The 144,179-nt window shown below is 39.9% G+C and overlaps 2 protein-coding genes across 3 annotated transcripts; one reads left to right on the forward strand and one right to left on the reverse strand.

Moving 5' to 3' along the window:
- The first annotated feature begins 8,644 nt into the window (after window positions 1–8,644).
- LOC137255761 (parathyroid hormone/parathyroid hormone-related peptide receptor-like) lies at window positions 8,645–98,891 on the forward strand. Of its 2 annotated transcripts, none has more exons than XM_067793280.1 (13): window positions 8,645–9,122; window positions 73,442–73,544; window positions 81,183–81,308; window positions 88,291–88,409; window positions 88,886–88,980; window positions 89,207–89,369; window positions 89,980–90,136; window positions 91,597–91,657; window positions 92,798–92,867; window positions 93,792–93,880; window positions 95,168–95,312; window positions 96,594–96,635; window positions 96,903–98,891. In XM_067793280.1, the coding sequence occupies exons 1-13, from the start codon at window positions 8,976–8,978 to the stop codon at window positions 97,248–97,250; spliced, it is 1,665 nt and encodes a 554-aa protein (XP_067649381.1). In that variant the 5' UTR covers window positions 8,645–8,975; the 3' UTR covers window positions 97,251–98,891. The 2 variants fall into 2 exon arrangements, with proteins under 2 accessions (XP_067649381.1, XP_067649382.1); XM_067793281.1 differs by lacking the exon at window positions 8,645–9,122 and adding an exon at window positions 49,170–49,353.
- An 835-nt stretch (window positions 98,892–99,726) lies between these two features.
- Window positions 99,727–118,488, reverse strand: LOC137256230 (secretin receptor-like). The gene is made up of 12 exons (XM_067793954.1): window positions 118,392–118,488; window positions 117,557–117,688; window positions 111,168–111,286; window positions 109,547–109,641; window positions 105,498–105,660; window positions 104,778–104,934; window positions 104,178–104,238; window positions 103,410–103,479; window positions 103,167–103,255; window positions 102,703–102,847; window positions 101,672–101,713; window positions 99,727–100,727 (listed from the first exon to the last, which is right to left on the reverse strand). The coding sequence occupies exons 1-12, from the start codon at window positions 118,480–118,482 to the stop codon at window positions 100,317–100,319; spliced, it is 1,575 nt and encodes a 524-aa protein (XP_067650055.1). The 5' UTR covers window positions 118,483–118,488; the 3' UTR covers window positions 99,727–100,316.
- Window positions 118,489–144,179: the final 25,691 nt, after the last annotated feature.

Here is a 144,179-nt window from a genome sequence, read left to right on the forward strand (position 1 = left end):
GTACATGAAGGACCATTATGTATGTCAAAGAAGACCTGACCAAACATACATGAAGGCCCATTATGTATGTCAAAGAAGACGGGACCAAACATACACGAAGGCCCATTATGTATGTCAAAGAAGACCTGACCAAACATACACGAAGGACCATTATGTATGTCAAAGAAGACTTGACCAAACATACATGAAGGACCATTATGTATGTCAAAGAAGACCTGACCAAACATACACGAAGGCCCATTATGTATGTCAAAGAAGACCTGACCAAACATACATGAAGGACCATTATGTATGTCAAAGAAGACCTGACCAAACATACACGAAGGCCCATTATGTATGTCAAAGAAGACCTGACCAAACATACACGAAGGCCCATTATGTATGTCAAAGAAGACGGGACCAAACATACATGAAGGACCATTATGTATGTCAAAGAAGACGGGACCAAACATACACGAAGTCCCTTTATGTATCTTACAGAAGACAGGACCAAACATGCAGACCAGAGGTAATTTGCTTGAGACTCGTGTTGTTAGTGATATTTTAAAATTGGAAATGTCCTTGGCCTGTGAAAAGCTTTGCAAGCCTTACTTAAATGTTTCAAACTTGATCCATCACCTTCTGAGTAATAATCCTGTTTGGCATATTGGTAAAGGAACATGCTCAAATGTAACATTATCAAATGTTAAAACTAAAGGCTGACCCTGTTGAAACATTGTTCCACATTAATGGATTAACGATAACTGTTCTGTGGCATTCAAACATACTCTACATGACTCCATTAAATCCTTCCTTAACACTCCACAGCCCCACACCACAGATCTGTAATGCCCTTTTCTTTAACAGCAAGAAGGGTTTCAGTTTTAACATTTCTTTCACGGATATTGATTTATTACCTTTAAGACATGGATATGGCTGAAATTCCTCCTTTCCAGTCATTATCCCTATTGTTTCATCCTGACTTGATGATTTTTGTTTGGCACTTTGATGTGACATCAGCGCATGAGCACATGTGCTTGATGACGATTTCATTTTAATACGGACGGGTTTATTGATAACTTTTTCTACTTAATTATAAATATTATCTTACCTCACGTATAAATGTCGTTTTCTGATTAGCTAAGCGCCTTTATATTTTTTTCAATGTACCCCATTTAGAAGCGAGCTACATTTCAGTGTATCCCGCTGCCAATGGCAACCCAATCGGTACTTCGTGGTAGTACTTCTTTATCTCGAATGACACTGAATCAGGCTTGATGCACGGAAACTACCTGTGTTTTGCGAATGCAAATCGATGAAAGGTAGATAACTGTAAATGTGTTTTCTTGTGTCGTTTGCAAAACTTAGCGATGGCTACGAAAACCTTTGTCCACTTGTCCATCGGGGCCCTCGGGGCCAACGTAGTATAGACAAACATTGAGGGTACACCAACCAATGCCCGGCCTCGTGAGTAGTGAACAACTTGTGTTTTTCCCGAACAGTAGGTATTAATTCATAAGTCTTTCTTTTGCCAAAAGAACATACCATTAGAATGGTTCAAAATGTATGCAGAATGAGTAAACTAAACTGATGTGCACCAATCTGTAATCAAGTACTGACCTTAGCTATTAAACATCGAGGATGAGTACATGTTACTGACTGAACAGAGGGGTCATTTAGTAGTATTGATGCTACGTCAAGGTGGCTGCTCTAGTCCTTAAGGGAAATTCCAGAATAAGAACATTAAAGTTAACCTAGTTTAATTTGTTCTTTTCTAAAAGACATAATATGCAACTGTGTTACAAAGCAAAATAAATCTACTTATTTAAATCATGATTGCATTTTCGTTTGTTCCTTCTGTAAATTCTGTGTAAAAACCTTCTCTCGCATGAATTTATTATTCATTAATTGATAAACATATCGGAAGGCGGGGTAGCCTTGTTCTCAAAGCGTTCGTTCGTCTCGCTAACATGGGTACAATGTGTTGAGCTCTTTCCTGCTGTTCCCAACCATGATATCGTTGGAATGTTGTTAAAAGCAGTGTAAAACCATGCCCGGCCCGTTTCCACTACTGTGCATAATAGACATGTGTCAATCGCTAACTATACCCATGTTCCCCTCTGATTAGAAGAACCAGGAAAATGTATGTCCACAATGATAAAATAATTAAGCTTTCAAAAGCAAGAATCGAAAATGGGAAAATGGTTAACTTTTCTCGTAGCGTTTTTACTTCCTATGTTACAGTATAGGGGGTACGAATGCTACGAGAAAAGTTACGAGATCTTAGGCTCACGAGAGTTTTGTGAAATGGGTCCCTGAACGGTATTTAGATTTTGTCATACTGGTAACTGTTTTTCAGGGCATCCGAAACTTTTGTAAATTTTGGAAAAAACACCACAAGAGCACAGAATCGTCAGATCTCACAAAGTATGACCTATCAACGTGTACCGGAAATGGCTCAATCATCTGGATTGAAACACTGATTTGTCTTCTTTCACTTTGACGTCCGCAGAACACATGGGTGCCTGCGGCATGTGAACGAAAATATCTTAAAACAAAATTAGCTCAATTATTGTCATGTTCATTTTGCATTCTCATTCGCATAAGACAACAGTTTCTGTGAGTTGAGTTGTATTCAACAACCGACATGCCATATGTTGCACGAAGAATTTTGAATGTCCATTTTTTCTCTACACAATGGGACTGCATTGAACAAATCTACATTTAGTCACTTCCAAATGACATGATTTCAACGATATACTGGATAACACTGAATGACTTCCGGAAGAGATGTTTGAATATGCCCTAAAAACGTTTTATCCAGACGCTGTCGGCAAGTCAGTATGGCTTATATTACTTTTCATCAGGTATGGTGAGGAAGCCATAATGTTCGTATCCATAAATATTCCTAACTCATGTAAATTTATTATCATTCTACTAGAATATTTGAACACCTTTACGACAAATACACAGATCAATCAGTTGACGTCAGGGCACAGCATTTCATAATGTGCGATGTGTGTAGGGTCTATTTGCTTTACGGGTCTGTGTGGCGGATACCCGCTATATTCGTCCTCATATACGTAACTGCGACAGAAGAGTAAACACAGAAGAAGACGTGTTAATTGTTCCTCGATGACTTTAATGGATAAAATAGCTGGACTGGAAATAGACAACTAATAATAGATTGACACATGATACGTTTTATGGATAAGAACTTTCTATCTTTATACGACGTTTCAGAGCCAATTCGTGTTAAAGAATAAGTTGCTATCCATAAAGAGTGACAAATGTTCATGTTCGTCCTACTTCTAAGTGTCTTTCAAGAACTACAAAAGAACTTTCTGCAGAATATGAAAATAACTCATCACAAATACAGACAACGCGTTGGCGTTAAATATACGTTAACATGTAATTGCGAATATCATTGATCAAAGCTGACAATTCAAATGGATTTACCCTTTATCAAGTACACGGTTTGTTCTGTATTTGTCGCAAGTTTATAGTGTATGTGAGAGTCACACGACTGAGTCTCACAGTCACAACACTGTTATATTCAAATGCACATATAAATGTGTACCTGTACTGGGTTGTCTTAACTAAACCTGCTACACTGACATGATCACAACATCATTTCTGGTTAGCTGTAACCATAGCGTCCACGTCCAACTAATTCGACATCACGTCAGCCCAGCTTTTCATCATTCAACCGGTGTGCACGTATTGCATTCATGTTTCTTTAAGTAATGGTTAAACACGTCACATCTCTTCCACCCGCTGTTCCAGCACTTGCGACGTGAATAAACATGCCATAAGCAAACATACCCATTCTGAAGAAATACCACAGTCTTCATTATCTATACGGGAACACAAAACATAGTCTCCACCTTTCAGACTCCGAAGCAAGATACTGTCATCTTGCAGCACCTTCCTAGCAACTCTATTGTCGATATTCCCCCGTGTAGTATACGTCTTTTTCAGTGTTATAATATGCTGAAAAGAACGATATGTATATGCCCTTTTCTAGCATAGTCACTAATTGCATCTTGTGTCGTATTAAATTGCTAAGCATATTTAACATTACTTAAAACAAATCGTTTTCTCTTGTGTCGAGTTGAAACATCTTGAAATGACCTGACCCATTCGTTGTCAAAATCATATGGCCTTGGGTGTCTTCTGTCGTGTGAAGGTTCACAATGTTGCTCCGGATACGTGATTCCTCTTTTCGTCACTGCCTGTGTGAGGCCATTTTAGATTGTCGATGGTTTGCAGGCGACTGTAGAACTCACGATCTGAAGTGTCTGTATCAACAAGTGCCCTGACTGCGAGGTGCACTGGACACTACTTGAGCACTTTCAGCTACATCAGCGATTATTGGTGATCCTGTGTACTCCTCTTGTTGAATCGGTCCAACTTAGTACCCATGTCATTCGCCTTCCTTGAGACAACACTGGCTCGGACCACGTCTCTCATGAGATTAATCCAAACATCCTTGTCTTTCATTTGAAACACAGGGATCTCAGCGTCGCTTCGCAGCTTTAAATCAATGCCTATCGATCGCCCTTTTTCTCTCAATGAACAAGCTAGTTCATTACTCTTATTTTCAAGACTGCGTGGTATTTTTCTTAACATCAGACTCAAATTATGTTTACCTTTAACTGTAACTAATTGTTTCTTCATACAACTGCAGCAGCGTGACCTTTATCAGTTCAACAATGAAGACCAGTGAGACACATATCACTGCACACACACACACACACACACACACACACACACACACACACACATATGTATATGTGTGTGTATATATATATATGTGTGTGTGTGTGTGTGTGTATATATATATATATGTATATGTGTGTGTGTATATATATATATGGTGTTGATATATATATATACATATATTTATATACATATATATATATCTATTTCATACTGAGTTGTGTCTGTGATGATTCCGGTTATCCCGAAAGCTCTAAGAATCGGAAGTCTGAAGGCTTGAACCATCAGCCTCATATGACAGGTTTGGCTTGTTTATTGTTTGCACCCAGCAGCGTTCCAACTACATTTCACCAATATGTAAATCGAATCTAGATCAGACAATCCTAGATCAACACCATGAGCATCGAACTACGCAACTGGGAAACGATGACATCTGTCAACAAGACACCAAACTGGTCTTCGTAATGGTGAGAGGAGCGGTGACATACCTAGCGGTTAAAGCGTTCGCCTACTTCCGGTGTCCCCCGCCGTGATATTGCTGGAATGTTGTTAATAGCCAAATGTTTATTCATTTTCTTAAACCCCGGACATACCGACTTCTCATTCACTTGCCTACCTCGTGTGTCAGCACTTGGATGAAGGTAGCAGGTAACGGACAAGTGTAAATTCACAGGATGGCTAAGCGCACGGCGTTATGGCTAGTTTTATTTTCGGGTCAGCGACCAATTTACAGTGAGAAAACACAGAAATATAAACATACGTTGCCGTTGCAAAGACAAACTTGAAACACTGCTACACAATGAATAATACTTCCAACGCACGTCTCAATAGATCCAGGATACACTGGTAAGAAAGCTAAAGGTGAGATATAATTTCTCGATATCCGCAAATTGTCCCAAATTCTGGTCGGAAATCTCAGTGATATCAACTAATTCGTCAATGTAAGTTCATTGGAGTTTTACAAAAGCCGCCCAAGGTTATGCTGTCCAAAACTGCGCAAACAGAACGTTCTGTTGGATGATGAGGAAGGCTGTCTTGAAGAACTGTAGCAGAGTAACCCTCGTTCGTTTATGAATCGTTACGTTTTGTTACTTCTGGCAGTAGTGTATACCACTTCGACATTCGCACAATGCGTCAATGCCTACCACATCCTGAGAACTGTGATGAACTTGAATATTTAGCGACTACTTAACCATTAGGTACAGTGATCAATAAAGTGACCTATTGATTTTACTAAAGCCTTGAAATTTATTTCCAGCAACCCTGCGTGTCATTGTACGTACCGAGTCAAACTTGACACAGTTAATTTATATTTCGTCAATAGTTTGACTGTAAAAGGGAACAAAACTGAACTGTCGTATTTTGTAATGATTTGGTAACTGTGATAACTGTGACATGTAGGTGTTTTGTTAGACGAAATCATAGACAATAAAAACCCCAAGCAAACCTATGATTTAATAAAATTAATTCGGAATGACATATGTCTGCAATGTGTGGATGTTTAAATTGTAGAACGATCGGGAAAAGGCCGGGGGAGTTGTCCGAAGGTTTACAATAACGCCACATCAATATCTGTCAAATGTGCTAAATACTAGCTTCTTAGAATGTTAGCAAATGATTGAAAAAATATTATTTTCTAGGACGCAAGACGTGAGTGTAAATAACTGAATTAGACCCGTCATGTCCCAAACGTGTTGACAAAAGGATAGTAGAATAAAGCTGCTGAAGTCATAGTTAGGGGTCTTACAAAGATGCCACACGTGTTAGCATTGTGCTTTTGTATACATAGTCTTAGTTCTGATTGTCAGTAGTTAACATTACAGTAATTCCATGCTGGTCCATGAAATGTGCCACACATATTGTACCCTTGCTGAGACTCGAACACGGGGCTTGGTGTGAACAACAAACGCTTTAACCGCAGGGCTTCCGCGCTGTAGTTATACATGTACATGGACTCGAATGCTATGGAGGCAAAGTAGTGCGAGTATACTGTCCTACATGTGCCAGGATCCAATCACTGCGGATGTGAATTTCACAATCGACCTGATTAAGGATCGCTTTTCAGACCTACTCCCTGCCCTACATTTGACAGTGAAAGACTGACGTAGTACAGTCAGACTGATGTTCTCGATTTAGACCAGAAGCAGTCAAGTATTTCTATCTAATTGAAGGCCACCTTGTATGTTTTGCATTCAATCTACGAAAAGACTTTGTGGGAATTTCCATCCTGATGAACTTGGCTCGTGAGTGACACCTTCAATTGACTGTGACTTACAATCTCCGTCCACCTACACAGTATTTGGTCTTTTGGGGACTGAAATGACAGAACTGATATGAACATTGGAATCCTTAATAATGCAACTGATAGTCCTGGAATGGAATGAGGATGTGAAAGGAAGGAAAAGTCATCTTACTAATATGAATTCACATTAAACTTCGGTAACTTTAACGAATCGTATGAATACAAAACTCAAAGTTTACGTCCGCGGGAGACCTACTGACGATTTATGATTGTCATGTCCTCGATCTGTTGTGGGTACGCAAGACCCAACACAATTATAGTCAATTTAAAAGTACTACTTTCTTTTGAACTGAAGCAAATAAATCTTTTTTAATTGATGGCCTGATTGTCGTCATCAGTTGCTAACATCTGAAGAAAATTAAACGATTGTAGTCTCTGAAGGAATGGTGTAAATCAAACTCGGGTACATGAATAAAGAAAATGTAGTGTCAGTCCCCATGGTCCTTGGTGTGGTGATCTACCAACAATCGTTTGCAGTCTAAAACCTGTTTTTATATTCTATTGTCATTTGTAGTTAAAACATTTTAGATTTATTGACTGGTTTTAAACTTATATCGGCGATAATCTAGTTCTTTTACTGTTATTCGTTAACAAGATTTTAATATCTATTTTCAATTACTATAAATCTATAATTTGATTTTGGCACGATGTTGCTGAAGTATTCCTGTTGTGACTTAAAATATTAACTCACTCACTCATTATACTTGTCAGAGGGGTACAGTATCCATGATCAAGACTACTGGTTGTCCAACGTCATTTTCGTGGGAACTGGGGTGGCTGAGTGGGTTAGACGGCTGACTGTGTTCTGACGATTGCGTGCCTGACTCCCAGAGTGGTGGTTCAAATCAAGACTCGACCCAATGAAAGTACTCTGTGTAATCCCAAAAGGAGCATGTGTTACATGTGACGAATCGTTATTCTGAAGTAGTACATATCATATCGCATATATTTATTTAAGCTTTATGATGTCAAGTGTCTTCAGTGTGACGAGCGGACGCATCAGCCATTTTTCTACCCAACCGCTGCAGCGAGAAAAAGATGCGCTCACATCGGCGGACAACACAGAAGGATCCAATCCTACACGCTTTCGAAAAGGTTTGATCGGTTAAATAGTTGACCCACCTAAACTCATTGTGTTTCATATGATTTTGATCTTTACGTGATATTTCCAAATTGAATAAAGACAACTGAATGATGAGTTTACAGTATAAAATTATCTCCGAATCCTTGTACACTCGTAAATTCCATCTGCTTACAAACACGCTTTTCAATGAAGGTTCGTCCATTGAGTCCTGATCACACCGAGAAAGCTGTAACGACAACGTAAGGCTTTTGTTCATCCAAAATACGCTGAGTTGGATGAAGATCAGTTTAATCGGTAACGTTTTCATGTAAAAAGACACAATAAATCCCGATACCTCAGAAAAGCATGCCTGTTTTGCTCACTCCTTGTGTGAAAAAAACATTCAACGGGTCACGGTGGCCCCCTGCCTTTATCAGTGATGTGAATCCTCTGGCCGATAGGCAAACTTTTTATAGCTATCTTTGACTGCTTGGATGAACCCCCACGGTCAATCAGGCGACGATAACGCCAATCCCAGCATTCTCTGATCGATCCGGGGCCAACAGTTTCCACCAGCTAACACAGGCATGTTCACCGCATGATATACCAGTGGAACGTGTGAATCTTGTCACTGACAACATCAAAACAACTCTTCCTCCAACAGGTTTAAATCACCGTGATCTGATTGATTCTCCCGGTGCGTGGATGTTCTTCATGCGCAAGTTTTCCGGGATTTTTCAAGTGTTGGCTGAAGTTACTACACTGCTCGCCACACTCCCCAGCCGCCACCGTGTCTGAAATCATAGAAGTAAAGAAGATGGAGACACACATAATGAAAGACTCAGGATGATGTTGACAAGTAATTGAAAGTTGATAGCCTCATTAGAGGGGAATCTCGGATCAGTCTAGATGTTTACTGTGTCTGTACACGAAGAAGACTGCAAGAGATGTCCCTATGAAAGGATATGCATTATGTGTTTTACTATAAGTCTCGGAGTTACGCTAGTATTCGTTGTTCCCTCTCTGACTATACTGCAGAGCAAGCAAGCTGGTCAGGTAAGAGGTTTTTTTTATCCATGTGATTTATGTCATCTGTAGTTCGTGGGTGAACTATAGAAGTGTTCCAGTCTCTTATCCTATATTCATCATCTTAATTGATCCATGAAGATCCGGTTTGGTTGGCTTCTTCAGCAACCCCGTCTGGTTGTAAAATGCTACTAACGGGTGGTCAGGCTCGCTGACTTGGTTCATACATACCATGGAATTCTTTTGGAGCAGATCAATGCTTACATACAGACGGAATCTCGCTGGGAGGGGCGTCAAAAACATTACACACCACATAACCTGTATGCCGGGATATCATTTCACTGTACATTTAGGATTATTGTACATGGATTTAAATCATTATGCTAAATCAACGTGTTTGAGTGTATAACCTACCCCCGATGTTTATCATAGTTTGTTTGGCGTTATCAACGTGTACTTGTCTGTCACTGTGTTACAAAAGTCACCCCAAGTTCATTGAACTGTTGAGAACAAGTCTTGTCTAATAACCTCTTCTTCGTCAATACCCCCGATAACTCTTGTGTCACCTCGTTCCCAAGTAAGACGTTCTGTGGACTATCTTTGTTTCTTTGGCATCCACCACACAGGATGTTGTACTGGCAAACATCCATATATGCTGACTATGTATATTGCGCCTGCATACAGTTCAGAATCCTACTTGATTTACTTACATACATATGTGTTGACCATATAGACTGTGTATATTGAGCCTGCATACAGTAATCTGTTCAAAATCCTACTTTATTTTTCCTTACATACATATGTGCTGACCATATAGACTGCGTATGTTGCGCCTGAATAGAGTTCAAAGTCCTACTTCTTATAGCAATGTGTATGCATATTAGCAGTGTTCAATGTGGGTTACCCCAATTCCATGCCTCAGTTTCATAAGAAAACAGATTCCTTTCGCTGTACGATGTCACCACAATATGAACAGAAACATTTCTGGGATTGCGCCTCCATTAATCAGCGTGTGTTGTTATAGGCGACAATTAATCACATCCAGTGAGCATTAATTTCATTTCATCGTACCCGGAGGCATAAAGAGGTCGTCGGGATATGAATCACTTTTCTTTTCCAGACTCATTTATCCTCATGTCGTCGTCATAACCTTGAAATAAACAATAACAAATATTTATATCAGTTGCTTTTTAGTGTGTGGGGCGGGTGTACCCTGAAACTGATCACTTGTGTGATTCGAAACTGATCACTTGTGTGATTCGAGTAGAATAAGGGAAGACGAGAGGTGTGAAGACCATCTCAACGAAAACGTAATGACATAGAGGGATAAATGTACAATCCATGTGAATGAACAATTCCGAGCATGTCTGATTAGATTCCTTTGGCATGGTAAGGTTTGACTTTAGGGTAGTTTTCTTTATCAACAAACTGACCAGCTCACCCTGGATACATACCTTTCAATTTAAACATGTTGCACAATGATTCTCAGAAGAAACTACAGATTGATTCGATGGCGCTTAAGTTCATTTACGTAAAATTAAAAGACGTAAATTATCGACGCTTGTCGTGTGTACCACAGATAACTATGACAGTATTGGCACCTCGTGTACGTATGCATTATATGTAATTAACACGACAAACCCACATCCACATATATAATCAGAGTCCATTGTACAACTGCGACTAGACAACACCTGTTACCTGACATCAAGTGTCCATTATGCCAGAACGCCGATGTAATATGTTCTTCAGCGCTGCCTTTATTATGTTGGAACATAAATAGATACGGTACTTCACTTTGTTGCACAACACATTGTGTTGTGATTTTGTCATTGTGTGATAAATACCTGTTTCCAGATATACTGAAATGCATAGGCCCATAAACATTACAGTAACACAACATTTGGCTTTGACTGCATGTGCTTTTGGTTTCGAAATTAAAGTGAGGTGTGTAAGCAAACTAATAGGTTCATATTTCGATAACTGATAGATGAAATCGCTGACTGACTTCGGCATGCAAAATTACCGGTCAATAATCACGTCAAGATATACTCTTAAAGAAAGTAGGGATCTGTACTTTCAATGTATGATTCTCGAAATTGGGAGATATATGGGATTGAATCAATGTTGATACAATAACAATGGATGTTTTGAGAATGCATCACCACATGGATTTCATTCAAAGCAAAGCTGTTCGTTCAGTTATCCCCCTTTTTAAGTGGCTGGAGCATGACATGGTAATTTCAGGTTTACGGTCAGCTTAATTTTCAGTCAGTAGTGTGTGATTTAAACCTAAAACACCTGACCATGCACAGATGCAAGAAACTTATCGGAAAAATTGCTCTACAGAGATTTATCAACTTGCCTGAAAAAACGTCAAAATTCATAATAACACCCCATGCACGTGTAGGAGACTCCCGCGCTGTGCGCGTGCTTCCCAGTCATTGTGTTTGCGTGTGGTGATAACGTGAAATGATGCTGCATACACAAGATGAATGTCATTGGAACGTTCCTCGATGGGTTTTCTTTCTACCAGACTTCAAATTCCAGGTTCCCCTACTTTTCTTAAGATCATACATACATACATACATACATACATACATACATACATACATACATACATACATACATACATACATACATACATACATACATACATACATACATACATACATACATACATACATACATACATACATACATACATACATACATCATGTTCCATCATTTACTCTAGGGACAACCTGTTCCACGGTTACCAGAGGGACGACGTGTTGCATTGTTACACAAGGGCAACCTGTTGCAGGGTTACCCGAGGGACGACGTGTTGTATGGCTACTCTAAGGACAACCTGTTGCACGGCTACTCTCGGGACGGCGTGTTTCATTGTTACACAAGGGCAACCTGTTGCACAGTTACCCTAGGGACGACGTGTTGTAGTGTTACACAAGGACAACTTGTTGCACGGTTACCCTAGGGACGACGAGTTGCATTGTTACACAAGGGCAACTTGTTGCTTGGTTAACTTAGCTACGACCTGTTGCAGTGTTACTCTAAGGACAACCTGTTGCACGGTTACCCTAGGGACGACGTGTTGCATTGTTACTCTAAGGACAACCTGTAGCACGTTTACCCAATGGACAATGTGCAGAGGTTATAAATTACACAAAAACGTCCCAAAATGAGCACAGTGCGCTAAATGACGATCTGGTTCATCTCACTATCTGCACCAGGCTAGGTCTTCAAATATTGTACTCAGGTTGGGAAGTGAATCCGGACATTCATTGCATCAACCACTAGGCTAATCCACCACCCCTTTCATTATGAGATATGATACGTTATAAACCTGGATAATTAAGAGATATATGATAGAACATGGATCATTAAGAGCTATATGTGTGACTGGTTATTATTATTTAAGATGTAGAATGTCATCACTAACATGATTAAACAGCAGCAAATGTCTCTGCAAGCCACGAAATGGAGCGCTTAGTCGCTTAAGTCATGTTGTATCTGACGGCAAAGACGTCTCCCAGGCTAGAACATGGTTGAGGAAGAGCAACAACGGTTGGTTCCAGCACTCAACAGCAGGTGTATCTGTAGTTGTTTATATTTTGGCGATTCAATCCTTTGTACACAGACAGACGCCACCCTGTGGTTCGCTCTTCAGTACAGAGACAGATAGAACAGGCACAAACGCCATCCTGTGGTTCGTTCTTGAGTACAGAGACAGATAGTACAGACACCAACGCCACCCTGTGGTTCGTTCTTGAGTACAGAGACAGATAGTACAGACACCAACGCCACCCTGTGGTTCGTTCTTGAGTACAGAGACAGATAGTACAGACACCAATGCCACCCTGTGGTTCGTTCTTGAGTACAGAGACAGATAGAACAGACACCAACGCCACCCTGTGGTTCGTTCTTGAGTACAGAGACAGATAGAACAGACACCAACGCCACCCTGTGGTTCGTTCTTCAATACAGAGACAGACAGAACAGACACCAGCGTCTGCCTCGGGTTACCCTGTAGCTGGTGTAGAACGGACACGACAGTTTAGATATGTTTTGGCTAACCTCAAAGGAGATAACTGACAATTAATCCCTATGCCCGTTATATTCAGACAAACAAGTCTTGTATTTGCTTCACCCCTGAACGGTTTAACGTAGTAGTTTATTAACGCCATTGTTTTATTAATGTATTTGCTGGTTCATTCATTTACAGTGCCTTCGTCATTGTCGTACATATGTATCAATGATGGAATCAACAAAACAGTGTGACGAACTATATCCTGGGGTCAGTTCTGGACCAGGGAATTACTTAAGCGAAAATTCTCTTCGTGAAGGAAGGATGTGGTTTTGAGAACAGAAAATAATTCCACTGGAGGTTACATTTACCATGTATCTTTTTATTGTCATTAGACGGGAAATCACTGGGATATCTGATTCGATGTGATTTCCGTATTGGAGATTGAGAATACCGTTCATCTTAAATTCGACAGAACATTGAAAATGAACACAGATCTCCGGTCTACGTGGCCCAGATTGCCCTGGCTGAGTGCCAGGGGATTTGGCAGCGTAACTTCGAATCACTTCAGAATTAGAGCATCGCAAATACATGGAGGATGTGTGAGCTCCAGGGTACATCCACAGAAATCACAACATCTTTCTTCTGAGACACGTAATCACTGATCCCGAGATGCTTGACTCTCTCTAGTTGAACTCTATCAATCAGGATAGTAGCCTTCTGGATTAGCAAGTTCCCGACTATGGGGGTGTTTCTATACACGAAAACAGCCGCATTACATGAACGCAAACATATGTAATATTTGAATTAGTAACAAATACCTAATGAGCCCCTTTTTTTGACTGTAACACTGAAAGACACAACGAATCATTCTGATACAAGCTGTATACATGAAGAGTGTAACGTGTGAAGTAGGATTTCCTGCAGATCGATGCTCTTGTTTTCATGTGCTTGCTGTTGTTTTGTTTTTTGTCTGTGTGTGTTTGGGGCTTTTTTGTTTTCATGGTGTTTCGTTTTGTTTTGTTTTTTGTTTTCCTTTTGTTTGTTTTGTTTTGCACTTGTCTTGTTTTGCTTTTTTTTGTTTATTTTGTTTTGTTTTATTTGTTTGTTTTTTTTGTTTTTGTTTTGGGGTTTTGTTTTTTGTTTGTTTGTTTGCTTGTTCGTTTCATGTTAAACTCCTGTAATTAATGAGGCATGCTTGAAAGCAGCAAATTACCTTTGCATTGTGACATCTTCGTTTAACTGGGAAGACTAAGGGGAGGTGGGTGTTTCCTGTGGATTTCCAAGGCGACTGGATTCTGTTTCAGTTGAATTATTTCCAATTACAGTCGGGGATGTTACACAAGGTGATCTTATTGATTCCGAGGTAATTTAGGTTCTGTTACGGATGAAAATAGACATCCGTAATGTTGTTAATCGGACACTGAAATCATGTCGCACTCAGTAACCATGTAATCGAATTATTCAAGGCATTGTCAATGCTTTCTGAGAGTAAATAGTCAATGAATCACAATTAATAGTATCTAGGGAGGATCAACACTCGACATTGATAAAACATCAGCAGTATGCAAGGTAGGAATGTACACAAGACAGCAGTGTTCCCAGTCATACACCTAGACAGGAGAGCTCCTGGGTTGTGTAAAATACACCCACTATTTCTCTAAAGTTCCGCAGTGATGATACTACACACGCACGAGGCATATGTGTTGATGTGATACTTCTATCTACTATCGCCCGTTAGTCTCTCCTAGCATAGCTGGTCATGAATTATGTTGTAAGAAACAAATTTCGCTGCAAGCAAAACGGGCTACTAAAGACCTGTGTCCTACAAGTGTGTCAATTAATATTTCTGGTGGCGAAATATTCATAGATTCACCGTCGCTCTTAGGAGCTCGTTAGACGATAGATCCGACTCTCATTTAGATGCACGCGTTACGTAACTGACATATAGAACACTGTTTATGACAGTGGGACTTAAAAAAGGTTCGCAGGTCAATCACGAACCCAGTAGATCGATATTTGGTATTCCATACTTCATCATAGGACTACATTGATTTCGGGATCCGTCAGCGTCTGCTGTTGATGTTAATCTCTCTTTCTGATGTCGACTGTGCTATCATGTCAGCAGATTGTCTAAGCTGCCATGATATGTCATGACTTCGTGATTCTTTTATGTCACTCTGATAATGGACGGTTGTAGCTCTTGGTAAATATGTGATTGTCTGCTATCGAGCACCCCCCTCCATGAGATCACATGATATCACATGATATCACTAGTTGATATAGATCACTGATATAATTGTTTGCTTTGTGTAAGGTGTTCAAGATCAAATTTTCTAATTTCTAATACTACGTGTTTGGAGGGTAAGCTCAGAACATTCAATTTGTGGGGAATTTTACACATGGACTTTGCGCACTAGTGGTTTTGTTCATATGTTTCATGCCCCTGTGTCTTTATTGCTGGCCGGTGCCCACATTAGCTAATGTTTCACACAGTTATTATAGAATATATTTCTCTTTTCATACCGGACTGTTATTGCAGAATATATTTTCTCTTCATACAAAATTAGCATTAAAGTGCATTAATATACAATCATACTTAATCCTCGACAATCCCATTCTCTCTTTTTTTCTAACATATATATCATGCAACTGAAATTCTCATACGCGGCATAACACTGTTCTTTAAGTTGGCAATAAAGAAGATCACAAAGACTTGTCAGAATGTTTTACTATTCAATACGAATGAGGAATATTTATATGTTCATTTGACTCTATACTTATTAAAATTATCCTGTCTTTTTTACGCAGTTGCCATATGTATACACACAGAAACAAGATGAACATTTCATTATATTTTTCATATTTTCGATGCATGAAAGCTCCGAATGGGATAAAATGTTAACAACAACAGGAGAGGCATTACTGTACTCTCTCTCCTTGGTTAGTGATGCATCTACTCCGAGCTCCGGAGTCTATAGTTCACTCACTTTCATCGAGCGATTCTGTCATACGATGATTGCAGCTGTCTCTCATATTTGAGCAATTATAAAACATCATTAATTAGTAAATCTTTCATATCTTATTTGTGGAAAATAGAATATGTTGACGTACAGACAAGATAGTCAAGATTTATGAATCACTAACTTCCTTAGTGCGTTGATTTCTATTTCTATTTGTAATTTTAAAAAATAAACACTTCTAAATGCCTTTGAAACATCCAGCTTGTTAGGAAATGATATAGGGGAACTATCTGCATGATGAGGCTAATTCAGCACCACATTATGAATGTCCGTACCATAACATTTACAATTACCACCTGAGGGGTACACTCATCAGAGGGGTACACAAAGTACGCAGTCTAGACTACCAGTTGTCCGACTTTCATTTTTGTGGAAGTCGCGGTGGCTGAGCGGGCTAGGCGGCTGACTTTGTGTGCTGGCGATTAGGAGCCTGACTCTGAGGGTGCGGGTTCGAATCCCGGATGGGACTGAACCGAAAAAAGTACTAGAATTTGTACTTTACTAAGAAAGTGAAATCCCAAATATGACATATGTTGAATTACCACCTGCATTTAAAATGCGCTTGGATTTGAACTTAACAGTGGCAGTAACGTTTCAACAGGACGCTTTATTACTGCGTCTCTCTTTAGTTGTAGGTAAGTTTCCTTCTTCCTCCTCTACATAAGGATGTAAAACAGTCAGGAAATTAATTCTGCCTCAACACCTGGCACGACAAGATGAAGACACACTTGAACAAAATTAATACATCTTGACATCAAAAGGATTATTCTCCCTGTGAAAAGATTGTGTTTACTTGATCAAAGAATAGTACCAATCATCTTAAAACCGAGTTCTTGATGCAGAAAAAGTTTAACTCAGCGATCACCAATACTCTTATTCTTTATCTAATACACGCTCATCACATACTTCATTAAATGAATTATGACATTCACAATGCTAGACAGGACAAAAGAGCGGAGCAAACAGGAATGAATATTCCCCATAGATTTACGAGGCGACCAAACGCACTCGCTGACACCCAGAACATATGGGACATCCCCGACATTGAACAACGTAGCATGTTGACGAGGTTCCCCTCGAGTGTATTTGTTCCTCATTTTTTCTATGGCCGATGTGGGCGTGTGGTGGACATGATAAGTGTTGTCCAGCATGTCCGAGCGTGGGAGGAAAGCCGCCAAGACACGACAGGATGGATGTGCGCATGATGCCTTTTATCAATTCTGAACAACAGTTTTTTCCCTTTTCTGCTCCTAACCTCAATCTCAAACAATACTTTATTGGGCTAAGAGGCTAAACAACCACGATTCATGTTTTCCTAAAACTTGACATCCGATCTATATTTAAACAAAGGGTTCACATTCTCTACTGATACTTATAGTTTCTTTTGTCTTTCAGTATATAAGGATGTAGATAGAGTATTTTCCACTTTGACATGTTCTATCCTTTGAGACTACATCTGCGTGTCTACACCAGTACCATATAGTTACTAGGATCAGGTGGTCAGACTCGCTGTCTTGTTTGACACAGGTCGCCGTACTAGATAGATGTTCATGCTGTTGATCACCGGATTGTCCGGTTCAGACTCTATTATTTACATACCGCCATGCAGCTGGATCGCTTTGCGTCAAAATGAACTGACTGAACATGTAGTTTCAATTCCCTGTGTACATCTTGCACAAATATGAGTTTGGGCACTTATGTTTATCATTTATGACAAACACCAATCACCGATTATGTATTTGGACATAAACATATCATATGTTGTTGACAACGTTTTGACGTCTTTGTCAAATAACGACTGAATCTTTCAGGAATATTTTTCTGAGATTCGTCAAAATCTGTAAATTAGAGAAGCGTTACTATTGATTATACACAGGCCTTCTACAGCCCCTGACCAGACTTCATTACGTCTGTCCCGCAATCATCTTCTCCTTCTGAACTCTCCAGTTTTACGATTGACAAAGGGTGTACGAGGACATAGGATGGAGGCACACAAATAGGCAACAGCGATGTCAAAGGCATTCACAGAGATATAATGATGTGTTCAACGGTCCTCACTCTTGCCACACTTTGTGCATTGACAAAACTAATTCAAAAACGGCAATTTGAAAACGTCTGCTCGATACTTTTTGTGTTGCTGGAAAACATATTGAACCAGATTTTTATCAATCCTTAATTCGTTTCATAACAACTCTTATTAATCCTTGACGAAATGCTTAATACGAAAGGAGATGCTGGTTTTCTCATTTACTGCGATCTGGATTACAAGGTTGGGATAATTACAGGGAACAAAACGCATAAAGAAATCAGTTCGAAATGTTGTATTTTCACTATGTATAACTCGTCCACAAACAGACTTTAGTGCATGAAACTTTAAACCAGTTTAGAAAAATGAGGTGTCTATACAATCATAATGGAGACGTTGAGCGCGATGGTGGCGACGTAGCACGACCCCGACGTAGGGTTTCTTTGATCTTAGACAAATCTGTTTCAGCCTGTTCCGTACAGTTTGATCGGACATCCTCTGAAGTCCAGACACCCTTGCTGATGTACTCTCACCTGTGGCAGTACGATCACGCAACTGTAAAACCCTGGTGTACCTATCTTGGGCTGCAGTGGTAGCTCGATTTGTCCTTGAAACTCTTTCAAAACGAATGCCAATTTCTAGAGGTAGCGAGGCTTTTTATTGCCAGACATTGAACGCTCTCTGCTGCACAATTTCAGCTGGAAGGTGATTTCTATTGAGTTTTGGCGATGCCTTTTTAATCCTTGTATAAAATGTCATCAAAATAACCATTTTCAAGTAAAATATAGGTTTTGTTTACTTCTGGAATTGTGTAAAATCATTTTATTAACACTTTTGTTACATATTTTAACGAATATTTGAAGACAATGGCTAATTAATAGATATTTCAAAATACAAATCGCATATGCGTTTTTTTGGGGGGATAGTATATTTGAAATATGATTATGTGAATGAAACCATTTCCGCCAAACATTATGCGTGTTATATGATTCCTATATTACAAACTATTGCAATGATGACTCGCGTAAGAAACAGTACAGTATACCACGGTTACCATGACAATGACATGGCTGTCCATGTCGCCCCCCCCCCCCCCCCCCGATTACACCGAGTCTCTAAACAGCATTCATCACATTGTCATTATACTTCAAGGTCTTATACACTGCATATACCGTAAGAAGTTTTAATACAAACGCGCCCATTTGTATTAGATTTTTTAATGATTAAAGAACTTTTTCGTTTTTTTAGATATTCTGAATCGCATTGTGTCGAGTCAGACAGCAAGGTGCAAGTTGAAAAAATCGACGGCGGCCATTTACGATTCATACAGCACTGATAATATACTACTCGTCAAAGGTTTAGACCCAGTGGTGTAAATGCAGACTATTACTTCAGTCAACTGTCCCAAATTAGATTTTGCAAAATATTCCATTCTGTTTGAAAGTAATGTTTACACGTGAACTGATGTATCGTAAAACAAATTGTAGCAAGAGGGTAAGATTCTTCATGGATAACAACTTCTTTATTACATATGTAATACATAAGTTGTTATCCATAAAGAATCTTACCCTCTTATTACTCACCACCTTCTAATAATGCCAATCAAACAAAGCAAATTGTAACGTTAAAACGATTACTGAATCAGTGAAAATTGGCACATTCTTACCCAAACCGAAACGCAGCCGTTCATATGCACAATATTTGACCATTATTTGTAGCAGTTTGATGCATGATCCTTGTGGAATTCATCTCCATAACTTTTTCAGTGGGGAAATGTAATCATATATTTAGAGAATAACAAACGAGGTACGAGTGATTACGAGAAATATGCCCGAGTTGAAACAATGTTCACAGTGCCGACCCTTGGCAAGACACTGAACATTATTTTGACGAGGGCATGTTTCCCGTGATCACTCGTATCCAGATGGCTATTCTATTTATTACCCATAATACAATTCAAAAAGAAAAATCACGAAGTAAAACCCCCACAGAGAAAGGCCTTGTCACCCCAAACAGCTGATTCGTATTCATGGGCGTATTAAACCTAAAGCGGTATTAAAATAACTACCTTATGGCAAATAGTACCTCGTACAATCACTTAAAAATCCAACAAAAATATCTTTTATGGAACAATTTATTAACTTGTGTTAATATGATCTTTTAAATGCAATATCATTAAACCTAATACCAAAAACGTTATTTGATCAACTCAGTGCGCCAGAACATCGTTCATTCACGACTGAAATGTGTCTAGTGACGGGTATTGGTGCAATGTTGAACCACACTGTGGCAAAAAACTGCCAGGTTTTCAATTTGTTTTTACCGTCAAATGTTAACATTTGGGATTTATTTTAAAAGACAACCATCCCACGAATACATCTAGACAAAGAGTCTGTCAAGAAACCCAAGAACTTAGAAAAAAACAAACATTATGTTCTTTTCTGTGCTACAGTCACCTCATTCCAAAAACGTTAACTCTAGTCTGAATTCGTGTCAATGGGACGAATACACCTCTTTGGAGTAAATGGTCGACTGACAGAGGGGTCATTCGAGATAATGAAATGAAACAGACCGCCATAACTTGGACCTGACAACAATGTTTATCTTACTTCACACTTGAATGTCGCTTTCTGATTGACTAAGCGCTATGCTATTATATTCAATGAACCCCGTTAAGAGGCGATGTATTATTTTCAATGTACACCGCTGAGAATTTCGAACTCTTCTGGTGTTTCACGGAGGTACTTCTTTGTTTAAACAAACCTCGAGGTTACATGAGCCCATGGACCCCGAGGGACCAGTGGACAACTTATAATACATGGGTAACAAATATACCTAACATACACCTGTAGTGAGTGCTCTAAGTGAGGCTAACTTGTGATGGTAGTTTAATAGAAATGAGTGATATAGTTGTAGCAGGTTGCCGCCAACCGACATCGTAATTTAAGCATTATATGGTGTCAGTATTGTGTTCACTAGTGTAGAAGAAATAATGCCGTCAAATATAGCTGCGCCTTTATGTACCTGATCTTGCAGTTTGATGTGAGGAGCTTGCGATTGAGCATCTTTTCCAGAACATAATTGAAAAATTATCAAAGCCAAGATACTTCTAATGGATGGATCTTTTTTTATCAAGGTGCATATAAACTGATTTCTCCAGGGGGCGAAATATTATTCCTTAGGGATGTGGATATTAATATCTCGCCAACAAGTTAAGAAGGCCGTTGACCCAAACATGATATATCGGAGTCACCGGGGTGGTCAAGACACAGCGAATGGGATTCTCTGTATGGCTGCATCCAGTAACACGAGAGATTACGTGCGTACAGTTTGCTGGCCCACACAGGAGTGTGATGATGTCCTTATCGCCAGTCATCCTTTGATTGCTTTAAGCCCCTTTCAGAAATACGCCGTCTGAGAAAACTACAATTGTTTTGCGTCAGAAATATTGAATAATAACACGATTTGTACTGAGACGTCATTCCGACCTTAGGCAACAGTAAGATTTCAATGACGTCACCATGACGACAGGAGCAAGTACATATATACTGGTGCGATTTCCATCAGCTTTTTCGAGCTCTCAGGAACTCAGGTGTTCCGAATCGTCCAGACAATGGCGTAATGAAAGTTGAAATGTAATAGCAACCATACATCAGATTTGTATGCTAGTAGTGAGAGCTATGGGCGCATGTCCTTGAGATACACTTTTTTCTAGCAATAAAATACTTACTTTGATGTGCTGGAAATATGGTCTGTACTGTGACATCTCCATGGTGTATATATGTATAGACAAGCCCCGTGATGATATTCAGTCTCGGATATCTGACGCCAATGGGTGTAAAAAAGGTTAACAATAGCACCATGCTTTCGCTTCAGCCCAGTCAGATTATCCAGCCTCACTGACATGTAAATTTGTTTTGTTTTTTATTCCATTATATATTCACACGTGACAGATCGTGTCCCCATTCTTATTTACATCATGCAATGATCCTACTGTTGTCCGGGGCAATTCGGATAGCCGAGGGGCTAAAGCGTTCGCTTGTCACGATGAAGACCCGGATTCGATTTCACTTGTGGTTCCCCCGTCCTGATATAGCAGGAATATTGCTAAAAGTGGCGTAAAACCATACTTACTCACTCGCTCTCTGTTGTTGCCCATTAGTGCCCTTGCAGTCAGCAGCTATGTAGATTGTAGTTGAGAGGGTATATCTTTTCAATGAAAACAGTAGTTAATATTTTCACTGATAATTCAAGAGTGGACTATGTCTAATATATGTTATACTTCAGATTAAACTTTCTTAGTAAAGTACCAATGTTAGTACTTTGAGATGAATCCCATCCGGGATTCAAACCCACAGCCCCAGGCAGGCATCTAATCGCCAGCACACGGATCCCGAATGGGACTCAGCTCAAAAAAGTTGTAGAATGGGCACGTTACTAAGAAAGTGTAATCCAAAGTATAACATATGTTAAATTTGATCACGTTTTAAATGCCATTGTGTGATCATGGACTGTGTCTGTGTAACTCGTGTAAGAGGAGACTCGTGTCCTCGAGCTCGTGGGGAACCGCGATCATAATACCAGTTACCTGCTTGTCTGGGAAGGCTTACACGTCATCTCGTGAATGCTGCTCCGATCGGTGTTTCTTATCAAACTCACGTCGAAATGTGGAATTAATTGCTTTACTTATCAATTAAAGTATTATTTTCAATTTTCTCGTCAGTCTGAAAACGTATTTTCGAGTTCATGCAGGGTGGCGCGTAGCAAGTCATTTATTTTCGTGTAAGCCCGTTATATTTTGATAGAATTGAGGACTTGCCCAAATTTTTGACAACAACCTTGTGTAAGTCAGGGCTTTTTTCATAGTGGTAGCTACGCCCCTGGCAGGTGACGCGATCCCCAACTACATGAACGTCAGGCCAGGTACAAGGACTAACCGATGCCTTGTGACAACACCGTGGATTCTCTGTCAAACCGTTTAGATTGCCACAAAGGTTCAGGCATCCATAGTTAGTATGTTCAAATCTCCCATCAAAATTCCATGTTAATTTCAGGTGTGGCAGGTACGCATGCAAACCTTATTGGAAGAGAGTATCAGTGCATAAAAAACAGGTGCTTGTGAAACATCACAGAGGTGACATGTTGTGGGTGAAGTGCTGTGTCTACACAGTTTAGTCCTCCCTTCCGTGAGTTATTTGGGTCTGGTGAAGTTCCGTTCTAGCAATTACAAAGAAGCCCTTGCTATATGGAACGATTACTACTACCACTAAGTGACCACGAAAATATATCACATGTCAGATTAATGTTCGGCGCTACCGTATTCGAACCATGGTCTATTACGAACATCACAGTGTCACAATGCCCCTAGACAAAAGGACTGAAACTGCTTGATCGGTGAACGAGGTAGAATCCGGAACATCCGCCTTCAAGAGCACCGACTCCCGGAGTCATCCGAAAATTGGCCTGGGATCATTATGTAGGTCTTCATGACATTAATGTACCTCAGATCGAACCTGCCTAGGTTCCCAGGTTATCAATAAGGTAGTAGGATGACACTAACACGCCTTCCTTATTTGAGTAATCCTGTGTGTGTTAGTGCGCGCGTGCATGTGTGTATGTGTACGTGCCCGTGTGTGTGCTACATTTTTATCGGGACTTGTACTTTATCAGGGCTCGCGCTGGATGTTGTGCCAGTTACATTTGTATCGGGACTTGTACATTATCAGGGTTCTCATTGGGTGTTGTGCCAGCTACATTTGTATCGGGACTTGTACATTATCAGGGCTCGCGTTGGGTGTTGTGCCAGCTACATTTGTAACGGGACTTGTACATTATCAGGGCTCGTGCGTGCTGGGTGTTGTGCCAGCTACATTTGTATCGGGACTTGTACATTATCAGGGCTCGCGTTGGGTGTTGTGCCAGCTACATTTGTATCAGGACTTGTACATTATCAGGGTTCGCGCTGGGTGTTGTGCCAGCTACATTTGGATCGGGACTTCTACATTATCAGGGCTCGCGTTGGGTGTTGTGCCAGCTACATTTGTATCGGGACTTGTACATTATCAGGGCTCGCGCTGGGTGTTGTGCCACCGAATGCCCATCCTCGATATCTCCAGGGTATACGTTCCGATAAGTGTCCACTATACCCTGGACGCATCTACGGCTCTGTCCGATAAATGTATTACCTCCCTTGACTGTCTTTTGATCCAGTCAGGTGTCTACGCTGGGACGTTGAGCGAACCAATCACAACTCACTTTCGTTTTTTGAATTATCTAACCGATTATTCTTGGCAACACAAACCATGCAGAGGTTCTCTGGAAGAGGTAGAAGGCGTTCTTGCACATGTTGTTTTAAAGTTTCGGACCTGTCAGTTTGTATGATTTCTCTAAAATGTGGGACGCACTGCGAGCAAACCTTCGCAGTTGCGACCGCTGCCTTTGTTGACACTGTGAGAAGGCGGAGCCAGCAAAGGGAGGTAATAAATTTATCGGGCAGAGCCGTAGATACGTCCAGGGTATAGTGGAGACTTATCGGAACGTATACGCTGGAGATATCGATGATGCCGAATGCCTTAATCTCAATAAAATATTTTGCTGCATCGTTGTCAGAATGTGAATTGGCACAAAACGTTCGTTCTGGACTTGTGAGATATTCTGAAAGTGTTATAGCTACAATATGTTTTAAAGGAGCCTCTCGTCTGTTTTGGAAACAGAAGAATATAACAAAGGCCTCATTTGACCTTACTGCCATCCCTGATGCGTACCAAAATGTATCCGTGTATGGAAGGTTTCTTTTTTACGTCCACCTCTCTCCCGCGCATCAATCCCCCATACAGGACCACAAATTCCCTGGAATCTGCAATGCATTATCCAACCAAAAATAGCCTTAACAACGACTTTCGAGTTTCTCGGGCTGCTATATTTTTTTTCATTTTCAGTTCAAACTATAGTTTTTATGTGAATAAGGCTTACACCAGCTTCAGAGAGCCGCGTGAGCCTGGGATGGCATATTACTATCGTTGCTAGGTAACACTCTTTTAACATCTGATCCACTCTACTATGGTGCATCTCGTGGTATATTTGTTCTGAGTACTGATGAAGCTGGTTCCTGTGATGAATACGTTTGGTCAGGATGAGTTGACATATTTCTGTTCCCTGTTAGTTGGTCAAGGAAGCATTACTCATTAACCACACTGCCAGGAGTGATTAATTAGTATCTTATTACCTTACATGATCTGCGGGAGAAGGGTGTGTATGGTATTTGTAATTTTGAAGTACGTGGGATGGAACGTGTAGGGAGACGGGTAGACGGGGTGTGGGTGCTAGATAGGGACGTGAAGACAGACCATCGTGTCTTTGTGAGGATTAAGGACTAAACGAATATTCGTTTTGAGATGACCCCAGACTATAAATGCTTCACAGTACAAAACATCATGATGTATGTTTCTGTGAAGCATTTCAAGCCGGGGTCATCTCAGATTTTGTTATACATTTTTCAAACATCTTTAATCCTCGAGGGCACGAGGGCCTGTGGGTGTGATGTGATAACACAAGTAAAATACGCTACAAAATGCACGATGTATCATCGGTTGTGAACTATTTAGTACTGCTGTGATTTGCTCTGTGGATTTGTTTCATGCAATGGTGCTGGCTTCTCCCTTTCCAGGTCTGGCCGTCAGTAATAATGTTTTTCTCTGGCCGTCAGTAACGTAAATATGAGAAAGATTAACCGTGGCTTCTAGATTTATGTCTCAAAATTCTGACGCAACTGTTTAAATGACACTACCTTACCTAGTAACAATGATTTGTGTTGGAAGAGTAAAATTAACCCAAGAAACATTCCCGAAACTATCCTGTCTGACGATGTGGAGAAGACAGAAAGTTGTATGCTTCTCTCGAGGATAATACTGTCTGATGTACGCCTCTATGTAGCAGTGTCACCCGAGCTGAAAGGCTGATACACAGAGGTGTACAGCTACCTGAGGGAAAAGCATACAACCTGTTTATCTTACCGCCATGATAAGTGTACAAACCATCGTTCCCTTTTATTTTGAGATTCACTACCGACAGTGTGACATATGAACAAAATGGCCTCTCGACTGGATTTTTAAAATCAGTGAAACATATTCAGGCGAGCTTAGAACCGCAATAAAAATGGTTATTTATGGTTAGGTTGAGTATGCACGATTCAATGTATAAATCGTGTAATTAAAGCAACGGAAGTGGGCAAAAAGAAGTGTACATACTGGAATGAAAAACAACTAATCAAAAGGTTTTGGAACTGAGTGCACTGCATGCGTCTATTATATTACGTTAGCGATACAGCTTGTGGGAGGAGCTCGGGTAATGTTGTTTTCGGTTGTCACTATCCTGGGTGTCACGGAAACTTGTCAAAGCGTAATTGAACAATGAATTGTAAGTATTGTACAAAAAGGTAAGATAGTACCAGCAGCTCCTGTACAGCCACTGTCGCACTCTGAGCTTCACAACGAACTGCGTGTCTTTGTAAAAAGATGAACTCGTGCTTTGTTAAAGGTTAATGAGTGGATACAGTACAGCGTGACATTCGCAAAATACGTCTGTATACGTCGATAAGTTATCGTGCACGATCCATTCCGATTAGAACGTGGTTCATATTGCAGCTTGTCGACATTTAACACCACTAACTCCCAAGTCACATGTACCATTTCATAACAACCAAGAATGTTCGAATGCACAGTGTCTGCAGTACTTCCTGTAATATATCATCAACTTCTCCGTCTTCAGCATTTGGTTCGTAAACAGCGCATACTATAGCCTCCAGCGAGTGCTTGAATGGTCGTTACATCAGAACTGTGACGTTATGTTGGAAAGTTGGACACGAATGGCAACTGTAAATAAGTTGTTGCCAACAGGTTTAATGTGTATGAGATTTTGTACATGTACTGACTTTAATGGTTACTGCTGTGTTGAATGATTACAGTTTCTTTCTTCAAAGGAAACAAAACATACATCTAGTCGTAACTTTATTGATTGCATGTACCTTAGTTCTTTCGTTCATGATTTATCCGTGAAGATCTTGGCTAGAATTGCTCTTCCGTAACCTATCCTTGTCATAAAAGGCGACTAATGGGATCGGGTGGTCAGGCTCGCAGACCAGGTGGACACGTCATCGTGTCCCAACTGATGAAGAACGTCGCTCATGATGTTGATGACTGGATTGTCTGGTCAAGGCTCGATTATTTACAGCTTATCGTGATGTAGTTGGACTATCGCTGACTGTGGGGTAAAACAAAACTCACTCACTCATACATTATTCAGGCCTTACGTAGGAATCAATGTTCTTCAGGGAGCGGATAAAGCTGTCTTGTCACGTGTATATTCCACAGGCCTACTTAATTCATAACACTGACTGTCCGAAGAGTCTGGTGTATACAGGCCGGGTAGCCGTTGGCGGTTCCATCCCCAGTGGAATGTGAAAAGATTATATACTATGTTGCTTCCTGTTATCTTGTTGAGGCTGGGCAATAAGCGGTTTAGGACAAGTTCGCTCACAGTAAGAAGAAGAGGATTGTTGTTTGTTAAAGTGTCACAAGTTGTACATCGTAAAAAGCATCATATGGTATTGGCATAAAATAAAGAACAACATCCGGCCAAAGCGGCTCATGAGACACTAAATTCCATTTAAAAGCACGAATTAAGAATAAGAAAATAAATGACCAGCAACCATAGTTGTTCTAACAGTGTAACATTAGAATGATATGGTTTAATAAGATTGCTAAGTTCACTCCCTACTTTAACAGGTCGAAAAGTGAAGGAAAATGGTGAAAAGGTGGGTTAGCTCGTGAGCTGACGACGCCTAAACATGCTTTGGAGTAAAGCTGCTGTTTGTTTAATAAACTGTCCATCTTGCATAAATAGAGTGACCAGTAAATATACGGTTTCCAGCGCTGTGTCTAAACCATTATGGAAACTTAATATGCAGCTACTTTCATTACGATAACAGGTACTGCCACTGTTTTTATTCTATGGAGAGAAGATCAAATGTTCATGGGGTAAAGGTGAAAGTCTTTCACTTCCTGGCGCGCGTGCATCTTAGAGTCGCGACGCTCGTAGATGCCATCCTCTAACATAGCCTTGAGATAGTCAGAGCGAAGATTGCGTTGTGTAAGTGGGTCAAGGATACGTCATAACGTGTGCATAATCCGTTTTGATTGTTGACGTGCCCAAGGAAATTTGACTGAGCAGACACCTGATGTCGTAACTGACTGTGAGACATCCATCGATCCACTTCAATTTACCTGTTCATGTCTTTCCATCCATTAGAATCTGTTTTGGTAGCGTCCTAAATCTGATTAATCCTGAAGTGTGGCGTTCCATGTTTGACACTGATGTGAACAGTATGAATGGGTCAGTAATACTTTCCAGGAACACTGAAGCAGGGATGTGTTAACTGAATGTGTTAACACTGAATACTATACTGGGGAAAACTATGGAAGGACAATCATCCCTTTATTTTTTCCAAGGTTTCTTCACAATGATTGTATCGCGTAAATAATTATGACACCTGAAACAAACTAAGGGAACGCTTGTGCTTTCATGTGATCCCGAGTGTTTTTCCCTCAGTATATCATTTTCAGTAAATCGCTAGAATTGTATAAGCGTGTACATTCCCCATTTCATCTGTCTGTCAACAGCCTGGTCTAGTCAGCTGCTCTGTATCCTGACAATGTAGGGTATGACATTGATCAAGGGAATGAGATAACCGAACACAGACCGGAATACTTTCGGAAAACAGACTGGCAAACACGTCCACCAGCTTCGTACGCACGTACGTACGTACGTTCATCAGTCTGTATTCCATGTAATGTAGTTACAACTTCAAACTATGTGAGTGAGTGAGTTCAGTTTTGCAGCGCTTTTAGCAATATTCCCGCAAGATCACGGCGGAGGCCACCAGAGTTTGTGACGAATCGAACCCGGATCATCAGCGTGTGGAGTGTCTCCACCCGCAGACTATATGAAATATTCTGCGTTGTATCTGAGGAAGGTGGCATTTAGAATAACCCTTGAGTATACATTAACTTGCGGTGATAAAGCTGACACTATACCAGGGCACTCGATCACCTGAAATGTTCAGCATTTGTCCTCAAGCTCAAAGCCTCTTTCGTCAATTTTGACTTTTTAGGACCGTCTCTGAACTAAATGCCACTGCATGTGAAATAAAGGTTACTGGCAACTAACGAATCCACATTCATCTTAGTAGAAATTGTTTAATGATATTGTTATGAAATCCAGTCCAAACATCTAAGACATAATCAAAGGGATTAAGGATCTGTATATTAATGTCATCAGGATCGAACGTATTTGAACTCACACTTCGTAGTAATATTTTCGCTTATGCGTCCTAGATTGTGTTTCACAGTACGAGAGAACACGAACCTATAGCTGTGAATCATCATTTCTGTTGTAGACCTTTCGGTATTGAATTTCCTGCTACTGTAGGATCTCGCATACACGTATGGCAAGTGGATACCTTACCTTTCTTCCAAACCAAAGATCAGTTGCTTCCTTAAGTTGATTAAGATGCGAGTTCTGGTTGTCCTAAACTTTTCTCTTCACTGACAAAGATTCCACCGATATACCCATCAATGCCGTGACTTGATGTAAGAGAATCAAATATAGGCTACGTGAAAAGTTAAAATTATATAAACACTCTTCACACACACACGCACGTACGCACGCACGCACGCACGCACACACACACACACACACCTTTGTGTTGTTTGACGACATAAACTGCTCCCAAACCTTCATCAGTGTAGATAAAAATTCTAGGTTAGGTTGTCCACTTTCTGTCTAGCAACGCTTCATGTCCTGGCTCGTCATCGTGTGGGCTTAACACACACGCACGCACGCACACACACAGATACACACACGTACGCACGCGCACACACTCGCACCCGCACACAAGCGCGCACACTCACGCACACACACACATGTTAACATACAGCTGATGGAGGAAACGCCACTGTTCTCCGCGTGAGAGGTATCTCTTATCTGAGTTAACAACAGCACTCTTGACTTGCGCACATGGTGTCATTAGTGTCGACGAAATGTTCCGTGCCAAGAGCTCCTTCAATATACAGCATACATTTGATTCACCTGAGACACAAACACATGTACGTCAACAGAGGTCCTTTGAGGTTAGTACCTATAATACACAAACACATGTACGTCAACAGAGGTCCTTTGAGGTTAGTACCTATAACAGACGAACACATGTACGTCAACAGAGGTCCTTTGAGGTTAGTACCTATAATACACAAACATATGTACGTCAACAGAGGTCCTTTGTGGTTAGTACCTATAATACACAAACACATGTACGTCAACAGAGGTCCTTTGAGGTTAATACCTATAACAGACAAACACATGTACGTCAACAGAGGTCCTTTGAGGTTAGTACCTATAACAGACGAACACATGTACGTCAACAGAGGTCTTTTGAGGTTAGTACCTATAACAGACGAACACATGTACGTCAACAGAGGTCCTTTGAGGTTAGTACCTATAATACACAAACACATGTACTTCAACAGAGGTCCTTTGAGGTTAGTACCTATAACAGACGAACACATGTACGTCAACAGAGGTCCTTTGAGGTTAGTACCTATAATACACAAACACATGTACGTCAACAGTGGTCCTTTGAGGTTAGTACCTATAATACACTAACATATGTACGTCAACAGAGGTCCTTTGAGGTTAGTACCTATAATACACTAACAAATGTACGTCAACAGAGGTCCTTTGAGGTTAGTACCTATATTACACTAACATATGTACGTCAACAGAGGTCTTTTGAGGTTAGTACCTATAATACACTAACATATGTACGTCAACAGAGGTCCTTTGAGGTTAGTACCTATAATACACTAACAAATGTACGTCAACAGAGGTCCTTTGAGGTTAGTACCTATAATATACTAACATATGTACGTCAACATAGGTCCTTTGAGGTTAGTACCTATAATACACAAACACATGTACGTCAACAAAGGTCCTTTGAGGTTAGTACCTATAATACACTAACATATGTACGTCAACAGAGGTCCTTTGAGGTTAGTACCTATAATACACAAACACATGTACGTCAACAGAGGTCCTTTGAGGTTAGTACCTATAATACACAAACATATGTACGTCAACAGAGGTCCTTTGTGGTTAGTACCTTTAATACACAAACACATGTACGTCAACAGAGGTCCTTTGAGGTTAGTACCTATAACAGACGAACACATGTACGTCAACAGAGGTCCTTTGAGGTTAGTAGCTATAATACACAAACACATGTACGTCAACAGAGGTCCTTTGAGGTTAGTACCTATAATACACTAACATATGTACGTCAACAGAGGTCCTTTGAGGTTAGTAGCTATAATACACAAACACATGTACGTCAACAGAGGTCCTTTGTGGTTAGTACCTATAATACACAAACACATGTACGTCAACAGAGGTCCTTTGTGGTTAGTACCTATAATACACAAACACATGTACGTCAACAGAGGTCCTTTGAGGTTAGTACCTATAACAGACGAACACATGTACGTCAACAGAGGTCCTTTGAGGTTAGTACCTATAATACACAAACACATGTACGTCAACAGAGGTCCTTTGAGGTTAGTACCTATAATACACAAACATATGTACGTCAACAGAGGTCCTTTGAGGTTAGTACCTATAATACACAAACACATGTACGTCAACAGAGGTCGTTTGAGGTTAGTAACTATAATACACAAACACATGTACGTCAACAGAGGTCCTTTGTGGTTAGTACCTATAATACACAAACACATGTACGTCAACAGAGGTCCTTTGTGGTTAGTACCTATAATACACAAACACATGTACGTCAACAGAGGTCCTTTGAGGTTAGTACCTATAACAGACGAACACATGTACGTCAACAGAGGTCCTTTGAGGTTAGTACCTATAATACACAAACACATGTACGTCAACAGAGGTCCTTTGAGGTTAGTACCTATAATACACAAACATATGTACGTCAACAGAGGTCCTTTGAGGTTAGTACCTATAATACACAAACACATGTACGTCAACAGAGGTCCTTTGAGGTTAGTACCTATAACAGACAAACACATGTACGTCAACAGAGGTCCTTTGAGGTTAGTACCTATAACAGACAAACACATGTACCTCAACAGAGGTCCATTGAGGTTAGTACCTTTAATACACAAACACATGTACGTCAACAGAGGTCGTTTGAGGTTGAGTAGACAAATGTCACCATTTGGTATTTTGTGTTTTGTGTCCTCATTCCACATTCCTAAATTAACAGCTTACATTGTGGTGCTGGAGCCAATACTTAGTGAAGCGGGCATGTTGAACCAATTACAGCGTCAGGGATGACAGAGAAGTGTCTCTTTAACTGAGTTATGTTTTCAAAGAATAAGCCATTTTCCATAAATATATTATTTCAAATATCCTTAGTATTCTCGAATCGGACTACACACACTCAAACTATGTTAGTATCAACTTGACCTCTGTGAGTCTCAAGGACAGTCTACAACTGCTTTTGCATTCACGTAAAACGTTATTACGGCGTGTGTGCGCATAACGTCCAATGCACGGTTTTGACTTTAACATAAGCATGTTTACAATAATAGTTTCGAATTTCAAGTGTACACCAATTTGGAATGACATCGGACATATTTTTTTTTGTCTGTAATAGGTCATTTCGGTGATGCCAAATACACTGTCTAACAGTAAACCTTTCGAAATCTTAACTCAGGCTTGTTATTCAGATCAAATAAATTCTGGACTCGTTTCGTTTGCGACTCTGTGAAACCTTCAGTGAAAGAACATAATCGATCGTGCGTCAGAATCTGTGAAACGTTGCTAGATATAAAGGGAATGTTAACTTCTGTAACGCGGATCTCATCCCTCCTGCCAAGCTGTCTTTGGATTTCTTCTTCCTACATTTTGATATTCCAGCTATACTCAGACCCTTCATCTCTGGATGTGAATATGAAACTTATGAGCTGGTTCCACTGGTATCTTTGATTTCAGACGTAGGTTAATCAGAGATGGCTTTTCGAGCATTATAGAACGTATGCTTATAGAAACAGATCAACAGAGAAAGGAACAATTTGTGCCGGTTGAATGGAAGCGTGTTGACTTAATCTCATTTCACTAAAGTTCAAAAGGAAGTGATGAAGTTGTTCATGAGGAAGACTATTTCACCAAATTGTTTTCTCTGTAAAAGTAGAAGTCTCCTCTCATTTTTGACAAATTAAATGCTATTGAAATTCTATCTTAACTCGAATAAAGCGTTCAGTAATAGCTTCATGTGGAACACTTGTGTGGAAGACTGACATGAAGAGATACTGGTGGCATTCCTGGATGGATGATCGTGTTTGGCAGCTGAAGTCCTGACACTTTGTAAGACTTCAGTCCTGCCCCACAACGAATGGCACGTGGCACATGTGGTAGCACCTTATGCAAGTGGGTTTGTTACCCCAAGGCGCCTCACAGCACGCAGTCGACTCTGATACGTAGCATCTCATCCGAAGTACTTAGTATAGTCTACGTAAGATTTACTATCTCTTACATATAAGATATGATAAGATAAGATAAATATAGATATACCTTGGTCTTCAATAGTCGAAGGCGATACCATGTTCTTCATAGGACGTAATAACGCCTACGTAAGAGATTATATATATATATATCTTCCTCTTCAATAGTCGACTCAAATCCCCAGACACGCAAAGAATCCCCTGTTTCACTGTTTTAGTCATTCTTACTGTCTACAGTCATATTGTATTTCATTCACTGTTAGAGTCTGCTGCCGAGTGTTTCATTTATTATTAGAATCATCTGTGGAAGTAACTGTTGCAATTACTTGCGTTCAGTTTGCTCTATTACGCGTTGCAGTTAGGTCACTGTTAAGTGTTGGATATTTTAGAGATCCTTGCACATGAGGCAAGCTCTGCGCGCACAGACCTGTCTAGGCTGTCGATGGCAATATATGCATGTTTGTCATGTCGACACTGACAATGTTTGTCAGGAAAAGTTTTGCTGACCTTCTTCCAAGATAAAAGACGTCACCATCTTCTTGTGAATGAATAAATAAATGAATAAATATTACATCTTGTCGAGTTTGTGGCATTTCACATCATGGGGATCCTGTGATAGAACTAGACCCTAGTAACGCGTGGTACGAAAGGACTTCACGTGGATCGGGCACGTAGGTTATTATTAATGCGAATGACATTGATCACTGGCCATTATATGGCTATTACATTGCAGCGGTTCACAAATAACTGGATTGACATTTCATTGCCTTTTTGAATTACGTAACTTTCTAACCGTGTCAAGTCAACAAGTTAATAATCGCAGACAAACAAACCGCTACAACGAGCGTTGTATCCCATCCAGCCTATATCCATCAACCTGCGGAGGACGTGTAATAACAATATCATAATATCTATGCATGATAGATCAAACATAACCACACCAGAATATCCATAACAGCAATAGAACAACGTCTGCGTCATTCTAACGGAATAAATATGGACAATAACACTACGTTAATGTCATGGATATTCAATGACTCACATTTTAAGACTCACGTCCTGCATATTTCTCAACTTAATACCCATACTTCTTCGTCCGACCCCTAAAAAGGTACTTTTGCAATAATTCAGTTGTTACGATTGGCATACTCATGTCCACGATCGTAATTACAACATTAAGCGTCATTCAGTACAAAATCTATGTACTTTCCACCCATTACCAGCTTCTAAGTAGAGAGAAAATGTAACACTTAAAATTGGAGAAATTATTGTCAAATCCTGACATGGCTGTTAGACTTAGTGGCTTAATAATTAAGTATGACTGACTCATACACATAACAGAAGGATTCTCATCAATTTCTCTCTCACCTTACCGGACATTTGTTGTGTAGATGCACATATAATGATATATATTTATGATCTCCTACGTAGGAGATACTAAGTCCTCAGGTTACGAAGGAGACACAAAGTCGTGCGTAAGAGATATTAACTCCTAGGCGTAGGTGATGTTAGGACCAAAATAGATTTTTCACCGTGGCCCTGCACAGCTACATAAGTGACCAAATATTGATATTATATAATTGAACTGGGTTCTTTGTGAGACATCAGGCCTTCAAACAAATCCCTAAACTGTTTCAAACATCCATAGGGAAGTAAATCCTCTTGTTTCAAATACTTCGTTTCCTGATTGCATCGAGAATTTGTTTAATCTTTGAGACAAGGGTTTGAACCAACACTTTCTCTATCCATCAGTATGTTCCTCTTTGTACTGACGCTTTCGAATAAGGTACAAAAGATGAATGGCTCTGGAGTCAAGCCAAAGGTTTAGAGTATTGATGTTCCAGTTTCGGTAAATGTCTTTCCTAGTCAGTCATCCCACTTTTGGCATCATTTGAAGTACACAATACTTCGATCTAACAAATAACGTCATGATAAGTACGTATATTGCTTTTAGTATGAAACAGTCAGACTTTGGATCTCGCTTGGCTTTGACAGATTGGGCTTATTCCAATTCTGTCTCAGGAAATGGATTCTTATATTTCTCAATCAACATTGAACAGATTCGGGAAAGAAAATCGCAACAAATTCATGTTTTACTGCAAAGCAAGAAAAGGTTTAGCATTCCTTGAATATATTATACATTTTTATAGCAAAATGGGAGAAAACGTTTTACTGACATAATGTGTGAACAAATCATAAGTTCTATTCATTTTATTTCCACTTCATTTTCATTTGCACCTATTTCAACAAAGTAAACCTTGACTAATCTATTTCTATGGTCCTTGATGAGAAGGAAAATGGGTGTTTATTACTTTCAGATACTGTTTCCATTTGTCTATTTACATTCAACGGGTTAACTTGACTAAAAGTAGTTGAAGATGCACATTGTGAAAGCGACAGCTTGTTTCCAATACCTTAGGAGGAAAGGCTCCATGTGTTTAAAGTACTTACTTAGTCTACATTTTATCTCTAAATGTACGTTTCTTGAGTCCACAGATGAAGATAGTTTCACGTGTAAGTGACTAGCCCAATCCAAGTTTAAACATCACGTCAGTGTATACCCTTTTGTGTGAGAAATAAGTAAGCGTAGCATATCTGCATGCTGGTGACTCGCTCATCGTTGCAGTAACATTACGGTAATCTACCATAATGCAGATGCTTTAACTCACATTTCTAATTTAACCCAATATCCGATGGCGGTGTACGTCATTCACAACAGTGAATAAATAAGAGAGTTTAGACTGAGGTCGCCTTTAGCAGTATTTCAGCAACGTCAATGCTGGGACATGCGCATTACACACTGTACAGGGATACCATGCTGTTATTTTGTTTTATCATACTCTTGATTTTGACGCAGGTATAGCCATTCACAGTAAACTAATTGAATGGTGTTTTGCGACGTATCTATTCCGAGACTGCCGTGGCCAGTGTGTGTCTCTATCCTCCGGTTGCGATGAAGCACACAACAGACGAGGCGACTGCTTTAAATAGCACAACGCGACTGGGAACTAGTCTTATGGTGACTTCCAACGCCACCTCACTTCTAACTTCACCCCCGTCCCCAACACGCACATACACCCTACACGGACTCGTGGTTTTGCCAGTGTGGTAGACATCCGACATCTTATCCTCATCCAGCTGTGGCGCTGTGATATAACAGAAATACTGATGAAAGGGCGCAAGGTCCATTCACACATTCACGAAGTAAAGAACTTAATAACCAACGTAAATACAAACAAATTATCCGTGAGAGGCTTGCTCGTCAAAGGAATGTTTTAATCATTTATTATTGCAGGTGTTCGTTCAGACTGATATTGTTCGTTATCAGATGATATGAAACAGGTGATGAAATGCATATATAGTGTTGTAGTTTATCTTGAAGTTCATTCAACGCAAAGAATGTTATTGTTTTTTTAAGTCAACAGCCGTGACATACGCCAGCGTCAGAATCTCAAGGTTTTTCTATATCTTTCACTTCATTTAATCGATGATACGTGATGGATTCAAACTTGGCGTCTGCGCATGCAGATCGGTGAGAGGCGATCGGTCAATCCAAATGGTAATCCAAATGGAATATAGGAAACAGCTGAATTCATTTTTGTCGAACATCGTCTTTTCCCAAATTCTGTTTGGTAAATACATCGCTTCCATTTGGTTAACGTTATCTAATTATACTGCCATTGATTGATTGATTGATATATATATATCAGAAATCCTACAAATCGTTCCTGACAATGCGGCTTAAATTGTGGTGAGACGATGACAAAACTGTCTGCATGGTCAAGTTATACTGTTTTCAAGCACATACTGGAAGAAGCTACACCGAAACGGCGCTCTTGTAAAAATATAGATGTTGACCCTCCGGAAAGTTTTGTCATCCAAATTCTAGGAAGCCACTTTAGCAAGAAAAAATAATTAAATTGTGGTTTATATTAATGAAGCAATATCATACTTGCACTCCCAATATACATGAAGCGGTGTCCCAGAGTTTTTAGTGCGTAGTGTTTAAAATTAATCAAACATCCATTATTTCTGCACGTGTACAACGGGACTCCACTAACGAATGCTCAAACTGAATTCTACAATCGACTCATACTTACCACTAACATGATGAACAAGTAACTGTCATTATTCTGCCTTTGGTTTATATCAGATTATAAGTGTACAGGTTTTCAGTTCATAATACACGTCCCTCATGCAAAGTGATAAAATGTGATTGAGTGAATACGAATGAAAACGTTTAAAAGCACAAGCGTTGGAAACTTGGGGGCCAGTCCACTAGGTGTGCGTAACTTTACGACCTGTCGTAACTCTATCTCATATCATAGACTTACAAGTGTCGGAGTGCTACGAACGCTCTGTGGATTGGATCAGGACTAAGCGTATTACGTGAACACTTTATCATTCCGCCAATCCCCCGTTGTAATGGTACGTGTAGTGATGGCGATGGGTATCAGATACACTCATTAATATCCTGTACAGTATTCTATGACTATCTGTTCTGGCGCCATTATTATCTGTATTCAGAAATAAATGTTGCTTACGAACCGTGCCCATTGAACATTTGGTGACTGCAGACTGGCGAATAAAGGGCGGTGAGGTGGCGTAGTGGTTACAGTGTCCACTCGTCACGCCGAAGACCCGCGTTCGATTCCCCACGTGGGTACAATGTGTGGGTACAAAGTCCATTTCAGCTGTACCCCTCCATGATTTGCTCGAATATTACTAAAACGGCGTAAAACCATACTCATTCATTCAGTTTACCGCCATCTTGTGTTCACATTTTGACTGTTGTGGAATTTCTAGGGTGCAAGCTATGCATGGGTCACAAAGGGCCATCAAGGGCAAACGAGTTTTCTCCCTTAGACCGGTATCTGTTACAAACAGTTACTGAATTTTGGTTAAGATCAAGTGATTTGTATTTTGATTTCACTACAAGTTGCAAGACTTCATAACACATGCCAATTAGGAATCCCAACAACATTAATAGCTAGATTGTCGACGACTCTGTCTCAGAGCTAGTAAATACTGGAACAACGATATGTTGAGTTAGACGTGTAAACAAGTACCATGTCTCCTGGCTCAACATCCATTGTCTGCAGCTGTCCAACCGGACTAAACATCGGCATCCTTGACGCTCAACCACCATTGTTCGTTGTATAGAGTAATAGCACAGGGAAACTAGAATCTTATTGACGAGGAGTCTTAAATTGTAACTCTGCAAGTATATGGTTCAGCCAATGTTCTTTTATGTTCCGTTCGTTGACGATGTGTGATTTGACTGCTGTTGATCTCATAAAGCATATACATGTATGAAGATACAGTTACTGAAGATGATGTAATATCATTTAGTCATAAATCAGCATATTGAAACTGTAATGATTTGTTTATGTGAGACTGTCTACAATATCTGTTGGTGCCCTTTATAATATTTTATTGTCTTTCATTGTTATATGTTTCTTTAGATTTTCAAACTAGTTTTCAAATTATATCTGTGATATTCAAATTATTGTTACTGTCCCCCACCGACAGTTTAATTTACATGATGTATTCAGAAATTATAACTTGTTTTAATCACGAAATGGCTGAATTATTGCCGACGTGACTTAAAACTTTGCTTTCCTTCAGGAAGGTACAGTTATAGCTTCACAGCACATTGTGTTTCTTGTAATCTTTTTTGATGGGCGTCTCCAGCCATGACATTATCTGAATCTAAAACACTATCAGAACCAATGCCGACCAAATGTGTTCATGACTTTTATCAATATTCCAGCAATATCACTACGTGGAACACCAGAAATGGGCTTAACACATTGTACCCTTGTGGAGAATAGAACCCTGTTCTTCGGTGTGACGAAAAACGCTTTAACCATTCAGCTACCCCAATGCGTGAAATGTATTCAAGTCATTGTACTGAATTGTGTGATCCCGGAGAACGAGACGACTACAGTAATTATGGCGAATACGACTTTGTGAGGATACCAGTGAACAGTTACTTTAACTGTCCTATAACTATGAAAGACGGAGAGACAGGTTATGTAAAATGTTGGTAATTGGGGCAATGATGACAAAATCGAACACAAACGCGAATTTGTGTCCTACTTTAACTGTCAGTGATAATTCATGCACGATTTTGATTATTTGAAGTCACTAGGGAGAGGGTGAGGGGGCTTATTACCTTAGGTATTTAGAACACCTTAGACATTTTAGAACATTTCCCAATGCTCATAAACAAAATGAATGTCTTCCCTTTACATGCGTCTGTGGTTTGTACCTGCCCTGGGATATGGCGTTATACTGAAGTCTTCTTGTAAATGTGGCAGGAATTGTGTCGCGTTTATTCACGAGTGAGTGAGTGACTTTAGTTTTGCACTGCGTTTATGAACATCACCGCAGGGAACAAGAGAAATGTGCTTCACACATTGTGCTCATGTGGGGAATCAGACCCGGGTCTTCGGCATGAGCGAACGTTTAACCACTAGGCGACCCCACGGTCCTTTGTTCACTAGTCTGCAGAACTTATGTATGATGCGTTAAATGGGCACAGTTAATAAGTAACATTTATTTCTGAATATAGATAATACATTTACGCCAGAACAGGAGCAGTCTGATTTCTGTGGCACATATTTCGTAACTGATTTTCAATATCATCTTACTCGTAATCCTTAAAGATCTGTGGCTTAAGCCCATACAAAAAATCACTGTTAGCAGAATGAGAAATGGTGAAAGCTTGTCATTTACATTGAATTTCTGTTAACGCTTAATCACCATGTGGTATTGAAGCCTTTAGTTAACGCTGTCTTGGCCCAAATACGACACAATGGATTTTCACAATGAAGTAGAACATCTCGAACGACTTCATTATACGTGCGTGGCTAAACAAACATTGGTTTGGATTAACAAGTGAGATGAAGCTTCGGATTAACACCTTCTTTATTGGACTGGCACCGTCTGTCCTACATATTGTAATAAAGAAGTTGTCTATCTGTCACACTCACGAGTTTCATGTGAAAGATCCATAGACAAATGCCAACTATATACTCAGAAGCGAAAATAGACACTGCTTTAATTGAATTTTTCTGAACACAATGGAACTGTGAAGATCGAGGTTAGAATTGATCTTCAGTAACCCTAGTTTGTCGTTAAAGGCGACTAAAGGGATCGAATGGTCAGACTCGCTCACTTGGTTGACACATGCCATCTCAGTTGTGTAGACTGATGCTGTTGATCACTGAATTGTCTGGTCTAGACCCGATTATTTACAGACCGCCGTCACATTTCTGGAATAGTGCTGAGTACGGCGTCAACACTGTCAAACAAGCAACCGACCAGCTTGGCAATACGGAAAGAGTTCTTGTTACCTTAAGTATAGAGCTCTGCGTCTGTATTGCCTTTGGTTGGTGACTGTCCAACTGTGAGGCTTGGAACTGCTCCTTCAATACATATACTATGAGCAGTTCGTACTGTGGAGAAAGCCTGAAATGTGTTAAATATTTACATTATAATTATTACATGATGGTAGAGTCTGTGTGACGCTGTCGTATGTGTGAGTGTGTACGTGTATGGGTGTGGTCAGTCGGGGTACCTGGTGGTTTGCGTGTCCCCTCGCCACTCTAACGACCTGAACTCAAGTTCAACAATGTGGTAAAGACCCGTGAAGACACACTCTTTATCAATTCTCAGCTGAGACGAGTAAAGGATATCACGTGGTCAGAATGGCTGACCTGACTGACACTTGCGGAACAATGCATTAAGACTCTTCGCAGTGTCCACCTGAAAAACATCCTAATGTGGTCCTTGTCCACCTCATCACTCACTAACTCCCAAGTTCGCCCTGCTTGTGTGAACTGTGTCAGTGGTCACAGTCTCAAATGAAATGCAATATTTCTGGTGATACAACATACGTCTTGTACCGTGTCAGTAACTGTTACCGTTAGTGGATCAAAGGGTTCGCCTTGATCTTTGACGTTGTGATTGATTGTTTACATCTGTATACAGTTGTGAGTGGAGCGTTCTCCCGTTTTTCAGTAAACAGTGTTTATGTGTCAAACGTCCAGTGAATGGTTGAACCAAGTCCACGCTGACGTGGCATCGGTGTCCCCGTGTCCTTCCTCCTGGTGACTGACAGGAGATGTCATCTGATGCGCGCAAGTGGGAGTCAAGTCAAGATTTCCGGTATCTGAGATCACGACTGTCGAGTTCAGTAACTTCTTGTCCTTCGCAGACGGAAGCTGTCTATATTTTACCACATCAGCTCTGTGAAAACACACGTACATGAAACTTCTAGCGTGACCACGATGGAACAATCACGTGTTTTTTTTATCTGAACTGCATGATCCTTTGTCTCATAAGAAAAACGACACAATGATTGGAATCCATGTTGAGTTTACTATGGTAATTGCTCATCTTGAAACACACTGATTTTCATATAAAACCATGTCTGTACAAGTATGGCCTTGGAATGTTTAATGTTGAATTTATTGGTGACGACCAGCACTCTCCTCCTCATACCCCCTGTCAGCCTCCTAATCCTCTGAAGGGCAAGTTTACGTCATTTGTCGTGTACAACAGCTTCCAATTGGGGCAGGTTCTGCCCAGGAGGATCCCCATGTTTCCGACTACCAGTCCCTGCAACTACCAGTCTTAAAGACTTAAGGTCGTAGTTCATCCAATAGTGAGATGGGTAAGGGAGTGCTAAAGTAAATTCTTAGTGCATATATCGCACGCTAGAAATTAGCAGCCATGGACCTTGGAATTGCACGGCAAACATACTAAATACATCAATACATCAATAATCAGTCTCAATAACATATTCCAAATGCTGTGGCAAATTAGGTACTTTTGTGAATGGAACTCTGAAAATGATTGACAGCACCAAATGAGTTAGCATTCATTTCGTACAGAGATAGCTGAAACCACTATTATGTCCTTCCGTCTAATGGCGGTTGTTCCTGCAGGTAATAGGGAATGATTATTTGTCTGCTGTTGACGTTTACAGTTCAGCAGGTTCCAGACCCCGCTCAGTATATGTTGCTTAACGAATTAATAACACTGTGTGTCAGATTTCTGTATGTAGTGCTAGAATTCAATGTCAGAGGTTACATGGGAAGGACATCACATTAAACGAGTGTTTCAACATCAATGAATATGCAGATAGTATTCTATGAGAATTACAACATTCGGCATAATGGGAATTGTGGGGAATTGTGAGATCAGTGGGGTGTTCGGGGAGTCCGTAGGCGTGGAATGTAGTACTTCCGTCATGTAGGATTCCTGCTGAATCTGCTCGAGTCTGAAACTGACGTGTGAGGGAGTGAGGGGGTGAGCTGGGTGTGACACAGCAACATTCCAGCAACATCACGCAGGGGAACACCAGAAATGGGATTCACACATTGTATCCAACTGGGGAATCGAACCCGGTCCTTTGGTGTGACGAAAGAACGCTTTAACGACAAGGTAACACAACCGCCATTGTAGCTTTGAGACTAATCACAAATCAGATTGTAGGCTATCTGTACACCCTCGACTCTAACATGACATGCGTGTGTTTGAAAGTATGTTACATGGATGCGATCGTTCGTATTTGAACCTAGTGAATCAAGTCCTTGTGTCGGTATTGTATTGATCAATCTTATTAACATCAGGTGGTTTTCTGTGAGGAGCACCAGAAGTTACTAGTGAAGATCCTGGTGAGAGAGGTCTTCATGCAGTAACCGCAGCTTGTCGTGAGAGGCGTCTGAAGAAATCGGGTGGTCAGATTTGATTGTCACACGCCATCGTCTCTCAACTGTGTAGACCCATGTTTATGATGGTCATCACTGGATTCGATTATTTCACCTGCCGCCGTAACATAGCTGGAATATTGTCGAGTGCATGGTTAAGCAACAAATAGAAAAGGACGAATCAGTAAAGCCAGCATATCCGAATTCTTTAAATCAAAAATTTAATAAGGACTGGAGTATGATTAACGTCAAATTTGATCCATGGTTTACCTGTCATATTTATTGTGAATAGTGAATGAGTGAGTGTGGATTTACGCTACTTTTAGCAATATTCCAATAATATGACGACAGCGGATACAAATCATGCGCTTCACACATTGTACCGATATAGGGAATCCAGGGAGTCAGCACGACCAGCGAACGCTTTAAGGCCACCCAAAGCTCCCGTTTGTTCATGAACACATGGTGTAAATGGCTAGTTCTACCACAAAGGACTACCACAATTGACAACTTCAAAAATAATCATCTCTTTGACGAACGGAAATTACACGAAATGGAGAAGTCTCTGAGATGTACGTGCCTCCGTTCCTTGGAGTCATGATCCTACTTCTGAAATTAGCCTTTCCAGATGGTTAGATATGTACAATATCACTTATAAATGTTTATGACGATAAACTGCCTCGAGGTATGCAATGGATACATCGGTCTTACTTTGTGCATTGACATTTTGGATGTGGACATTCGCACTAGATCATAAGGCTTACTTCAATTAACCACATGCACTTCACACGAGTTCGTTGAATTTAGAAGAATACTTTATTCGACTTATCTCAGTTCAAAGCAATGTTCGTATTAAATCTCGCCTTCCCACTCCTTTGGACGTGAAGTGTGCTTCACACAATGTTTCTGGGCACTTACAAGTGGATAGAAAGTGGACGTTCGTGACGAATCTGACCGGTCTTTTCCAGGCTGAAACTAGACCGTGCAAGATTATCATACTGATTACCCGGTAAATTAGTGATACTTTAAAATACAATATTTAATTTGATGCGAGCAAGAGGTTACCTGACCTGTGAAGAGCCACTTCAAGATAACCATCTCGATCACCATGTCACGTTGAGAACAAGTGTCCAGATTGTTGATGGTCTGGTCAACTCGCGGGGATATAGGAACCTTTATACCAACAGTGTTAGGTGCTTCCACGCTTGGCGCTGTCAATGAAAACTATCTGATTTATCTTGGAAATCTAGGAGACCAGAGTGAACATGGAGTCCTGGTTCATCCGTTTAACGTCCATATTGGCTATCTCTTGTTTCTTGTGTCAGCATCTGTAGTGTTATCTCATACTGGTAATTAACAATGTTTGAGCACGTTCCTTGGACTTTGCCTTAAGGGATCGACAATTTAATCTTCTGTGGTGATGTTTTGTAAGAGATGTTGAAGAAATTACTGGAAATTAAATTTGCCTGGGGTTGTACACCAAATCATTATATTCAGTTTATATCCGGAACAAAAATTAGTTGTGTCTAAAGAAGTAATGTTTCTGAGATACAATGTGTCACTCATGCATTATTTCGTCCCCATGCACGTACGTCCTACTTAGTGTAATGATTGTACCATTGTACCGTGTGAACATCAGCGGACAGTATCACGATAGACCCAGTAAAATTCTGTTAACGATGTGGAGCTGGAAACAAACAAACTGCAAAGTTAACTTGCTGTTTCGCAATGTAATCTACATTATCCAATTCACTTGACAATGGGTTGGTCCAGGGAGTCGATCTACTGAATTGTTGGAATACCCACAGATGCAACGACAGAACCAGTGAGTCTGCCCTCCCGATCCCGTTAGTTGTCTCTTACAATAAGCATTTACTGACTGCTCTAACCCTGTACACACACACACACACACACACACACACACACACACACACACACACACACACACAAACACACACACACACACACAAACACACACAGAGAGAGGGAGCGAGAAAGAGAGAGAGAAAGAGAGAGAGATTTCCGTAATTCCCACAGAACCAAGACATATTTCACCCCAGATTCAGTATAAATGTCCCTGATACAGAGGAACGCCTGTTGGTTGTAACTAAAAGCTTTACCAGGCCCAAACAAACCTAACAGTTTGTTGAGGCAATTCATCACTGCGCTGGACTGTTTGTTTCTGGAAGACTATTATTTAAGCGTTACGCCCCTTTAAACAATATTCCTTCCCACCTTGAAGTGCGGAGAGTCTCCGATGCAGGTCTTGTCTCTTTGGTGAATGGCATGTGCCTGGTTATGACCCTCACAAGTGTGGGATTTGTAGTTAAACTTCCTGGCTTCTGGAACGCATACGCAAGCATGGCCCTATTAAAACCGAACAATTACCATCCTAATGAAATCAAAACAGGACAGGCATGCTTAAGGCTTTCGTGAACACCTCGTGTTGTAACTAATCCATGTCTGTAATTTGTCCCAGTGAACACTGAATCCTAAAAATAACAACATATATTTAAGGCTTTCATATGTGCTGTATGCAGTCGAACCCCGTTTCTCCGGACATTTTGGTTTCACTCGAAAATCGTCCGGATAGCGAGGCGTCCGGTTAACTGGAGCAAACTTGCTAACGTGTTCATGATGTATATTGAACAACATTCATTCATGGAATTCATTAATAGTAAAACAGTAAATCATAACATATAACATATAATGTATTTGTGAGAGTTATGAGCGTGTACCCCACCGTACTATAAAAGGATTGTTGGTGAAAGCGGCGTAAAATCATACTCATTCACTAAGGTCCCAATATCACATCGACATATTCGTCCTACCGTTGATACGAGTGTTGTGACTTTGATTAACCTAACCGTTAGATCGAAATTCAATAGAAATCTTCACATTATCTGCACAATTTGTGTCTCTTGTAGTGCTTCATTGTAGGACGTCATATTTCCTCAGGCGAGTAAACAGTCATTAATGAGTTAGTTATCAACATATTTCTGATCAGTGAGGGCATAAAACCATGCTTATTTCTATATTAATCAGCTTTGTGCAGTTATCTGTTCTTTGAAACTGCCCAGAGCAAGTTATGCAGCTGCAGCTTACTAAAGTACAGCCGAGTGTGTGTTTTTAAAGTATGTCACCATTACAATTATGTCAGCCTTATTCGTGGGGGACCTGCGACCTCAACTGGGCGTATGCATCATTAGCTGCTCACAAGAGTATGGCTTCGATTGCTGGTAAAGACAGACATTTATTCACGGCAGAAATGGGATGGAATTCGAACTCAGGAACTAGAGGAACTAATGTAAAGATGAAGACAAACTTCATGGATAAACAACTTCAGGTATACCTGCTTGACTACTACACTCTATCAAATCATGTCACTAATATGAACACATGAAGGAGAAATAATTAGCAAAGAAATATGAAAATATCTTTTACCATCCAAACACTCGTTGGTAAGGGTTAAGACATGTGGCCAGACTATTACAAAGAAAACGTAAAGCGTTGTGCACATTTCTCACATAAACTTCCAGTATAGAGTAACTGATCACGAACGTTCTATTTTCACTCATTATTACGCAGAACTTGCTGTTTTCCCATGTCTTCTTTTTCTCACCTTTGGTTTGAATCAATAAAGGAGCTCTATACGATGCCTACAACGTTCCTACGGTAATCGCGTTGCATCAGTAAGTGAACAGTTTTATTGCTGTAATATGTTCCGTTAGATGGCTTAAGCAGATGCGCATTTAGAAAGTATGAGGGCAAGGTATAAAGTTCTATATTTTCGGCTGTACGTACCACCCATCTGCACAGATATGTGCTTCTGATGATGGGATTTGCTATCGGGCAGCAAAACAACATGATAAAGTGATAAGCTCGTCTGATGGAGCGCTGTTGTCATGGACACGAGAACCACTAGGCGTCATTTTATATTTGTTATGTTGACAGTTAGCAATTATGTAAAAATAACCAATACAAATATGCACAAACTCAAAAGTATCTGTGTAATATAAATGTTATAACAGAAACTTAATACTGACTCTGAATTGGAGCTCTGATCGAGATCATTAGGTTTTTTTACACAGGATATTACAGAATAAGACACCTTTCCACAACAAAGCCGGCAACTTGGTCCATTCTGATACACACACTAAAAAACAGGAACAAATTTCCTGTGTTGTTTTGTGGTTGGCAGAAAAACACAGTAGGCAAAGGTGTTCTGAAAAAATTCTGCTTCGCTTACACATTGCGGAGTAGTACAGTGGTCAAGCAGGACTGTTATGACCACGCATCATATGGCAGTCTAGTATGTCCTAATCTGACAGTCACAGCGCCAGTACATTTAGTTAATGTGTACCCAACAGTCTCAAGCAACACTGTGCCTTTATCAATGGCCTTTAAATATCCGTCATTTCAAACAGAATCTCCGTTTTAACCTTTGCCATCTTTTTTCTATCTGAGAGCATTAAGATCGCCACGTCTTCAGCTCCTTGTAATTACCTTATCCCTGCTGAGAGGTTGACATCCGGTGACTATTCATAGCTTACAGTGTGGGAGTGCTGATCATGCTTTCTGATACGTTCAGTGGACAAGTCTGTCTGCAAACATAGACGCATATATGTGGTTTTGACGGTTATTCTCCACGAGTGGCGATGACAAGTTAACAAACGTATTATAAAAAATATCATTAAATTGGTTATACATAAATCAACTTGCCGTGTTAATTTTGAGGATTTCGCAGATTTGAAACGCGATTCAGCGATTCTTCATCATTATTCCGCATGGTCCTAAGGGAACACGAGATGGTAGATAATCAAAACGGATCTTTTCAGCGTTGACATCTAAATATCAAATACGTAACTGCACAAACTCTGAATGGACCATCGGGGTTTGTGAAGCTTATGTACCGTCTCCTAAACCTTCTAAGGGAACTCATCTCCTGTAACATACGTTATACACACAAATTCCAATAACTTTTCTTGAGTTAAACTCCATCCGGGATTCGACCTGCACCCCCAGCATCAGGAATCTAATCGGCAGCACACAAAGTCGAGGTGGCTGACCGGGTTAGGTGGTTGACTTTGTGTGTTGGCGAATAGGGGCCTGACTCTGAAGGCGAGTTCGTATCCCGGATGGGACTCAACTAAAAAATAAAGTACTGGATTTTGTGCTTTACTAAGAAAATGTAATCCTACATATAACCTGTGCTACATTTGACCACTTAATAAACTGCATTGTGTAATCACACATGATTTTCGACGGAAATGGAAGCCACCCAGCCCTTGAATTTAGTTCGACGAGCCTGAATCAATTTCGTTCATCAGTTTTACATGCATCTGAGTTTCTAAACAGCTCTACACAGAATCGTCACCTCCACATCGCTCTGCTGCCACGCAATGAACATATATGTATACAGACAAGCTAACGAGGGGCTAGAGAGAAAACACTAGATCAGACACTACATGTTTATGACTCGATATAGATGCAGGTTCATGTACTGTTTGAATGAAACACATAAATGATATCAATCAAACATGAAGAACGTCATCCACTGATAAGAAGAGAGCCTGACGTTATTGCAGACAATCGCACGATCGACCCATTACTGCCTATTCAATACAAGAACTGGGCGTTGCTAGCCTTCTCCCATTGACGGCTTCAGATAGGCTGTGAAACTACCTGGGCTAGTGTGCTGTGAGGGAGTCTTCGAGCCTCGCAGTGATTAGATTCATCGAGTGGAAGCGCCACGGCCCATTGTTTCAGTAGACTTCAATATGAACATGACACTTTCAGGCGTGTCATTGTGAGTTTACTGTAGAGTGATTACTTTCTATTCAACGATGCCGAGGAATTTATCAACACAGGCTTTGGTGAGTTGCACTAATATACAAAAATGACGATTCCAGATTTTATATATTACTTTGTGGTTTGTGCTATGTGAAGCCAACATGATGGATAATCCAAGGTGATCAGCGATTGGTTTCATTACCTGGACAAACCTACGCTTTTCGTTAACACTGTTAACATCACTTATATATCGTGAGTTATGCATTAGTTTTAAAACTCGTGCATCGAATACTAGTATACTACACGGCCTTGGTTTGTTTATATGTCATTGCTTGCATTTCTGCCTCAGTTATACACTTTGATTAATGTGTAATTTAAGCAATAATTCACATTTATTTTATCTTGTCTGTTTCCTTCGGTATAAATCATACTTTTCCATAGTACTGTTACTACTATCCTCAGTACTGTTACTTCCGCCAGTAGTCACATCGAGATGATTTACTTCCGCCATCAGCGGTAAAGTTAACAGAACTGCTACATGAAGAGAATCAGAAGAGAACTTTCATGAATATAAACAGTGCTGTTACCTATAGGATCAGTGGTTAGCTACTGCTTCCTCCATCACTTCCTCTTCCAGTTGTAGATAATTTCCTCCATCTGATGCACTGTTAGTTGCATACTGTTATTGAAACCAGTTGTATTGTCCTCTTATTCACGTTATACAGTTTAATGTTTAATAGTGTTTGGTCATAGTCGGTACATTTCAGTATATGTCGGTTCGATAGTTTCCGTTGGTTCTTGTCTCACAAACGTTCTAATTTGTCAAGCACTCGGTTCATGGCTGCCCGGGTCGTCATTTTCTGGACATGATGAATGTACAATTCTACACTTCGTGAATGACTGAATCTGTCGTTGTCTGTTTAATAGCACACGGGCACTTTGCAAATAGCTCCAGATAAACGAGTAATTGTTCATAACATAGAGGTATAGAAATGTATGGAACCAGGCACCGTGCAGGAGCCTGCCGTTCAGAAGAGTGCCTCAATCATATCGCAATTTAATCAGTTTAATGGGTCCGTCTGATAGTTGTGTCGCTCTCAGAAATATCCCAGTCACATGGCGGCGTTTTAGCTTAATCGAGTCCGGGACAAACAATCTAGTGATTGATGGTGTAAGCAAAAAATGCCCAAATGTTTGAAGGTTGTGTAAGTTGTAAAACTATTTGTGGAACAATTTGACAGTTATCAGGCTAACTGCCTACCGGCTAACAGGTCTCATGTTAACTGCCAACCGGCTAACTGTCCCCAGGACAAGTACATTATAATAGTGTTTTAAAATGTAAGCCTTTTAGTTTTAGTTTGTGTGTTTTAGCCTTAACCCATTTGAGAATGTGTGTGATGCGTACACATAATAAACAGAGTATGACTTGTAACATTGTTAAACAAACCTCCCAACAGATGGTTTTAGAATAGCCGTGTATCATCTATTACGACTTGTTAAGACAGTTTAAGTTTCATACACAATCGTCCTGTACGTGAATTTGAGAGCGTTACACGTCTGTCGGTATAAAGACTTGTCCGAGGTTCTACTATCGACAGACTTGGCCAGGGTTTCACAGTCTGCAGACATGAATGAGGTTTAACAGATACAGGCTTAACCAAGGTTCGACAGTCCGCAAACGTGACCAAGGCTGCACAGTCCAGAGAATTGACTAAGGTTCCACAGTCCTCATAATTGATTGAGCTTTCACTGTCCTTAGATTTGACAATGGTTTCACAGTCCACAAACTTAAGCCATGTTCTACAGTCTACAGACATGACCGAGTTTCCACAGTCTACAGAATGTAGTTTACCAGTTCACCATTGGCAACATGGCTACACTTTGGTGGCAATGCTTCACTTAAAGCATCACTATGACCAGACTGTGATACATGTATGTATTACCTGTGTTGTTCCTGTCATGTTAAGCGTAGAAGCAATCACCATATATATCCTCGAAACAGAAGTTTCCGATATCCTACTGCTGTTAGTCTGACAGTCTTCCGGATGCTGTACCTTTGTTTTTGTGTGGCAATATTACCATCACGTCTAAGCAATTACCTTGACGAATGTTCTGTTTTGTGCATTATGTCGTGAACATGAATACCCGTCTTTGGCGATTGAAACGAGCTGCAGCACTGACAAATTAGTCTACCACTTGTATATTCATGTCAGCCTCGTATCACTGATATTGACCCTCTAACTCCGCTTAAATAGCTGGCTCTAAGTGACTGCCAAAAACTGTTCATGAAGAAATTTCACTCTGTTAGAAAACGCTGTCAAGCTAAGAAATTGTTCCTTCATCGCTTTACAGTGCCCATAGTAGAGAAATAGAGGCTAGTGTTGTTGGGCAAAGGGCTTGTAAATGCCCATTGACGTGTGTGAAAATGGGTTAACGTCGGGGCTATGGTAACCGGCCGATGTGACATGATTCATGGACAATAAATTAACCCAGGCTGTATTTTAGTGTCACCTCCCGTTCGATGTTAAATTAAGTGTTCAGCTTGAATAGCCCCAGAGCCGTTAATACTATTGCGTATATTACATGCGTGCAGTTGGTTTGATGGCACGATCCTTAACCTACGACAGGGCATTAGCACTGGCGTTGCCTCCCACTTGCATTGTGATAATTAACAAATGCCTAGATGAGAGTAACGGTCCCCTGGACTGTTTAAACAGGGTCTCTGAACAGTCTTTGGCAGTTGGAAAGAGACGCAGGGCCCTGTTCTGCAAGTAATGCAGCTCACCTATCAATTTGGGGAACAGGCTCCACCGTGGCACATCAACAGTACAATCTACCATAATGTCACATCAAGTAACGCCTGCATTCCTGCGAGCGACAGATTAACACTATAAAGATTAAGACTATAAAGATTAAGACTGTTGCATACACGCCAACATCGAATATATGCACACGTGGCAACATGATACAAAGCAAGCACTCTAACTGTCCTTTGGACAATGATCATTTCATAAATACACGATAAAGTAAGTTTTATTCATCATTGTACTTGTCAATGTATTCTTTATGAGAGTATAGACGCGACAGATTCTGTTACAATAATTAGTTGGTTATATCTATGCCGATTTTTGTTTGTATCAAAGAAAAGCATGAAGAATATTTATGACGTCGTAGGTTAGGCATTGTTGTTTTTGTTAGATGTAAAAAAGAAGCAATAAGTCTTTCTTTTCTTATCAACAATGTACATGAAGAGTGATGGGACGAAAGAAATGTTATCATACAAACTGTATATGACACTTTTCGTGAATACCTGGTTACACAGTTGACAAATAAATAGGCACGAGAAAGTCGGAATCGTACAACAGAGTCTTATTTAGGAATTATTTTTGTGCCATGAGGAATGTGGTGTAGCCCAGTAGCTAAGGCATGGGCACACTGTGGAGACGGTAAGACGTCCAGGAGCTACACTGGGTGACTGAACATAGATGTACGTCTATGTGTACGTCACACAGGTACGATGTCTAGGTGCTATATATCTCACCTTTGTCCTACCGGCATTTGGCCTTCACACATTCTAACCTTTGGGGGAATCGAACCGGGAACAAGACTTTGTGAGGCTGACCCAAAGATACAGGTTTAATTCTATAGTAGATGATATTATTGATTGAAAGAAGAATATTACTACACTGACGAACATACGTCACCATGTGTCACTCGGCAACGTGTACATCTTTCACATGGCACAGTTGGTTCAATTACATCCGAAGTATGACCTTTAAAGGTCTTTACTGAAGTCGTAACCACAGACATTATGTAGTAAGACATAGAGTTGTCGCTCGTTTTCCTTGAATTTCATCCTATTTAAATCGCTGACAAATGCGATGTTGAAGTAAGTCAGGTATAATATTTCACTACTATAGCGTGATGTCCAGGAGCAAGGATTAGCCGTAAGATGCCACCCTATACAAAAAAGACGTCTTTAGGAGGTTACTCAGTCTCTACCGAATCCGATGCTTGAACAGAGATGGCAAATCCCGACATTACTAAAAGAAACTGGGTCGTTGATTTTTATAACCAACCAGTAATAAATACATAGACAACGACAATAGGGACTGATGTTCCACCTCAGTGACATGAATCTTAAAGACTATTCAAAAAGTCTTTAACGTATAACAGAGGGTCGTTCATATAAATATGACAGCTGGTTTGACCATTACAACAAACAGAATTTGAAGACAGGTTACTTTCTTGCATTGGTGGTTTAAATTATACAGTTTTGACAAACGATACTTTAAACTCGACCTCTTTGATTTGAGGCACATCGGTTATTTCAGTCTGGAAGCAGAAACTTCAGTCTTGAAACCAACTACAAGAGATGGGTAGCCTTATCCATATATCACTCATGCTAGGCACTTGACACAAACTTGGAAAAAGTGACACTGACATGTACAGTTAAACTTACTTTTCTATATTTTTTCCAAGACACCTACGGAACTACGATGACAATATACACATTAATATTGACCGCTGCTTTATTGTCTCCCTTTGATGCTTGTTTTCAGGCTGCACTCATGGCTGGTTCCTTTGAGGTAAAGGTCACAATAACTTATTTACAGAGTGTATCCAGAGACATACGTCAGACACTTCTCTTCTGAGTCAGAACAATGTTATTGTTTGTCCAATATGAAACGGGACGTTATGTCCTCAAAGAAACGTTTCTCTTTAAATTCTTGATTCAGACCAGACACAAGCGATGACTGGAAACTGTCCCACTGTGTTCTGTCGACAAGAATACCTTGCTGAAGTCTCCGAGTTCCAGTGAAACGTTACAAGCATTAATCAGTTACGCGTCCTATATAGTTGTTCCTGTTTTGATGTACGTACAGATTGGATTTAAATACAGCTTACATGACTTATAGATTTGTTTTCAGTATTGCATTCAAATAATGCTCACAAATTTTGAAACTAATGCTCAACCGAATTTGTATCTGAAGAATCGTTAGATTAGGTACTGTTCTTCTCTTCCTCCGACATTTTACATTAAATGTGCTGAAAAAGTATGATTGAGCTCCTCTTGGGTTTCTTTCCTCGTTAAGCTTTGGAATAGCCATTTATGGTAATCGTTTAAGAAGACCATCTTCGGGGTTTACACTAAGAACAAAGAATGCAATGGATTTCAAAGTATGTATGGACCAAAACCCGAATTTCTTACCAATTTTAATTAAATGATTTAGGTGATAAAGAGAATCACTTTTGAATTATCAGCATGACGTTTTACAAAAGGAAGCGACTCAATTTCTGTTTACCCGTATGATGTATAGACTCATCAGTCGCCTTGTTGGCCTATCAAAGTCCGTCATAATTGAGTTTGGTATTCAGGTTTATCAGCACGAACACTGAGTGTTTCTGCGTTTGTTAGTTTATAGTCTGCTTCCATGTAAACTCATCAACCTCTGGGCAAACTCAAACAATGGCTTTCCACATCTCATCATCAACACGTAATTGTGTATCTCTTATGACAGGTTCTGAAGTGTATCCTCTGTGATCCTGCTCATCAGCTCAAGTTGTACGTACAGTAATACCCGTCTGTCTATTATCTTACTCATCCTCCAATCCAAGCATTTACAAAAATAAATTTAGCACACAAAGTTCGCAAAATTTTACTAACGGTATTTCATGCCGTCATTTGTCTCCCGGCCCCTTATCTCTCATCGTGTTAGGACTGACGTAAGTGATATTTCCAAGGGCACTCCAAAGACACACTTCATGATCCGACAGATTCGGATAAAAATTGAGGAAATAAATGTTCTGCCGTAAAGGAATATCACGTAACTCGTTGATACTTCCCACGTAGAGTTAAACATGTAGTGTTAGGTTGTAGAGAGGCAGCTATCTACAGTACGAAAAAGCGCCCATCGCTGCATTTTCAGAAAGCTGTTTTAGACATTCGCTTGGCGTGTTCTTTGTCTTGAATTAACTGCCTCTGTTTGTCTCTCAACGGTTGGTTAAGCATTTTGTGAAGCTTCTTATATAATCTGTCCTACTGAATCTCCTGGAATTGAATCACAGAATCTTTTCTCACAATTTTGGAACTAAAAACACAGGACTTGATGAATTGTTGGGTGAAATTTAATTATTGGATTAACACAAAGGCGTGTAGTGGGAAGGTAAAGTGACAAGATCAATACTACGACTCCGTTATCAATGTGGGATTGACTGGGAATGTGTTTTTAATCGGGTTTTAAAAATGTCTTACAATCAAACTGGACTTTTTACCATGACATCAGCAAATACTGGATTGTGGTTAGTTAATTAAAGTCATTCAGAGGTAAAAATCACGTTATTTACCTGTGATTTTCCAGCACAGTATGCATTTTATTAAGTCAATAACACAATTATGGTAGAATGGCGACAGTCCTACTAGGGTTTGTTAGACTCGGTCTAGTAGTGTAACGAATAATACTTGGCGTACCTTTACTTACACTGCTGTGACAACCTAATGAGTGTACACTAAACGTTAGAATAAGCGGTCTTGGCTATGCACAAAACAGATTCCGTCTGGCGTAAAGAACACGGCTGTAGTAATTGCGGGAATGGACAACTGAAAATCTACGACCGTTATAGTGATGTGAGTCGAGTTCTGAGAGGTAAATTGTTCCTGCCAGTCAAATACATGTATCCTTCTCTTTATCATAAATCTGTTTGCATTAGTAACGAGGAAGGGCAAGTGGTATAGCTGATGTTATCGGTTCAATCCATCAACCCTTGCCATGCACTACGAATCTCCTCTGTAACAGTCTGTCATACAGACCCTGAAGCTAAAATAGACCATGCAAGTCGAGAATATGTGCCAAGTCTAGACTAGCGCAGTTCACGTTCAGGCTCTAGATATGAAGAAAGACTGTGGATTCCCTTTGTATTATATTTCCTGAACATAATTTAGGAACTGCTTTCTGTTTAACACCTTCGTATCAGAGACTAGGTGTCTAGCATGGTGTGCCATGGCCAGAAACCAGAGCTGGCATTGCGAATCCCGTGCAACATGTAATTATCCACGAATACAACAAACAGATTGTAATCTGTAATACGTGTATTTAATTTTGAGATGCCATAGTGTGCTTTTTACTTCTGACATATTAAGTATTTTTAAGAGAAATATGTAATGTTTGGACGCAACTTCGAATCTCTTTTGCCGCGCTTTGTTTACATTAACAAGTTTCCTGTACTGAACGCAAAAATATAATGTAACGCTCGCTTATCATGAAGAGTGGCAGTGGAGGGTCAAGTTTGAATATTCTAACTCAGTTACAATTATCAGGCTTCATAACAGATGCCATTTATCTAGATTTAATAATATAGCATTTCAAAGATTAAGATAACTTATCTGACAGGTGTATATATAGCTGTACTTTGTGCACCGTGTTATTCAAGTTACTTGATAATATATTTTTCATGTATGGAGGCATAGGCCTTCATACGTCGGCGCTGACATAATTTTAAGCACTACGCGTTACGACACTAACAGCACTACGACAATCAGCCGCACCGCGAAATCTCAACATGAAACCTGAGAACTGTCATAGTCTCATTATAGAGGAGACATTCAAGAAATGTCATTATATTATACTCTTAATAACTGCCTCACTAAGTCAGTCACTGTTGAATGGCGTCCACTGGCATCGTGTACTGGACGTCGAAATGACTGACGTGGCGGGAGAGGTTACTGAAGCCATCAATGACCCCTTGGCTATTGCATGTGCCAGCCACGTCTTGAACTGAAAGGTTATCATGAAGATGAAGTAAAGTCACAGATTGCTGTCCTGTTTACCCATTGTCTTCATCTGCCATACTACTGAGTCGGTGGGGTAGAATGGTGAAAGGCGTAGAGCTGGTTGAAGCGTTTGACCTTCACGCTGAATACCGGTGTTAGATTCCCAACATGCGTGCAATCAGTGAAGCACATTTCGAGCTAATATTGCTGAAATATTGCTAAAAGCGACGCAAGAACATACACACACTCTCACTAAATACTACTAATATTTGGACCCGTGAAGGCATTTCAGCAACCTATGCTTGCCATAAAAGGCGACTGTGCTTGTCGTAAGAGGCGACTAACGGGATCGGGTGGCCAGGCTCGCTGACTTGGTTGACACATGGCACCGGTTCCCAATTGCGCAGATCGATGCTCATGTTCTTGATCACTGGATTGTCTGGTCCAGACTCGATTATTTACAGACCGCCGCCATATAGCTCGAATATCGTTGAGTGCGGCTTAAAACTACACTCACTCACTATTGATATTTGTCACGTCCGTCTCAGATACTGATACTTATTACATCCACACATACCACTCACCGAACTGTACATATACAATAAACCAGAAGCCTGAGATAATATACCCAATTGTTCTTAAATTAGAAGCGGCCCAGAGAAACCTGCTTTTAGCTGTCTTCTGTACAAAAGCATCGTCTCTTTGTTGCAAAAGAAAGTATGCATTCATGTGTAATGGTGGATAAATATGCATCGTTACAAGAATGATGTTGGTGTTGGTGGGAAGGTGGTGTTTTAATAGGAATATTTTTATATCAGTGTTTTGAATTTTTACAACTTTTCACCCTAGTAACCGTTTCATAACTCTTGTATATTTCTGGTCAAACTACTTTTCAACTGTGTGCATTCTCTGGAACTGCGCTGTATATACATGTAATTAGGCATTTGTTCCAGGAGAATTGTTCATGATTGCATATCGTTTGATACTTTTATGTCGTGTATCTTTAGTGATAGTGGCGCCTAACTTCTAGATACAGGGAAAGAGGCAAGATAGAGTTCAGTTAAACGAACTTTAATCTCCCGAACTCACCCTGTAATCTGATGGGGAAGTCGGATTACGGTATTCTGTTTACTCAGGTCTCAAGTTCAAGTGAGGACTTGATCAGAGTAGGACCTGCTGCACATAGAATGACATCGGATGTCTGTTTATTTGATTAATTAGTTTACAACATGACAGTAATGGAAGGGTGATAATGGAGGGTTTGTTCAACTTCTGTGCTGGTCTGATTGCTCCTGTCAGTCAACTCCTGACTTAACATGTAGTCTATAGTAAGAAATGATGTATGCCGCAATGAGGAGCACGTCCTTGACTGACCTCAAAATCTGGAATCTGGAAATAGTACTAGGTGAAAGACCAGTACTTTAACGGAGAATGAAGTCTGAGCAAAATATGCATCAGTACTATCATAATTTGCCCAAATCCTGAAGACATATCGTCCCACTCCCGTTCAAGATTCAAAGTTCGACACACACCGTGCAGAGACGAATCCAGTCGCTCCTAATTCTAGAGAAGACGCACGCACTTTACCGTGTAACACAAAGTACTACTTAACCCACCACACACACACATACATACACACACACATACACACACATACACACACACACACACACACATACACACACACATACATACACACACACACCACCCCAAATCACAGAAAATTAGGGTACAGACAACATGGGCACGACGTGGCCATCACCATGGGTCCAAATCATCAGTTTCATCATTCATGTCAGATATAGCAACAATCTCTTATCATTCAACATTGTTAAAATAGCGATACCACATATAACAAGCTGCTCTTAAAAAATGAACAAGTTCTTGAACAAGTTCGATCAACACAATATTGCTTATCATTCAGTGTTTGCGTACAACTGATCGAAGGTTTTAATCAATGCATGTATGTAATGTATTGCGATTTGGTAAGTGACTCCTACCGTCAGTATATCAGATATTATCATATGATAAACTTCTCAACAAACAAACCGATTTTCATTTAATCACTGCTCATAAATACAAGACGTGTTTACTCCTCCCACGCGGTGCCATGTGAACATTATATCCACTTCCGTTCAAGTCCTTTCAATCAACAGACTACGGGTGTCTATTGAAACCCATGTGAGATGTGTCATACAGATGAAGCATCTCATCGACCTCCGGAACAGCTCTTTCCTCACGTAATGGCCACTGCCTGCTGTCGGCACTCCGATGCTTGCTACAAGATATGCAGAAGCCAATCAGAAACTGTAGGAATCAGAGTGGCATCTCACCATGGTGTGTCAGACTAAATTCAACAACTGTTTCTTTACCGGAAATCCCATGAAATCTCGCAGATAAATTACCGGACGTGTCCTGGAGCTGCTGTGCAGACAGTCAAATGCGTACACCATCAAACTCAAACAGGCCGTCGGAACCGTTCTATTTGTCTGTCGTGTTCAATTTGTCTTGGTCCATATTCTTGAAAAGAGAACAAAGCGATCATTTGCATGCAGTGGATCAGGTGCTGTTGTTCTTGGAAGACGATCCAGAAGCGAATAGACGTGTGTTATGTAATCATGAAGGGTCGCTGCTCACAATGTCAATCACTGGATTGTCTCTTTCAAATGAGATTATTAACTAACCGTCATTATACGTCTTGAACATTTCGCTGCGTTAGAAAACCAACAGGCCAACAAACCAAACATACCTACAGCATCAGACTCTATAGTTAGCCAACATTCCACTTACACATCAATTAGTTTTTTTCATCACAGACCAGTATTTCTAGTTAGGTAAATGTGTTTTGCAGGTTCCAACTGTATCTGCCAACACTCCCATTGCATAAGCAGCACTGGCTCGCGTTCACTGTATCAATCGATTCTACATGATTCGTGACTTGACGTCAAATCGTTAATCCTTGCACATTTCCAACAATTCATATACGATCGATGAAGTACCGTTTGAACGACTCAATCACATTTATATGCTTCTAATCACAACTCGACCAGTGTGTGTACACAGATCAGACCGGTGATCTTAAAAAGCTTACACGAAGGCCTTGGGAGCATGGACGGTATTCGATGTAAAACTTCGGACTGTCTACTGCCTGTGTAGACTGTGTGCCACAGAGGGACTGTAACCACACTGAGATGACTTCGGTGAGTATCCCCGGCTGTTCCTGGTGTTCTGATATACTTAGAAGTCTCTAATTTCTGATACATGGCGCACAGACTCTTCGTATTATCTTCTATCACGTTTTTGATGATTAATATGTCCGCTACATTGATGAGTTACTTGGTTACAGTGTGTTACAGGATAAAGTTTAACGGAAATGATACAGTTCTTACAGTGGTGATACCGGGTTTTCTCCAATAATTATAGGTGTTCAGAATAGCGTGACAGGTGTGGCAAGATTTATGTTTAGATGTAACCTACCACAATGAGCACTATCATGACTTGATGTGTACTGCTGACATTAACCTATGACACCTCTCATATATCCACGTGTGTGTGTGCGTGTGCGTGTATGTGTGTGTTTGAGAGAGAGAGAGAGAGAGAGAGAGAGAGAGACAATAGTTATTGCTAGAACAACAACAAATAATTTATGCATAAACAAAACCAAAAGCGTTAATCACGTGGACTTGAAACGGATATGTCCTCTTCTTTCTCCTCCTCCTTCACTTCCTACTTCTGCTACTACTAACACTACAACTACCACTGCAACATCGACTCCGACTACTGATGCTTAAACTACTTTACAAAATCTAATACACGTACTACAAGTACTACTAACGTGACGACTACTTAAACTACTACTACACTACTGCTACTGCTACTGCTACTACTACACTTCTACAACAACTGTTACTACTGTGACAACGATTACTTAAACCATTTTAATGAACATACTACAAGTACTACTGCTGTGACGACTAATTAAACAACTAGTACACTACTACTACTAGTAGTAGTAGTAGTAGTACTACTACTACGACTCCTACTACTGTGACAACGATTACTTAAACTATTTTCAACAAACATACTACAAGTACTACTGCTGTGACTACTTAAGCTACAACCACCACTACTACTAAAGCTGCCACTACTGTGACAACGACTACTTAAACTACTACTGCTGCGACGATGACTCTACTACTTAAAGTACTAATAATTCTCTTTTAGTCTCACATTGTGTACGTTTCCACCAGCGGTATAAGGCATTACTGCAATTACCTGTCATAATATGAGTACAGGTTGTTGTACGTCAGTGTCACCTGGTGGGTTTGTCAGTGTGACGCCACACTTAGCAATATTCCAGCTGTATGGCTGCCGTCTGTGAATAATCGAGTCTGGTCCAGACATACCAGTGATCAGCACTACAGGACCCGCATCGATTTAGGCGACTTGGATACGATGACAAGTCAGCGAGCCTGACTACCCAATCCCTTAAGTCACCTGTTACGAAAAGCATGGGTTGTGGAAGATCAATACTAACGGTTGTCAGTATCAGTGGTAGCCATGCTAACATATAAATACATGACCATGGACTTGGCAAACCACACAGGCGAGAACCTATGCAAAGTTGGTAAGAGAGAAGTAACGTATTTGACTGTAGGCAGCGTTGTGGAGGATATTAACTTGACATTGTAATCAACTCTGACGAGAGTCAATCATATTAAGAATGATTGGGTTCGAGTCTACTCAGGAATTCCTCCATAATAAAAGCACTAGAAAATGTTTGAGTATCACTTCAGCAAGAAAATCATGTACATCATGGAATGTATAAAGCATATTTCTGAGAATTTATCTATGTATGACATTCCAGATATGTATATCTGAAAATAAATTGGAAGTATAAAATCCCAACCTACTACATGAAAGAAATTGATTGGCGCCATCAGCATACTGCTGTCTCCCCTGACTGTCTACGCCTAACGTTGATGCAAGTTTCTCTGATCATTGAGGTCACTCGCACATAAAAATGCAAATTCCAAGTAAATAACAAACACGTTGGATACGACATCCTGCACCCACAGGGGCAGTAAATACTTCGAGCTGGGAGATGAAACCGTGGGTCAAAATGCACCATGCATTGTTCGCGTAAGGGAAAACACCGACATAAAGAATTCATTTGGAATATTACGCTGCAATATCTTGCCACAGAGGCACAATATTCCCCAGTTCACCCGAGATGCTCATTATCCCACCGGGACGACTCAAACTTCTTGATTACCTCAACTTCGCTGTTAACTTTTACCAGCATCGTGATCAGTCGTTAACACTGTAACCCGTCTCCTAATTTATTCCATTAATGTCCGCGTTTTACTCGCCAGCGATTACACAATTTCCCAGATCAAGCACGTACAGGCAATATTTCAGTGCTTGCTTGACGTTTTGGTTTGCTAACTCGAATAGAACTTGAAAACATAAGTTGTGTTTGTGACGAATGTGGTGTCATATTTTGAGGGTCAGTCGCAATATAAACCAAGGGGAACTGCCTAAAACACTTGCTGATACGGTTCGTTGAGAAACCAGTTCTTTACTCTTGTGGTCTGGCTCTGATGTCCCTGTGTCCATGGTACCATCACTAGTTGACAGTGACGTCATTGACATATAATCACAATTATTATCGAAGGGATTATGTGCATCATCGTCAACCAGTTTACAGTACACTCATAGATGGGATCACTGTCGTTGTGCCCAAGTGGAAATGATAAATTTTACATATGCGGAAACATTGAAATAAAACCTAAAATTTTGAAATGTTTTTACTTATACTTCTGACACCAATGTATTCATATTTTGGCGTAGTCAAGCGCCGAAATATAGCTAAAGCGCACAAAAAGGCATATTTCTAAGTTTGTGTAACTCCGTGACGGAAAGACGATTATTTTCATATTGGTGAGATACGTGTATGTACAACTTGGTTTGGGTCAAAGTATTGCTCATGCTAAAACACATCTAGTTTGAAACTCTTCTTGAAATTCTTTAATCCAATTAATAAAGGAACAAATTGATCACCATGTGTTTTGGATATTCTGAAATGATACTGTTGAATACATTATATTTAAACATTAGAACTTAAAACATATTGTACCATTATCATTTTGTGGGTTTAGCCTTTCGATGAGCAGTTGTGAAAATTATTTCTGCAAATAATATGCGAGATGAAAATATGCAACTATGTTCGTGCCCATACTCGTAAACTAAACTCGTTTGTAAGAGTCTGCCAATATGTATGGGTAACATAAATAGCAGTGACGAGTTTTACGCCGCTTTTAGCAATATCCCTGTTATACCTCGGTGGGGTAACCAGTGTCAGACAGTAATGGCATCTCCATTTCCTGGCAGTTCTCCATCTTGGGGAACCTGATAATCCTCCGCTTGAATTGAACCGGGTTTTTTTACAATTTATCTTCTGTACACTTACAAAACAAAACCGTGGAGGTAGTCTACTGATTTACTGGTGATAATCGATACCTGCTGTACATATCACTCTCATCCTGACAGTGCCGGCAACTTTGTTACTCTGTGGTTGTGTCAGATGAAAGGAAAGGGATGCATGTATGTTCACTAATCCCTATCCTCATCGTTGTTGATACCCCTTCATTGGCGGGGTCCCTAACTGTGCGGAGTGTTTGATACATGTTCCGCGGGATCTACTACAGTCAGAGACAGTCGAGAATGAGACAGATGTTAATTACTCTCCCAGATCTGACAGGTGGCTTTCTCTCTGGCATGTGGGAGGTCTTGGCTAAAGCTGCGGCAGCTTTAAACATTCGCAGACTCTTGAACATAAGGCTGAGTGAAACGCCACTGTATAGGTACTGGTTGTATGACGGATAGCTTATTGAACTGTGTTATATTGGGAATATTGTGTCGCAACACTATCGATCTTGGATGAATCAGTTACGCTTGCAGTTAGATGATCCACTGATCGGTATTGATTAAACATTGATTAAAATGGGTTCGTGTCAGTTTTATTGATTTATCAACTCAATTTTCATCGGTTTATTATTGAAAGACAAAAACAGCTTGGAAGGAGGTTGGCGTATTCGAATGCAATATTTACTCATTCACGTTAGGTCTAAATTACAATACCTGTTAGCCACTTGTTTATTAATACAGAACCCATTCCTCCAGTATTTGGGGCATATACTAGTATCCATGAACACATACAATTAACTCAATTCAGTCGAAAATGATAGATACCATTGCAATGCCAGCAACTAACAGGTGCACAACGATAGTGATCAAGACTACCAACAATAGTGAACGATTCCAGCTGGTGATAATTAGACCAGCTGTTGATATCCTTGAATGATTCCTTCTCAAGGCGGCACTAAATCGTTCCTGTACTTACCCACAGACATTGATGGAGCTTTCAGGCTGATGCGTGTGCCGTGTACTAGATACCCGGGAATCACCAACATCGCTAATGTCAGTATGGAGGTGCGATCTATTGGATAATTTTATGCATTGCACCATCTCGAGAACAAAATAGACTGAGGGGGGGGGGGGGGGGGGGGGGGGGGAAAGATACAAGCACTTACGGGCTTGGGTTTATTTAAAGTATGTATTATAGCAGGGCCCTTCACTGTTTTATTGTATGCGGATTTTGTTTCGCTTGTGCCAATGAAAAATATTTAGATTTGATCATGACTTTTGGAACCCTCAGCCATTCTTGTAAACTCAAAATATGGGTTTGATAACAACGAAGTTTGGTGTGAGTGTTAATATCAGCATGTTACAGGTTGTTACCACGTACCGAATAAGTACCAAACACGTACCAACTAAGCAGAGGGGGAAAATCAGTATTACGCACTAGTTCTCTACATTACTCTTTTCGTGAATTGCGAACTTCGTGTCATCAAGTAAAAGAGGCGTTCTTACATTTCATGCCCTATGTAAACTGTTGCGACAGATAATTGCGTCTTGTTATTCTCTGACGCTGACATTTAACATTTTGAGAACACATTCCAAATGTTTCAACGACATTTAAGTACATTTGTTTACAGTCATGATTACATCATTAATTTTCTTTTACCATTCTACTGTATTAAATACTTCTTCCGGCCCTGTTTTGTGTTAAAGTCAAATATCATCTAAACGCATGTTGACGGCGAAATGCGAGTGAGAATGTTTGGAATGTGCAGACAAGAAGGCTAGAGCATGTTATGGAGAACAGCAGGCGATAGACAGATAGTGGTCTTGACTTCTCGGGACGAAAGAGCGTTAATAAAACAACATAAAGCTCTGGAACTGGACCAAAGGATGGGTTCACAAGTCGCGCAAGTTAACATCGTGCTGTTAACGAGAATTTCAACTTCGATAAGTCACAGAGTGGAGAGGGGCTTACTGCAGATTCCACGCAGTCAAACCACTGGAGAGATATCAGCTGTATTTATCTTCATGTGACATTACCATCTGCAGCGTGACTGATACAGGAGAACTGAATTGCTTAAACATATTTCAAAACCCGTTTCATTTTGAGGCACTGCCAGTGTTAATGTTTGTTTCATCTGCTAAGTCGGGGTTTGTTTTTTTTGGTCTGGCTTAACAAGGAAATTCAAAAGCGTAGGCGTTTTATAAAATATATCCAAACAGATTAGTCAGACACTGTGAATCGTTAGTGAGGTTAAATGACCGTTCAAACTTGACGTGGTATAGAGACGTGGTACCTGTACAACGGGGATTGTTTATTATTACTTTTGCAGTGACGTGCTGTCACTAATTATTGTATATATAACTGTGTGCCTATCAACGTGGTATTGCTCTGCCAGTCCTTGGGAATATATATGACTGGAATGTTAGGGAATGATTGCGTCTTAACCCTCCAAGCGCACTAAAAGACATTGCTGAGATACCAATTGACACTGCGCAAGATGCAGTGCTCCTGAGTGTATGCTGTTGAACAGGGACTGTTTGTCTTTTTAACAAAGACCTGCTGTCAACAGAGATACGGTGTGGTGAAAAAATACACATTGTACCGATTATGGTATGGTATAGGTCAACCGCCTTTTGCCATGAATAACTGTCAACCACCTGGTGCCATCAATAACCGTCAACCACCTGGTGCCATCAATAACTGTCAACCACTGGTGCTATCAATAAGTGTCAACCACCTGGTACCATCAATAACTGTCAACCACCATCAATAACTGTCAACCACCTGTACCATCAATAACCGTCAACCACCTGGTGTCATCAACAACCGTCAACCACCTGGTGCCATCAATAACCGTCAACCACCTGGTGCCATCAATAACCGTCAACCACCTGGTGTCATCAATAACTGTCAACCACTGGTGCTATCAATAAGTGTCAACCACCTGTACCATCAATAAGTGTCAACCACCTGTACCATCAATAACCGTCAACCACTGGTGCTATAAATAACCGTCAACCACCTGTACCATCAATAACTGTCAACCACCTGGTGTCATCAACAACCGTCAACCACCTGTACCATCAATAACAGTCAACCACCTGTACCATCAATAACCGTCAACCACCTGTACCATCAATAACCGTCAACCACCTGTTGCCATCAATAACTGTCAACCACCTGGTACCATCAATAGCCGTCAACCACCTGGTACCATCAGTAACTGTCAACCGCCTGGTGCCATCAATAACTGTCAAGCATCTGGTACCATCAATACCTGTCAAGCACCTGGTATCATCAATAACTGTCAACCACCTTTTGCCATGAATAACTGTCAACCACCTGGTACCATCAATAGCCGTCAACCACCTGGTACCATCAGTAACTGTCAACCACCTGGTGCCATCAATAACTGTCAAGCATCTGGTACCATCAATACCTGTCAAGCACCTGGTATCATCAATAACTGTCAACCACCTGTACCATCAATAACCGTCAACCACTGGTGCTATAAATAACCGTCAACCACCTGTACCATCAATAACTGTCAACCACCTGGTGTCATCAACAACCGTCAACCACCTGGTACCATCAATAACCGTCAACCACCTGTTGCCATCAATAACTGTCAACCACCTGTACCATCAATAGCCGTCAACCACCTGGTACCATCAGTAACTGTCAACCACCTGGTGCCATCAATAACTGTCAAGCATCTGGTACCATCAATACCTGTCAAGCACCTGGTATCATCAATAACTGTCAACCACCTTTTGCCATGAATAACTGTCAACCACCTAGTGCCGGCAATAACCGTCAACCACCTGTACCATCAATAACAGTCAACCACCTGTACCATCAATAACCGTCAACCACCTGTACCATCAATAACCGTCAACCACCTGTTGCCATCAATAACTGTCAACCACCTGGTACCATCAATAGCCGTCAACCACCTGGTACCATCAGTAACTGTCAACCACCTGGTGCCATCAATAACTGTCAAGCATCTGGTACCATCAATACCTGTCAAGCACCTGGTATCATCAATAACTGTCAACCACCTTTTGCCATGAATAACTGTCAACCACCTAGTGCCGGCAATAACCGTCAACCACCTGTACCATCAATAACAGTCAACCACCTGGTGCCATCAATAACTGCCATACCATAAATGCTGTTCCCAAACGCCTGGTGTTCCCTTGTCTTGTTCAACTAACGCAAACAGCTTTATAAACACGTGGTGCCATCATGATCACTGTAGATTCTTTGCCATTTTCACTTCAGACAAATGTTTTCATAACACTATGTGCTATCATAATCACTGTATGTTCTTTGCGATTTCCACTTGACGTAAATGTTTTCATAAACACTAGGTGCCATCACTGTACCTCACATTAAAGACTTTTAAAAACACCTGTTTGTTTGAGTTTTTTCCACTTGTAAACGTCTTTCTCTTCACAAACACAGTGTTAGTACCTTCCTTGTTCTCTGACTGTCACTTCCTTCCAGCTTAATGTACATGAATGGCACTGACATCTGGTGTCATGTCACTAGACTGGATTCCTATTTCTCTCTTCACGTTGACACGCTTCCCACCACAAACGGTGTCGTCAATGAGAGCTTCTTTTGTGACTTTCACTTTTGCTTTATGTGGCTGTTGACAGATGAACAGGTATGGACGACTCTGGCAAACAATGAAGCATCCGTCACTCGTCCACTGTTATACATCTAAGTCCCAACACACACAACACAAACATGTTCTCCCATGCTGATAGCAGTAGAATGATTTAAAGACATCAAGAATATTCCATCAACCGCTCTCAAGACACGTGTAACATAAGGGGTATGAGGGGTGCGCGCCACCTAACAGGATTATTGAAATGTTATGCACTTCGAGTCATAACAAACGAAATAATAGGTTCAGTCTGATTGGCACCTACCACGAATTGATATGAAATAGTAATAGTAGACTCGTTGCTAGGATACTGAGATTCCTTCAAAACACCGTGTGATCATTCTTAGTGAAATATTTTCGGACAAGGAAGCCTGATGCATGAATAATCAAGATTGAAGAAAGAGGATTGAAATGTTTGTTGAATGTTATTATCGTGAGTCTCACAAAGGCTATCTTCACATGCACCTTCTGAGGTGACGCTAGATTTCGACAAAGCCGATACTCCACGATGTGCAAATACACCACAACAAAGTTTCAGCAAAACCCCCTGTGACGATGTAATTGAAGCGAACAGACCGGTTAAATAAAACATGTTGTTACTCCACTGTCTGAGTTGTCTCACTTCGCAATAATTCCGACTTGGGAGACGCAGCAACACTCTGTTCCACACAACTCTCCTTGGTTGTCTGCCTGCAATTATATTAGCAGGTTCTCCCTGTGTCATATGCAGTAACAAGGCAATCAGCCACCCCAAATCCCCCAGGTCACCAATATGGCGTCACTCGCCAATGTGTTTACTCGCAAGAAAGGTCATCAGTCGTGTCTGGGTGCAGGGCGCTGAAAGCAGAGGAGACAAATGAGACGTCTCTACAATATCTCAGTGTGTCAGTGGTTCGTAACACAACACCAATTCAGTGCAGTAAGACGTAGTGCGCATCATTGGTGTTGCAGACGATGATGTGTTTACCACATTGAACTTGCGTGCAGAATGACACTCTGCTATCGTAGCTATTGTTTAGTGATAAAGGTGGGATGTGTTTGTGTGATGTATATATGGAATGAATTATGTGCGCCAGTGCTGAGAAGGGAAGGTGTATTTTAAGTAGGTCATACTAAGTTTAACAACAGATTCGGTGATCGTGACCTGGGTTGCTTCGGCTTTCGTCGATCTAAAAGTCAGTGAACGCGCAAATACATGGTATACACTGATGTAACGTTCAAGGAAGTCTCAAGCGATTGAAGAGACAAAATCAATCTATGCTTTAGTGTCCCCTGCATCGTGATGAACATGATAAATTAATATCAAAGAAAACAGGTTCGTAATAACAAAAATTGTGAGTCACATTTGTATCACTGAATCGACTGTTCCTGTTCCAAGGATTCGACGTTATTAGTTATGATTGGTTAGCTTTAACCAGTCAAGAACATACACACCAGACAATGGCAAAATTACATCGATCATTTATTGCATTAGAAGATTATATTCATGACTGATTTTGATGTAATTGTATGCAAAACAACACAGGAACATTAGCAGCTAATATGAAGTCATGCTACAATTAGGAACACCATCATGGATAACTAACGTCATATTTGGCTATTATAGATATGTACAATCTCACAGACGATCATCACGGACCATTTGCCAACGTTTCTCCCTCAGCAGTAATGCAACATCTAATCCCATCACAAAACAGTTAAAACAGGATCTGGTAACAGACAACATATGGACATCATATCCTGGTGGTGGATTAGCAACGCATGCAGACATCGATGAAAAGTTACTTCAAAGTTGCTTCAAAAGGCATCAGTTTCCCTGTATCCTTGTGACCTTCAAAGGCGTTATATTATCACACGGGTGACACCTAAGGTAGGATATAAACTAGAAAGATGATATTCAAACGGGAACATGTCGAAATAATGTAACCTGCGTATTGTACAATAGTGTGCTCTTCGTTCCTTTCTTTCAGTATATGTTACAAGGATTGATGGAGTGTGTCTTTCTATTCCTGGTGTCATCGACGATTTTGTCGGTCTTCACACACACACATACACACACATACACACACACACACACACACATACAGACAGGAAGAGAGAGAGAGATTGAGAGCGAGTCAACTGGTGTATGATTAGGATGAATATATATAAATTACGTTTAATATTTTTACCGATTTCATGACAAACGACATTGTTATACATCTCCAGATTAGTCATGAGGACACTTTAATGACATTCTGAGACGTCACCTATGCTGGCTGTTGGTGTTGATTAATCAAGTACAATGTACATACAGAAGTTTGTCTGTGGGACTATCTATTTCTTTTGACTGCATTTGACGGTCAGTTTCCAGGTCTCGGGTTTTATCTTGATCCATTTTATATGTCCATAATTTTGTTCTAGGATTAAGATACTAGACAATTTTTTAATCATTCCTTTTATCAGTGTCCCACAAGCGTTTAAATGTATGCTCGTGCTTAACCTTGTATGATCTCAACTCAACTACAGCCAGTGGCCAGTGGGATGAAAACTGACATTCTTCATCTTGACCTGACCAGTAGACACCTTCCACTGTCTCAGATACACCTACCAAAGCTGGCTCAGACAGTTACTGTATACACAGTTATATTTATGGCCAGGATGACCTTCCCGATACACCTCCGTATTAAGCTAGTAGAATACCAAATACATATAGCCTAGACCTACCGGTGGCAAGCTGTTATGATGGTTATGTCATACATGATAAAAGATGGTACTTGATGTTATCCTGTGTTTTGTCTCATTAGAGACATCTGCAAGACCGGACTATTTCAATAAATGAGTGAATAAGTTTTATTTACGTCGCATTTAGCAATGTTATAGCAATATCATAAAGGGGGACAGCAGATATGGGCTTCACGCATTGTACCTTTGTTGGGAATCGAACCCGGGTATTCGTAGTGACGAACAGATACTTCAACCACGTCGCTACTCAACCACCACCGTACAATAAGCTGTCCGCACACAATGTTGATAGTATGTAATGTGTGCGCAGACAGACGGAAGTTACAACAACCTATGGCCGCTATCAGTTTGGTTTCAGTATACACTGAGGACGATAATACTGGACCAGTATTTTGACCAAACCGAACTTACATGTCTAACGGACTCGTCGAACTTTAAATAGAATTTACAACCACATAATACGAATTCTATTTCAAAAAAAATTTAATTGACTGATCAGATAATACCCTTCAGGTATATGTTGCTCAATATTATCAAGTATATAATTAAGCATAAATAAAGCTATGTAAACATGTATTCCACAGCTCTCTTGAGGCAACAAATCTGAGAGTCAGTTATAAATTGACCTCTGAATATACACAGTCTGATACAAAACATGATCAAAACTCCATTTGGTTGAAACATCATTTATTTCAGATGAAAGGGAATGGATTGGTAAACTGCTATATAACATGTTGGCTGTTCAGCTTTATATATGAGTTTATGAGACCCAGTGGAGGAATATTGATCTTATGTGCACAAAGTATTGTATTAAGGGTTTTTTTAGTATGAAACCTTTCATAGCATGTTGAGTACCAGTAATTTGTTATTTAAGATGGAATACGTTGAATCCCCAGCATGTTTTATGTAATGATTCAATTGAAACCAATGTGCATTTTATACACCTGCCAATGTGCCAAAACCATTACAGAGACAACTTTCAGAATAGTTTCCAGAATACACTGATGGAAATATCGTATTCAATGAAGAGAATGTATCATTTGGATTTAAAGGTACGAATAATAACCCCTTGAATGCAGTTGGTCTTACAACATAGTCTTAAACATGCTTTAAACATCTACTAGTAGGAAAATCAACCTTCAAACCTTCACAACAAGAGTTATATAGATACTACCAAACGACAAAATGTACAGCATTCTCAAACTGTAAATAGTGAAACTTCCATACCTTTGGTTGTCTCTACATATACTTGTCAGCAACCCTGTGCAGTATCTTGGGTATGACATTAAATCACATTAGAATCCTGTGTACATGTTTGATGCCCTTTGACCCTCCCTATACATGCTTTTCGGCACTCGTGTGGAATTTCTTAGATATGACATTTGAGTGAATCACAATCCTGAGCACATCTGTGACGCCTTTGAGTGTCTGCACATAAACGAGAAATAACGCCAATCGTTGACAAACAGTACATGTCATATAAACAAAATGTTTTGGAACAAATCCCGTTAACTCCATTTATCATGTAGCGGGGAGATTGAGGCAGTTCTAGGCGTGTCATTCAAGGCTTTTGAATTATAGAAAGGGCTGGGTGAAAGGGAAAATAATGTGGTTCATGGACGATGTGACAGACTAATAAGTGTAGTGCACGTCGAGGAATGTGAGTCTGGTTAGTCGTAGACATCTCCTTGACCACAAACCCATAAATCTGTCAAACACGACAAACATGCCGGCTGTCACAGTACTGGTCAGTTTATAAAGTCCAGCACGATCTCGAACTCATAGGTGATCAGAGGTTAACAGGATGTCAGTGGATAGTCGATTGTGTCATTCTTAACTCTGGAAACAGTGGCTCGTCTCGCGACGACACAGTTGTTCAGGTCAGCGGTTATCGTTGTGGTCAGTATTCATTCAGAGGCAGTGTGATATTGTGACCTATAAAGTGGGCAGATTCACGTGAGTGCTGATGGACCAAACAGATCATGTGAGTGCGATATGTGTGCTGCTGACGTAATTGTCATTAACGCAGTCGGGTCACCCTCGTTGTAAACAATATTTTAGTACATTGGGGAGACAACCAATAGCAATTCCCTACTAACAATAGGCTGTTTATGAATCAAGTAGTGATGAGGCAAGTATTCGCGAGAAGGTAGAATCATGCTGTCCCACTGCTGGCCGTCATCATTAATATTTTCTAAGGGAACGTTCGCTTTCATGAAATTTCAGAGACCGTCATCAGATTTTGTTCCACCAATGTTTAAACATCAAGACTTTCAAAGCACGTCCCCGAATTTCTTTCAAGATGAATAATTGGCTAACCTTTGCATGTGTTTATGACGATGGGACAGGACACTTTCACCTTCTTTGTGAACACATGATATCTTCACCATTTGGCAGCCATTCATAAATACATGGTAACTGCATAGACGGAATCGTACTATCGACTCTGTTTTGGACAGATTCTTTTAATAGGTATAGACTGAAGTTTGTCACTTAAGTTATCAGTCAAAAGATTATGTAATGCAATGTGTGTAAAATGTGTCACGATTTGCCGTTGTCATGTTGCAGGTGGTGTCCGTCATGTCAGAAACGGAGCAGAGAAAGCTCCTGTTGGGGGCCAAGGTCAGGTGTTACAGGAAAATGGTTCGCGTCTCCAATACATCCAGCCATGGTCAGTACCAAGTTTCAATACCAGTAGATAACATCACTTAACTTATTTAAAGCCACTAGTTTCAGTTCATCAATGTCACTGCAGGGATTTAAAGCCAACATATAGTTTTAATACACCTGGTTATCGTAATGCCGCTCCATAGTATCAATACACATGCCTACATTGATACCAACAGATAACGTCAATACACCTACTTAAAGCCACTGGATAACTTCAACACACCGAGTACCACACCATGGTGTCAATACACGCACACATATACATACATACACACATACACACACACATACATACATACATACATACAGAGTTGGTGTGATATAGAGCATGTGGTTTTCTGTGAAATTTTAACTCAAGTGCATATAACAGCGATAAACACATTTTCGTAATCCTATTATTCGGCCTTAAAAGAGCAGAATGGCGCTAGTTGCTCTCTTAGAAAAAAAACAACAACTTGTACCTGTTTGAGTTTTTGGAATATCGCCAGACATTAAGCAAACGATTTCTAAGTTGAGGCCATTCATTTCATACAGTCAGGTGAGTTAGTATGCATCCAATCCAAAATTTCGACTCAGTAGATTAAGTATATCCACTTACTTCAGGCAACTTTGCAAAATATTCCACACTGTTTAAAGAAATTGATTAAACATGAACCGATGTATTGTAAAGCAAATTCGTAATGATTGAAAAAATATGGTCATGAGTTTAATAAATTGTGAAAATTTTGAAATTTCAACAAAACTTTACACCACAACGTAACTGTTCACAACTGCGATATTTGCACATGTTTTTCAGCAATTTGACGCATGCTCCTCAAGCAGTTCATCTGCATAAAATTGCAGTTGATGCCCACAAGTTAGTGGAGAAATTAAACTTCGATCTACACATATACATACAGAGAGTATTTTATATGAGAACCGAACTTTTGATGGGAAGTATACGTTGTCACTCTGACTGTTTATACCGTGATATAAATACACAGCAAGTGAGATTGTTCCTCTGAGATTATGTCCACTTCCACGGTGGAAATCAGGGGAAGCTGGACAACCTTATTCATTCAATTGTTCGGCATCACCTCGGGTTCATAACTGAATCATTTACTCCATACAAGATGGCATTACAGTACACAAGCAGAACATGTAGTTAATCTAGTTTCGGCTGCGCATGGAACGATTAGTGTTCCGCAAACCATCATCATTCAGACCTGTCTAATTGGGTGGTTCCAAACCAATGTCCACTCCGTAACAGGTTGTACCCTTTGACCCAACAGGTGAAAGGACATGGAAACGTTACGCCAACACCGGTAGACCCCCAAATTAGTTTCCTGTCAATATACCTCGCGAGGAGTTATTGATCTGGAGTGACACAAATTACTGCACATTAGGGCTGTATTTCTGACTCTGGTTACCATGAACATGAACAATGTACAGTATTTAGACTTACTTCCAGTTCCTCGGTTTGTTTGTATCCCTTATCATGGCCGTGCGACATTCATTATACGCCCTGACTAAGTATTAGTTACCATTCCTGGAAAATGTGTGAGTTAATTTCCTGCTAGAGATTGATTGGTGTTTGGGTAGACAGCTGTGACATTATAGTGTATTTGAGGAATGTCGGTTCCGTTCTCTACCAATTACAGACAGTGTTTGTGACGTTATTAGTGGTCATGTGGAAACAAGCCACTGCACATGTTGAATTTGATAAGGCAATTTGATCGAATTAGGATTTCCAGCTGGACTTATTTACCAGAATTAAAAATGCTGTCGGAAATGCATCTAATTTGTTGACATCTTCGATACATAGTGTATACAAATAATAAAAACAAACGCAGGAGTGAAGTACGCAGTGTGTGAGTTTATGTTATTTCCTGTTTCTCTCACTGTTCATTAGTATGTGTTAATGGCAACTATTTCATACTTCCTACTTATACGACTTCATATAGACAACGTGTCACTATATGTGGATCAGTTCAGAGATTGTACATCCGACGACCCATGTGTGTGCGTGCGTTTGTGTGTATGTATATGTCTCTGTGTGTAGTGTGTATTTGTGTGGGTGTGTCTGTGTATGCTTTTCTTTCATGTGTGTTCGTCTCTATTTTTCGGTATATGCGTTAGTGACTTGTGTGTTGCGCATGTGCGTCTGTTTGTGTTTGCGTGTGTGCGAGTGCGCGAGCCTGTGTAGAGGATTTAACATGGTTACGTTAAAAAGACATGCTCTACTTGCATCTCCATGATACCATCCATCTTCCTTGATAACAAAAAGCAGCATTTTTGTCGTCTTATAATATGCCGCGACCAGGACCACCAAACCAACCACCATCCGCTCTCAGAGAAACACTTTATCCCATATACCACGATGGTGATTCAGCGTTGTGGAAGTTGTTGCAGACATACCATCATCCCCCGTAGGATGTGATAGTCATGCCACCAACAGATCCGTTGTATTTTTCTTCGTACTGAGACCAGTTTAACGTATTATTACTATTCTAAGAACATGACAATGTCGAATGTCGCATCCAGTTCAACAACCTTCTTAACCAATTATACAGACATTCAGTTAATAGTTTTAACGACCTCTACAAGTCAGAGTAGCCTACTGCTAAGAAGAACAAAGCTATACGGTGTAGACTTTGAGTTGCCGTGAACATTTCGTTGGGTAGGACAGCCTTCCTCTTTTCCCGAAAACCTGCCGTTTTCACTGAATTTCAATGATCCATCATCACATTCTTGCGTCTCACGCCAAGTGAAGTCTTCAGATAAACCGATTACTCTTTGGCGTTGATTGATGTTTTGAATTAACGAGAACATAATTCACTTAAACAGTTACGCATTAGATAAACGTGAATATGTCGGTCTGTCAGCGACAGCAATCTGTGCATGTCAGTGTATGAGAGTGACGGATGTGGCAGCTTGGCAGCAGCATTCATCCTTGTAGGACATGGCATGTCCAGTATTAAATGAGTTACAACAACATGCGGATTCCAATTATGTCGTCAAGTGAAGAAACCTACGTCAGAAGAAACAAATCACCATAATGAGAACATTCAACATCTGTTCGATCTCACCTGAGAACATTTTTACAGAACATGAGATTTATAACAAATGACAGGTTTGAGTGAAAGAGCCAAATGCCCCTAACTTTTTCCAACTTCCTGAGTGTCCTTTTTGTGCAGTTGGACCCGTATGGGCAACGAGCATATAGCAGCAGTAGTAGTAGTAGTAGTAGTAGCAGTAGCAGTAGCAGTAGCAGCAGCAGCTGCAGCAGTAGTAGTAGTAGTAGCAGCAGCAGCAGCTTCAGTAGTAGTAGTAGTAGTAGCAGCAGCAGTAGTAGTAGTAGCAGCAGCAACAGCAGCAGCAGTAGTAGTAGTAGCAGCAGCAGCAGCAGTAGTAGTGGAATCAGCACCAGTCATAGTTGCAGAAGTAGCAACAGCAGCAATGGTGCTAGAAGTAGTTGTAGTAGACGAAGTAGTAGTAGTAGCAGTAGCAGCAGTAGTAGTAGTAGCAGCAGCAACAGCAGCAGCAGTAGTAGTAGTAGCAGCAGCAGCAGTAGTAGTAGTAGCAGCAGCAGCAGTAGTAGTGGAATCAGCACCAGTCATAGTTGCAGAAGTAGCAGCAGCAGCAATGGTGCTAGAAGTAGTTGTAGTAGACGAAGTAGTTCTGCAATATTATTCATTCATGCAACACGAGATCTACCCCTGCATGAACGAGCGTGACCTATGGAAAGGTCATTATGCACGTAACCTTGGCTTAGACAGGGTATGGTCCATGCAGGATGCAAATGTACTGTAAGTCCCCATGGTCCTTAGTATGGTGATCTACTTTCAGTTGTTTTCATATTGTATTGTCCTCTATAGATACGTTGTTTTAGGTCTAACCACTAGTTTTACATTCTGATCTGTGATATTCTAGTTACTTTTACTATCCTTCGTTGACAGGTTTGTACAATATATGTGCTATTAATTAATTTGTGTTTTTTTATAATTAATCGTTCTCATCACGATATGGCTGCAATATTGCCGATGTGACGTTAAATATTAACTCACTCACTCACTCACTTGAGAGGGCAAGGTTGGGGTTCGAATCCCAGTTCACTTGGTAATGTTGTCAGCATCGTATCTTGGATTTACAGGCGTGGTAAACGTCGGCTACTTGCAACAGGGGCTTTCCTCCCGTATATTCACTAACATCACCCCAACCGCCTTCATACAACTGACTAACATTACACTCATCCTTGTAACCACCCACAGTGATACAGGAGACCATGAATCTATACATTACTAAAATATACTGAATACTTTTTATTGATTTTTAGTTTTTTTACGTTTTGATATTACCCTGTAGTGTGTAGAGATTAAAATATATGTATAATTCATTGTAGTAAACTGGTGTATGGAGATTTTTCCAAGATGTAAAACAAATCGAAGTGTTTTAGGGTCACGGTCTAACCCTGTTCCGTAGAACTTAGTTTCCTCTCCATATGTGATATAATAATCGGCGAATAACTACTGAAACCGTTATATTGTGTTGTAAAGTTACTACCGGAGATCAATGCGGTTTAAACAAACGCTGGGCATAGTTTATTCAGTTGTATGCATGATTGTGTAATCTCAAGGGCTCCTTTTATTTGGAAAAGTGTGGTTAATATTCCACTAATTACGTTGTTGGCGACGATACAGTCACTTTGGGTTTTGTAAGTGCTGACAGAGCGTGCCTTTTGATGTAATTTGAACACTCCATTCTACACAAAGCTGACCATATATGGCTCAAGCATGAATACTGAACCACAACCAACAAACCTAACTCATGACATCTCTCACCAGTGTTCGAAGTAGTCGCCGGCCCGGAGGCCCAGCGCCGGTTGTTTTTGGATCGGGCCGACAATATCTGCAGGCCCTTGTGGCCTTCAGAAAATTATCTGTCTTCTTCTTTCACAACTGGAATCTTCCCCTTGTTTTTCTCCTGTTATTAACGTTCTGGAATCATCCATGATCCATCACGTTACAATCAATAACTTAGTTTGAAAAATTCAATTCTGGTATTTCAGCGCTTTGCGCTGAGGAATGTCAACACCAATCTTTTACAAATAAAATTTCTCTCTGAGCCATGGGCTGCGCTAAATGATTTTGTAGAAGCAGTGTGAATCTGTGTACAGTGTAGTCTATTTTGTATTTTATTGGTTTGGCTTTAACAAAAATGAGCCTGCAGATTTCACTGAGAGCATGTAGATTTTAAAGCCCGCAGGCCACGATGGCCACTGGCAAATTAAAGTATTGTCTCTCACCCATCACTGGCAAATTAAAGTATTGTCTCTCACCCATCACCGAACATTGTCGGTTTTCTCTTCATATTCACAATACACGGGTACACACCGCGATGAGAAGATCCGACCAATCCAGTTATACATTTGGCAAGATACATCTATTGCTTCAGATTTCTTGCCAACCTATGTTAAACTGTAACTATTCAGCGTTTACGTTTTACTGTGAACTGTCCCTGGCTATATCGTCGCGTGTCTGTAAATGTTCAGACTAACGTCACGTTTGAAAAACGGAATTTGATATCTCACAAAATTACCCTGCACTGATTCCGATCTCGACTCCTCAGGATCTGTTGTTTTGTTAGCAGATGGTTAAAGTGTTGAGGATCTCCAGAACTCTTTTTGTACGTTCTAGACTGAGTTAAACGAGTAAAATCTACTCTGTTGTCAGTTCTGTACCCCCCTCTAAGACACCCCCAGGAAAATCATTAACAGCCACTGATCAACAGCTGATTTTATGCATTACACGTGTGGTTATTGGGAAACGACGCTCATTCATCGCCATAGAGGACTCAGATGAGCCCCTGTATCATGTATTCGTCCACATGTCTACAATGTGTGAAGCCAACGCTGCTTTTCCAATGGACACTCCAAGTGGCTTCAGTTTTCGTTAAAGATCAGACTTCAGATAAGTCATGGGAATTTATGGGCATATCATAAGTTGCACACTGGTCACGTGGAGGGGGAGGTGGGGGGTGGGGGGGGGTGGTGTCATGGGTTGATGTACCCTCTATGTTTGTTAATGGTTCATATTAAACATCAACAAAGACTGAGGGTACATCATGGGCCCCGAGGGAGTTGAGGTACGAAAAACGCTACGGTCACACTCACTTTGCAGTTGGTGCCTGCATGGATTATCTTCATGTGTAATATTTCACAACACACTATACCAAGTGCTGATCCATGAATGCTGCTAAAGGTCGCTGCAATATATGCGACTTACAAGGCAGATAATGCATCAGTTTACTCTAACGTCACAGAGGAAAGTATAATAATCATGTTAAGGTGATACAGCTTAATGTGAGAGGAACACTCGCAGTAATGCAATGACTCAGAAAAGCCAGTGAAATATATTTCAGTTATGCCTGTTGTATAGCAGAGCAGAGCAGAGCAGAGATTCCGATCTTCATGATTAAAGAAAAATGTTTACCACACACATGAGTGTATCAGTAGCTGAAGATGAATTTCGTAGGCTTCCATTTCACCATCAGGGTGAGTGAGTGAGTTTAGTTTTACGTCCCTTTTAGCAGTATTCCAGCAATAACACGGCAGGTGACACCAGAAATCGGTTTCATTGATTGTACCCATATAAGGAATCGAGCCTAGCTTTACGGCATGAAGGACGAAAGCTGTAACCACCAGTCTATTCCACCGCCCCTCACCACCAGAAATGCACCCAGTTCAAGTAAATATTCAACGTCAGTGCAAAGAATAACCACCCCAGACTGAGATACAACCAAACTTTCCCCAAAACATCAACAGTTGGTACTGCTGTTATATATCTTAGTCTTTTGGCTTATCTGGTAGACTACAATCAAACTCCGTGTTCCGTTTCCATGTCAGAGATGCTACTTTTAGTATCCTGAGTATCAGATGATGATATAACGGCGTCTACTGTTACGTTCAACAGAACATACATCAACGTTATCAGCACTGTAATCATCGCCGTCTGGTGTAGAACTCGTACACTACAAATTTCTTCATGAAACGCTTTTTGGAGTTTGAAATGTCTTAATGTGACGATGTTTTGGACTGGAATAATTTATTGCCCTCAACGATCTTTTTGAACGCTATATCGGAGCTACCGAACTTAATTAATCACGCTGTGATGGTATGCCTTCCATGGGCATTAATGCTTTAGCGCAGGGAAGGCTGTTTTTATATAGACATATAGAAAAGGCCTCTGAGTTGAAAGAGGAGCATATCGCTGATAACCTATAAAACCCAGCATGAGTAAATGGAAGGTATCGCAGAGATAAGGCTGAAAATGAACAGCTGTTTGTAATAGTCAGGCTCTCTGAAGCAGTCCACGCACGCTAATCTGTGATAGATGAACCAGATGATCAGCGTAAGTAGAGCTCATCAGTCAGGAGTTCAAATCCAAAGAAGCTGAAGTGGAACTCTTCAGTCAATCGATCAAACTCCTACAAGAGTGTCAAAGAGGAGCTCCTACAATGGAGAGTGATCGAATTGATAACAATTCGAAATGTTTTTCACGATTTGTAATCTCTATAAGCTGCAGATTCACCGTTAACACATCCTGCTATTTAAATCAGTATTGTATGATCTTCGACACTGACTAGTGGTGATTTATTGCAGACCCTGCGGACGGCCCTACGCCCTGTGTGGTGGCCTGGGACGACATACTGTGCTGGGATGAGACACCCCCCGGCACCATGGCCCAGCAGCATTGCCCGGACTATGTCAATGGCTTCAACAAAAATGGTAAGGGATGTGGAAAATGTATTTCTCTTTGTGAGAGTACTCTGCTGTTAATGCAGTATATTGACGTACCTGATACAGGCGAGGTGACATGGGGTTTAAAGCTGTACTTTAATGTTTGTATCGTATGACGAAGTGGATGTTTGGGTGTGTGTGGCTGATTGTACTAGCCCAGACTTAAGCAGTTGGTTTTACAGTACTAGCCCACTGACATGCCATACCGAGGTCTTTTGGTATGACAGGCGGCCGAGGATCGAACCAGCGACCTTGCGCTGTCGGGACGGGCACTCTAGCCACTACACTACCAAGCGCCCGTAAACGATGGAATTAAGGAGGTGGAAATACGCTCCCTTTAGTTTGTTTCACTTTGAAGATGTACACGTGAAAAACATCAACTTCAAAGAGATAATCTCAATTATGTGCAGGAAAATGTTACTGCAGGATAAACAATGTACAATGCTGCAATGTAAAACATCTGCCACTCGCATGCTATACCTGGCGCAGACTTTTAGTCGAGACGATTAATGATAACTGGCTGCTTGCCAGCACAGTAGTGCACTCGGAAGCTATTTTCAATACGAATACATCACAGAGTGCATCGCTCCAATCGAACAGTCCTTGTTTAATCCTCAAATGCAAAGCACCACGTCCTGAGCAGACACTGGCTACCACACCACGGAAGGGGGTTATAAACGTAGAATTGTATACAGATCGCGGTTAATTTGAAATTACACTTTCTTAATAAAATACAAACATCACTTTATTGAGTCCCATACGGCGTTCGAACCCGCACCCTCAGAGAGAGGCACATAATGGCCATTAGGCAAAGTCAGCCTCCTAACCCGCTCAGCCACCGCGACTTCCACAGACAACTGGTAATCTAGACTGCGTACTTTGTGCACCTCTCCGACAGGTGTAAATTGTCACGTCTCTCACGGCCGAAATCTATGATTACTCAATGCCATTTACAAGCAGGGTCAAATGTAACATATGCTATATTTGGGATTACTCTTTCCAAGTAACATTCAAATTCTAGCAATTTTTTAAGTTGAGTCCCATTTGGGATTCAAACCCGCACATGAGGCACCTAATCGCCAGTACATAAAATCACCCGCCTAACCATCTCAGCCACCGCGACTTCCACAAAGTCGGATAACTGGTAGTCTAGACTGCCATCGAAATGACAGGACTAAATGACGTAACTCATCGACTTGGCCAACTGTCCTCTGGATATTTCGGTTTAAGTATTTAACATTTTCATATTGAACTGTATCAGTGACTTAATGCAAACTCTTGAGGTAGAATAGGCCTTCAGCAGCCTATGCTTGCCATAAAAGGCGACTGTGCTTGTCGTAAGAGGCGACTAACGGGATCGGGTGGTCAGGCTCGCTGACTTGGTTGACACATGTCATCGGTTCCCAATTGCGCAGATTGATGCTTATACTATTGATCACTGGATTGTCTCGATTATTTACAGATCGCCACCATATAACTGGAATATTGCTGAGCGCGGTGTAAGAATATACTCACTCAACTCACTCACTCACTTATGCAAACTCACGACTTGTATTTAGTAAGAGATGATGACGGAACTGTGCTGCGCCGAACGTAAAAAATGAAAGAAAACAGCTTACGAATACACTAAATTTATTTCATAGATCGGCTAATTCCTTTCATTAGCCGATCTAAACATTTTATGATATATTTTCCGTTTTGTCAAATATAATACATACATATCATCGAGAGCAACCAGAGTAATAGATGAAAAAAAGTACCAAAGGCGGGCCTACCCTTACAAATTTCTCCTGCAGGCTAACAAAAAATATCATTCCATTAAGCTGATATACTACAGATTAATTGTGTCTTTGACCTTTAGATCCTTTGGATCTTCGGTTATGAGGCGTCGTCCAGCCAATTAGTTTTCCTGTACATCTATGAAAAACTAAACTTTTAGTTGGCTAATTTGAATAACGACCTAAAGTCGACTTTAATTATAAAAGGAGGCCATTACTGATACATGGATGAATGAAACACTCAAAGCCTGTTCAGGTTTATAGGTCTTAGCCAAATTACTGTCAGAACAGTAACAGAACTAATCGTGTATGCCAGCTACAAGCATTAATGGCTAAGTCTGTGAAAAAAAACAACTTTTATTATGTTACAGCTCCATCTGTTTAGAATAATGATGGCAGCAACGAGGAACTAATGAAAACTGATTTTTTTCTTTTGCTTTCAAACAAAATGAATGACCTTGAATCTCGGTAGAGCGTTATAGCGCATGTCCTATACGATCTCTTTTTGGGGATATGTTAATTATAACATAACATGTCACCGTGTCACATACAACATAAAACTGTACAACATGAAACATAACCAAAACATGAACAAATAAACCATAGAGAATCCTAAATATGAAAAAGTTTTTGCCCTGACTGAAAGTGCAAATCCTTCGCGTGAATTGTGTTTATTATGTCGATAAACCCACACACTGGTGTCCATTTTCATTTGACGTGAAACAAGCTTCGTTAAAACTGAAATACCCGAACACAAGCTTAGCTGCTGTCTGAGCGCATGATGTGGTGCCAGGTTTCACGTTATCCCTCTGCAATGTTATCTCGGGCTTCACCAGTCAACAAACACAGTTGCAAGCCACACCACAGTCCAGCAGATATCTCTGGAGGCTGTGGTTAATGAAGAGGATAGACACTGGGTGGTAATGTGGTGCTGACCACAAGTGATCCATTGATCTATGAGATCACAGATGTTTAGTGAGTGAGTTTAGTTTTACGACATAACTCAGCAATATTCCAGCTACATGGCGGCGGTTTGTCTGCAGTCTGCACCCGACAATCTGGTAATCAACAGCATGAACATCTACATGTAGCTGCACGACTGGGAAGTCAGGTTCTGACCACTCGATCCCGTCAGTCGTCTCCTGTCATGTGAATCTAGGTTATCAGAATCTCAGTTTCCTCCTATTTTGCCCCCGACAGGTCTGCTTCCTTCCTCAGACTTTCCACGTGTTTACCCTGGATTAACGTTAAGAGTACAAATCTCTCGCTTAACGAATATGAAGTAAAGCATGAGTTAACACATGTGCCGTCTTAATTGGATGTACGTTTACATACTTCTTTGAAAAACAACAAGAAAGTGACGAATGAACCCTGCCGTTAAGCTGAGTTACACAGTAGTAACTGGTGCAATGAAGGATCCTCAACAACAACAGCTTCCTTCCACACATATGTTGTGTCATAAATCTACTCTTCCTGAAGTGTAAACTGATATATCAATGTACTCAACAGCTCGACTAGAGGGTGCTACAAAGAAACAAAAGAACGTTCATTTGAATGTCATCGAATATGTACAATCGAGGGTGACCAATGTCCGATAGAGAGGAAGATGTTCCTCTCGGAACACTGACCTTTAGAAAGTCACTGACAGTAGGAGTCATGCCCTGACATCTATATTAATAGGTATGCCTACCGGCTTTTCAAAATACACCGGCTTCCCTCCAGCATTACACTGACTCCAATTCATCTCAGTAACATTATTAAGCATTGGTTAGTTTTTTTAATTGTATCTTTCCTCATAAAAGATACATGTTTGAGTATATGAATCATGTATCCCTGGCCGTGACGATATCAAAACACCAGTTTTCTGGGACAACACCGCCACAACCGACATACCAGAACATATTATGGTGGCAGTTAATGTCAGCGCTCAATCTAGTGACCTTTCATGAGAGGTGTGGAGTTTTTTTTAAAGAAGGGTTTTCGGCTGCAAGCGGTGGAATTGATTAGGGCTCCAAGTCAATACATTTCGTCAGAAGCTGTTTCACTTCTTCAATTTGTCTGCAAATCCATCACTGTGTTTGTGGTATATTTTAGTTCGATGTTGTGTTTTTCATCAATTCGAATATTCGAATGACTATGTCGAAGTGCTGCGATGAATGTCATTCCGTCGTAATGATTATGAGCCCTGTTGCCTTTTGATCTGATACCTTGTGATCGTCATTGATCTCTGTTATTGCCATAGAGACAACGTCATCTAATACTCGCTGTTAGATGTCAAAAATACCTGCAGCCCGATAAGTGATAAATGTCGTCTACTTTTTAAGTCTACCTTACAAAACTACGACTTGAGGATTCAGAGGCAACAGGTTTGAACCATATTAATCATGGAAAAGTTCGAAACCGATGATTCTGTTATTACATTTTGATAAAATATACACTGAACTTTGAATCATAGTGTGTGAAACATGTGTCCCTCATTTGTCCATAAGCACTTGCTGAAAAAGCACATTATTATTTATCATTTTCAGGTGTGCTCGTTCAGACAGTTTCACACATGTTCTTTTGGCGACGACTGTAGCCAATTTCGAGCCATGACATGAATAGGCAACATCAAGACTAGTGTGCAAGTCATTCAATGCATACAGAAACTAGTGAACTTGCTAATCCACACGCACGCAGACGCACACGCACACGCACACGCACACGCACACGCACACGCACATGCACACACACGCAACCCTTGTCTCAGTATGTATACACCATGGATCATGAACCTTGTCTTTCCGACATAAAATATTCCCTTTTAAATATATGTCGGGAATATTTATAAACTGGTTCCTTCAGTACTCACCTTCTCTGTATAGGATGTGTTAGTGCGACATTGGGGGACAGCAGGTCTGGTTACTCGACAACGAAGCGGCCATATCGTGCCGGTATTGCTACATCTACTGGAGTATATGGAGACGGGAGATGCTGATAGGTTCTGTTCAAACACCTGGTTATTCTGATCAATACATTCATACACGAGTGAGTCTGAAACTCGTATGATTGAAAGAATCTGTGAATAGATTGGATCAGCTGATGGAATCTCACATGTACGCGTTGTCATTGGACAGATGTGACGCCAGGGTTCAGTCTCGACTCATACACCTCCCGCTTGTCAGTCTAAAAGGGGGAAAATATGCAAACGCAGGATTGTACAGATTCCAAGACATTGATACTTTCTCCATCATATTACTTCCTCGAATATACAATCATGAATTTCAATCATGTATAAAACACGTGTCTGCAAGCCACGTCATATTTGCAAAATATTTTCAGATTTCACTGTTAGTCATTATACATGTAATAGCAAGGTTACATCAAATCTACACAGCAGCAGTTCCAACACGATTCCCTCAGCAGCAAATATTAGTCGACGTTCTTCTCGCCGAAGACAGGTATACAGATCGTGCCCTCCAATGAACGCACCTGTTCCAACACTTTTAACACTGTTTTGTTTTCAAATACACATGATATCGGACTTCCCTTGATTGAAAAGTGTGGAAAGTGTTCACTCTAAACACCAAGGGCTCATGCAGCGTGCATGTCCACATCCTCAGGGAATATTTGGTATAAAGTTAAATGTATTTTTTCTCTAAGCAAACATCCTTCCTCTCTTCTGTTTTTAAGGAACCACGTAAAAACATTGGACTGTATAGAGTACGCATATAAATAGAGTAACATCAACTTCATTACGAGAAATAAATAAACGGAAATTGAAATAGGAAGCCATCTGAGGGTGTTTTGTTGAAAGTGGAAACCATCTCCGCCTCTTAGAATTCTGGCACAAGGAACAAAAAATTTGCTTTGTTTCTGAAGTAGCCATTGAGTAAGTTGTATAAACCCCAGCAGGTGTCTGATATACGAAAATATATCACCTGGGAGTTGGTGTAGGGATTGATTGATAAGCGAAACAGGGAGTGAGTTTGCAGCTATATTAAGACACTACCTAAACTTGGCATTATGTCAGAAGTACTGGAAACTGAGATCATCATCCAAACATAAGGTCTCGCAGAAAAATATTTGCTTTGTCTTCACACTGAATTATTCCGGGGAAACAAGCAAATGGAAAGCTAATCGACACCAAATGTTCTTGAAGTGAGATATATAGATAAATAAACGAGTCTCATGTAGATGTGTTTAACCTCATTTTGACATGACATAAATGGCGAGTAAAGGTATCGGGTGGTCAGGCTCGGACATCGGGTGATCAGACTCCGTCACTTGGAAGATGCATGCCATCGTCTCCCAGTTGCGTTGATCGGTGATCACTGGATTGTCTGGTCCAGACTCGATTATGTGCAGACCGTGGCATTGCGGAACTATTGCTGAGTACGGCGTTAAACAAGAACCAAACCAACCAACCATACTTTGTATGGAACCATATCAGTGCCACTCCTTCGTCGCTCGCCTCATCTATATATCCTGACACCAACACCTACTGATCGATCAGTCTGGCACGTTTGTCTACTTACTGACACCTTCGTCATGATAGATATAGTGGCGTCTTCCATAAAGTAAATGTGTTGCGTGAACGTTTACACTACGAACATTATACCAACAAACTGTATTTCACTGTGCTGTCTTGTCGTGCTAATGATTCTTATTGTATAATGTGCTCAAGGTACTTACAAGACACTTTCGACATCTCCATCTGAATCAGGTGTGACACATTTCAGGCTGCCGATCCAAGCGACGTTGACAGCACAAACAGTCACTGTAATTGATCAAGTTGGAACCGCTAAAATTCTAAATTTATTTAGATGGTGACGTTGCAAGACACTCTCAGTAAAGCTACGAATCAAAAGTCATGTGATAAACATATTTTAAGGGAATTGAACATTAATTCACGGAACGTGAACATGAAAGGGTACAAGATTACCCTTTCGACAGGCTATATGTGTGTAGTTTCTGTTACAGGAGATCGATGCTCTTGATTTCAATCAATGGCTGTCTGTCCCATACTCAATATGTCCCATACTATTTACAGACCGCGGTCACATAGTTATTGAATGACCTTTGAATGTGGCGTTCAACAACAGACAGACACAAGGCCAATCAGCTGTAACAAAGCTGACTGCGACACAGACAAGGCCAGCAAGTATAGATAGACACGAGTACATAATGTGGGCAACTTTTGTTTGTTTCAGAGTTTGCGAGACGGTACTGTGATGCGAACGGGTCATGGTGGATCAACCCCGCCAACAACTACTCCTGGACCAACTTCAGCGCTTGTGAGAAGCCCCCCATTGACCTCCGATATCATGCCGTACGTGTGTACGTTGCCCAGCAAGCACTGAGTTATCTGCCCCTTGATCTTACCCACATAAAGTTAGGCAGCTGGAGCACATTGCTGTGATGAATAGGTGAACATGGTGATGCAGGGTATTGTCCTTTTGACAATATTTGATGTAGTCACCGCAGCTTTTCTCAGCCCTTGCAATGACGACACCTCATGGTAAAACACATATCCATAGACGGAGCTACCAATTAAAAGGCCCCGGCTTACACAAAATTGTTGCTGAAAAGGCCTCCATACTATCTATACATAATGTTTTCAAATCAAACAATCGGGCTTACGAAAACATTGGCATGCTACTCGCCTGATTCCTTTTCACGTCATATGGCCGTCAATAGACCAGTAGAATTACATATGTATACATGTGAACTGTGGCAAATACACTGCCTGTACCTACTGTACACATGTGAGTATGGTTCCTTTGTTTCAATATTGGCGTGTTTCAGGACATAGCAAACAAGCTTCGACTGCTATACACTGTGGGATATAGTGTGTCGCTGTCTGCCCTCGTCGTCGCCGTCATTATCATGCTATGCTGCAGGTTGGTCACTTCAAATTTACCATTCTGTCTGATTAAGTCAAAGTGTTACCATTTAACACTATGTGAATGTACTGTTGACAAATCTCAACATATCATCCTTTACATCTCATCATTTGAAACTGTGATTTCAGTTTCCATATCAAAATGTATTTGCATATCGGCAATATTCTATTTGTAATACAGTACTACCTTGGGGTGTATGCTCACCTTATCTGTATTTTTTCAGGCGATTGCAAAGTAAAAGCAACATTCTTCACATCAACCTCTTCATTGCCTTCATCCTAAGGGCATCAGTCTCGTTCCTCAAAGATCTGTTGTTTAAAGGAGTAGGTCTGGACATGGATGTCAGACTCAAGCCAGACGGGACCTACGAGTTCCTGGAAGGTTCTGTAAGTATCTGCACTTGCAGCATCTCTTCCCATTCTTTGGTACTGCGGACTTGATGGAAACAGTTTGTTTGCGTAGCAATATCCAAGCTATAAGGCGACGATATGTATGACAATTACAATCGTGAATGGAAACAAACAGTCCTATATATCACATCGCCATCATCGGAAAACGATGCCGTTTGTCAACCAAATCAGTAAGTTTGGCCTTCCAATCCCGTTCGTTGCGTCTTACTAAAACGTGGGTTGCTGAAGATCACTAACTCTAACCCGGGTCTTACCGTGATTGTCCTAAAAGTAAACAATTAGTGGGACCGAAGTGACACAACAATCAGTCTGACAAACAAATCTGATTGGCATGGTGTTCCAAATCCCAACAACATGCCGACTTAATGGATATCCATAATATTTGTTAAATGATAAATTATTAACTAACTGATCATGGCATATATCCTTCTCAAAATAATGAAATTGATATCTAGGTTTTCGAAGCACATCGTTACTTTCAACGTTCATTCTGTCCATCCATGTTCATGTTTTTACACTGGAAAGCAGACCGTTAGTTTAATATTTACCCAAACTGCGCCCACGTCCAAGATTTCTCTCCCCACAGCATTGGCAGTGTAAGCTGCTGTTCTGTCTCTTCAACTACACCATCACCGCCAGCATCATGTGGATCTTTATAGAAGGCTTGTATCTCCACATGCTGATATACAGGACGTTGTCTACAGAGCGGAATGGCGTGTCGTACTACATAGTGCTAGGCTGGGGTAAGTCAAACTGTGTGTTCTGTGTTCAGGCAGGTATCCTCTCACCTAGCCCAAAATGTGATTTCCCCAATTCTCGCCTAGCCCTAAATCCAATTTCCCAAGCCAAAAAGAGTGGTGTTTAGAGAGGGATTAACGAGTTATAACCTGTTTCCTCGATACCGTGAGTGAGCGTTTACTCACTGTCTTCACTGTTCACTGTTATCCACTTCATAGTATAAAAAGTCGGACAACGTCGACAGCTTCCGCTAATGTGACAAATCCACAGGTACAAGTTGAATAGATTGATAGTCATAGAGGTGACCAATTTTCTAGTCCACAATGGCTTTCCATTCAGTGTTAAAAATAGACATACGGACACAGTGGCGCTGTGGACATCATCTCCGAGGTTGCGGAGCTTCAGGCACAACACTGGACGCTGCCTTAGTGAAGTCAGACCAGAACCACAACCACCAGAACCACAGCCACCAGAACTACAGCCACCAGAACCACAACCACCAGAGCCACAGCCACCAGAATCACAGCCAACAGAGTGACTGCCGTTCTACTGAAGTTACCATGATCGTGAACAAGATGAAGAAAAGGAGCAGGGAAGAAGTGACTCCTGTGTTGGTGTGCACAGGAAATAGTAACTATGGATCTGCACCACATATGTTGGTCAGCACCTGTTTACAACTTGTTCACCTTGATCAAGTAAATACCAAAGCATTGCATGATCGAGTCATAACTGGTTGGGACAACGATCCCGACGTCACCAATGTCCTAACTTTCCTTAAGGAAGAAGCCACAGGTGGTTTTGTGTTTCTAATTCGGCTTTTAGGCAGCGAGAAGCAGCAGCAAGTGGATGTTGAGAGTGATAGCATCGGGAATCGGATTGTAAAAGTAACTCACGTCTGTACGTTGTAAAGCTACTAAGCTAAATTGGATAGTAAATGGCTATAAAACAGTTCAGCTAAAACATGAAATTATTGAATGTTTTTCGGAAGTGTTGCTTTCTCAGTTCCCCTGTTTAATAAAATCAGCTGGATCTGCCACTTGTGCCTTTCTCCCTCCCACGTCATGTGTATGTATAACAAGCTGTACCGAGCTGACCGAGGAACCAAGACAGGGAACCAGTTACAGTTGCCTCTTGTTTTGTCAACACCAAAACTATACAGGATACGACCAACGTACTCATTGTGACGCATTAGACATTACTAATTATAGGCTATGATTAAATCGCCTTTAATCAGTGACGATAAATAGTAACACAATACGGAGAAAGTACGATGTTGCATAAGTACGGTTATAATAGATAGACCTTTTCTTACGTAAACACGTACTTATGCGGTAGATTTGTTTGTCTGAACTCTATAAATATCAAATCACACACGACAGATCTCTAGTGAATATCAAATCACACACGACAGATCCAATATCTCACTTGCAGCACAAAGGGATTGACGGTCTGTGTCTAATTTCAGTTTTACCTCTGGTGTTCCTAATACCTTGGATTGTCGTCAAAGCATTGCTAGAAAATACATAGTAAGTATTAACGGACATATTTCTATTCTGACACTAGACTTAAAAAATTGTGCAAAATTAAGTCTGGTCAAAACTTTAGTCTGGTAACGTGTATTTATACGGATTATGTATTTTGACACGGACTTGTTCGTTACTTAACGACTTATTCATGATAATTCCATCTTTGAAATGTTGAAATGAAATGCCAGGTCACATTGTTGTATTTGTAGTTGGGACAGTTAAATGAATACGCAGGTGTCTAGTAGTTCGCTATAATCGTGAAAACCCGGGACAGATTTGGTCTTGAATAACCAATGCTTGTCGTAAGAGGCGACTAGCGGGATCAGATAGTCAGACTCGCTTAATGGGTTGACGTATCATAATTGTACAGATTGATGCTCATCTGTTGATCACTGGATTGTCTGGTCCACACTCGAGTTTTTATAGATCGCCGCCATATAGCTGGAATGTTGCAATGCGCAGCGTTAAACATCAAACCAACAAACCAGCTAAGTACATAAGAAAGCTAAGGTTTGTCAGTTTAAACATTCACCAACACGGTCGTTACAACTGTGGCTGGGAAGGTATCAGGTCCGAAACAGATATCACAATAAACCAGTAACACACAAATCACCATCCAGGAATCATTTCAGTCCTATATTGTATCGCCTACAAATAATAAAACACACATTCATTGTTTTCAAGGCAGAGCTTGGTGATGAAAATTTATCGATTTTATTACCATTCAAAAACAACTACGATACAATGTTGTTTGAACGTTTACTTGTATTGTTTCATTGGCCTGTATCATAGATTGTAACTGTGCAATGTGCATAAAATATTGATATTGATATCCATAAAACAAACTGATTTCTTTTAAATTAAATCTGATGCTGTCACATTTGGTGTTTTTAAATAATAAGGTAATCAATCTCTATGTTCTTTAAATAAAAGTTTTTGGTCTTGGTAAATGTTTATCAATGCTGGCTTGTTCACCTCACTGTACGGTTGGAAAATGCCGGAACCAAATTCTACTCATTATAATGTGCTGTCTGTGTAGACGTCCTTTAATCCCCAGTGTCTACCTTATGGATCTGTAAGAATGTCTTCTGGACAAGATCTGTTATGTTATCCTCATCCAGGGTTGTTTTCCTTCCCCAGCTGCTGGAACATACAAGCAAGGCCGGAGTTTCTGTGGATACTGAAGGGCCCTGGAATAGCGGTAGTGTTGGTAAGTTGATACACTCGGTTATATAGGTATTCTGTAGTACCTCTTTACGACAGCCTTAGTATAAGTGATATGACGCATATAAATATGGAGCATATAAATAAGTGCGCTTTTATCCGCTGGTCCACCCCTCCGAAACCTTTTAGTGGCAAGTAGCAACATGGGACCATAGTAATTGATAAATGAACTGACCGCCTTCATGGTTCAGTGGACAGACCGTTTACTCGGAGAACGAACAATTTGTGTCGACACGTTAAACACAAGATGGCCGATTGGTTAGGGACACAACTCTGTAAACACAACCCTGAATACTCTGTTGGTATTGGTCCTGTTGTCTCGTGTTAAGGGTTAGTATTGGCCCTATTGCCTTGTGTTAAGGGTTGGTATTGACCCTGTTGTCTTGTGTTAAGGGTTTTTTGTTGGTGTCGTTAATTGTAAGGAACTCACCTCTATACTTGCTTATGAATATTAGAATCTTCACACTTCTACACAGCAGTCGTGGTTCAGTGTTATCAAAGTGTATTTACTGGGTCAGTATCAATTGCTTGCCTTCTGCCTTTACAGACAGCAGTACTGCTGTGGGGCGTCGGTCTGGTAATATTTTCGTTTCACGTTAAACGTTGTGATAGTGGGTTTAGTTTTAGGACACTTTTAGCAATATTGAACACGGACCTTCGATGTGACGAGCGTGCACTTTACCCACTAGCCCACACCATCTTTCCCACATTGTGTGATAGGCAGATGAGCATGTTTCCCATTTTAACAAACATTTGCTGTCGTTACCTATTTTCACAATTCATCCGTATAATGTTTCTTCACCCTGTTCTCAACAGGAATGTGTTTCTGATGCCGGTCAAGACAGTGTAGTTATTGTACTCATGTTTCATCACACGATCGTGTTGTGACGAGTCATATTTGTCTTTCCAGATCAACTTTTTCTTCTTCCTGGACATATTTCGTATATTGTTCCTACGAGTGAGAGCGAACCAGCGACACTTAGGAAAAACCAAATACAAGTAGGTATTACAACGGATTCTTGCAGTAATACCTGTACGGTATGTGTGTACTGTAGGATAGGGCAAAGTATGTCACCGCTCAACGGAAAAGCCGAAAAACTCAGCAGCATATGTCTTTACTTTAGATGACGTAACAATAAAACCTCCGATTAGATAATAAATCTAACGTGACAGAGGTATTTAACTGGACCTTTTCACACTCGATCCACTTTTTCGTATCTAAAACATTGACACGTGAATTGCCTTAGATCTGCATAATACACTTGGAGAGTGTTTGTATGAACCTAATTCACACATATACAGCCATGGACGAGTTTCGGAGAAAATGTCAACGGGCACTTATAATGTCAGCGTTCTCTAGTCTTTAAAAGTGGATGAATATTTTTAAACGACAAATTGAGCGTGATTGCCTATAATATCTTTTGAGGACGATTTGTCAAACTTTGAGTCAAGTCCACCGATTTAAATCACCATTTGAACTACAATTTTGATTCAAATGTTATTGTTTACTGCGTGTTTGTTTTGTTGAACCTGTGAAGTAATTATTTCCCGATTGTGCACACCTTATTCTGTTCCTAATTGGGCGAGAAAGTATGTTTTCACACTGTTTTATCAATATTCCAGCAATAATACACATTTTACCTGTGTGGGGAAAAACTCCCGGATCTACTTCCACAAAAGGGTGCAATATTTCATGCCTATTTCTGGTGTCCCCGCCTTGAAATTGATGGCTTTTTGGTAAAAGCGTCGTAAAAGCAAACTCACTCACTTTTTTGTGACGAGGGAACACTATTTATCTTACCTCATACATTAATGTCGATTTCTGATTGTCTAAGCGCTCTTCTATTACTTTCAATATACCTCACTTACATGCGAAGTACATTTCAGTGTATCCCGCTGCCAATGTCAAGTTGTGAACTCATTCGGTATTTCTTGCTAGTGCCTCTTTATCTCGAACAATATTGAATCATGCATGATGCGAGGAAATAACCGATGTTTTGCGAATACTAATCGATGGAACGGAGATAACTCTAAATCCGGTTTTTCTTATGCCATCTGCAAAATCTAGCGATGGCTACGAAAAGCGTAGTCTCGCATTCCAATAGATACATGTAGACAAAACGTTCAATTGTGAATAATAAGAAGTGTATCATTATACATCAACCCATGCCCACCCCGTGACCCGTGAACAACTTATAATGTACAAGGCTACCCAACCCACAAAAGGTGATGACTAAATGTATTATGAATTATGTACATTATGAAACGTGTTTGCTTTTGTTGCAGAAAACTGGCTAAGTTCATCCTGGTACTCATTCCGTTGTTCGGTTTGATGTACATCATACTCATCGTCGCCTTCCCTGCTGAGTTCACCCAGGAGGACTACAACCTGTTTTATCTCTACATAGAAATGGGCTACAACTCATTTCAGGTATCCCTCCTGATAATGATCACCATGTTCCTTTGTTATACAGTGTACTTCCGTTGTTATAACAATTACGTAAACGCTTGGTTCGTCAGGAATCACCATGGCACAAACCTGGACATAGGTACCCAATCCACAATAGACGGCAGTTGTAATGTCAAGACTAAACGCAGCTGAGCTAAGGATATGAAAATCGTAGACCCCCAGTTCAAGTAAATGTAAAAAAAACCGTTAATGCAAAGTATAACCAGTTTTGACTTTTGTCAAAAAATATTCCATCATCCACTAAAGCTTGTAAAATGTTAACATGGATGGTTGTTAAAAAGGATGGTGCTTTCACTTGGTATGTCTAAGTAGAATTGCCAGTTTAGTCCATTTACGAAAAATATGTAGACTGGATATGCATTGTGGCAAAACGGCCTGTAAGCATGAGAAGTAATTTTTGTGCAGTATACATTGCAAGTGTGAAGGATTAACCTGGTCTATCATATTATGCTTGAAATGAACACATCGTTTTCACAAAAATGGTTCCTAAGTAAGATTTATAATATAATAAAAGGGAGCCCAGAAACTGATAATTTTCAGATATGCCTTTCGTGGTTATAACCAGTCATTCCTAGTGGAATGAATCGTTTATTCCCCAAACTGTTACACTGGATAACGTTGTTATCATAAGTACGCAATATACAGAATGCAATCGCCTTTTTAGGAGCACCTTGAGTCACCAGCTTAACTGGCATATGCATGTCTTATCCGACATAACGTACAATAGATTATAATAGTGGGAGAGGTTTGGTGTGATTAGGGAAATGGTTTCGACACTTACATTTAGCAATATCATAATATTAACAGATCATTATGATAAAGTTTAAATGTAAGTAAAGGTATTTGACATGTCCATGTCTACCTTGTCGTGAAGCAACAAAGCATTATCTGTGTCACAGCTGTTTGTCATGCGTATCTGATAGCCCCATTGTGAGTGAGTGAGTTCAGTTTTACGCCGCACTCAGCAATATTCCAGCTATATGGCGGCGGTTTGTAAATAATCGAGTCTGGATCAGACAATCCAGTGATCAACAACAAGAGCATCGATCTGCTTATTTGGGAACCGATGACATGTGTCAAACATGTCAGCGAGCCTGACCACCCGATCCCATTAGTCGCCTCTTACGACAAGCATTGTCGATAACCCCCATAGACCTCACTATTTAATATCAAATTTTATTTCATATACTATTGCGTTATCGTTTAAATTGTGCTCAGTACAACACTTGGTGTCTGTTTCAGGGCTTTCTTCTCGCCTTGTTGTTCTGCTTTTTGAATGAAGAGGTAGGTCTCCTATCTTTCACTTCCGACTCATATTTACGTTAGAGTATTGATGTGTTGCCGTGGCACAAAACTATTCCGACCGGTCACAAGAAACTTGTAATCACAAATGACCTTTGCATGTACCCGTTTGTCCAATTACACTGGGACAGAAACGTATAAGGTGCACCTGTGTCTCTTGGTGACAAAGTTTCAATATCTGGGAACATGTTTTCTGTGTGGGTGTATAATTGGATACATATTACAGACAATCTTCTTTCGACTTTACAGGTCCACGCTGAGATTAAAAAGATGTGGTACCGCCACAAAACCAGACGAGCAGATGATGCCGCATTTACAAGATCATTGGGTGCATCGTCATGGAGGAAGTCCTCTGGAAGCAAGTCTTCCCCTGCTTCCGAGCGTCGCCAGGGAGACTCTGGCAGGCTAAAACTAGGTTCAACGCCCTCATGTGAACATGACAAATCAGATCATCTGCTGAAAAAAGCATTAATTGCAAACGCGAAGCGCATTCTTTCTGAACAAAACACTGAAGGTGACCACGGAGGAGGCAATTCTCTTGAAGTCTGTATGCCATCAAGGGGAGAACCTGCTACTAACTGCGCAGAGAATGTGTGACAGAACATTGTAGTTATTGGGTGCAAAAACATCCAGAAATAATTCTGTGACTGAATACCTTTGGGATCACATTTGCTTGGAATGGTATCAGGATGTATTTGATGGAACCGTCAGTGGATTGTCATGTCATTAGGATTGTCATGTCATTAGGATTGTCATGTCATTAGGATTGTCATGTCATTAGGATTGTCATGTCATTAGGATTGTCATGTCATTAGGATTGTCATGTCATTAGGATTGTCATGTCATTAGGATTGTCATGTCATTAGGATTGTCATGTCATGTCCTGGATGAACATGCCGTGTCCTTGTGATTGGCGGGTAGCTCTACTTTATCGTGGAATGTATCATGAAAATATACAGATAAGGCCTTGGTATATCAGACGTAACGCTTTGAATACACAATGCCTTTTCGGAAGTGGTCAGATACAACGTATGTTATATTTGGTTTACATTTTCTCTGTTAAGAAGAAATTCTAGTACCTTTTACCGTTTACTCCGGAATTTTGAACTCAGACTCAAGTTGGGCTCCCAGACACACAAACTTTGAGGTCGAATCCTGGATGTGACTTAACATAGGAAAATGGTAGAAACTGTACTTTACAGAGCAAGTGTAATCCAAAAACAATACCATGAAGGACAGTGGCGATGGTCATTTTGTAACGGACTTGCAAGTACCCAGTATGTCTCTTACTGATCCTGGAATGTCGGCGGTATTATAGGGGTCTTAATACCTCCGAACGTTCTTTAGGTACATCTGTTAATGTGATCGAATATTGAATGTGAATACATATGAGACTAAGACCATTTTATGTGCAGACTGACTGTCAAGCAGAAGAGCATATTCCGCTGTGCTGTTTCTCCAGCTACAAATTGATAGACGCAAGTAATATGTTCCATTGCCATGGTTACTCTCCTTCACAGGACAAGACCAACCGACGCATTTCACAAATACCAGTGTGTAGGACATATATTTAAGCATACTTTCCACGGATCAGCGGGTCCTGTCCTACCTCTTAATGTCAGGGCTGGCTGTTGATGAGAGTCTCCTATTGGGTTGCCTGTGGTTACATGACACAGATGATGGAAGCTGACTGAATGCGGTTATACGGATACATCACATACTCGCACAAACGGACGGACTACTGTGTTTCATAGTTCAACATATATACACTTCATTTGTAACTCGACGATCGTTACTCCAAGTTGATCCCAAACTTTCAATAGCTACATATGATTGTTTTCAGAGTATCTGTGCATAAAGTTCCATCATGAGGCAAAACTATTTTTACTGGGAGGCCTTAACATCTTGTAAATGAAACCCCAATAATCGCTTGAAAAGTTCTCCAACGATACACGTTTCGACGTGCTCCTCAGCAGGACAGCATCCAAACTTGCTTGAAATCAATGGTCCGTCCCTCCAACGATAAGTGTCGCCAACCAAACTATAATTATCACAGTTTGAAAATAGGCAACGGTATGGCTCCGGCGTACTCTTGTCATGCGTCGTATCCAATTGATCTTCCCAGCCTTAAGCCGCCTTAACGACCTCACAGCTACAGTTAAACTCAGTATTGTGCTGTCTTAGACGCATTTATGCAAATGTCATTACCATAATTAAATAAATTATATTTTCATATCATATACTTCTGTTGTGTGTCGGTTGTCTTAACATGGGGTAACAGTGATCTAGTATTTTCAACAAAATATGATGTTACAAAGAAGGCATGGGAAGGCCGAACCCAAACTAGAATGTAAATAATAATATTGTTCTCCAAGGATATCCTGCCTAATATAATATGACTGCACATGAATATACATAACTTTCCAAGAGGGTCAGAGACGTGCGTGAGTGTATTCTGTGTACCGCCTGTGTAGACGGTCAGGGCATGGATAGGACGTCAGGTAAGGTGTACCGTCCCCGAGAAATCAAGCCCCAATGGGGATATGAGTACGTTTCTTTTTAAGAGCATTTGTAAGAATGTTACGGTTTCACATCCTGTACATAGCATCTCAGTTACGACACATTAGCTCCAGGATAAAGATTTGGACAAGTGCAGGATCATGGTAAAGTGAATTCTCCCATCATGAATCTGTGATCAGTGTTTCTGACAGATGGACATCTTAATGCGAGATCACGACGCTTGATGCGTGATGTGGGGTGTATCGCAGAGAGGAAAATATTTTTTTACGATTTCCCCTGCATTGTACTGGTCCATTCACATAATCTTAAAGTCCACGGCCTAGATGTTCGAAGCTCTCTTAGCGCTAGGATAGTCGTGAGTACCATACATTAACATTAACTTACGACTATCTTACCGCTAAGACAGCTTCAAAAATGTAAGCCCTGTGCCTAGATTTTAGAAGCTCTCTTAGTTCGAAGATAGCCCTACGTTTATGTTGAGGTACGGCACTTAGGTCCGGCGCTTTTGATTGTAGCACGTTTCATGACACATGACACAGCTGCACATGCTATCTTCATCGGTTATTTTATTACAAAGACATCTATTACATAACACTGAGCAACAGTAAGGTGTGTATGTTTCATTGACTTCAACTTATAAAGAGTACCATAGATACGATGAGTGACACGCAAACGTGTTCGTATATTTAACAGTTAACATTTAACTTCAGTTAACCTTCTCAAAACATTATGAGGCTTACTATAAATGCATACATATACACAATAGCTTACACACTTAAGGTGACAATGTACATAATTACGTTTAAGAGGCACGTATATGCTTCATCAAGGTTATTATTTGTTTCGTCTCATTCAGGACTTGATATTTACTGTACTTAGTCATGTTCGTTTATGTGGTTGTGCCCCAACGGCCTGCATTGCTGACCATGTTAGATATATCATCTGGTTTGTCCGATCCACGCACAAGTTATCGTAATGTGTCTGTCATACTGCTGCTTGTGGTGTACCTCCGTATCCACCACATTTACTACAGTGATATACACATGGGAACATTTAACGAAACCTATTCCAGATTTCCCAACTCAATGATCTGAACAACACCAGACCGTGGACTTACAATTATATAAGTCCGGACTCTCTGCTCTAGCTTTGATACTCTATTTCTGTGTTGTGTGGTTCTTCCTCGTGGTCACACAGTAGGTTGTGTTCAAGAGACTGTGTGTTAGCATTGTTGTCGAGAGCAAAAGACCCCACTTTCACTGGAAGAGGAACGATCCCCTCTCCACCGCTTCCATCAATGCCCTCACAGATATTGGCGACATTATACGCCCTAGCAAGCAGCGCAGTTTTTAGTAACTCGTTAGAGTGTTCATGGTTATACCCAGGTGTTGTAGAAGTCTGTTTCCTCCTCTGCTCTCTGTGGTGCCTCCTCTCCAGAGCAGGCGATGGTTTAGAGCACTTCTTCCATGAACTCCCGGACGACATGCGGAAAGCTGCCATATCGCTCCTTCGGGTCTGGTGGTGTTTCCACAGACGTTTCAGCTCACCGTGGACCTGGCAGGAAATGAAGTGATTAAAGTCGTCATAGGAAATATATAATTTATCATCCAAAACTGTGATATCGCGTGTGTGAGATCTGACCATATCTCCTTGTAGATATCGCTTTGACAGTAGATTTTGCACAATACCCGCACAATGGTATGACGTCATGAACATGTTGACGTCACTTTGCTATGACATCGTTGCACTGCAAATCTAATCCCAGTGCTCTGTTCAGATATTTACATTTTTCATTGAAAACTAATAAAGAATGATTTTGGATGATGAGTAGAATCTCACCCTCGTGCCCACTGATTTCAATTATATCAACACTTCGTTGATAAAGGTAGAAATATCCTTGGCAAGCCTCGTGTATTTGTTACTTTTTCAATTCATGTTGATATATTTGATATCAGTACACACTTCGGTGAGATTCTGTATATACCTCCTCTTGTCCTGCCTTCTCATAAGATACAACGGACACAAATAACACGCACAAACCAGCGGTCATCATCGGGTCAAACTGATTTGTCCAAACTTCAAGTAAACTAATACGGACCACTTACCTATCTGTCATTTAGATAAAGCCTTGTTTCTAACAATCAAACGTCTGAACCACACAATCCAGTTACTGGCTGTATTACGTGGGTAGATATTACGTATGTGCATCCACTAAATCAGCAGGACACAATCCTACCAATGTGGTGGCCTTTTACGACACGTAATGGTTACTTGACCCCGAAGTCATACCCCAACATGCGATAACATACACTCAGAATTTAATGTTGTGTTTGAAACGTCAACCAAATCTGTGGATACTATTATCTATTAAGGTATGAACACAATCCACATGCACGGTATCAATCCAGCCAGATGCCTCGTAATGCTACAGCAACACTTCACAAGACATGTGTACATGTGTTCAAATGTGATTCTCATTTTACTGCAGCTTCACTCACCTCTTCATTTAGAAAGCAGAAGAGCACTGCCAACACAAAGCCCTGTCAAAAATGAAATGATCTGGGTCAGCACGTAATGTTATTCGTTATCACATTCCCTTTCCTAAACAATCTGGCAAGACTACAACTTGTAACTAACGACTAGACGTTTTGTATTGTTAAAGCATAATTTATCTGCACAGCGGCTTTACAAATCATTCATAATTGTTCCCTGGGAGAGTAACTGCTACAGTTGTTTGGAAATACGCGTGTCAAATTGTCAAGTGAGAGTGATTTGCTTCGACACCGTTTTTTGCAACATTCCAGCAACATCAGGGCGGTTCAAGCGAGAATAACTTCACAGTAACCCGAGACTTCGGTTGACGAGTGAATCCTTTTGCCAGTAGTTTATTCGTAGCTTTGCACCAGCATCACCGACAGTATCAATCAGTATTTCGTGATTTTGAATCAGACAGAGTTCTGATCTGTGACGCTTTTATGACGTTCTGTTATACTAAACACTTAGGAATCTGATCACATACAGAACACTTTAACAATCAAATCAGCTCAATTATCTCTTCCAATGTCTGTTTCAGAAAGGATTTTTTAAAACAAAAAACAAAAAAAGACAATCGCTTGAGAAAAATGTATTTCTTTATTTGTGGAATTCACGATTGTGAATTCGACCTTAAAAACCTGAATGCACCATTGGCGTTAACAGTGTGCGAAATAGTTTCCAAATTTGACTAGCCAGTCGGGATGATTATGCCTGAAGGTTACAAGCGTACAACATGATTCACTAGTCCTAGATTTGGAAGTGCACACGGGATTTATCATTAAGCTGCTAACATGATGATCATTTTAATCAGGCCAAAATCTTGCATGATTTAATGTGTGTTATAACTTAACAAATCGGAGGTAGTGATACATGAACAAATTTACATTAGATTTTACTAGCCAGTCGGGGACAGTGACTGTGACTGTCTTTGCTATACATGGACAAGCTAGCCAGTGGCTATTTCACACACTGGACGTGAGTGTTCCTCTGCTACCTGAAATGAGTTGTACGCCATTTCTATGTAGAGATGCGCCATGTTGATGTACTGCGTGTTGAACTCAGCAGGGAAAGCCACAAGAAACACAATGTACGTCACGCCAAACAGCGGAATCAACACCAGGATAAACTTGGCTAATTTCCTGTCCAAATAAAGAGGCAAGAATTATTTAATTTCGAGGGGAACTGGTCATGTCAAGACATTTTCCTTTGAATCGTAAATGCAATCGTTGAACATAACGCTTTTCTGAATGAAGTCTCACAGTTCATTTACTCAACATCATGACGTCACGTGTTGACGTCCGAATACCATCATTGTTTACAATATATTTCTGTAAAGTAGAATGCGGTGGAAACACAACTGATTCGAAATCTTCCAAGTATTGATAACGCAAACAGAATTTCATTCAAAACAAACGACATACAATCATACCAAAGACCCACACTGGTCGTCATATTTACCTGTATTTCGCCTTCCCGGCGCTGGTCTTGCTGTGTCGAGCACGCATGCATAGTATCCGGGAAATGTCGATAAACGATATGAAGTTAACCTGTAAATTAAGACACACGCGCAAGGCAGCAGTGTAACATATTCAGACGAGCCGATATTGCAGATGTTTATATCTTTTCAAAACATTAAAGTATAATGTATATGATGACAGTTTATTTGGTTTTTGTTAATAACGTTTACTGACAGTAACTTACAATAACAATCGCGACACCCGGGCCCTTCAAGATCCAGAAATAGTGTCGATTTTCTTGAATATTCCAACAGCTGAAAATACAACTTACCAAAGTTATTAATGAACATGAATGATTTATGTGAAAAGTGATATGAATGTTGAGAAGGGCTGGATCGGGTGCATGTATATCAATTATATATTGGTACAGATTGATTATACTCGTATGTTGGTACAGATTGATTATATTCGTATGTTGTTACAGATTGATTATACTCGTATGTTGGTACAGATTGATTATACTCGTATGTTGGTACAGATTGATTATACCCGTATGTACGGGGTTGGTTAATACAAACATGAATCATCTCACCACAGACTATGACATGTATCTACAGAGTTATTTCCCTTTCAAGGCATGACGAAAATTACTGAAAGTATACCTGCTCATAGTTACATCTTGAGGAACGACAGAGAGATATTAGTACGGATGGTTTTAAAAGCACAGAAAAAATGACAGTATAAGTAACATTTGATCTATTAATCTGCGTTAGACATTAACGCATAGAGTAATTCCCCTTTAACAGCGCCTTAAACATCACCAAAATGTATCTTGTTGATCTGTTATGTAAAGCTGAGCAAAGCGGTATTCAGGACGTACTGAAATAGTCGACTATGGACCAAACAAGTCAGTGACTGACATCGTGAACGACTGCCTCTTTAGTCTTTACTACCAGCAAAGGTTGTCTACGGTGTAACCCAGAACTCCAAAGACTAACCAGAATGTACTCACTATGTATTTTCATAGACAGCCTTCACAATAACCCACGGGATCAGAAGGAACACTGGCATTACTGAAAGGAATATACATATCCGTTCTTTAAACACATTTTAGCATCCACACATTCGTTTATGGGGTGTAAGGCTAACACGAAATTGCATCAAAATGCTTTAAAGACCATTTAGAGACCACATGATAACACTGTGGTCAATAGTATTCGCCAATAGTGGCAAATTGAAAAACTTGAAACGAATTCCATGATTTTGTATAAATAGAATATTTCCCTATAAGACATATAAGTGTTCGCTGAAGAAAATCCCCCGTAAGACTTGGCGTTTTATTGATCATGTTCACATATGTTATACCGCACGAGCTTACATGTACGTAAACTGCCGCTACAAATAGCAACAGGTCACACATTATGTCTTCTTTTATGTGCCAGCTAGACGTTCCCATGGAAAGGGTGTAAGAGGTTTTAGATGGATGAGATAATCATACCTTCTGCCTGACACTGGTGATAACCGACGCCAGTGAATCCTGCCGTGGTGTTCACCTATGTGCCAGTGCCATATTAATATTAACAATAAAACCCATGAGAGTCTGTCAACTCACCCCAGCCTAAAATAATATACATCTTTACGCCCCTCCGCTCCGTGGCAAGAGTCTTGTATATCAACATGTTGAGATACAGGCCTTCTATGAAGATCCACGTGATACTAGCTGATATGCTGTAGTTGAAGATCACAAACAGGAGCTTACATTGCCAGTGCTGAAATCAAAATGTCAATGAGCGGTTATGTCCCTTTCTGCTTTCAGCAAATATTACCCATATTTCCTCGCTCACTCAGTGCCAGGGACAAACCCAGATATGAATCTATGTATTGCGCAAGTACAAGTATGGAATCTTTGTGAGTTTGAACCTTCCTGGCGAAACGCTCTCTACCTGCCTAACAACTACTAATTATGACTCACATTTTGCGTTACTCCCTTTCTGGTGCTCCATAGTACCAAGACATATACGTGAATTAAATATACAACGCGTTATGCTTTAGTCTGAATTTCTGGTATTACTTACACGAACGACCATTATAATCTGTAATCAAGAGAAATACTTCAAGAAACGTACAGAAACTGTAAAAGACTGTTATATCAGGCCATGCTCCGAGGTAAGGTCATCAAGTCATAATTCTCAATGTACATGCATGCCTATGACCTATATACAAAACACTTACCGTTAATACCGCCAGCAGTTCAAAGATATTTAGAAGAATGGTATTTGTATTTTGGGTATCAGAATGTCATAATGACAGTTCTACATTTATCGCAACTCACTTGGCCTTCTAGAAACTCGTACGTCCCGTCTGACTTGAGTCTGACATCCATGTCCAGACCTACCCCTTTAAACAACAGATCCTTGAGGAAGGAAACTGATGCTCTTAGGATGAAAGCAATGAAAAGGTTGATGTGAAGGGTGTTACTCTTGCTGTGCATCCGTCTTCATGAAACAAAATAAAGACAACAGGCTAGAAGTACCATTGCAGCGTTGAATTCCATGAGAACATACCATGTTATACGCGGAAGTATACTCGAAAAGATAACAAATATACAACAAAACGCGGACAGTACATACCCATACATGTACACATTACAACTAAATGGTCAATATGCTGATTCGTAAAGTTAATGTAACATTGGCTTTGTCCAACGGCGACAGTTATGCAATATGCCATCCCTAAACTATTCAAATATAATATTTGAGAATTCATTTATCAATTTACCTATGATAATGGCATTGTGATTAACTGTTCTATTTTGTCTGATGTGTAACTCAGTATTATTATTACGATGGAACAGATGTCCTATAGTCTAAATATTGGTATTCACTGAAGACATGTTGGTCACAAGTCTTTGTCTTTGCTCACACACGTCCAATGTAGGTTATCGAACTATACATTGATCACACAGACCTTAGTTACCACGATCTGTCTTCCAGATCCTAAGGTAAATATCTGTGACAGTCATTTATTTTCAGCATATCGGCACAATACAGCTATTGTAGCATTAACAAACATAATACGTACACGACAAACTTCTCAATACAGCAACTCACAATCATTTCACAGAAATGTCTAGTCGCTGTCTTGTTTTTGTCTATGCATGGTGTTGTGGATTTGTTGTCATCTGTATCACTATTACAGCAGTAAGACTGAGAAAGACACCAGAAGTTTGGGTTCACACACACATTGTACCAAAGTGGAGTTGGCTATCCGACGGAACCTCTCCCTTCAACAATTGTAATTATCGGCGAATCCTTACGTGTAATCTTGAGATTGCGTTTGCACATTTGAGAAAGCACATGTCTGAATGAAGATCGTGTTTATATGGTAGTTCAGTCGGTACAGTTTCATAAGCTGTAATGTTTCAGTAAGAAACGTCGGCTTGTTAATGTATGACTACTGCTGTGCTTCTACTTTAGCTCACTGAGACGGAAAAAACTGGCGAAAGAAAAATATCGTGTTGTTCGTTTCAAATGTCACACTGCAAATGAACCTCCAAATGCTTATTTCAGGAGTTAAACGAGTTATATACACACGTTGATATGAAAAAGGCATACAACGTGCTCTACTAGGTTACAAAATTATGTCGAATGTCTTATGCTTTTGTTAAAGAAATAATTTCACACATGAAGGAATTACTGTATCGACCGGACTAATGACATACGTACACGTTTCTTTAATGATACATAATCTTTTTATCGTAATAACCACTAGCATAAATCTATTTTATTTTCTCGCAATACCCGTTTAAGAGACATTATCTATATTTTCTCTCTGACTTAATGATTCTATTTCCAGGTGTTATAAAAAGAGGGCCTTCTCTTTTCAGTTAACAAGCATATGTGTACGTTAGAAACAAGGTAATACTTCACTTCACGTACCTGCTGCTGTGGATGGGAGCATTGCCTCGGTTAAACCTGTCAGTTGTTGGCATGAGAACGGAAATAACGTAAAAACGGACAACTTTACAAGTAAATTCCGGATGAAAATATTTGACGCCATAAAATTATATTTGATAACGCATTGGAAAATATTCTTATAGTTAAGAATAACTTAAATAGTTTATAATCTAATTCTATCTCCAATGTAATTTTAACTGAAAACATAATAATAACGGACTCTAAAACGCCACTGACGAATCATTCCTTATACTGTATGTTCCTCCTTACCCAAAATTGACCATTGTTCCCCCTACGTGTGCCCAATACCCCCAGTGTCAGTGAAAGACCATATTGCATGAATTAATATGGCAGAATTAACACACACTTTGGTTATGAATGTATCATGACCGTTAAACACTGACGTTATTGTACAGGTCTTCCATGCCACATGTTTGTGACACCCACATTAATATGTATCATTATTATTTTTGACAAGGCTAGGATTTTTGAGAATAAGACAGCATGTTATGGATGTCCACTTCTTTATTATTCACACAAGGTTTCTGGGCTATTCCCTGCCTCTTCGTCATCCACCTAACGTCATCCACCTGACGTCATCCACCTAACGTCATCCACCTGACGTCATCTACCTAACGTCATCCACCTGACGTCATCCACCTAACGTCATCCACCTGACGAAGAGACAAGGAAATGCCCAGAAACCTTGTGTAAACAATAAAGAAGAAGTTGACATCCATAACCTTTTGTCTTATTCCTGAATAGCAACTTCTACATGCCTCTCAAGTACCTAAGCAAGGATTATTGTCGGGTGTATCTTGATATCGTGACTATAATGAGATTCAGCAGCAGCTGAAGTACGCATATCCTAGAATTTCGAAGCCCTCTTAGCGCTAAGAAAGTCGTAAGTTAATATTAATGTATGGCACTTACGACTGTCTTAAAATTAGGAGAGCTTCGAAATTGGTCCTGGGTCTGACTTCACAAAGAGATCGTAGCGCAAAGGTGATCACAAATTCCATACTTTGACACAGCGAGTAAGTGGTTGAGTTCAGTTTTATGCCGCGTTTAGAAATATTCCAACAATGTCACACGGGAAACGCCATATATGGGCTTCACATATTGTGTGCATGTAGGGAATCGAACCCGGGTGCTCGGCGTGACGAGTGAACGCTTATATCACAAGGCTACCCCACCACCCCTACTTTAGCCTTGACATACAGAAGTCGTAGCGCTGCGATCGTTCTGTGAAATGGGCCACTGTGTGGTAGAATTATAGAAAGAGAAAGACGGGAATGCCAACTTAAAATTTTGATGGTTAGGCTGAGGTGCGCATAACAGTCCAGGTGTTTGGATTGTTTACTTCCTTATGGCATATGATAGCCAGTGCGAATACATAATTTCAGTTTATATTTTATTGTTGTTGTTGTTACTTTATCCTTGATTCGACATAAAATCGACATGCAGGCGAAGGATGTCTAATAAGTTAAATAATTGGAAGAAAATTTAATTGATATTATGTTCTTCATCCTGAAATGAAATCACCCTGCTACGTGTAACGACGACCCATCACAAACTCAAGTGACACAAAACACACCATGCAAGACCAAAACAGTCTGGAAATCTCGTTCTGTGTTTTTTCTGACTTTTAAATTTCTGTGAAACTAGACATTGTGTTATTTGTATATTCATTTACGACGAGCATATCCATGGAAACACAACTCATGGAAACTAATGGGAACTAACTGTCGCTGTCACCGGAAGTGAAGATCCAAAGCTCTCGGCGAAATAACTGGTACGGAATCTATTTGTATTGGGACGCTAATCTCTCGAGTCATTCCTGCCTTTATCTATTTCTGTAGTATAATAGGACGATACCCAATTGATAAGGACATGTACTGATAACAAGTGAAATTGTCGCAGAACATTATGAATAAAATTGATATCATTTTCTTTGTTATTAATGACAAACGGAATTATCCCAAATAATTATGAATAAAAGTGATATCCTTTTCTTTAAATGTAGACTTTCCCAATGCAACTAATACAACTATCCGTAATATCGAGATTCTCGCATTTTCTGTAGCGTGTAATTTTCCTATTTTGGTCCTAGTATCCAAATTTCAAATTAGTATGTTGTCATGGCGATGCTTTGTGCAGATTGTCCTTAATGACAAGTCCTTGGCTGTATCATTCGGAACAACATGGATTTTCAAAGTCAGAATCACCCTCTTCCAGCATATGGATTACAAGAGAATCAGCTAAAATTCATCAGTGGTCTTGCTGGGCTGGCATGCTATGGTTCATCGATGGGTTATAGACTATTTTCAATTGTCAATCATGGATCACTCACAGGATAGTACACCTGGAATATTGCGTGTCATTAAACAACATTCCCTCCCCTCAATTCCAGTCTTATTCTGACCTGCAGCACAACATGATGACGACGGCGACGATGAGGAAGGCGACGGAGACGCTGTAGCCGATACTGTACATAAGCCGCAGTCTGGCAGCGTTCTCCTGGAAACATAGACTGGTGTGACGAAATATAGTTTCTAACAGTGCTAGTGACAGTAGCCACTACACAGAGACCTACGGCAACGAAATATTATTGAGAACATGACAATAGAAGTAAAGATCTACAGCATTACCGGGGCAAGAACATATCAAACGTCAACGCTTGATAACAACCCGCCGTGATAACCTGCCGATTGGATTCTACTCATGCCAGTAATGGTTGTCACCTCAGTCCTGTTAACAAAATTGAAGTGGATAACACGCATTATTGGCATAGGTATAGTTGTAGACAGGATAACAGACCAAATTAGGCCGAAATATATCACTTTGCGATACAAGCACCAAAACTGGCATGAATTCTCTCCACGAACTCCCTCATCAGACAACAACGTTAGCCTATAAAAAATCCAAGATGGCCGCTATTTTTCAGCCGCCACTGTTATACAGATATGTTTGCATAACCTTATCTTTTATATTTGATTATCATTTTTGACAAATGTTTTACGCCAAGATATCTAATTCCACTTTAGTTTAGCTTGCAGATCCATGTTTTATTTGAATTTATTTTTTTATCTGAATATGGAGGTGAAACGCGAAACGTTTTTAGCGTGGCTGAAAATCAGTAAAGACAATGATTCTTGTACATGTCTCCTATAGTAAAAAATGAAAATGAAAATCCTTTGTGACATCATTTTAACATAAGCTGTAGGACCCTTCGCCTTGTGCCAGGAGCACCATCTTCAGTGTCAAGACATTTAGTACGTCCGCGACCTGGTAAACCTTGATACTACGTGTGTGTAAACAGTGAATAATTTTTTTTAAAATATTAATATATGTACATGGGAACAGTGAGTATAGTTTCAACAATATTAATACAAAAGTAATTTGATACCCATTTTATTCTAATGAGGGGCATTATACCCAGATGGGAAATCGAACTCTGGTCTTCGACGTGAGGAGCGAACACTTTAATACTTAAGGCTACCCCACCGCCAGCCCATGGCAACAGATGAACTTTTATACCTCAGAGAAGATTTACGACATTTTAAAGAGTCATCACATTTAAATGACCTTCGTACAGGTGATTGATGGTCTGTTGAGTCAGTCGGCAAGACATCAATATCAAAAGTACCCGGGACGGGTGGGTAATGAGTTGGTTCCGGGTATCCGTCTCAATACCCAGACCCGTTATGATGACTAATACATCTAGATTAAACAATGTAATATGTTATTCTTTCAGGATGAAAAGATTGCATTGTCTCTGAAGATTTACATACTATTTACAGTCACTTCTTTTGACTATAATACACGTACAGGGTTAATGTACTCTGAAAAACCTCGAAATTTTAGCCTTGGAGCTGAAAAAATATATATATTGACAATGCCATATCTTGCAAATTTGATGTCAAGAATTAACATAACGGGTATCTGGGTAGGGTAGGGTAATAGGGGTGGGATACTCTTGTAGAAAATTTTTACTCGTCCCAGCCCTAGCAAACACAAGTGAAAGGTCGGCTTAATCAACAAACCGCATGGAACTTGAGATCGATGGTTGGTTTTGAGCAGGCTGAGAAGTTAGTCCAGGTGTGATTCCTCTCCGGGGACACAAACCAGGTGCCATTGTCTGTACATTGCCTCGTGGCGTTCTCTGTAACATGGATCAAACAGAGCAGCATGTTGAGACTGAGTGAGGTGTGTTTTATGTCGTCGCTCTGATATATCATAATCGAAAGATGTGCTGCGGGCATATGATTGTCGTGTATTTATAAGTGAAATTTGTAGTAAGGGCATTTTGATAACCTTATCTCCAATGTCGGTTTGTGAACGGTGCCCTGTTCAGTGAACCTTTACTCTTCAGAAACGTTCAATGTATTTAACTTTTTAAGCCATTTTGACTATTTTTCTGTAATATTGGGGACAGGTGTCTTAAACTTCACCTAACAACCCACATCATACGCTGATCGTGTTTTCAGTTCCGAAGTCGGTGTAAGATCCAGCCACAGGGCTGTGCCGCTTCATGAGCTTGATATATATGAGCAACTGATATACTCAACCAGCGTAAACCCAAATAGTGGCACTCTGTCTATAAAATGAAACTAGTTACACTGTTATCAGCTTCTGCGATCTGCCACAATAACCAGCTGTTGCTCAGAGATCCCCCATCGCCATGCGCTGTTGTGGCCTCTGCATAAGCTCAGTGGTCTCATATATCATTTATCGAATACTCGTGCTCAGACTCAATCAGACCAGATTAGCCTGGCTGTGATATGATCTATACGTGGTCATACATGTCACGACATTATCAGAAATGAGCTTGACCCTCAGCATAATTTCACAAAGAGACGAGCCTACCGCCACCTTTGACTTCATAAACTGACATAATGGACAGGGAGGATTTGTTTGAGGACAAGAAGAATCACTAGGTTGAACAGTGATGGGAATTTGTGGTGTTCCTAAGCAAGTGGATGGATCAGGAATGGTTGAAAATAGCAATAATGTCATTTTGGCTTCAGACTTCGTGCTCGAATGGACTTCAGTATGAATCTACTTAACTGCAACATACCGTTACGTATAAACAAACGCAATGAAAGTAATAATACGGCATATATATGACACGTCGGTAATATTATCATATGTCTGCCAAAGGATAATGCAAATGAATGAGATATAATTAAACGTCAGTATATGGGAATAAGTGCCACATAAATTAATGTTCATATCAATCCATCATATACATTCTTAATTCAATGACAATCGAGAGGTCAATAATTATTTCCGGATTCCGACCACTAAATACGATCGGTAGAACCCTTCTCACATCCATTTAAAGTCTCCATTATGTAATTCTGACAAAATCATGAATAGATACTTATCATCATCAATATACCAGGTGTCCCACCGAAACAAAAGTAAAGGCTAGTCAATTCTTTTGCCCAATTTTTAAAATAAAAAATACAACCGGGAAATTATGTCATATCTAGTTAGCATAATAGGTTTAACGCAAAGCCATGGTGCATACAGCTAATCAAGACACAAGATGTAAAATTACCAATGAACTGAGTGTCTATCTGTCCATACGTAAAATGCATCAAAAGAAGTTCGACCAACCATTTACACACATCAACAGATGATATACAATTTGTTTAAAACTCTTAAACTATGGAACCATGCGTACTACTATTTCCACATCAAAAGATTTCCTTGAAAGTTTCATAAACAATAAACACGAAGCTATTTGACACTGCTCGCTTCATACAACAGCCATGTATGTGTTATTGTAACGTTCAGCATGGCCATCCACTGAGACTATTCCTCCAATGACCCGCAAACGTCTACAGATAAGATTACATAGGCAGGACAGGGCCATGTACACACCATAACTGCTCGCATTGATCACAGCATGACAACACGGACCGCATAACTGAGAGGCTAGGACTATCACATTACACACTTCGATGCCCTGACTGACTTGATGGAGAAGTGTGTGGGCAACTAATGCAGTTCATCATTGTGGAGACGTGTCGCATCTCATACATTACAACATCATATACATTGTTTCAGACTCAGTCTGGATATCAGTAAACACAGATTCAGATGATATGCAAGATATGCATCCTACACCATTGGGCGTTTGATTTTTCAGAATTAAATTTGAATTGCTATATAGAGACTGGAAAATTGCATCGGGCATCAAATTATTAAGTTGAGCGGATTAACGGATATTGCATGGCTGTGACAATTTGATGAGGCTGATGTTTCTATTTCCTGTAAAAATTGAGGTCATAGTCACAATTCGTCATATTAAATGATTTCACGTCATTGCCGATGTTGCGTGAATTAATATTGTGGGAATTAGTAATGTTGTTGTTTCAAACATGTTCACGGTCAAATTTAGTTCCAAGTGCTTGCTGCACATGTTCCAGTCATATATGAATGAGATGTTACCTCTTGAGTAACGCAGTACATAACACTATTCTACAAGTACGTGTTCATTTTCTACGATGCCCTGTACATGATGGAGCAGAAGATTCAATGATAGAAGTTGTAACCGGTAAAACACGAAAAATATAGAATAGTCACCCTGTATGATCATCCGTTTGATAGGCTAGTTGCTGGGTACACATTCGAAGCCGTAATATTTGTAGCATGTAGGAAGCAAATAAACAGTTGAACGATGCACTTAACATAAATCTTTACGGTAGTCCCGACTGTCACAGAAGAACATTAGGCGCCCATGTACTGTGGAGGAAGAATTTGTTACAGTATAGTCTCCTTGATGTTGTGCCGGTGTTGTTATAACGGATAAGTCACCGGGTGCTGTGAAATTCCGAACTATGTTGTGGAATATGATTTGAATTTGAGTTAAGCTCACTGAGATTATAATACTGATTAATGTGTTCACTCAGTCGGTGTCATACAGTACATACATGTCTTACAATAGCTAGTATCATTTTCACAATGGTTCAATCCCAGTTAAGAGAGTTCGAATGCAAGTTCCTAAACCTAAACGTAGATACTTATATATAGCAGACATTTAATGGACAGTCCATGTTGCTGTTGTGGATATCAGACTGAAAATGCCCTACATTATTTTTTCACATGGGATAACTATATTCAGATACGAACTAATATGTATATTTTTACTAGAAGTAATCACATGGATACAATTATGAACGGACACACAGAACTTACACACTGTGAAAAAAAACAGAAAATAGTTGAATCCGTCCACTAATTTATCATCAAGACACAGCGCTTTTAATTTTCACAGAAAAATAATTAACTTAACTTAACAATAACCTTCGAGAATGGAATAACAAGACGCTGACGGACCCAGAAGAAATAAAAGCATGAAGGACTGGCATGGGAGGTAATTTAAGATTGTTGGAAAAGCCCACCCCAACGTTTTCGAGATGATAAAATTCTTGTTGGAGGAGCCAAAAATAAATAAACTGTAAAAGCTGCAATACAGTTCCGACCAGACACTGCCCCCAAAGAAAAAGAGATATCAAGACCTTCAGAAAGAACTGTCCACCCTGGAACATATTTATTTTTTATTAGACTAACGGTTGGTATTATGGATATGTTGGATTACTTAGAGAGGGTATCTCATGAAAGGGAACTTGCTTAACATAATGTAATATGTGTAACATGAACTGTGACTCAATAGTGATATCGATGCAGTAATTACTTAACAGTCAGAACTAAACTGTACGTATAATAGAATATATATTTGTTATTGGTAATAACGTATATATATTTGATACATTGATAATTTACATGATATGTTTTATCTTGTGAGTAATAGTTAAAACACCAAATACTAGGAAATTATATCATGAAATGTTATATATCAGTTTAGACCCATTTCATTTCTTTTACACTTCAACTTTTCAAATCCATCTTGTGCGTAGTTGTGAGAGGTACAGGCTACGATTGAATGTCTGAGCTGATTGCCTGGAAGACGCTCCGGTGTTTATTTAATCAGACGAATAAAGATCTTAGTAGTTTTGACGACTCTGACCCTCAAAATAAATCATGATCTGTGGACACACAAACTCCCCTTTAAACGTTGAAAACATTTTAGAAGTAGTATAGTTGAAGGAAAACCAAGGTATATGGATAGTCAGCTTCTTTATTACAATGGGTGCGACGTTTCGATAACACCGTTATCAAGCAAGTCTGTTCACCGTTATCAAGCTAGAAGTTCTCCTTCTCATTCAACAGGCAAGTGGTCAGTTTACGGCATTCTTAGCAGGCACACATTTTGTCCAGTGCCTCTTGTTCTCTTTGACCACAGACTGAGCTCGTGCGGAATGCCCACTGGAGTAATTAGCTGAGCTCCATGCTGTTGAGATACGTCAGAGGTGTGGCGTTTTGTGTTAAAACAAAGGATCGTCTTCTGGTATTCTGATCCGTCTTGAGTACCCAGTACATAGCAAAGATTTTGTACCGAAACTGTAAACTAAATATTTACCCTGGTCTATCAGAGGTGAATACTCAGGAATCTACAATGACAGACACAACAGTGGCTGAGAAATATATGGTTTGTAACATGTGTTCAGCATATGGCCGTAACGGTGGCAACGGTCAATACATGTCTCAGCAAAAGGTCAAAGCCATATATTGTCACTGTGTGTATTCATGTATTCAATATAAAGTCACAACATATTGTCACTGTGTATATTCATGTATGCAGTATATAGTACACATCATATTCTCACTATGTATATTCATGTATTCAGCATAAACGCATAAATTATTGTCACTGTGTATACTCATGTATTCAGCATATATACCTAACTATATTTGTCACTGTAAATACGCTGTCACAGATATAATGATATTCATTATATGAAAAGTTTAAATAAAATAGTTTGTAATATTTAATTGTCATTTGTGTGGCATGCACAGCATCATGTGGATATTTTGTCACAGTATCTTATATAACTGTAACCTCCATTACAACTATCTTCAATAATCAAGTATGGTAATGTCAAGTTACTCACGATTACTTGTGTGTATAATATACATCTGTCTGTCTGTGTGTGTGCGCGCGCTCGTGTGTGTGTGTGTTTGTTTGTATGTTCTCCTGAAGGGTTACATGAAGGCTTTCCTTTATGAGATTTCATTTTTGTTCAGTATAGTTCTACACTGTGTCGCGTCTACCATCAACATATGGTTCATGATATAATGGCAATACCACATTATCTCCAGCATAAGTTGTATCTGAAGTAGCTGGTGTCACAACAGCGCCTTCCTGTTCAAATCACTGCATCCTTGTTTCCGACTACAGACATTGATTGCCCCTCAAATGCTGCTTCAAATAACGGGATTGCTGAAGTAAGTAGCAGCATACAGATGCCTCCGCTGACTCCGTAATATGTTTCTGTCAATCAAACTTGGTGGTACTCACACATAAACATCCTCCACTTTTGTCCAAATGTATGTAAGCAGTGGGATATCAGTATGCAGTAAAGTAGCATCACATGGGAGAGTGGTTCAATGGTAGTTTGTAAGTGCTGGCAGTACTCCACACGAGTAGGTACAGCTAAGTAATTTGTCTGGTTTGGCTTATTGGTGAGATTTTCTTCATCTTAACGGCTACAGAAGCTTGGTAAAAGAGTCCTTCGCAAGGACATCCACTGTATTTGTTGCTTGTCATGTTTCATTTACTTACGTTAACATTGAATTATTTTCTGCCTTATTAGTTACAAGAACAAGTTAATATAAAACAGCTTGCATTCAAATTTTTACTTATTTCGTGTGTCAAAATTACACAGTCTCGACGTCATTAATGCATATGTAACGGACAAATATTCATAATATGAACATGTGTCTCAGTGGTGTTAGCTATGTGGACACTCGTACCGTGGTCAAGAGCACGTGGTGGCATCACTTTCTTCCATTGATCCATTCACATAATTTTCTCTTTAATGTTCAGTTCATAACTCTCGGAACTGTTTCCGAGAATAGTGAAGGCTATGTATTCTTTTGTACTACTGTTCTATATCATGTTTAATATCGGTTTTCAATTCGTATTTGTGGAATGCCATTGTTATTTTGATAATACATAATTAATTAACCATGGTGCTTCCCAGCAGATATCGCTACACAACAGCCAGACTATCACTTTATATGTTGACACCACTCCATTGGATTTATAGTTGGACAATGGGAAACTTTCGATAATCTGCACAACATTTACTATCCTTCACGGGGGCAGACCGATTCATGTTCAGGGATGAGGGAATGCGGGTGGAAGAAAAAGTAGACAAAATCTAAAATCCCACGAATAAGGTGCCAAACGGTCGTGATAGAAGACTCAACATTGGAACAGCTATCCTTGACGTATACCTTATTCTCACGACATTAATTTGCCATTCTTTAACGGTCTTCCGCAGCGTCCTTGACTCACCGTTTCTGTTGAAACCGTTGATGTAGTCTGGGCAGGGCTGAGTGGCGATGGAGCCGGCAGGAGAAGCATCCCAACATAACACGTCATCCCACACGGCTTCACAACTCGTCGCTGGCTGCTCGAACTCATAGCCTCATAAATAAATACTGACGTCATAAAGTCCGACACTTAAGACATTGTGATGGCACATGCATTGATGAGACTGTACAGACATCTGTGATTGCCAAGAACACTTTCAGTTAAAACTAGCCACCGTTATCAGTAACAAATTGAGACGATGATTGAAAGTGTTGTTCTGGTCTATCATCACTGGTTTAAACAAGTATTGATATCATTATATTTCATTCCATTCCACAACTCGTAAAACTTCAAGGGCCTGTGTATATGTGTACTTGTATTTTGAACCTAAAGTTGGCTGTTTCTTGGCCAATGTTTTGTTTTGTTTTTTCTGGTCATGTTTTCTTCGTGTCCGACCATACTGAATCGTCGTAGGTTAAAAGGTGAAAGAAACCACGTGACCTGACAGTCACGTTATAAGACTATGACAATAGGTTCAGTGCCCCCATGTCATCGCCAGTAGTTCGAATGACTCACTGAGTGCTTCCCGACCATGTACGACTTTACTTTCTGCTAAAATATCATTTTGTACGTACACACTGTCTCAGATACAGGACACACCAGGACACCCTTAATTTTCATGAAACACTTGATCCATTCATATCATGTCAGCCTTATTTATGTCCTGTCACGCCAAATGCATATTGCCCGGGCCCATAATGGAGACTGGTTACTGTCTGTCTTTGATTACATGCAGAGGGACTACAGAAAAACTAACCTTGCGTGGACCTGTTCTCGTGTTCCACCATCTTCCAGTAACACGCCACTTTCGCCTTCAGCAACAGTCGTTTCTGCTCCTTCTCCGACATGACGTGCGCGATCTGAAATAATTGCCGTGTATTTAACGTAATATACATCTCACGTGTTAGCCCCCTTTAACTCAGGTCAAACGTTATTTAAGGCAGCGGTAAACACATACGACACCGCTCTAAATGATGTTATATAGCATGTAACTTACAATTTGACAATTACAACATCAAGCACATCATCAATTACAGTCTGTCTCTTACAAGATGTCAAAAGACGGTACTTGATTGCCGGATTTGACGCTTCGTATAAACGTGATAACAACTGATGGGCCCGTAGTGTCTACATACTGTGTGATACTGCCATGAGGAACCGTTGCATAATTTTTAGTGGGCTAAAAACACCAAATCACCGGCGTCAATCCGGGCATGCAACTACACGCATAGAGACATGCATGCATACAATCACAATCATTATTTTGATGAAAAGATCTTCAATAGGACGTTTTTTCCATGTTCAAGTCAACAAAAACCTGTCGTTGTCAAATTTAGGATTCCTTCTATTGAATGGTTGGTTACGTTTTTACTAATTACAGCTCTTCCATAAACTACAGTTTGTCTAGTATTCATTTCCATCACCTTTCTACCTCTTCGGCAGATGATGTTGTCCTTTAGCGCTGACGTTTTGAATGTAAGAAAGCTATTTAGAAAGATCACACACACCGTGTTTAAAGCAAACTGTAAGCTATAATACAACGGTCCGGATCAGAAGATCCACTGATCAACAGCATGAGCTTCGATCTACACACCTGGGATACGATGGCATGAGCCTCCCATGTCAACAACCCTGAGTACCTGGGGTTCCTTTCAAGAAGCAACCTTATCTCCCATTCTTTAACATTGCATTATGGTCACCTTAGTGACTTGCGTTCACCTTAGTGCTTTGTGTAAGAATGTCTTTTACGACAAGCATGGGTAGCTGAAGACCAATTCTAACCCGGATCTTTACTTTTACGTTCATAGGATGAGCTGATATAACTAGGACCATTAGGTATCTTTTCAATAAACAGCTAGTTATATGCATATCATATATGTACAAACGAGACCATAGTTTACCAATTTTAAGTTTATACAACACTTGTCAGGTATATAATAAAGAATAATACGAGCGCTCACTTTCCAACATAAACACAAGCTTAAAAGTAAGGATAAGAAATAGCAAGCAGGCAAATATAACAGTAAAACAACAGGTGTTTAAACAAGATAACAGTTTCTGTATCCGCATTTAATCACTATGACTCTCCACACAAGGGGTGGGCCTTTCTTTCGAAGGAACGTGTGATAGGTGCTGTAGGTTGAAAACAAAATGTTTATTATCGCAGCCTGGTCGCCATTTCCCCCCACAAAACGTGCATCTCGACTGAGACCATTTTAACATTTTATCGTTGAAGACTGTAGTGTTTTGTTTGTCTTGCTGTGCCTTTTTTATCCTTTTTTTCAATTTTCATATTTTTGCTTACCGCCACAATATTCAAGCAGGGTTTGTAAACAGTCGAGACTGAACCAGACAACCCAGTGAATGTCGTAACGCAAATTGGATGCGCTCCTCGGGACACAAATGGTTTGCCGAGAAAAGGCTATACGAGGGAGCTTCACGACTTTGTCTAATATTGGCAAGGATTGTGCTGATAATCAGAGTTCGTGATACTTTGATGATAGGTTCAGCCCAAAGGGCAATCCCTAAAATATGTGTGTCAAATGTACCCTGTAAGGGGTAAGATAATTCATCATACAATCTCTGTTGTTATCGATTCGATAGCCTAGCTCAGTATCGCTAACTAATAAATATGCAATGACACCAAACGTATCGAGACCAACGCATCGAAACGGTGCTTTTTTTCTAAAGAAACTAACAAACTATTTGAATACACTTCAAGGAGGTTCCTAACGTGCCACGGTGTATCTGAAACGAACGTTTCTGCTAGTATTTTCATACGATAAGAGAGGCGGTCCTCTGAATCAATGTGGTCTTATTCTTCCCAAGTATGTGATGTCACGTCCTGAACGTCCATTGTAAGAAAGCAAAGCTAAACAACACTGAAAGTATGCTCATCATCGTTTCAAAGATGCAGAATCTAACCTACTCCTACTGTGATACCCTACAACACTGTCCTTAACAGACTGTCAGAAATGTATGCATATTGTGTTCTCACTTTAATCTGGAGTTAGAAACACGTCCAAATATGGCCGGTGCCCAGCACAGCGTAAGGGTATGTATCTTATAATGTTTTAATTCATCATCAGTGATGTTGAAATGGAGAAAATTACTTGCTCTAGTCATTGAACGTCAGATGGCCATAGATTTGGTCAGATGACTGACCAAGGGACAGTGTCATTAATCAAGTCATTTAAGAAGAAAACTAAAATTCATTTTATGTATGACTCTACTTCTAGTCTCAAGACAAAAGTCAACTTGGTTTATTCCGCTCCTTTTACAGGGCAGTACCGGGTTCACTGAAAATGTGTGTGTATTCAGTACTGGCATGGTGAGGTGGATGTTCTCCTGTTGGAAGCACTCATTAAATTCTGTTTGTGTTGTCATCCTCAAAAAAGCACCTCTGAAGATCCTCGTTAGAATGGATGTTCGGCAACCCATGTTTGTAGTTTAAGGCGACTAGCGGAAGCAGGTGGTAAGAGTCGCTGACTTGGTCAACACATGTCATCGCCTAGATCAGTTGCGAAGATCGATGATCATTTTTCTTGTTGCCCGGATTGTCTGGTCCAGATTCGATCATTTACAGACCGCCGTAATATAAGTGGAATATTGCTGAGTGTAGCGTAAAACTAAACTCACTCACTCCCTCATCCGGAAACACGCAACGACGTCCAGCTGGCACTACATGTAACGCCAGGCTGTTGTCACAGTAGCAGTGCCCAGTGACACGTCCGTGAATAACATGTACAGGTGTCATCACAGTGATTCCATCCCGCATCGTTAAATGACCTCACTTCCCAAAGCAATCCTGTATGCACAGGGAGGTCCAACATAAAACTTGATTCATACTGAAATATGATGTTTTCACAACGGCGACTGGCCTACAGCAGTAATGTGACAGACGGCGTGGGCGCCAGGCTAGTGATCCAGCGGGGTTGAGGTTTCGGGGTCGAGCCCACCTGTGACCGGGTGAAAAAACCTTGGAGTCAACTTTGTGTGCAGACTCTTTCAGTATTGTCACAACCCCTAGTGTGCAATACACAACCCTGTGCACTTAAAAGAACCCACGAATCCGATGGTATATGACCAGATGGTGTCCACATGAATACGTGCAAACGCCTAGTTGCGGGCACAGCAACGTGCGACTATGTGTCCCAGTCCACCCAGCTGTGAATGGGTACCTCGCTAGGATGAGAGAGAGCCTCAATAAACTCGCTGCGCCAAGTGCCAGCAAGAGTTGTATACTGCACAGGGAGTTGAGATTGAAATACGATGTGCTGTTGAGATTGATATCCAGTGATCGAGGGAAAATACCAGCGCCTTGAGCATGCACTGGATATGTGCGGTATATAAATATCCGATATTTATCTACCGATATCTATTACAAGAGGATGTCAAGGATGCAAGTTCCTGATGTGAAAACCGACTGCGAATCGTCTGTCTATTCACCCCTTATTTTGGGGACGCTCATTTGGAATGTTTTAGAAACTTTGGCCACAGTTTCGTAACACGTTCAAGGTCAACGCTTTCATCGACGTTATTTGTTTGTTGGTATCATACTTGTTACCTGTCTTGTTCCGACTTCCAATAAGCAAATTGCATGCAGCCGTTCCTAACGTTAGGGATGATGCAGTTCAAAACAATAATTTAAAACAATATCAGAACAACTTTCAGCCTGGTCTTTATCACCGAATTATACAGCAACACTATAAATCTGGAGGTTTACCCCGACCATGTCCACGTGCACATTTTCAAAAACGCTTGCGAGTTTGTCGTGTTTGTACAGAATTCATAACTCGTTGTGGAAGACTTTTCTGAATCCATACACAGTCATACTATTTGCTTCTCAAATAATATCATTCTAAAATATAATATCCTCCAATAGTGTTAACAGTACATATAAAGTCATCAGTGTCAATTATCCGAGAAGCAGATTCCAACATCTAACAGCCAAACGTTTAAAGGAGAAATCAATTAAACTCACTTTAAAGTTTCTATCAAACAAGGCTGATATAATGCGGTATACGATTCTCACTATACTTTAATCATATAGATCACACAGATGATAACAGGTGCTCGTTCCAGCTTTTACTTACTTGTTGATCCTTACGCCTTATCCTGAGAGTAGGCTCCTGTACATGAATAGACCACCACGCTGTTTAACGTCCAACCTCACTCGCATCACACACTAGATGTCAATAGCAGCATTGGCCATACACAGATACTGCTGTAGTTAATAACGGCAGGCACCTTAGACCGAAATATCGACAACTTCTGGGTTTCGCTGTCCCTCCCACACAAAAGTCTCCGGACTCTTGAAAGGATTTCATATTCTCCATTAGCTTCGGCGTATTCATGGTGAGTGCTTGCTGATCATCGGGCAGTTCCCGAGCCGGATTTCACAACTTCACAGCAACAGCTTTGGAATAATCAGATTCCATTCCTGACTTCAGAAGGCTTAGAAACATGCCATGAAGGATTAATGGGAGCGTGGTTCCTGTTTGACAAGAAGTTAAGAATCGCTACTGCAGTTTGTTTACAACAGAAAATCCGTAGTCGCAATGGTTCCGCACACGTGTCAATGACAATTTACAACGACATTCTTCACTGTTACCATAAATAAGAGAGCGGGCCGTCACGATTGCGGAAATATGCATGCTAGCTCTTCTTCATACACTGTATGGCACAGAAGGCAGTCTGTAGGAGCGTACATATTTCTACCATTTTTGTCTTCACTGTGGCGTCCTCTGTTTTTCTGCTGTCAGCTAACTCCTTGGAACATTAGTCTGCCGTTATCCGGCTCTTCAGGAGTTTAGACTGACTTCTCCACTTTAATATGTGAATACAAAAACTATTCATTAATGACACGTTCTTTATGTGCGAGGTGACGAAGTCATTAACTTAGATAGGCGTACATTCGTTCACTTGCTAAATGAAGGCTCAGAGCTTTATACATCCTAGTGTGTCGTGGACGTTTCAGTCTTTTGATGGTGAATGTCGACTGGCGGTTTCTGATTTTACCAACAGGTGTTAGGTCCTCCTACAGAGTGAGCAAGGCTGGTAGTCAAGAACATGTAGTATCGACAATAGGGTCGGTCCTTAGCATAGGGGGGAATTTCACAACGTTTAAAACATAATCTCACTTGTATCACGTCATATCTGTTACTAGGAATGCTAACAGTATTGTCGTCCCTTCTGAAGATTAAGAATTTCGCGTGATTCCTTTTTTGCATCAGTTGTAAGAATGTGGAATAATATTCCTGATACTGAAAGAAATCGACCTTCATTACAAAGTTTTGAGTCGTACTTAAAGTGCAAGCAGCCTGTAGAGCCATCATATTTACTCGCTTAGAAAACGTAATATTATAGTATTACACACAAAGCTGGGATATATGACTAGTCACCTGCGTATGTTCTGCATCGTTTTAAAATGAAAGATTCCGCATCTTGTTACTGTGGCAATGCTTGTGAAGATGTACATCACTTCCTACTGGATTGTAAATTGTACAACATTCAAAGAGAGATATAAATGTTAAATTAAAACGTATTGTAAAACATGACTCTCCAATCTCACTGTTATTGACGGTATGTGGAGGTCCTGATATGAATGAATACGTTTCTAAATGTGTGCAAACTTTTACTCAACAGTCATAGGTTTTATGTGATTACATAAATTGCGTCCCTTCCTCTCTTTTACTTTCCTATAATCTCTTCTCTCTATTCTCTCCTACGATATATACAACCAAAAACGTTAACTGTATGCATGTTAATATTAGGGAACGGGTATTTTAAGTTGTTAAATCCAGCGGCGTGTTAAATCCAATTCACATTTGTAAATAAAATATGTTCATATCAATCATGTCTATTTAAAGTGGAATAAAATCCCACTCCGATGTGTGTCTTCGTCTTCACGTTAACAGATCTAAACCGAAACCTCGCCCTGTAAAACCAATAAGAATGTGTTAAGATGTATGCTTACTTCTTAAGTACTTCTGACCCGTGAAGGTCCCGGGGTTGAATAGGCCTTCGGCAACCGATGCTTGCCACACCCGTGAAGGTCCCGGGGTAGAACAGGCCTTCAGCAACCCATGCTTGCCACACCCGTGAAGGTCCCGGGGTAGAATAGGCCTTCAGCAAACCATGCTTGCCATAAAAGGTGACCATGCTTGTCGTAAGAGGCGACTAACGGGATCGGGTGGTCAGACTCGCTGACTTGGTTGACACATGTCATCGGTTCCCAATTGCGCAGATCGATACTCATGTTGTTGATTACTGGATTGTCTGGTCATTATTTGCAGACCGTTGCCATATAGCTGGAATGTTGCTGAGTAAAACTAAACTCACTCGCTCACTCTTACTTACTTCTAGAATGCCAGTCAAACTACTAGTCTTTTCCTACGTTGTTGAGATGAACAAGCAGGGTTTCAGCAAATCTCGGCGTGTTAACATTTAAATGTGGGCGTGGTAAGACCAGCCATAATACGACGGAGGACTACCTATGCATCCTGTTTTATAGTTCAAGGTTAGACTATTTAATAGACTGCTGATGTTTGCATACATTTCGTTGCTAAAGCATATGCTAAACCGCAATGGACAGCTCAAGGGTGACAACGTCTGGCACTGGAGTAGAACATACAAACTATTCATGTCGCTTGCTGTTTAACGCCGCACCCAGAAATAAATATTAAGGCTATAGATGACGGCGGTCTGCAAAACTCGAGTCTGGACTTGAACATTCAGTGACCAACATTATCAGTATCGATCTATGCAATTGGGATGTCATAGCATGTGTCAACAAAGACAGTCAGTCTGACCACCCGACCCCGTTAGCGGTTTTTTGCTACTAGCATGGGTTACTGAAGATCACTTCTTACCTGGATCTTCACTGGTCTCTAAGCTACTGGAATCTATTGGTCAGTTATTCACCACCCTGAGAATCACAGATTCAGGGTCTGTGTTTGCAGTGTCCCTAGTAGTGTCGTCAATGTTGAAGTGTAGGTTTTCCAGAGGATATCTCAATTGTGGCGTACACGTAAAACAAATTCCAGTTTATCGATATGACTTTCTTGAAATCTAAAGAATTAAGTGTGTTATAAAATTCCAGTTCTCAGCTTGATCAGTAGAAATGCAGGCATGTAATGAGATCTGGCATCGTGAAAATCAATTACATCACTGATTCCAAAAGAAGATGCATGATGTTTGCAGTGTATATAGCATACCGCCTCATAAATCCGTGTATACATAACAGGACATAACCTGGCTGTGTTTGATAAGGTGATCAATCCTGAAAAGGTTTATACAGACATTATAATTTATCATATTTGTATAGATATTCCATAAAGAAGTTCTGCATCTATAAAGTGTTGCCTTTTATCCGACTCCAATTTCTTAAACTTCTCTTTCGTATTCAAATATACAAACCAAAGAGACGGTTGGTAAACACGCGTCTATATATACTCTTCAAAAAAAGTGGGAGAACTTAAAAATATCTAGGAGATTTATAGGAGTCAATCAATGTTGATATGATATTATTGAATGTTTTGAGAGTCAATCACCTTTGCACCATAGTTATTTGGAATGTAGTCGCTTTTGAAAGATGATTGGTGCATGGCATGTAATTTGCATACATAAGATTTTCATAATGATTGTAAAACAAAGGACTAGAAACAAACACTAACAAATTCGAAATGGTGGTGCGTTCATAAGATATCTGAAGAGTATATTATAATGGTACCATGCACAACCGTGATGCTGTGACACTCGTCCTCTAATGTTCAATACGTGTTGTTGTATGTATATTCGAAAAGTCACTCAGACCTGTGATCCAAGAGTGCAAGTGAACATCACTGAACAGCTATTTTGCGCGTTTGCACAACATTCATGAAACGTTTTAAATGAATTACCTGATTCCTTAGACCAATAAGATATTCTGAGATGCCATTTGGAATATGGTTTAGTTTCTTTTGAACACTCCACCATACCAACCACCCGATAGTAACACATGGACAAACAGATATAATACACACTCTGTCCATTTCACGCTTGAGTCCTTCTAACTATTTAATTGATTTGATTTCATTGGAAATCCTGCCACTGTAACGGATCTGGATTCGCTTCCTTCACTTTTCCTGATTTCCACGACGAGAAGAAAAACAGGTTCTTTCCTATAAGTGCTATAAGTGGTGTCATTAAATGTAGAAACATGCTAGCATGTGAAATCATGTTTATATACTCTTCAAAAAAGTAGGGGAACCAGAACTTTAAAGTCTGGTAGAAAGAAAACTCATTGAGGAACGTTACAATGACATTCATTTTACGTATGCAGCATGATTTCAGGTTATTACCACGTGCAAACACAATGCATGGGACACACGTGCACAACGCGAGTCCCTCCTACACCTGCATGGGGTGTCATTATGAATGTTGACGTTTCTCAGGCAGGTCGATAAGTCAGTCACTGTAGACCGTTTCCGGTATAACTTCCTTGCATCTATACATGGTCAGGATTTTCAGGGGGAAATCACACACTACTAACTGAAAATTGTAAACCTGAAATATTCATGTCATACTCCAGTCACCTAACAAGGGGGATAACTGAACGAACAGCTTTGCTTTGAATGAAACCAATGTGGTGATGCATTCTCACAACAACCATTATTATCGCATCAACATTGACTCAATCCCATTTATCTCATGTACAATCGTACATTGAAAGTGTTGGTACCCTATCAACTACATCCATACATCTGATACTATCAACTATATCCATACATCGGATACTATAAACTACATCCATACATCTGATACTATCAACTATATCCATACATCTGATACTATCAACTACATCCATACATCTGATACTATCAACTACATCCATGCATCTGATACTATCAACTATATCCATACATCTGATACTACCAACTATATCCATACATCAGATACTATCAACTACATCCATACATCTGATACTATCAACTATATCCATACATCAGATACTATCAACTATATCCATACATCTGATAGTACCAACTATATCCATACATCTGATACTATCAACTATATCCATACATCTGATACTACCAACTATATCCATACATCTGATACTACCAACTACATCCATACATCTGATACTATCAACTATATCCATACATCTGATACTATCAACTATATCCATACATCTGATACTATCAACTATATCCATACATCGGATACTGCCAACTACATCCATACATCTGATACTATCAACTACATCCATACATCTGATACTATCAACTATATCCATACATCAGATACTATCAACTACATCCATACATCTGATACTATCAACTATATCCATACATCAGACACTACCAACTACATCCATACATCTGATACTATCAACTTTATCCATACATCTGATACTATCAACTATATCCATACATCTGATACTACCAACTATATCCATACATCTGATACTATCAACTACATCCATACATCTGATACTATCAACTATATCCATACATCAGATACTATCAACTACATCCATACATTTGATACTATCAACTATATACATACATCTGATACTATCAACTTTATCCATACATCTGATACTATCAACTATATCCATACATCAGACACTACCAACTACATCCATACATCTGATACTATCAACTACATCCATACATCTGATACTATCAACTATATCCATACATCAGATACTATCAACTACATCCATACATCTGATACTATCAACTATATCCATACATCTGATACTATCAACTTTATCCATACATCTGATACTATCAACTATATCCATACATCTGATACTATCAACTTTATCCATACATCTGATACTATCAACTATATCCATACATCTGATACTACCAACTACATCCATACATCAGATACTATCAACTACATCCATACATCTGATACTATCAACTATATCCATACATCTGATACTATCAACTATATCCATACATCTGATACTATCAACTATATCCATACATCTGATACTACCAACTATATCCATACATCTGATACTATCAACTACATCCATACATCTGATACTATCAACTATATCCATACATCAGATACTATCAACTACATCCATACATCTGATACTATCAACTATATCCATACATCTGACACTATCAACTTTATCCATACATCTGATACTATCAACTATATCCATACATCAGACACTACCAACTATATCCATACATCTGATACTATCAACTACATCCATACATCTGATACTATCAACTATATCCATACATCAGATACTATCAACTACATCCATACATCTGATACTATCAACTACATCCATACATCTGATACTATCAACTTTATCCATACATCTGATACTATCAACTATATCCATACATCAGACACTACCAACTACATCCATACATCTGATACTATCAACTTTATCCATACATCTGATACTATCAACTATATCCATACATCTGATACTACCAACTATATCCATACATCTGATACTATCAACTATATCCATACATCAGATACTATCAACTACATCCATACATCTGATACTATCAACTATATCCATACATCAGACACTACCAACTACATCCATACATCTGATACTATCAACTTTATCCATACATCTGATACTACCAACTATATCCATACATCTGATACTATCAGCTATATCCATACATCTGATACTATCAACTATATCCATACATCTGATACTACCAACTATATCCATACATCTGATACTACCAACTATATCCATACATCTGATACTACCAACCATATCCATACATCTGATACTACCAACTATATCCATACATCTGATACTATCAACTATATCCATACATCTGATACTACCAACTATATCCATACATCTGATACTACCAACTACATCCATACATCTGATACTACCAACTATATCCATACATCTGATACTATCAACTATATCCATACATCTGATACTATCAACTACATCCATACATCTGATACTATCAACTATATCCACACATCTGATACTATCAACTATATCCATGCATCTGATACTATCAACTATATCCATACATCTGATACTATCAACTATATCCATACATCTGATACTACCAACTACATCCATACATCTGATACTACCAACTACATCCATGCATCTGATACTATCAACTACATCCACACATCTGATACTATCAACTATATCCATACATCTGATACTATCAACTATATCCATGCATCTGATACTATCAACTACATCCATGCATCTGATACTATCAACTACATCCATACATCAGATACTACCAACTATATCCATACATCAGATACTATCAACTATATCCATGCATCTGATACTATCAACTACATCCATACATCTGATACTATCAACTATATCCATACATCTAATAGTACCAACTATATCCATACATCTGATACTATCAACTATATCCATACATCTGATACTACCAACTATATCCATACATCTGATACTATCAACTTTATCCATACATCTGATACTATCAACTATATCCATACATCTGACACTACCAACTATATCCATACATCTGATACTACCAACTATATCCATACATCAGATACTATCAGCTACATCCATACATCTGATACTATCAACTATATCCATACATCTGATACTATCAACTATATCCATACATCTGATACTATCAACTACATCCATACATCAGATACTATCAACTATATCCATACATCTGATACTATCAACTACATCCATGCATCTGATACTACCAACTATATCCATACATCAGATACTATCAACTACATCCATGCACCTGATACTACCAACTATATCCATACATCTGATACTATCAACTTTATCCATACATCTGATACTACCAACTATATCCATACATCTGATACTACCAACTATATCCATACATCTGATACTACCAACTATATCCATACACCTGATACTATCAAGTATATCCATGCATCTGATACTATCAACTATATCCATACATCTGATACTATCAACTATATCCATGCATCGGATACTACCAACTATATCCACACATCTGATACTATCAACTATATCCATACATCTGATACTATCAACTATATCCATACATCTGATACTACCAACTATATCCATACATCTGATACTATCAACTATATCCATGCATCTGATACTATCAACTACATCCATACATCTGATACTATCAACTATATCCATGCATCTGATACTACCAACTATATCCATACATCTGATACTATCAACTATATCCATGCATCTGATACTATCAACTATATCCATACATCTGATACTATCAACTATATCCATGCATCGGATACTGCCAACTACATCCATACATCTGATACAATCAACTATATCCATACATCTGATACTATCAACTACATCCATACATCTGATACTATCAACTATATCCATACATCTGATACTATCAACTACATCCATACATCAGATACTATCAACTATATCCATACATCTGATACTATCAACTACATCCATGCATCTGACACTACCAACTATATCCATACATCAGATACTATCAACTACATCCATACATCTGATGCTATCAACTACATCCATACATCTGATACTATCAACTATATCCATACATCTGATACTACCAACTATATCCATGCTTCTGATACTATCAACTACATCCATACATCTGATACTATCAACTACATCCATACATCTGATACTATCAACTACATCCATACATCTGATACTATCAACTACATCCATACATCTGATACTATCAACTATATCCATGCATCTGATACTATCAACTACATCCATACATCTGATACTATCAACTATATCCATACATCTGATACTATCAACTATATCCATGCATCTGATACTATCAACTATATCCATACATCTGATACTATCAACTATATCCATGCATCTGATACTATCAACTATATCCATACATCTGATGCTATCAACTACATCCATACATCAGATACTACCAACTATATCCATACATCAGATACTATCAACTATATCCATACATCTGATGCTATCAACTACATCCATACATCTGATACTATCAACTATATCCATACATCTGATAGTACCAACTATATCCATACATCTGATACTATCAACTATATCCATACATCTGATACTACCAACTATATCCATACATCTGATACTATCAACTTTATCCATACATCTGATACTATCAACTATATCCATACATCTGATACTACCAACTATATCCATACATCTGATACTACCAACTATATCCATACATCAGATACTCTCAACTATATCCATACATCTGATACTATCAACTATATCCATACATCTGATACTATCAACTATATCCATACATCTGATACTATCAACTATATCCATGCATCTGATACTATCAACTATATCCATACATCTGATACTACCAACTACATCCATACATCAGATACTATCAACTATATCCATACATCTGATACTTTCAACTACATCCATGCATCTGATACTACCAACTATATCCATACATCTAATACTACCAACTATATCCATACATCTGATACTATCAACTATATCCACACATCTGATACTATCAACTTTATCCATGCATCTGATACTATCAACTATATCCACACATCTGATACTATCAACTATATCCATACATCGGATACTGCCAACTACATCCATACATCAGATACTATCAACTATATCCATACATCTGATACTATCAACTATATCCATACATCTGATACTATCAACTATATCCATACATCTGATACTACCAACTACATCCATACATCAGATACTATGAACTATATCCATACATCTGATACTTTCAACTACATCCATGCATCTGATACTACCAACTATATCCATACATCTAATACTACCAACTATATCCATACATCTGATACTATCAACTATATCCACACATCTGATACTATCAACTACATCCATACATCTGATACTATCAACTATATCCACACATCTGATACTATCAACTATATCCATACATCGGATACTGCCAACTACATCCATACATCTGATACTATCAACTACATCCATACATCTGATACTATCAACTATATCCATACATCTGATACTATCAACTATATCCATACATCTGATACTATCAACTATATCCACACATCTGATACTATCAACTATATCCATACATCGGATACTGCCAACTACATCCATACATCTGATACTATCAACTACATCCATACATCTGATACTATCAACTATATCCATACATCTGATACTATCAACTATATCCATACATCTGATACTACCAACTATATCCATACATCTGATACTACCAACTACATCCATACATCTGATACTACCAACTATATCCATACATCTGATACTACCAACTATATCCATACATCTGACACTACCAACTATATCCATACATCTGATACTATCAACTATATCCATACATCTGATACTATCAACTATATCCATACATCTGATACTACCAACTATATCCATACATCTGATACTACCAACTATATCCATACATCTGATACTATCAACTTTATCCAAACATCTGATACTATCAACTATATCCATACATCTGATACTATCAACTACATCCATGCATCTGATACTACCAACTATATCCATACATCTGATACTACCAACTATATCCATACATCTGATACTATCAACTACATCCATACATCTGATACTATCAACTATATCCATACATCTGATAGTACCAACTATATCCATACATCTGATACTATCAACTATATCCATACATCTGATACTACCAACTATATCCATACATCTGATACTACCAACTATATCCATACATCGGATACTGCCAACTACATCCATGCATCTGATACTATCAACTATATCCACACATCTGATACTATCAACTACATCCATACATCTGATACTACCAACTATATCCATACATCTGATACTATCAACTATATCCATACATCTGATACTACCAACTATATCCATACATCTGATACTATCAACTATATCCACACATCTGATACTATCAACTATATCCATACATCTGATACCATCAACTATATCCATACATCTGATACTATCACCTATATCCATACATCTGATACTATCAACTATGTCCATGCATCTGATACTATCAACTATGTCCATGCATCTGATACTATCAACTATATCCATACATCTGATACTATCACCTATATCCACACATCTGATACTATCAACTATATCCATACATCTGATACTATCAACTATATCCATACATCTGATACTATCACCTATATCCATACATCTGATACTATCAACTATGTCCATGCATCTGATACTATCAACTATATCCATACATCTGATACTATCACCTATATCCATACATCTGATACGTGAATGTATCGATGTACCCATCTACACGTGACAGTCGTAAGAAAAAATGCACGTGATAAACACCCAGCTGTTTACCGAGAACCGATATGCGGTGAAGATGACGGTCAGCACTGAGAAGCCGCTGATGTGAAGTAGTTCAGGAGGGACATAACGGTCGTGCTAATAAACCACCGTACATTTCATGTCCAGATAAATAGTGAAAATTCATGAGGAACTATAAATGTCGTCAACAGAGAGCCTTTCAATACTCCTTTCAGAAGCCAGCGTCTGCTGTCAAAGGACGGACCAGAGATGGGTTTTCTGACCTTTCGATCTAATTATTAAAGTTATGTTTTTAAAAAACAGCTTGAGGTGATAAATCAATACCTTGGATCACGACCCACTGTCGCCATTCTTACGCGTGTTGAAATTCAAGACTGCACAGATTATTTTTCCTGTTTCTACTGACATGGGAAATCAGTTTCCTGATTGACTGGTTTCCAACAACACCGATAGTCTGGGTTTGAAAACTTAAATTTAAAAAACGCATCACGATATATGAGGCACATGTCCAGGACACAGAGTGATAAAGCCAGCAAACTACCGTCATCACTTCCAGACACTTACCCATACTTCATGTTGCAACCCGGAAGTGTTGTACATTGCACACCACATTGTTGTTGTACATTGCGCACCACAATGTTGTTGTACATTGCACACCACATTGTTGTTGTACATTGCACACCACATTGTTGTTGTACATTGCGCACCACAATGTTGTTGTACATTGCGCACCACAATGTTGTTGTACATTGCGCACCACATTGTTGTTGTACATTGCGCACCACACCACACCATCTAGCTTACTACAAAGAATTCAATCATCTTCGTATAGTTCGACTGAGCCGTAGAGGAAACTAAAGACAGGAGTTTTTGTTTGTGTGTACTCTCTTACGCAAGACAAGTAGAACTGTCTTACAGGAGATCATTGCATGCATTTCTACGAAGATGACATCAGGTGTCCGTAGAAGGGGATGGACGTGTCTTACATCTTTGGTGTCACTCGATGAGGTTGAACTTCCTGGATGTTGGATCAAAGAGGAATGTCAGATCCTAACATCGATATTTTAAATCTACTTACTACTTGCCTGTTATAGACAAATCGGGAAATTCCCGTCAAATAACTTCACCTGTCTGTGTAAAGAAAATGTTGACAGCTTTCTTAAGTGATGACGTCAATGAAACACACGGTTACAATGCTTCTGTAGATCCAAGCATGTACACATCGATTTACCCATGTGAAAACTGCCTTCCTGACACTGCTCATGGCATGATGCCGTGTATTAAGGCCCCGTATTCAGGTGATATTACCGACCTGGTTGTGGGAGGAAGGACGCAGTTGTTCCTGGTTGGTTCCAATAACATGTTACAGACTGTTATGTTTGAGGTTGCTATGGGGAACGACTTTGTGAAACGAGGATACAAATATGTGTTTCCTTATAGTGGAAACCAGGTCAGTAGTGATTGGTACCTTCGGATGGAGTTGCTGGATAATTGCCAGTTTTTAGTTTATTCTTATCTGTGTTTATATGTTTGTTTGTTTTTCACCAATAATCCAGCTTTATGAGGCCCGTCTTTACATATTGAATTCTACTCACGAGACAACCCACTTATTGGCACCCCGAGAAACAGTCTGACATGAAATGGCATGTATTGTCGTAGTGAGAGTGCGCTCTTGCCATAATGCTACAAGTCGCCTCCTACAGCAAGGTCAGTCTAAGGTCAATGCGAGCCCATTAAAACTGTGATATATGAGTAAGTGAATATATTATCATGACATAATGCACAACAGTTCGACTTTCTGGCTGAATATAATGATATATCTAAAGGTAGGTGTATCCGGTGTCTGATTCCTGTAAATACACACAGAGAGAGGGGGGGAGGGAGAGAGAGAGCATATGGTCCCCTCCAGTCAACAATCTTTGTGGTGCGAGTATTCTAATTTACGTTAACGTGTTCAGAACTACTAACATGAAGTTCAGCCGATTGACTGTATTTGAAAACCTTCATTGTTGAGTTGTTTAATATTCTTAGATTTCTAATGGAAATCAACAGTCCCTCAACACGAAAATGTTTGATTGACATGTGTCCAAACCTAAATCCTTCACTGCTGTGCACAGTACATTAGTGCCGTCCTCACCAGCCAAAAACTGGCAGCACACACAGTGTCAGTCCATTAACTATATGGACTAAGTTATGGACAAGCTGTGATTTATTGGATGAATGCGTTTAATAAAACCACCACTGACTTAATGCGTCTACTAGTCAATACCAACTGTCAAACTTCAAACAGATGATCTGTATGATGCATAGCCACCAGTATGTATTCTGACTAGAATGCCGGTGATCCTCGACATATGATAATGTTCTGTAATTAGTGTGGCGTCCCCCATCCTTCAAAATGTCCATGCGTTGATGTGAGATGAAGTCAGGAATTAGTTGAAATGTTTCAGTTTATGGATTCAAAACACTTGTCACTGATGGAATTACCCTCCTGGCAATACATCAACATGAACATTCCCCTGGTTTCAGTACAGATCCTGAACACATTTGGAGGATTAAAGGTTGCTTACATGATAATATTATTTACTTCTGTAGAGCTAAAATCCATACACCAAGTGCATGCTCGAAGTTCATACAAACGCTTCATTATTACCACCGATAAAAGAAGCTGAGGGCGCTAGAGGGTTACAGTCACTTGCCTATCCCAAAGGGTATCCATTTCCGGCTGGGTGAACAGAGGTATATTTTAACAACCTCACTTGGCACATGTATCACATGTGCCTCGTTGTGGGGCAGGAAGAAAATCCCAGAAACTCTCAGGAGTCAAGGTTCCAAACACGGTCACACATCCATGACTCTCCACGGTTCATCGTTGCTTAATTCAACTGATTTAAAAAAGCCACCACTGACTACAGTAAACTATGATTATAACAAACTATATTTAGTTTGTTTTGATATATTCCATAGGCATTAAATGGAACAGCCCTCACCTTTTGTTACGCTATTTCTCCTTTACGACTTGACATACATGACTAACGACTTCATTGTGTCAAATAGGCGTCTTTCTGACGTGCAAAATGTTTATTTATGAATCGGAGACAGACCACACAATAGCCAAACCACGACGTGTGACCCCTAATTCATGAAACTGAGCTGCAGAGTTAAATTTCATTTCCCAAGGACTCCTCTCAAGGACTCTAGACGATCACAAATTCATACCGACAGCAGTTATAAAGGCAATATATATTGTTCTCCAAGTTTCCCTTGAATACTGTAATGGTCTATCTTTGCAAATGTTTGTGACAGGTCCCACCGAAGGAATAAGATACATACTGTTTCCAGAATATCTGGTACCATTCTGTATTTGATAATGATTGACAAAACATGTGAACGACGGTTGCATTTGTTAAACAAACTCTGCTTTTTAGTTAAACTAAGCTGTTTAGTTAAACTTGCCGAGATGGGTTCTTGTACATTTACTTATTAATACAATATATACACAAAGCTTAGTTAAATGGAGATAGCAATGCCATACAGTATATATATCATTGCATGCCGCGAGTAGCACTAGCATTATAATTCTATTAACAGTGCTAGACACTCAAAAAAGAGTTTGGTCATGTTCCAAATACAAAACTTTCATTCTTATTTCAGTCAGTTTGTCGTGACGTATAAAACTCGCCTGGCCTGCAATACCGTTTTCCTTATCGCACTTACGTTTAACAGCAGCTGTCGGTATCAATACCTATGTTTAGTTTCAGCCACTTGTTCCGCGATGTATTAAAACCCTTCTAGATATTGTAACATGTTCTCATCGGTTGTGCGCCAACAGGGTGTACACCAAAAGAGATATTGGATGTGAAACCGTTTCCTCTCCATGGAGAAGATTCAGTATTTGCAGAAATATTTGAATCTAATGGATATCCTTTCTAGTACTGACGAGTCAGAATCTGTGGACTACGAAAGTTGCAAAAGCTCTAAACTAGTAATTAAATGTTGAAACCTTGTTTAATGGTGTACTGAACTGAGAATAGCTGTTGATATTAATAGGGCGAATATGAGACTCAAACACCGATCCATCAAGCTGAGACGGGGACTATAAACGCATACAGACAGCAGTTGTTTATCTGAGAAAATAAGTAAACTGACCTCGCTTTGCTTGTATGTGTCTTTCATATCCAGTGTATCCTCGATATCCAAATGCATCTTGATACGTGTCCTCATCACTATGTGCTTTCATGTTTACATGTGTCCATAATTGGCTCAGGACGTAGATCTCACGTGTTAACACGTTCTGTAATTACCCACAGTTACAGTAGTGAGCCCGGGAGTTGTGCAGTTCTGCCATTATGTATAATCAAACATTTGGTTGGTACAGCCAATCAGCAATCGCGTAACAGTCAGGGATGTTATCCGCTAAGAAAGTAGTAAATAACACATAACGGTAAAGAACGGTCAGCAGTTAATGTTTGATTTTTTTTGCAGTTGCAAATCACAGGAGCTGACAATATGTGAATCACTCGGGTCCTCGATCGAAGAAGCATAGCGCCAGTTTAAGCTAACTGTAGTTGTGTAGCGTGTTGGGGGTGGGCGTGGGTGGGTGGGGGGAGCGTTTAAGCATTGCTGAGATTTGTTGCGGGGATAAATCGGAGAGACACATTACATAAAGCTCCTCCGCATTCATGCCTTTGTACCGCAGATTCAACGCACGCACGTTCTCCTCGTGTCAAAATATGTTTAATACATGCATGGTCATGATACGACCAAACATATTTACCATATACACATTCATGGCATGTTGATATTGATTCATGTAGGCTCATGATATGTTCGAATATATTCCACGTATACACAAATAATTTGAACATAATTTCTGTCATGTTCAAACACATCTAACACATGATCATCTCAAATCAATTCATGGCTTTTCCCGGCATATTCAACAAACTCACGTGAATAATGTGTCCAAACATTTTCCTTCTAACATTGCTCATTGCACTGTGTCTAGCAGCGTCATCAACAGTAGACAAAGAGGTCGCCAAGGACATGTTACGTGTCATTTACTCATGCATGGAATAATTTAGCTGCCTATCAGAACTTGTGAGTCTAAAATACCAGAAAGAGCGTTCCCTTCCCAGGCTGACTTGTGTGTTCGAGGACGTCACTGTTTGAATACCTTTACAAACTGACTGTCACTGACTGCTGATGATTCATCACGATGTCTCTACATGCTGATCGATGATGACCAGTAGCTCAGCTGGGGTAATTTCGGACTTGAATTGGCTGCTACTAGAATCAGCACTGGCTAGATATAACAATTTTATGTAAAGTGAGTGAGTTAATATTTAATGTCACATCGGCAATATTTCAGCCATATCGTGACGAGAACCATTTTGGCATTGATAAGGATTGAATGTGTATTAAAACCCGTCGTCAAGGGATTTTAAAACATTTAGACTATCACAGTTAGATGTGATATTTAAATCGATGCTCATGTTGTTGATCACTGGATTGTCTGTTCCAGACTCGATTATTTACATGCTGCCGCCATAAAGCTGGGATACTCTTGAGAGCGGCGTTAAACATCAACCCCAAAAGGAAGCAACCAGATAATTCATAAACACATGTTAATCTAGATTTCGTAGTAGGTGTATCTAAGTAAATATATGGAATATGTGTTGGTCTAAATACGTTCGGAACAGTTTTCAACAACCGAAAATGAAATAAAATAATGATGCAATAAATTCAAAGTGGTGTTGCAAAAGAAGAATCCAATAATTCAGCAGTCGCCAGCATATACTGCACCGTAGTCCTGGGATTCTGTCTGACCCCACACTAACCACCGTGGCATCGCTGCATCGCTGCCAACCTTGTCCTGACTCGTGCATTGACAACACTAATTTAACAAGAGAGAGAGAGAGAGAGAGAGAGAGAGAGAGAGAGAGAGAGAGAGAGATTCAAGTAGTAGCTTCATTCACACTTGCCTACATTCCAACGTTTCGTCAGCTTTCATTTTGATAGACCTAGACGATCAATCGCTTTGTTCTGCACCGTCGTCACACTCAAACACCCGCACAATCCCTTTCAACACCCTTCCCACCAATGATTAGAATAGTGACAAAAGTTTATTCGTACAGTGCTCTTGTAGATATGCTTGCTCATTAGGGCTTGCTGCATTGTCTTTATGCATAATTATAGATGGCACATGCCTAAAGCATCGTATTGTCTATGTGGGAGATTTGGTTTGTTTGTTGATTAACGCCGCACTCACCAACATTCCATCTGCATGTCAGTGGTTTGTAAATAATCTGCATATAGCAGACAAGGATGGACAATGAAACATTTAGTGAGTGAGTGGGTGAGTGAGTGGGTATGGTTTCATGCCATAGTAATATTCCAGCAATACCAGATATGGGTTTCACATATTGTACCCATGTGTGGAATCGAATCTGAGTCTTCGGTGTGACGAGAGAGAACACTTTAACTATTAACCAGCCTCGTGTTGATCGAGACAACTGCCTGAATCTGATCCTAGAATATCGTAGTTTACATGGCGCACTGAAGCTCTGCCGCCAGTCAGTCTCTCATGGACCATAACACTGGACCATAACATAGCGCTGTGTGAAAAAAAGGATGTCCTGGAAGGAACGTGTCTTCTGGCGACTTCAGTTCTAGTTCGGCCGACTGTGTTTTGGAATATTTAAGTTCCTGTATTCTGACCATCTGAACGGTCGGTTGTGTAGCCAGGGCATCAGGAGTAGAGTTGCAGATGTGACCATATTGGAATGTACCCGTGCGTGTGCCACCGACGGCCTCTGCATCGTCTTCATCTATGACGAGGCTATACAACCAAGCTCTAAACATCGCCAGCAACTGCACCATTCATGCCGATCACTATTTTTCTTATTATTTCAAAATGGGTAAGTTATACACTGTCGAAACCAGAATGGATTTGCGAAATACTATTTCTCTTTGTGTTTCAAACTTCGTAAAACTGACTGTGTTGAGAGAGTGAATATTCTGTAATTTGTATTATTATTGATTAGGTGATAGCTATTAATGGATCACAATGTTTAGACTTCGGAGTTGATAGTTATTATGGGCTACATTTCGCATATCGGTAATAGTATGTTAGCAGACGCCTTTTGAAATGAAGCGCCTTAGAGCTGTCTCCCTTTGGACTCTCTTCCGTTGGGTGTTTGACTACACGAGGCCGATCGCGAAGGTTCCATGCTTTGCTGGAATGCTCAAGAATCAGTGACTGAGTACATAAAGGTTAGCTGTAGTGTTGACGGGGCGCACGCGGCATTATCCTCGGAGTTATACTGGAGTTGTGTGATCATTCGGCCTACATCTGTCTGCCTCTTCGTCTGGTTGTTAACATCCACTTACATCCAAGACGGACAGCTCATTATTAGTATCCGTAACAACGGTCCAAATCAGAATGGATTTATACGAATCACGATTTTCCTACGTATTTCAAACTTCATAAGTTATAAACTCTAGAAACCATAACTGATTTACTATTCCGACTTTTCATCGTGTGCAATAAACCTTGATCGACTTGTTAAAGTTTGGTTATCAGCAAGATGGGTCTGTGTTGCCTCACAGTTGTACATGGATCTATTAAGAAAAAGTACAGCGAGTCAAAACATTTTTAACTCCAGATGACTCTGGTTTTTATTTTTGATAAATAATTCTAAACCTTTGGAGATAAGGTAACACTATCTACATAGCTACCCCCAGTACCATCTGAATCAAGGAATAAAGTTGGTCCACAGGTGTTTCTTGTGGAATAGTGTTTACATGTTACACACTTTAATTATACAATAATTGTTTTGATAAGATTGATCATGCTTCTTTTGAAAAATGCAAGCAACTACTCATTGAGATTTCACACGATAATGTCTTCGTCTCAATATCTGCTGCACACGTTAAGAAAATCAGTGGTTGATTGCGTAATGAAGTATGGTTAATAACTGAAATAACTTCAGTAAACATCCACAGACTCTGGTCCGACTGGCTAGATTTGTAAATGTATCACTTTCTCCGACTTGCCAGGTTATAATACACTTTCAAATCACGTTAACTTATGGCCTGCTAAAAGTGTTCATCGTATTATCAGCGTAATGGTGAAACCTGTGTCATGTCGACGATATTTTGTTCTCATCTGGGTTTATTGTTTTTAATCTTTTACTTACTTTCTGCATTCGGATTTCAGGGTAGTGAATTATTTGGCGAGCTAATAACCGCGATCAGAGAATGATTCCCCCTCGGATTGTACTGTCAAAGAGACAAAAAGACAGACACCTGAAGATTAGACCTGTTTTCATTCGATTCTGATATTTAAAATTGAAGCGGTGCCTCCTCCACTATCTAGTGGTGGATGGAAGTTTGGCGGGTCAATAGAAAATAGATCGAAGAAAATGTAAAAGGTACAGCAAAATGTAGTACTTGTTGTTACCCAGCCTAGCGCGCGGCATTGACAATATGAAAGAAGACTTTGTCACATAATATCTTTATCACACCTTGTTTTCACACAATATCAATATTAATAATCAATGTTATAACTTAATTTTGGACTACTTAACTTCTAGTGAGTGTAGCGTTTCACATGTTTGGGTAATCAGGGCTACTTCACATACAAATGATACAGAGAACATGCATGTTTATTGATAAGTAGAAAGAGCCATAATTGCTTATATGCATGGTGATATCCTATAAGTGTATAACTAAACCAGGGATAATACAGTTTCCGTTAAAATGGTCAGTTTCTGTACCAAGGGATGATAGTCAGAATTCATAATGGAAACACATTTATAATATGAAGGTTATCACTATGTATACGTCATTACAACGGTTACCTTATCTATTTATGCCCTCGGTCAAGGAGGTCAAATGCAATTCTACTGTTTCTACTGTTTCCTATTCTGTCCATTGTTATGTCATTGTCAGTCCTTTGTTGTCTACATCTATAATTAAATCTGGTGTGTCAGTCACTCTGGTATTCCGATTGTATCTGTATTTACAACCTACAAACCTGCTGGCTGGACTTTTTAATCACAACTAGACTCACGGTTAATAATTTGCCGAGACAAAAGGTATGAGAAATCCCCTATTATCCAGCAAAATATAACTCTGACAAGTCTAAAATTTTCAAAGTTATGTATTGACCAAAGAGCAAGATACATTGATTCACAATAGAGGTTTCTAGTACAATGCAACTGAGTCCAATCTAGTATTGGGTCACAAAGTCTGTGTTGATATTCAGTGAAAAACAGTTCTACTAAATCTCTCACAATGAGCGATCTCGAATGTGGATCAACGTTGGAAAGAGGCAGACAGATGTAGATGGGCCGAATGCTTGTATTACTAATGTATTACTCTGAGTGTCCAGACAACAACCAGCCTTATATATACACAGTCGGCCTATGTCTACCAACAGTCAAAACACATATTGATGTGCAGAAGATCGTCTATGGGGAGGCAACTCTAAAGGGCTACTTTGCCGCTAAAATACTATTAAAGCGATGCGAAATGTGACCCATAATAACTATCACACATAACATAATACAAATAACAGAAAACACACTCTTGTAAAATAGTTACCCTGTCAAGACATTGCTGCACAAAAGTCAGTATTTGGGTCTAAGAGGGGTGTTGGGCAAGACTTGACCGTTTCGTCATTTACGGATTCATTCATAAGTGGCCGAGTTAGTAGGTGAAAAATATAGATAACGTGGAAACGCCAACTCCATCTAGCAATGGCAGTCTAAGCCACCGACTTGTGTCATGATCTTGTAGATAAGTGTAACCAATTATTAAATTAATATAAACTTGTTTTATCTAATGTACATAGACTTCGACTGGTATAAGCACGCCGTATGACTGTGCTTTTCTTTTATTACTCGCCCGTTGAAGGTACAGCAGTGTAATATTTTCACTTCAATATTACACTAGTGTAATTCATTAAATGTTATGATGTTGATATACATGCAAAGTTCGAAATAGTTACTCAAAGCAAAACAACCCCCAACTGTATGTTTTTAAGCTGTGAAATTGAATTTCAGTGGATTTAACAATACAGATAATGTAAAATAACATGAGATTCTTAGTCACTGACAGAATTTCTTACATATGACTCACAGTTTAACTGGTACTTGCAGTCACTTAGACATTTTGCTGTAC

The sequence above is a fragment of the Haliotis asinina genome, chromosome 11 (genome assembly GCF_037392515.1).
Source record: "Haliotis asinina isolate JCU_RB_2024 chromosome 11, JCU_Hal_asi_v2, whole genome shotgun sequence".
Taxonomy (NCBI): Eukaryota; Metazoa; Mollusca; class Gastropoda; order Lepetellida; family Haliotidae; genus Haliotis; species Haliotis asinina.

Excerpts from the sequence above, each read along its gene's own strand:
- LOC137255761 (XM_067793280.1), top strand. The coding sequence starts at position 8,976 with ATGTTTACTGTGTCTGTACACGAAGAAGACTGCAAGAGATGTCCCTAT. Across the intron at positions 91,658-92,797 it reads GCATTGCTAGAAAATACATA|CTGCTGGAACATACAAGCAA; the intron begins GTAAGTATTAAC and ends TTCCTTCCCCAG. Across the intron at positions 93,881-95,167 it reads TTAGGAAAAACCAAATACAA|AAAACTGGCTAAGTTCATCC; the intron begins GTAGGTATTACA and ends CTTTTGTTGCAG.
- LOC137256230 (XM_067793954.1), bottom strand. The coding sequence starts at position 118,482 with ATGTCGGAGAAGGAGCAGAAACGACTGTTGCTGAAGGCGAAAGTGGCG. Across the intron at positions 105,661-109,546 it reads GTCATCATGTTGTGCTGCAG|ACGGATGCACAGCAAGAGTA; the intron begins GTCAGAATAAGA and ends TGTTTCATGAAG. Across the intron at positions 104,935-105,497 it reads ACGAGTTTCTAGAAGGCCAA|CACTGGCAATGTAAGCTCCT; the intron begins GTGAGTTGCGAT and ends TTTTGATTTCAG.